Source organism: Hyla sarda, chromosome 10, assembly GCF_029499605.1.
Source record: "Hyla sarda isolate aHylSar1 chromosome 10, aHylSar1.hap1, whole genome shotgun sequence".
In the NCBI taxonomy this organism is placed as follows: domain Eukaryota; kingdom Metazoa; phylum Chordata; class Amphibia; order Anura; family Hylidae; genus Hyla; species Hyla sarda.
The window spans coordinates 11,258,416-11,402,594 of record NC_079198.1 but is presented as its reverse complement, the minus strand read 5'-3'; the positions used below and the strand labels follow the sequence as shown (position 1 = coordinate 11,402,594).

Genomic DNA, 144,179 nt, shown 5'->3' with positions numbered 1-144,179 from the left:
GATAAAATTAAAAATGTTTTTCACCGGAGTACCCCTTTAAAAGCTTTAGCCAATCCTTGCTAATCCTGTTGTAACAATCATGGCATGGATAGTAGAGCTGATGTCTATTCAGGTGGGAAAAAGTATTAAAATAAAAAATTGACAATTTTGAATTTCGGTTCTCTTTAGGAAGAAGTTGTCAGATAAAGCAGAAGACAAGAAGGAGATCAGCCCTGATGACTCCAGCGTGATCTATAGCAACTCAGACGTGCATCTTTATGTAAGTGAACCCCATAGGTGATAATACACTCCTCAACACTGAAATCACAACACCAAGAAGGAAAAGTCGTGGAATTAGGGGAATCAAAGGATTGATAGACATGTTAAAGAGTACCTATCACATCTAAACTCTCCCTAATCCACCCCCCCCCCATCTGTCCCTGACTCTCACTGACACTATCCCTGTGTTCTTCATTCAAAACCCCCTCTTTCTACCTGATTTACTGTCTTCTTGGCTGCTCATTCAGCTGTCCTAGTGCGAGGGAGGAAGGAGGGCGTGGCCTAGCATAGAGGCTATGAACATAGCAGCCAGCAGCTCTGTATCTTCTCCTTTCTGTTTACAACTGCATGTGCAGAGAGAAAAAAGATCGGAGCTCAGATAGTAAAATGAATGAGGGCCTGCAGTAAGGCAGAGTCAGGAGTATGCTCTGCTGTGCTATGAACACAGTGCTGGCTCCTCCCTGTCTGATTGACAGGCAGGGAGCAGTGCTGAGCTTGTCTGTGTCCCAGCTGCAGTCTGAGATTTAGGACTCCAGCATGAGTCTGAAATCTATAAAAAAAAAAAAGGCTTGCGGCCAGGACTGGTAGGGAGAACTCTAGTGGTCATTTTTTCAAAGTGGAAAATTAAATAGAAAGAAGCATATTTTTTAATAGAAAGTTGTTCTGTATACATTAATCTATAATATATCAAAAGTTTTTATTTTAATTTTATGAAAGGTGCCCTTTAATGATCTGCAAATGATAAGAAAACAGAAACAAAATATTTAAAAAATGTTGATTTGTTCAGTATCGAGTATGAGCACCATGTGCAGAAATACATTTACTTACACACCTTGGCATGCTATCACTGAGGTTATTAATGGTTGTTTGAGGAAAGTTCGGCCACGCTGAATGCACTTGGGCACACTAATTATTCACTGCTGAAAGTTTCCTTGCAATGAGCAACATGTGACCTAGAGATGTCGCGTTGAAAATGGGTCCTGGGATACTTCAGAGAAATTGCCGTGCCATTGGTTCCACCAGCAACTCAATGCAACACTTAATTGTTATTGTACCTGGAATGAAGACAAGAGCGGTTCGGCTACCGTATAGTATATCACCCTACACCATAACCTTGGAAGTAGAACCAGTTCCCATGATAGTCTTTGAGAGAGTTGTTGTGAGGTCAGTAGAACACCTGTAGCTGGTCGGACTTGTAGCCCAATGTCATGTAAGCTCTTGGCCTTTTGGCTAAGATCAAGTGTAGTACCTTTCCTGTTAGTTGGAAGACCACCAAGGCAGGATGGGGAACAACACATTAGGACAGGTGTACCAGGGATCTGGCCCTAAGGTCCGGGTAGAGTGAAGACCGAGGTGTACAAGTGCCCTGGGAGTGGTGACCCCAGGGTGCTGGGACTCACTCTGGATTGGCAACCCCACTTGAAGGAAGACACATAGCACGCACTTTTTCTCTCACTCTTCTGGGCACTCACCCTTAGTATCCCGGCCTTCCGGCTAGGATCAGGGAATTTCTTATAGATTCGGTTGGATGTCTGGGCAGTATTACACTGCGCTTATCCACTTATTTATTTATTTATTGTCACTTGTTTTGTGTTCTGTTTGGCAGGATTTGGTAGGGAGCGGTAGCCCTTCTTGGTGTCCTCCTGCCGGTCTAGGGGAGGTGTGTGTGGCCATGAGGTTCCTCACCTCCCTGCTATTCCCCTTTGGCAACCCTGCTTCAGCAGGATGCCAAATCGGGTTTACTGGATCCTTGGTGACAACCTGGTTAACGCCTAGTTGTCGGCCGTGAACACTTTTGGTCCCTGAGTAGCTTCAGCAAAGGGGGGCATTGTACCCGGAATCTTGCAGGTGCCTTTTGACCCGGAGGCGAAGGGTTTGGTTTGTTGGGGGGGCCTCTCTCCTTTCAGAGAAGAGCTTGCAATAGACTACATCCTCGTGCACGGTTTTTGTGTGTGAACACTTGCACTTTTTACTTGCACTTGGGGGATTTGAGAGCACAGACCTCGGAATAAATGTCATGTAAGCTCCTTCTGATGGTTTATGTAGACACCATTTTATGCCATAGCCTTCAAATGGGATGCTAAATTTCACTTGCAGTCCCCCAACCACTTGGACACACAACATTATATGGTGCTGACATCTAAGGCTATGCACGTAGCGATCTCTCATGATGAGCCAAGGATTCTCGGTTTAAGGATTCTGTTTCTCTCAAGTGTCGATAACTAGGATGTTGAAGAACAGGAGACATCACCCAATCATACTGTACTGACCTGATCCCATTTCTGAGGTTTCATGTGGCTGAAAAAATTAGCTTTCGATCTGGCTTTTCCACCACTAAAGCCCCAAATACCCCATACCACAGATTGGAGGTCGGTGCTGGAAAAGTCATCATTTGTAGATCTTAGTGACACCTGATACCTCCTTGATCTTCCTAGCCTTACGTCCTGTCCTTCTTGATGTTAAAATTTCAGTGTTGAGGGGTCATTATATCAGAACCATCTAATGAAAGAGCTTATAACATCAGATGTTCTTACAGGCACCTCTGGGGCTCCCATTTCACAAATATTTTTTCCAGAACTTTAATATCAATAAACTAACCTTAGGCTATCAATATCAACTCCAGGTCATGCTGAGCAGGAGCGTGCAGCGTCACTGTGCTGCACGCCTCTATCCGGCTGCCAGCCATCAGGAACGCAGCACTGTCACATTACATCACTTACACACAAGGATAATCACTGTGTATCTGATGTGACAGTGCTGGCAGCCGGATAGAGGAGCGCAGTGCCGCTTGTCTTGTTCTTACGGCTTCACAGACAAAAAAAAAAAAAACAGTGTCCACAGGCAGCAGCTTCATCATGGGATGGGGGCCCTCCAGGCAGCCGCCTAATCTGCCTATGGCTAGAGCCGGCCCTGACTGGTAACACATGAATGATGGATGATGACTAAACATGCTTATTCTAGAATTTTAATTCTACTTTTCATTTACTGTAGGGTAACCAAACAACAGAGACTGGGGACAATTCCGTCTATTCGGTCCAGGACAACATGGATGCCTCCGTCTATATGAACGTTGAAGACATGAACTATGCAACCATTAATTTCTCGAAGCTGAAACCTCATCATGAAGCTCCAGAAGACATTGAAATCGAATATGCGGAGATCAAGAAATAGCTTCTCTATAGGAGGGACAGTGACGGAGAGAACAGTATATAGGACCCTTTATTTCCAACTTGTTTGTTGGTATATTTGTAAGATCCCAATCCTATATGAAACTACTAGTGATGTTAAAGGAGAACTCCAGCAAAAATCAACTCATCTCCTATTCACAGGATAGGAGATAAGTAGCTGATCACTCGTGCGCGCGCGCGGGGAGTGGAGGGGGTGGTGGGTGTTTCCGACTGCTGGGAACCCCTGTGATCTCCGGAATGGGACCCGATGCTCAATGGGGAGTGCATCCTGCACAAGGCACATGCACCATTCATTTCTTTAGGAGTACCGAAAAGACCCGAGTACAGCACTTGGGTATCATTGGCCCTCCCATAGAAATGAATGGATCACGTGCCATCCAGTAGACAACACATACTCCTCACTGCGAAAGCCAGGGTCTCAGAGATCGCGAGGGGTCCCAGCGATCGGATCCCCTGCTATCAGCTACTTATCCCCTATCCTGTGAATAGGGGATCATTTAATTTTTTGCCCCTTTCAAAGCAGCCTACGAGATACAGTTGTGACACAGACTTGTAATGTCACAGCAGCTTCACCTATATGATGCACATTTGATAGGCCACAACTAGTGTTGAACACAAACATTCGTAATGCAAATTTTTAGCGCGAATATCGGCACTTTGCAATTTTGCGAATATTTTGCTATATATTCGTAATGACAAATATTTTATTTCTTTTTTTTTCACATGCAAATTTTTAAGCAAATTTTCCAATAAAAAACAGTGAACGAACATAGTGAATATGCGAATTTCGCGAACATAGGATGAATAATCGTCAATATATTCGCAAAATATCTCAAATTTGAATATGGCACCTGCTGCTCATCACTAGCCCCAACATGTTACATGGCTAAAGCTCACTTGTGATGTCATCACTGTGTTTAGCTGATGTCAATACATTTGTGATGTAATAGGAGAATACTTATCTGAAATGTCACCATGGTTTACCTCACTTAAAGGGGTACTCCGCTGCTCAGTGTTTGGAACAAACTGTTCCGAACGCTTGAGCCAGCGCTGGGAGCTCGTGATGTCATAGCCCCGCCCCCTCATGACATCACACCCGCCCCCTCAATGCAAGTCTATGGGAGGGGGCGTGACATCCGTCACGCCCCCTCCCATATACTTGCATTGAGGGGGCAGGGCGTGACATATTGAGGGGGTGGGGCTATGACATCACAAGCTCCCGGCACTGGCTCCAGCGTTCGGAACAGTTTGTTCCAAACACTGAGCAGCGGAGTACCCCTTTAAACCCACTTGTGATATCATAGGAGCTGGCAGATGTTTAACCTACCTCAACCCACTTGTGGTGTCACCTTACTCAGTGTCAGACCCACAAGTGGAAATCATTCTTGGGGCTCACCCTTTACCCCCTTCCAATTCCTTGGTATATAAAGATATGTTTTGCACTATCCCCCCCCCCCCACTAACACACACGACCCCTATACCCAGACCAGTATCACCACCCTGCAAACTAGTGGTCTCAAACTGTGGCCCTCCAGATGTTGCAAAACTTCAACTCTCAGCATGCCCGGACAGCTGTTGGCTGCCCAGGCATGCTGGGAGTTGAGGTTTTGCAACACGTGGAGGGAAGCGTTGAGCACGAATATTCATAATGCAAATTTTTATCGCGAATATCGGCACCTCGTGATTTCGCAAATATTTAGAATATAGTGCTATATATTCATAATAACAAAATATTCAGTTTATTTTAATTTTTTCACATGCAAATTTTTATGCAAAATGTGCATGGAAAAAAATATGTGAACGAACATAGCAAATATGCGAATTTCGTGAACATAGGACGAATAATCGTCAATATATTCGCAAAATATCGCAAATTCGAATATGGCCCCTGTCGCTCATCACTAGTGGAGGGCCACGGTTTGAGACCACTGATATAGACTGTAGACTGCAGACGCGCAGTTGATCGGAGTCATTCATCATGACTTTTCTTCTCCATCTGGCCCAGACCACCATGATGACTTCTTCCAGCAATGAATCATCTTGGGCTCCCCACTGCATCAGCACTTTCCAATGTTTTACACAAACTCCTCAGCATAGTGCCCCAAATGGTAATATTGGCCCCCTGTCACCACTTAAGCCCCTTTTGTGCCCTGACACTTTAGGTAGTTCCCTTCAGTGCCTCAAATCTATAGATAAGCCCCCACAATGAGACCCCATACTGTAGATAGCCACCAATTGTGTCCCCTCACTATGTTCCCTTCTATGCCCCTACACTGTAGTTAGGACTCCATGCAGTATGTTCCCTCCTCCCCTTCTGAAGTTAGGCTCCCAAACTGTTTGATCTCCCTCCGTCTCTGTAGTTTGGCCCTCGTACAGTATGCCCCCACACTATAGTTAGCCCCCCCATACTGTATGCCCACCCCCCCACACACTGTAGTTAGGCCGCAAATACTGTATTTCTTTCCATCCTTCCCCCAATGTAGATAGACCATCCATACTCTATGTCCCTTTTCTCCCCTACAGTTAGGCTCCTATTAGGGCCGGCTCTGCCTATAGGCAAAATAGGCAGCTGCCTAGAGCGCACTCTTGATGGGGGCGAAACTCTGCCCGCAACAATAAAGTTAGCCAGCATCCGAGGCACTTGACACTCATCCAGCAAAACGCTGTCACCCTGGTAGTAAGGAGATTACATGAGGAGGGGGTTTGTTACAGTGTGCCACCCCAGTAGTAAGGAGTAAGTAAGTAAGTAAGAAATCTTAACCCTTCCAGTACTTATCAGCTGCTGAAGTTGAGTTGTTCTTTTCTGTCTGACCCCAATGCTCTCTGCTGACGCCTCAGTCTGTCTCAGGAACTGTCCAGAGAAGCAGTGGTTTGCTATGGGGATTTACTCCTACTCGAGACAGTTCTTGAGACAGACAGAGGTGTCAGCAGAGAGCACTGTTGTAAGACAGAAAAGAACAATTCAACTTCAGCAGCTGAGAAGTACTGGAAAGATTAAGAGTTCTTAATAGAAGTAATTTTCAAATCTGTTTAACTTTCTGGAGCCAGTTGATATGAGAAAAATTTTTTTTTCACTGGAATACCCCTTTAATGTGTTTGAAAAAACTTCCACTAGGTGGCTCTGTTCTGTTCTCTGCGCAAGTCAGACAGTTAGTTTGGTCTCGTCACAGCCTGGCAGGAGACCAAAGTCTGGAAGTGGGTGCGGCGCATGGCGAGGCACAGCTCTCACAGGGATCAGTGATGTTGCGCCTGCTGGGGAACGCCCACTTTCTCTTGCCTGGAGCTCTCACAATGTGAGCAAGGAGAAAGGTATGATACAGGACTTTTTTTTTTTAAAGGGAAGGAGGGGTGTTAGGAGTAGTGTTGAGCGCGAATATTCGAAATGCTAATTTTTACCGTGAATATCGGCATTCGCGATTTCGGGAATATTTAGAATATAGCTATATATATTCGGAATGACATATATATATTTTTTCTTCTTCACAGTACATATCATAACTAGTGTTGAGCATGAATATTCGTAAATTTTTACTGCGAATATCGGCACTTCGCGATTTCGCAAATATTTTCAATATAGTGCTATATATTCGTAATGACAAATATAAATTATATATATTTTTTTCACATGCAAATTTTTATGCAAAATTTTTATGCAAATTTCCCATGCAAATGTTTGCTTTTTTTTTTTTTCACATACTAATTTTTATGCAAATTTTCCATGCAAAATTTTGCATGGAAAAACAGTGAATGAACATAGCGACTATGCAAATTTGGCAAATATAGGACAAATATATTTGCTAAATATCACGAATTAGAATATGGCCCCTGCTGCTCATCACTAATCACAACAATGATGTGTATTGTGTAAAAAGTGATCATCCCTCCCTGCTTCCAGCTTTGTCCATATATTCGTCCATGGCGGCTGCAGGACTTGACTTTGAGGCCTCCATCACTCTGGACACACACACTAGGCACGACTGACCTTCACAAAGACTTATCTCCAAAGAGAGCGAGCTAGCTCCACCCCGGGTTTATATGGGGAAGACTAGCAGGGAGCCCATAGGTCACTCTTGGGGTCACCTGGTCACTGGTACCTCCTGGGTAACAATCCAATGACACATCACATGGTACAACTCTTAAAGGGGTACTCTGCCCCAAAACATCTTATCCCCTATCCAAAGGATAGGGGACAAGATGTCTGATTGCGGGGGTCCTGCCGCTGGGGACCCCCGCAATCTAGCATGCAGCTCCCACCTGTAAGCATTGCTGGAAGCGCTGGAGGCTCTCAGTGTTACGCCTCCCGACCACAGGGACGGAGTATTGTGACGTCAAGACTTTGCCTCCATGTGACGCCACAAGTCAATGACTCTGTCCCCGTGTGACGTCACGCCCCACCCCCTCAATGCAAGTCTATGGGAGGGAGCGTGACTGTCGTCACGCCCCCTCCCATAGACTTGCATTGAGGGGGTGGGGCGTGACGTCACACGGGGCAGGTTCGTCACGTCACGATACTCCGTCCCTGTAGTCGGGAGGCATAAGACTCAGAGCCTCCAGTGCTTACGGCAGTACTTACAGGTGGGAGCTGCATGCTAGATTGCGGGGGTCCCCAGCAGCGGGACCCCCGCAATCAGACATCTTATCCCCTATCCGAAGGATGTCTTGGGGCTGGAGTACATAAGTGACACCTTATGTACTTTTAATTCCCCCCGGATGGAATCCCTCTGTTTTTATATTGTAACTACTAATAAAATGTGTGTATTTTGTATTAATATATATTTTGAAGTGACTCCAATTTTTTTTCTAACTATATGTGTGTCAGTACAGGATAAGTAATGTATCAGTACAGGATAAGTAATGTAATGTATGTACACAGTGACCCCACCAGCAGAATAGTGAGTGCAGCTCTGGAGTATAATACAGGATATAACTCAGGATCAGTACAGGATAAGTAATGTAATGTATGTACACAGTGACCTCACCAGCAGAATTGTGAGTACAGCTCTGGAGTATAATACAGGATATAACTCAGGATCAGTACAGGATAAGTAATGTAATGTATGTACACAGTAATCCCACCAGCAGAATAGTGAGTCCAGCTCTGGAGTAAGGTTGGGTGTGTCTGTGCTCCTGTGACTTCCAGCAAACTTCCAGAGAAGCAGACTTTTCTTCCGCCCCTCCCCAGGTGTGTGGCAGACTCCTGGGTAGGGGTCTCTGCTATGGAGCCCCGGGAATCCAGGACTTCATTTTGCGCTCCCCGTTCTAGGCCGGAGGGGTGTGTGCGCGAACATGCAACGGCCAGTAGCCAGGATGGGGTCAGAAGATCGACCAGGGCCCACAGCAATGTGGGGCCCCCTCCCCCATCCCCAGCTGGGAGCTGCAAAGCTTCTAGCAAAAGTTCATCCAGGCCAAGAAGCTCATCCAGGCAGAGGAATGGAGTAAAGGCGTCTACATCAGTTTCCCCAGAACCTCAGCAATGGGGGGTAAAGGGGCCAAGGGAATCCCTGGCAATATTCACATCCAGAATGCAGGCCAAGATGGCTCAATATGAGGAGCTTGGGAAGCAGCTCAGAGGAATAAGAGCGGATTTAAAATTTGCCCGCTACCAAGTGGATCAGTCATCCAGGGCCAAGAAGGCAGCATTTGCCGCTAAGGTAAAAACATTAAAGAAAAAAGTGGAGGAGATTGTGCGGATGAGGTCTGACATTGTGGAGGGTGCCGGCATTTTCCGTGAGAAGTTTGTCCATGGTGCTCGTTTCTCTGGTATGCCGGTCTCTAGAGATGATGATGATGATTGCCAGAGTGAGGAGGAGGAGATGGAGGAAGGTGAAGGAGGTGAGGAGAGCAATGTGAGTGAGGGGGATATGGATACTAATTCTGTGCGTGACACCACTGCTACCCCTGACCCCCCACTTACCCTGAGTGAAGACCGTGTGAACCCGGCTCAGGTGGCCTTACCTACCTCCAGTGAGGATGATGATGATAATGATGATGGCAGTGACTGCAGTCAAGGCAGCGGCTTGGCAGATGGGGGTCTCCTGCGGGCGATTGTAATGCAGGAGTCCCCCACCCGTCTGGAAAACTTCTCTTTTGGAGAGGATTTAGGCCCAGAGGAGGAGAGGAAGAATAAAAAAGCGAAGGGCAGGAAGAGGAAGAAAACGCAAGGACAAGTTAAGTTTGTCTTTTCTTCTTTCCAGCAGTCTGAGTCAGCTGAGAAGCCGATTCAGGATGCTGGGTCCCCCAACCTGCCAGACCCCGTTTCTGTAGTGGAGCGGGGCCAGCATGGGGGATACAGTAGTGCACCCAAAATGGCCGCGGGTGCGATAGAAAAAAAGGGCACCCTCCTGTGAGGGGGGAGGGTGCCCAGGCACCAGAAAATGGTGGCAGATTCCCTTGTTCGGGGGGCGGTACAGGTCCTGGCACTGCAGGGCACTCCCCTGTGAGGGGGGGGAGTGTTCGGGCACCGGACCTTGTTGGTTCAGGGGGCGGTCCCCTAGGTGATGCAGTCGGTACCGATCCTGGCACTGTGAAGGAGGAGGTTCCCTGCGCGTCAGCCGCAGTAGGCGGGGCGGGAGTGCGTCCGGAGGGACAACTCCCGTCAAAATCGGCGGCGTGCGATGGGGCGGGGCCACCTATGATGGGGGCGGAGTCTGTGTCTGTGCCCAAAGACACTGGACAGAAGAGCCGTGCAGCTCCAATCATTAAGCCAGCAACCCTTATACCTGGAGTAATAGACCCAGCCAGCCCGGCCTGTAACACATCAAGGGAGAGTGTACACAAGAGTGAAAGTGAGAGCAAAAATGTGAATAAAAATGGTAATGTGCAGGATGTGAGTTATGGCAGTGTGCATGGGAGGAGTTGTAGTAGCAGTATGGATGAAGGGAGCGGAGTGCAAGAGAGGGGTGCAAGCGGGGTGCAAGAGAGGGGTGCAAGCGGGGTGCAAGAGAGGGGTGCAAGCGGGGTGCAAGAGATGGGTGCAAGTGGGGTGCAAGAGAGGGGTGTTTGTGAAATACAGGTGAGGAGTGGTAGTGGTATGCAAAAGAGAGGTGTTATGGCTGAGGCTTACATTAGGAACAAGGGTCCTGGTTTGGGGTCTGGTTCTGGTTCGACTGCCCCCCCGGTAGTGGCTGCTTCTCCCAGAAGCTATGCCAGCGTCACTGCCGGGGGATCAGGGGGATCTCCATCTCCATCTGGCTCTGGGGGTCAATTGCAACAGCGCCTCCTGGAGGCTCTACGTAGGGGAGACGGGTCAATCCATGTAGAGGGGAGGGGTGAGGTTGACCTGTCTTTTTGGATAGAAAGACATGGCTTAGGCGCCTTCCGAGAACAAAACGGGGAGGTGGTCTGGTCCCTCCCAACATCCGGGCAGGAAAGTGGCCGTAGGAATGTGGTCCGTTTGGTGTGGAGGGGCGAAGATGCGTGTCCGCCTCGGGGTAAGGTGGTTGAGCTCCTCCTCCAGATGGAATTCAGGGCAAGTGACATCTTTGCCCTGATCCACCCCTATGGTACTTCCGAGTTTGACATCAGCTTCGTTCGACCGGAGGGTTTGGAACTTTTCTGGTCGAACTATGAGGTGGTGAAAAGCGAGCCCGGCTGGCGGGATTTCGCCGTAAAGGCGATATCCCGTCAGAATCTGGCCAAGAAAGTGACTGTATTGACACGTAACGAGTCACTATCTTGCTATGACATCATGACCTGGCTCAGCAGATATGGTGATGTGACGGACATGCCGAAAAAGAACTATGACGAACATGGGATCTGGTCTGGGGCCTGGACGTTTTCCGTCAAACTTAAGCGTTCAGGGAGCACTGTTGCCCACATCCCATCAGCTGCTTTTCTTGGGAGAGACAGAATCCAAATTTTCTACCAGGGGCAGCCCAAGGTCTGTCACAGGTGTGGCAGCCCCACTCACTTTAGCGCAGCCTGTACCGTGCAGGTCTGTGCTCTGTGTGGTGGGGTAGGTCATCTTGCCGCATCCTGTAGGCAGATCAGGTGTCATCTGTGTGGTGTCTTAGGACACCCTTTCAGCCGTTGTCCTAGCGCCTTTGCCCGTGCGACGGTCACCTTGGCTGGGGAAAGCAGTAATGTTGCCTCAGCTGGGGAGGGCACGAGCGCGGGAGAAGGTGCAACAGGGTCAGTGAAGAGGAAAAGTCCCGCCAAGCTGAGGCGGGAGGCTAATCGGAGAAGGAGCAGGGAACTGGAGAGTTCCCATGTGGCAGGGGTAGCTTCTGGCCCTGCTCCAGAGGTTAGTCCTGAAACTGCTGAGGCCCTGGGGGAGAATGTGCTGGATGAGGAAATGGGGAGAATCTGTAAAGAAGAGGGCAGCAAGGCCGATCTTTCCGATTCCTCCCACTATGAAAGTGTGGATGAGGAGGGTGAAGAGAGGCCAAAAAAAAAGGGCAGTAAAGGGAGAAAGAAGAGGTCGGAGCCCTCTAGTCCCCGTGCTACGGACCAAGTCCCAAGCGGAAGCTTACCTGCCCCCCCTCTGATTGATCTGTCTAACCGGTACTCTGTCCTTGATGACATCTCCTCCCCCTCCATGGAGGGGGGGGTCGAGGATGGGGTGCCTGAAGTGGGGGAGCCTCCGGGGGGAACTGGGCCCTGTCCTGATGGGGCAATTTCCTCAGGGGATGGGGCCAAACCGGAGCCAGGTGGAAATGGGGATTCAAAAATGGACCAATCAGAATCCAAAAAACGGTCCAAAGAGAAAGAAGCCTCCTCATCTGGGGATGAGGGGGTGAAGAAAAAACAGAGATAATGGGGGTTAGGGCCATCTAACTCAATCACCCATGATGGCAGCACTCACCCCATTGACGCTGGCATCTATTAACTGTGCCAGCATAAAGTCTGATACGGCTAGATTCGCAGCCTTTGATTTTCTCGGCCGTGTTGATGCCGACATTTTCTTTTTACAGGAGACCAGGTTGTTAGATCTAGCCTCCCTGGTAAAAGCCAGGAGAGAGTGGAGGCGCGGCCCCTCCCACTGGTCTCTTGCGGCTGAGCCGTATAGTGGGGTGGCGGTCCTTTTTACCGCTCCTGTTGAATGCAGACGGGTTATTGAGTTAGAAATGGGGAGGTGCCTGATCTTAGATGTCCTCATGAAGGGGCAAGAGCTTCGGCTTATTAACATCTACGCCCCACAAACAAAGTGGGGACGAAAAGATCTCTTTATGAGGATTAAGCCCTTTCTTTTTACAAGCCGACAGGTGATCTTTGGAGGGGATTTCAATACTGTCACGAGATCCCAAGATAGGAGAGGCTCCAATGATCGGTTGGCTTATGATAGCATAGCCCTCAATAGTATAGTTAGGGAAGCTCGCCTAGAGGACGCCCACATCCGGAGCCCCTCAGGCCACGCGGGGTTCACCTATCATCGAGGTAGCTGCAGGTCTAGAATAGACAGGTTTTATTTAAAGGAGGAAGCCGTCTCTTCCGCAGTGTCCGTGGTTGAGGTGGAGTTCTCCGATCACTGTATGATTTTGTTTTCCCTGAATGTTTCAGAGACCCCCCGGATGGGTAAAGGTTATTGGAAGCTGAATTCGTCCCTCCTGGAGGAAGCGGAGATAAGACAGTCCTTTGAGGATTTTCTTCAGAGTCAGGTACCTTTACTGGACCTATGTAGTAGTAAGTCAGAGTGGTGGGAGATATTCAAGAAGCGGGTTGCGGGGTTCTTCCGCCAGCTCTCGAGCCTCAGGTCCCTGAACAGGTATCGCCTGTATCAGGGTCTGAGGAGGAAACTCGAGCTTCTCGTCTCGACTGGAGGTAGCCGAGAGGATATCTCCAGAGTGAAGTCCTTGCTGATGAGGTGTCAGTACGATAGGCACGCATCTTTGGTTTTTGAGAGGGATTTCGGGAAGTACCGCTCGCCCGACCCTTACAGAAACTGTAAGATGTCAGTGAGTAGTAAAGTGGTCTCAGGACTGATTGATAGTACGGGATCTCTGAATCGGTCCAGATCAGGGATTTTGGAGGTCGTCAGATCCTTCTACTCACACCTCTTGGGAAGGAAGGATCTAGATCGAGACAGGATGTCGGCTTTCCTGGCTGAAACCATTCCTGAGCCAGGGGTAGACCCCTCTCTTGATGTTTTGGCAGAAGAAATCAGGGAAGAGGAAGTGAGACTGGCGATCGAGGGGCTCGCGCCTAAGAAGTCGCCAGGTCCGGATGGCTTAACATCCGAGTGGTACAGGACCTTTAAGGAGTCTTTAGCTCCCCTCTTGACTGAGGTATTCAATGAGTGTCTCTCCTCGGGCACTCTGCCGAAGTCAATGAGGAGGTCAGCCCTGATTCTTCTCTCAAAGGGTAAAGATCCCAGCCGTATTGAGAATTGGAGACCCATAGCTCTTCTCAATGCGGACAGGAAACTTCTGGCCAAGATACTGTTTAATCGGCTGGTGAAGTTTGCACCCCGGCTCCTTTCGGGGGCCCAGCACTGCTCTGTTCCAGGCCGAAGCACCTTAAGTGCTGTCCTTAGTGTCAGGGAGGCAGTGGAGCGGAGTAGTGCAGGTCTCTGGAAGGGGTACTTGCTGTCCCTGGATCAGGCCAAAGCATTTGATCGGGTCAACCACGAGTACCTCTGGTCCGTCCTCCTGAGATATGGCTTACCGAGTACTTTCGTTAATTGGCTTAAGATCTTGTATGCAGGGGCAGAGAGTTTCCCACTGGTGAACGGTTGGTCTGGCCGCTCTTTTGAGGTGGGGTCCGGAGTCCGTCAGGGTTGTCCCTTGAGCCCGCTTTTATACGTGTTCGCAATCGATCCCTTCATCCGGAGGGTAGATTGTGGGCCGTTGGCGGGAGTCGGGATGAGTCTGGCGGAGCTGGATGTCGCCCAGAGAGTGGTGGCGTACGCTGATGATGTCACCATCTTCGTGTCCTCGAGAGAGGAGGTCGATGTGGTGATGTCGGAAGTGGACCGCTACTCGGAGGCATCCGGGTCTAAGATCAACCAGGATAAGTGTGAAAGTCTCTGGCTGGGAGGGGGAGATCCCACGTTTGATCTCCCGGACACCCTTCCAGGGCCCCAAGAGTCAGCAAAACTTCTGGGCATCACATTCGGCCAGGATGATTATCCCACCAAAAACTGGGATGGTAAGCTCCAGGATGCCACTCAGAAGGTGAACCAGTGGAAGGGTTGGTCTATGACCCTCAGGGAAAGGGTACACCTGATCAAATCGTACCTGCTCCCCTTGTTTATCTATCTGGGCAGCGTATGTATTTTGCCAGAGGCTTACTACACTAGGATCTACAGCCTGTTTTTCCAACTGTTATGGGGGAACAGGATAAACCTAGTCAAGAGGGAGGTTACGTACCGCACGAGGAGACTAGGGGGTTTATCTATGGTAAACCCTGTGGTGTTCTTAACGAACACCTTCTTGAAAGCTAACATCTCGAACCTCTGGTCAGAGAGGGCTCCTCCGTGGGTACTCTCCTGCAGGGAATGGTTTCGGCCTTTCTTCCAGGAATGGGAGACAGGAGGGCAAGTGAAGGACCTCCGTACGCCCCATGGATATCTTCCGGCTTACGCTACCCCGACTCTGAAGGCGATACGTCGGTGGGGTCTGGGAGTGTGGGAGATCAGGACCCAGTCAAGGCAGTTCCTTGACAAACGGGTTCTGTTGACCCACTTCCAGAAGCCTCTGGCGCTCAGGGACTGCCCAGGTCGGGATCTGAGGGTGGGGTTGTATCTTTTAAACATGAAAAGGATCCCCCAGAAGTTTTGGGACTTGGCCTGGCGCTGCTTTCAGGGGAAGCTATATGTGAGGGACAATTTGAAGTGTAGGAGATCTGATGACCGGGGGTGTCCCCGAGAAGAGTGCAGGGACATGCTGGAAAGCATGGACCATTTCCTGCTTCATTGTCCCTTTAATATAGGGGTCTACAACCGGGTGGGCGCTTCCATCGGCTGGAGTCAACTTGCCGGCCTTACCTATCCGGAATGGGCTTATGGGGCATTCAGGACCCTGGGTGGCCGTGATCGGGGCACTTTATTCTTAGTCAGTTTAGTGGTTAGGTACTACACGTGGAATGCACGGTGTTTAGTGTCTACACAGCGGAAAGTCCTCTCCGAGGTGGAGGTCTGTAGGAACATCACCGGTGACCTCGGGAAGATCAGGTCTTTGGAGTATGGCAGTCTTGGTACCAGTAGGGCTTCTCTCCTATGGAGAGGGTTTTGTTTTGATGTGCCCTAGATACTAGACCTTTTGGGTAGAGTACCCTTGATTTGGTTAGGGACAGTGATGTAGGGACAGGGTTAGGGTGAAAGTAGGGTCAGTTTATTTTTAGGGATAATGGTAGGGTGAGAGGTAGGGTGCAATTAGGGAAAGAATGTAAATATTTTGTATGTATCAGGATTGCCATCCTTCTTCCTGGTGGTGGGCTAATGCATGTGCACCATAGCTTTTTGTTTTGTTTTCAGACGCTAAAGTTATGTAGGGCTTACAGGCACCGAACTTGGGCCTAAAGTGGGTTGTATTGTTTGTTTTTGTATATTATAAAGCTGGTTATGGTAAAGTTGGTTGGGAGGAGTTCTAGGTTGGGAGGGTGTTTTTGTGGGTGGTGGTGGTTGTTTGTTTTGGTGGACCTGGCATGGGTCAGTTATGGACTGGACATTGAGGACTATGGACTCTATGGACTCTGACCCATGTACAGGAGGGTGGGTGGTGCGGGTGAAGGGACAGTTTAGAGTAGGTTGTTTTCTGTATATTTATAGGTGTATATAGGTTATATGTATATAGTATGTATATAGTATATATAGTAAATATTATAATTTTGTTTGTTTTATATTTTGGTTTGTGTATTATATAGTGTTTATAGTAGTGATAGATGGCAGTCGAACCATTTTTTTTTTTTTTTTTTTTTTTTTGTTAAAGCTAAATATGCAATTTTATTTTTGGTTTTTGCACATTAGGTATGCATGCATGTGAGTGTGTTTGGTTATGTTTGGTGTAGTATTAGTATTTTTAGGAAAAGCTGGGCTGGCCGTTTAGGCAGGATTTTTGTTCTTGAAAAGTATGGGTTTATGTTATTTCATTTTGTTGTTTTCCATTATGGCAAAGTTGTGCTGGTTCTGTGTTTATGATTTATATTTTTCTAATAAAAGATTTACAGGATATAACTCAGGATCAGTACAGGATAAGTAATGTAATGTATGTACACAGTGACCCCACCAGCAGAATAGTGAGTGCAGCTCTGGAGTATAATACAGGATATAACTCAGGATCAGTACAGGATAAGTAATGTAATATATGTACACAGTGACCTCACCAGCAGAATAGTGAGTACAGCTCTGAAGTATAATACAGGATATAACTCAGGATCAGTATAAGGATAAGTAATGTAATGTATGTACACAGTGACCTCACCAGCAGAATAGTGACTACAGCTCTGGAGTATAATACAGGTTATAACTCAGGATCAGTATAAGTATAAGTAATGTAATGTATGTACACAGTGACCTCACCAGCAGAATAGTGAGTACAGCTCTGGAGTATACTACAGGATGTACCCTTGGATCAGTACAGGATAAGTAAAGTAATGTATGTACACAGTGATCCTCACCAGCAGAATAGTTAGTGCAGCTCTGGAGTATAATACAGGATATAACTCAGGATCAGTACAGGATAAGTAATGTAATGTATGTACACAGTGACCTCACCAGCAGAATAGTGAGTACAGCTCTGGAGTATAATATAGGATATAACTCAGGATCAGTACAGGATAAGTAATGTAATGTATGCACACAGTGACCTCACCAGCAGAATAGTGAGTAGAGCTCTGGAGTATAATAGAGGATATAACTCAGGATCAGTACAGGATAAGTAATGTAATGTATGTACACAGTGACCTCACCAGCAGAATAGTGAGTACAGCTCTGGGGTATAATACAGGATATTACTCAGGGTCAGTACAGGATAAGTAATGTAATGTATGTACACAGTGACCTCACCAGCAGAATAGTGAGTACAGTTCTGGAGTATAATACAGGATATAACTCAGGATCAGTACAGGATAAGTAATGTAATGTATGTACACAGTGACCTCACCAGCAGAATAGTGAGTATAGCTCTGGAGTATACTACAGGATGTACCCTTGGATCAGTACAGGATACGTTTTGTAAAGTATTTATGTGTTCTGAATGCAGGAAGTCTCTTTTGTAAGAAGATTCAGTCTGAGAAGTTACGTCAGCTTATACCAGTCATCTATAGTATAAGGATGATGTAAAGACCATTCAATGAGGTATTACAGTGATAGAAAATGTTATTTGAAATGAATAAGGTTAATTTCAAAATTACAGATAATTACCTGCCTCAATACCTCACATCTGCCATTCCAATGGGTTCTGGTTCCCATCTCTTCCTTTTTGCTGTAGTGCGTCATTCACACAGGTAAAGCCCAGTCAGCCATTCAATGACTGAGATAGGTCACTGACCGCCATGTGAGACTGTAATAGAAGAACATGAAGATGACAGTAAATAGTTATTGCAGCAAAAAGACAGGAATTGTCCAGCACAGACTTTTTGCAAAAGATATTCTTTATTAAAAGTTAAAAGCCATAATAGGAATATGAAGTAACGCGTTTCAGGTGCATTAGAGGCACCCTCAGTTGTAAGTATATATGCCTAAGGGTGCTGCTAACGCACCTGAAACGCGTTACTTCTTACTTCCTGTTAGGGCTTTTAACTTTGAAGAAAGAATATCTTTTGCACGAAAGTCTGTGCTGGACATTTCCCGTCTTTTTGCTCTTAAAGTTGTGTTACCGCTGCGGGTGAGCTGACATTTCTATCCATTGCTCTGATAGTTATTGCAGTGTACTGTATAAGCGATCAAACAATCACATTATAAAGTCTCCAACTGGAAGTAAAAAAATAAATTAACAATAAGGCAGAAAAAAGTTTAAAAAAAAATATTGTAATAAATGCCCAATAATGAAAATTTAAAGCAGCAAAACATTATTTATCCCACATGATAAATACTGTAACAAATAGCACAATTCCTGATTTTGATCTCTTAACATCCCATCAATCATGGAATAAAAAGCGCTAAAAACTTCCAGTTTACCCCAAAATAGAAACTACAGATCGTGTCATAAAAAAAAAAAAAAATGTGTGGTTGAAAAAAGACATGTCCATCCCCTTCAACCAAAAAGGAAGGAGATAGATAAAGGGGAGGAGTATAGATGGCTGAAGGGAAGTGGTATGGGAGGAGGAAGGGAAGGGGTATGGGTGGATGAAGGGGAGGGGTATGGGTGGATGAAGGGGAGGGGTATGGGAGGATGAAGGGAAGGGGTATGGGTGGATGAAGGGGAGGGGTATGGGTGGATGAAGGGGAGGGGTATGGGAGGATGAAGGGGAGGGGTATGGGTGGATGAAGAGGAGGGGTATGGGTGGATAAGGGGAGGGGTATGGGTGGATGAAGGGGAGGGGTATGGGTGGATAAGGGGAGGGGTATGGGTGGATGACGGGAAGGGGTATGGGTGGATGAAGGGGAGGGGTACGGGTGGATGAAGGGGAGGGGTACGGGTGGATGAAGGGGAGGGGTACGGGTGGATGAAGGGAAGAGGTACGGGAGGATGAAGGGGAGGGGTACGGGTGGATGAAGGGGAGGGGTACGGGTGGATGAAGGGAAGAGGTATAGGAGGATGAATGGAAGGTGTATGGGTGGATGAAGGGAAGGGGTACGGGTGGATGAAGGGAAGGGGTATAGGAGGATGAAGGGGAGGAGTACGGGAGGATGAAGGGAAGGGGTACGGGTGGATGAAGGGGAGGGGTACGGGAGGATGAAGGGGAGGGGTACGGGAGGATGAAGGGGAGGGGGACGGGAGGATGAATGGGAGGGGTACGGGTGGATGAAGGGGAGGGGTACGGGAGGATGAAGGGGAGGGGTACGGGTGGATGAAGGGAAGGGGTACAGGTGGATGAAGGGAAGGGGTATAGGAGGATGAAGGGGAGGAGTACGGGAGGATGAAAGGAAGGGGTACGGGTGGATGAAGGGAAGGGGTATAGGAGGATGAAGGGGAGGAGTACGGGAGGATGAAGGGAAGGGATACGGGTGGATGAAGGGGAGGGGTACGGGAGGATGAAGGGGAGGGGTACGGGAGGATGAAGGGAAGGGGTACGGGAGGATGAAGGGGAGGGGTACGGGAGGATAAAGGGAAGGGGTACGGGTGGATGAAGGGGAGGGGTACGGGTGGATGAAGGGAAGGGGTACGGGAGGATGAAGGGAAGGGGTACGGGTGTATGAAGAGGAGGGGTACGGGAGGATGAAGGGGAGGGGTACGGGAGGATGAAGGGGAGGGGTACGGGAGGATGAATGGGAGGGGTACGGGTGGATGAAGGGGAGGGGTACGGGTGGATGAAGGGAAGGGGTATGGGTAGATGAAGGGAAGGGGTATAGGAGAATCAAGGGGAGGAGTATGAGTGGATAAAAGGAAGGGGTATGGGAGGATGACGGGAAGGGGTATTAGAGGATGAAGGGAAGGGCTATGTGTGGATGAAGGGAAGGGGTATGTGTGGATGAAGCGAAAGAAAAAATCAGATTTTTTTTAACATGGTGTCTTTAATTGGTGATGCTTTGACTGTTGAGACCCTACCAACCTTTATATGGAGACTTCCGTCCTTCTTTCATCCTCCTAGGGAAGATTACAGTGGGAAGCCGTTGTATCTATTGATGGCTGATAATACATGTGGTACAATTCATAGAATTGTATTGGAAAGTGTAACCGAAGCGATTGAGTTCCCCATCTTGGACAGATTCATTTGCGATATTCCTGGAATAAATGTCAATGTTGAAATCCAGGACTTTAGATATATACAGTAGCTGCGGTCATGTGATGGAGAAATAATTACACACTTCCTCGTGGTTGCAAGATTAAGCAGACAAGCAGTGCACAGGGGATATTTCGTAATTTGTCTTGTTACATGTAACTTACTTGTTCCTGCACAGTAGAGATCAGACATGAGCGGCAGCTCAACGAGATCCTAAAGACGACAGGGAGCATCACCTTATATAGAACCATAGGAGTTGGGCATTGGTGTCCTATGTACATAAGGTAAGAGCGCATTATACTCAAGACATATGAAGGAATTGTTAAATCATATAAGACTTAAGAGGTTACTAAAAAGGCTTCACCAATATAGACACTTAAAGGGGTACTCCGGGGAAAAACTTTTTTTTTTTAATCAACTGGTGCCAGAAAGTTAAACAGATTTGTAAATTACTTCTATTAAAAAATCTTCATCCTTACAGTACTTATTAGCTGCTGAATACTACAGAGGAAATTATTTTCTTTTTGGAACACAGAGCTCTCGGCTGACATCAGGACCACAGTGCTCTCTGCTGACATCTCTGTCCATTTTAAGAACTGTCCAGAGTAGGAGAAAATCTCCATAGAAAACATATGCTGCTCTGGGCAGTTCCTAAAATAGACAGAGATGTCAGCAGAGAGCACTGTAGTCATGATGTCAGCAGAGAGCTCTGTGTTCCAAAAAGAAAAAAAAATTCCAAATGTTATGTGTGAACCCGGCCATACTGCACAAGCTGTTCTCCTATAAGTTCTATACATTGCGATACAGTATATGAATGGTATTTGTTTTCATTCCCTATATATTTTATTACAGCCCCATACAGAATGCACCTACAGAACACAGAATATGGGGTTTTCAAGAATCTGGATATTTGTGGATTATTTGATGTTTATTTTTACTGCATCTCAACTCTGGATCAGTAAGTATGATCTCTCATGTGCAGTATTGATGGCTTAAAGGTTTTTTTTTCCAGCCCCCAAAAACATATCCTCTATCCACCGAAACTACGGATAATTGTCTGATCGGTGGAAGGGATGGAGGAATACCTACCTAAGTTTTTTCTTGGATATTTAAAGGGGTACTCCGGTGGAAAACATAATTTTTTTTAAATGTGACCACCAGAAAAAAGGAGAATAATGAATTGTTGCTGGATTGTTGCTATTATGCTATGATTGATTGGAAATAGGGTGTGTATAAACCAGGTAGGAAAACGGAGGTGCTTCACAAGAAACAAGAGAAATTCCAATACATGAAATACCAAGAAGAATGAAGAACGGAGCACTCACCCGGCACACATCCTGGGGGGAGCTCAGATGCCGACCACGGTCCGTATCACGCCAATTGGCGCTTCGTCAGGCCGTACACTAGGTGTACGACCTGACGAAGCACCGATTGGCGTGATACGGCGTCTGAGCTCCCCCCATTCCGTCTACCACCTCCCTTCTGAAGACCCCGTTCGGTGATCAGCCACCTCCTCAGCATACGTGCCGGGTGAGTGCTCCGTTCTTCATTCTTCTTGGTATCTCACATTTTTTTTAAATGAACTGGTGCCAGAAAGTTAAACAGATTTGTAAATGACTTCTATTAAAAAATATTTACCCTTCCAGTACATTTTCGCAGCTGTATGCTACAGAGGAAGCCCTTTTCTTTTTTAATTTCTTTTCTGTCTTGTCCACAGTGCTCTCTGCTGACACCTCTGTCAGTGTCAGGAACTGTCCAGAGCAGCATAGGTTTGCAAAGGGGTTTTTCTCCTGCTCTGGACCGTTCCTGATACGGGCATCAGGTGTCAGCAGAGAGCACGGTGGACAATAAAAAAAAAAGAAATTCAAAAAGAAAATAATTTCCTCTATAGAATACAGCTGCTAAAAAGTACTGGAAGGATAAAGATTTTTTTTTATAGAAGTAATTTACAAATCTGTTTAACATTCTGGCACCAGTTGATTTAAAAAAAAAAAAAATAATGTTTTTCCACGGGAGTACCCCTTTAAGTGTAAGGACCTGATGAAGAGTGTAACCACTCGAAACGTGTAGTCCTCATAACCACAACAATTTCTTGACTGCCTTGCCATATGACTAGGTTTTTATTCTCTTTTTTAATACAGATGCCAATAGTCAAACGCCTCCTGGATACGCAATCGATGTATTATCACCTATAAGTGTACAGAGAGGTCTATGCGTTCACATTCCCTGCACATTTACTGTGCCCACAAAAATACGGCTAACCACGCGAGCCAATGGATTCTGGTATAGGCTGAACAGTCAAAGAAAACTCACTCTGGTCGCTTCTCGAGAAAATGGCAGATCTTACACAAATGGACGCGTCCACCTGATCGGAAATGTGACCCGAGGAGACTGTTCATACTACATAGAAGAACCACTGAGACAAGACCAGAGTTACTATGTTTTTAGAATGGAGGATATTCAAACAAAGCTCACCTATATGAACATCTTTCCTTATGTGGTTGTAAGAGGTGAGTGTAACTATTGTACAGTCTTTCCTTAAATTTTTGCGGTGCATAAGTCCCGTCAAACAGTGGCACTCTTATATTACCCCCTGTTCCGCTTACACTACTGATTTTGGACAAAAAAATAGAAGTCCTATTAAAGGGTACCTTTCATCAAAAAAAAAAAAAAAAACAACTTTTGATATATTATAGATTAAAGGGGTACTCCGGTGAAAACCTTTTTTCTTTTAAATCAACTGGCTCCGGAAAGTTAAACAGATTTGTAAATTACTTCTATTAAAAAATCTTAATCCTTCCTGTACTTATTAGCTGCTGAATACTACAGAGGAAATTCTTTTCTTTTTGGAATGCTCTCTGATGACATCACCAGCACAGTTCTCTCTGCTGATGTTATTATAATAATAATGTCTTTATTTATTGTTGTCCTTGGTGGGATTTGAACCCAAGGCCCCTGCACTGCAAGGCAGCAGTGCTAACCACTGAGCCACCATGCTGCCCTTAGCATACATCTAGCTATGCACGGTTGCTAAAATGGACAGAGATGTCAGCAGAGAGCACTGTGGTCGTGATGTCATCAGTGTTCCAAAAAGAAAGGAATTTCCTCTGTAGCATTCAGCAGCTAATAAGTACTGGAAGGATTAAGATTTTTTAATAGAAGTAACTTACAAATATGTTTAACTTTCTGGCACCAGTTGGTTTAAAAGAAAAAAGGTTTTCACCGGAGTACCCCTTTAAAGGGGTATTCCAGGAAAAAACTTTTATATATATATATCAACTGGTTCCAGAAAGTAAAACAGATTTGTAAATTACTTCTATTAAAAAATCTTAATCCTTTCAGTACTTATGAGCTTCTGAAGTTAAGGTTGTTCTTTTCTGTCTAAGTAATCTCTGATGACACGTGTCTCGGGAAACGCCCAGTTTAAAAGCAAATTCCCATAGCAAACCTCTTCTAAACTGGGCAGTTCCCGAGACACGTGTCATCAGAGAGCACTTAGACAGAAAAGAGCAACCTAAACTTCAGAAGCTCATAAGTACTGAAAGGATTAAGATTTTTTTTAATAGAAGTAATTTACAAATCTGTTTAACTTTCTGGAGCCAGTTGATATATATAAAAAAGTTTTTTCCTGGATAACCCCCTTTAATGTATACAGAATAACTTTCCAATAGCAAGTTACCGTATTTTTCGCTCTATAGGACGCACCGGCATATAAGACACACCCAAATTTAAAGGTGCAAAATCTAGAAAAAAAAGATTCTGCACCAAACAGTGATCTTCAACCTGCGGACCTCCAGATGTTGCAAAACTACAACTCCCAGCATGCCCGGACAGCCGTTGGCTGTCCGGGCATGCTGGGAGTTGTAGTTTTGCAACATCTGGAGGTCCGCAGGTTGAAGACCACTGGATAGGAGGTAGTACCACTGGATAGGAGGTAGCGCCGCCATGCAGGGGATCCCGGCACGGAGCAGACACTGAGGAGGCAGGTAAGGTCCCTCCCGGTGTCCTGTAAACTGTTCGGGACGCCGCGGCGGTCCCGAACAGCCCGACTTTCGCTTCAGACGCGGTGGTCAGCTTTGATCGCCGCGTCCGAAGGGTTAATACAGGGCATCACCGCCATCAGTGATGTCCTGTATTAGCCGCGGGTCCCGGCCATTGATGGCCACAGGGGCCAAACCCGATAGGAGTGTATTCGCCGTATAAGACGCACCAACTTTTCCCCCCCAGTTTTGGGGAAGAAAAAGTGCGTCTTATACGGCGAAAAATACGGTATTAAAAAATATGCTTCTTTCTATTTAATTTTCCACTTTGAACAAAGGACCACCAGGGGTCTCCCTACCAGTCCTGGCCACAAGCCTTTTTTTTTTTTTTTATAGATTTAAGACTCATGCTGGAGTCCTAAATCTCAGACTGCAGCCGGGACACAGACAAGCTCAGCACTGCTAACTTAAAATTGTATGAAATCGTATATAAAGTCGGATCCATTGACCACCATAAAAAAAATCGGATCCATTGGTGGTCAAACCCAATTTCAGACCTGAACAAAAATCGGGTAAAATCGGATGCGGATCAAATCGGATGTGTGTAATTGATCCGATTTTTTTTTTTTTTTATGGAGGTCAATGGATCCGACTTTATATACGATTTTACAGGATTTTAAGTTATAAAAATCGTTTACTCAAGTCGGATGGAGAAATCGTGATGTGAACGCAGCCTAAAGAATAAAGGAACTAAAAAACATGGAATGGGGGTTAAAATTGTTGGACCAACTCCCCAATATATTGTGTTTTTTTAGAGCTTACAGAAAAACCTAAAATCTCTTCTCCGAGGCTGCTGGATGGAAAGGAGGTGACATTGACCTGCACAAGTCCTGGTAAATGCCGGAATATTCTATCTCGTATTTCATGGGAAGGAACCCCGACTGGTGTAAGGCAGAATATCTATAATATAACCTACCAAGATGGCAGCAGAACCTTCCATTCCAATATCACATTCACACCGAGGAAATCGCACAACAAGTCTCCGTTGTTCTGTAGAGTCACCCTCGAAGAGAACCTGACAATAAGGGAGAAGCAAACTCTAAATGTTGAATGTAAGTTCAATCCATTGTTATCCCAAGATTAGAAGTGTGGTAGCTTGGGGGTGTAGGGTATATGGGGTGTAGCTGTGCGGTACTTTAATGGGGTCTGTTTAACCCTTTCTACTCGTGACGCCAGGGTGAGGGCTCCTCTGTAATGCTTGTCCTACCGCCACCCTTCCCGAAAGCGATAGGGAGGCATGAAGTAATTGAATGTCCACAACCGGAGAGTTTGCTGAGAACAGTTGGAACTTTTACTGAAGATTTTATGCAGGCTTTATAACCGGAACAGTCTCTATACAAGCAAAGTCTCTTAGAGATTGACAGTGGTTGGGAACCTTAAGCCTTTTAGAGTCCGGGGACTGATTTGCGCTGTTCCGCTGGATTTAAGGGATTTAGTTGTGGTCCAGCAGTCACGCTAGCTTTAGCGGGGATTCGGTTTAAGACTCCCGTTTTGAGTTCACGCTGAGGCCGGCAGGCTTCAGGCCTAGGGTTGTCTTTGCAAGTTGCGCAGATCCGTCCGCATAGTCCGGCATCCACGAGAGCAGCAACCCAAGAGAGCGATCATTGGCTGCAGCTCCCTTATATGGGCAGGGGCTGGCCTTAAGCTGATTGGTTCAATACTTCTGTCAGTTATCTGTACAAAGAGTTATGGGTAATCATGTGACCCAAGGACCTCCAAAGGTCCTCCAACATACCATAGAGGAATTAACATAGTCACATGACCGAAGGTCCTGCGACGCTACCAAGGTAAGTGTACTAATATACATTATATTAAATATATACATTTAGACATCACAAAACCAGAAAAGAAAAGAGGCGACTAAGGGCTGTCCCACCTGGGGGACCCTACCTGAACATAGTAACTCTGACTTTGGGGACCACCATACAAGGTACGGTATGCAATACGGTACCGGGACACCACAGAAGTTTATAGGATAAGGCAGGGGTCTCCAACCTGCGGACCTCCAGATGTTGCAAAACTACAACTCCCAGCATGCCCGGACAGCCAACGGCTGTCCGGGCATGCTGGGAGTTGTAGTTTTGCAACAGCTGGAGGTCCGCAGGTTGGAGACCACTGAGATAAGGGATAACTAGCTGCATGATGGGTGTCTGACTGCAAGGATCCCACCAAACATGAGAATGGAGGCCGACTGTCCCCGAGAGAATGGAGGGGCCATGACCTCTGTTCTTGTGATTTGTGGGGATTCCAGTGGTCGGACCTCCATCTATCGGTTAATTATCCCCTATACTGGGGATACAGAATAACTTTTAATTTAAAGGGGTATTCCAGGAAAAAAAAAAACTTTATATATATCTCAACTGGCTCCAGAAAGTTAAACAGATTTGTGAATTACTTCTATTAAAAAAATCTTAATCCTTCCAATAATTATCAGCTGCTGAAGTTGAGTTGTTCTTTTCTGTCTGGCAACAGTGCTCTCTGCTGACATCTCTGCTTGTCTCGGGAACTGCACAGAGTAGAAGGGGTTTTCTATGGGGATTTGCTTCTACTTTGGACAGTTCCCGAGACAGGTGTCATCAGAGAGCACTTAGACAGAAAAGAACAACTCAACTTCAGAAGCTCATAAGTACTGAAAGGATTACGATTGTTTTAATAGAAGTAATTTACAAATCTGTTTAACTTTCTGGAGCCAGATTATATATATATATATATATATAAAAAAAAGTTTTTTTCCTCGAGAACCCCTTTAAGGATAACCCCTCTAAAAACTAGAATTAATGGGATTTGTATAGTACTGTTCTTCATTTACCTAATGGAGCTGAATTGTATGTCCATGTGGATATTTAAGGGGTACGCTGAAGGGAAAAATTAACTGGTGCCAAAAAGTTAAACAGATTTGTAAATTACTTCTATAATAAAAATCTCAATCCATTCAGTACTTATCAGCTGCTGTATGCTCCAGAGGAAGTTGTTTAGTTCTTTCCAGTCTGACTACAGTGCTCTCTGCTGACACCTCTGTCCGTGTCGGGAACTGTCCAAAGCAGAAGAAAATCCCCATAGCAAACCTCTCCTGCTCTTGACAGTTCCTGACATGGACAGAGATGTCAGCAGAGAGCACTGTGGTCAGACTGGAAAGAACAACACAACTTCCTCTGGAGTGTACAGCAGCTGATAAGTACTGGAAGGATTAAGGGTTTTATTTAGGATTAATTTACAGATCAGTTTAACTTTCTAGCACCAGTTGAGTGCCTCTTTAATATTTGGAAGTATTTTTACAGAATATTAAATGATGCTTATACTTTCTTTGTTGTTTGAGATCTCTCTACTGCGTTTTTTTCCATACAGTGCACCTCCAGCTGTGGCAAAACTGCAACGCCCGACATGCCCGGACAGCCGATTGTTCAATAGGTTTACAAGAGATTTTTCCAGATTCATTTTAAATAAAGTTTACAGATGTTTGTTAATTATTATTTTTTTTTTTTTGCCCCACAGATTCTCCATCTATGGATTTAATAATAGAAGGTAAATGTCTATAGGTCAGAAGGATAGATAGATATGAGATAAATAGATAGATGATAGATAGATATGAGATAGATAGATATGAGATAGATAGATAGATAGATATGAGATAGATGGATATGAGATAGATAGATATGAGATAGATAGATATGAGATAGATAGATAGATAGATGGATATGAGATAGATAGATATGAGATAGATAGATAGATAGATATGAGATAGATAGATATGAGATAGAAAGATAGATATGAGATAGATATGAGATAGATAGATAGATAGATATGAGATAGATGGATATGAGATAGAAAGATATGAAATAAATAGATATGAGATAGATAGATATGAGATAGAGAGGTAGATAGATATGAGATATATAGATAGATAGATAGATAGATATGAGATATATAGATAGATATGAGATAGATAGATATGAGATAGATATGAGATAGATAGATAGATAGATAGATAGATATGAGATAGATATGAGATAGATAGATATGAGATAGATATGAGATAGATAGATATGAGATAGAGAGGTAGATAGATATGAGATATATAGATAGATATGAGATAGATAGATATGAGATAGATATGAGATAGATAGATATGAGATAGATAGATAGATATGAGATAGATAGATAGATATGAGATAGATAGATATGAGATAGATAGATAGATATGAGATAGATATGAGATAGATAGATAGATAGATATGAGATAGATAGATATGAGATAGATATGAGATAGATAGATATGAGATAGATAGATAGATATGAGATAGATAGATATGAGATAGATATGAGATAGATAGATATGAGATAGATAGATAGATATGAGATAGATAGATAGATATGAGATAGATAGATATGAGATAGATAGATATGAGATAGATAGATATGAGATAGATATGAGATAGATAGATATGAGATAGATAGATAGATATGAGATAGATAGATAGATATGAGATAGATAGATATGAGATAGAGAGGTAGATAGATATGAGATATATAGATAGATAGATAGATAGATATGAGATATATAGATAGATATGAGATAGATAGATATGAGATAGATATGAGATAGATAGATAGATAGATAGATATGAGATAGATATGAGATAGATAGATATGAGATAGATATGAGATAGATAGATATGAGATAGAGAGGTAGATAGATATGAGATAGATAGATATGAGATAGATAGATATGAGATAGATATGAGATAGATAGATATGAGATAGATAGATAGATATGAGATAGATAGATAGATATGAGATAGATAGATATGAGATAGATAGATAGATATGAGATAGATATGAGATAGATAGATATGAGATAGATATGAGATAGATAGATATGAGATAGATATGAGATAGATAGATATGAGATAGATAGATAGATATGAGATAGATAGATATGAGATAGATATGAGATAGATAGATATGAGATAGATAGATAGATATGAGATAGATAGATAGATATGAGATAGATAGATATGAGATAGATAGATATGAGATAGATAGATATGAGATAGATATGAGATAGATAGATATGAGATAGATAGATAGATATGAGATAGATAGATAGATATGAGATAGATAGATATGAGATAGATAGATAGATATGAGATAGATATGAGATAGATAGATAGATTTAGCTCTGAATACATAAACATCTTGCTATCTTTATAAATTCCCTATTTCTTGTGTCGCTCTCTCAGGTGCCGATACCAATGATCCCAGCCATGTGATGGTGAAGGACGGGGATTCTATCACTCTGAAGTGTGTTGTAGACAGTAACCCGAACTCTTCCGTCTCTCTGTATAAAGACGACTTGGTAATTTACCAGAATATAAGAAATCAGACCGTCACCCTTAACCTCATGAACATTACCCTGAGTGATACTGGGAGATTTCAGTGCTCAGCAGTAAATGAACACGGGGTCACAGAGCGAACAATGGACATCATATACCATAGTGAGTATATAACATGTATATAACAGTGGACATCATATACCATAGTGAGTATACAACATGTATATAACAGTGGACATCATGTACCATAGTGAGTATACAACATCTATATAACAGTGGACATCATATACCATAGTGAGTATACAACATGTATATAACAGTGGACATCATATACCATAGTGAGTATACAACATGTATATAACAGTGGACATCATATACCATAGTGAGTATACAACATGTATATAACAGTGGACATCATATACCATAGTGAGTATACAACATGTATATAACAGTGGACATCATATACCATAGTGAGTATACAACATCTATATAACAGTGGACATCATATACCATAGTGAGTATACAACATGTATATAACAGTGGACATCATATACCATAGTGAGTATACAACATCTATATAACAGTGGACATCATATACCATAGTGAGTATACAACATGTATATAACAGTGGACATCATATACCATAGTGAGTATACAACATCTATATAACAGTGGACATCATATACCATAGTGAGTATACAACATGTATATAACAGTGGACATCATATACCATAGTGAGTATACAACATCTATATAACAGTGGACATCATATACCATAGGGAGTATACAACATCTATATAACAGTGGACATCATATACCATAGTGAGTATACAACATCTATATAACAGTGGACACCATATACCATAGTGAGTATACAACATGTATATAACAGTGGACATCATATACCATAGTGAGTATACAACATCTATATAACAGTGGACATCATATACCATAGTGAGTATACAACATGTATATAACAGTGGACATCATATACCATAGTGAGTATACAACATCTATATAACAGTGGACATCATATACCATAGTGAGTATACAACATGTATATAACAGTGGACATCATATACCATAGTGAGTATACAACATCTATATAACAGTGGACATCATATACCATAGTGAGTATACAACATGTATATAACAATGGACATCATATACCATAGTGAGTATACAACATGTATATAACAGTGGACATCATATACCATAGTGAGTATATAACATGTATATAACAGTGGACATCATATACCATAGTGAGTATACAACATCTATATAACAGTGGGCATCATATACCATAGTGAGTATACAACATGTATATAACAGTGGACATCATATACCATAGTGAGTATACAACATCTATATAACAGTGGACATCATATACCATAGTGAGTATACAACATGTATATAACAGTGGACATCATATACCATAGTGAGTATACAACATGTATATAACAGTGGACATCATATACCATAGTGAGTATATAACATGTATATAACAGTGGACATCATATACCATAGTGAGTATACAACATCTATATAACAGTGGACATCATATACCATAGTGAGTATACAACATGTATATAACAGTGGTGAAATAGACACTGTATCATTTGAACAAACTTTGCACAGATCAATAGTACCAGCTGGTGTAAAAAAAAAAGTGTAATATATCTTATTAGACAAAAATACATTGTTCTCCTGTTATTATGCTTCTTGCCCCCCCCCCCCTCCTGCCAGACTGTATTGCATTATAAAAAAAAAAATTAGCTCAGCTTTGACCTGTGTGTGCAGGACAAGCAATACAAGCCTATGGAGGGTGGAGGAAGGAGCTCAGCCCACCAGCTCTGGGAGAACTGCAAATTATAGATGAAGCCTGCAGAGCAGGAATCTGCAAACAAACACCATATAAAGTTATATAATGGGCAAAAATAGTGTCGCTTCTCATGTATACAGAACAGCTTATCCTGAAAAGTCATGTAAAATTACAGACTTTAAAGGGGTACTCCGCTGCTCAGCGTTTGTAACAATATTCCGAACGCTGGAGCCGGCGTCAGGAACTCATGACGTCATAGCATAGCCCCGCCCCTCATGACATCACACCTCACCCCCTCAATGCAAGTCTATGGAAGGGGGTGTGACGTCATGAGGGGGCGGGGCTATAACATCACGAGCTCCCGGCGCCGGCTTCAGCATTTGGAACAATTTGTTCCAAACGCTGAGCAGCGGAGTACCCCTTTAAGGTAACACTTTTTTTTCTAGAAGAGGACATCTAGAAATTTGCCATCTAAGTGTTCCTATTGTGCAGTACACTGACCATCTGAGCGAGGCTTCATATGAGGGTATTGTATCTATGAACTAAAGGGGTATTCCAGGAAAAAACTTTTTTATTTTTTTTTTATATCAACTGGCTCAAGAAAGTTAAACAGATTTTGTAAATTACTTCTATTAAAAAATCTTAATCCTTTCAGTGATTATGAGCTGCTGAAGTTGAGTTCTTCTTTTCTGTCTACGTGCTCTCTGATGTCATCTGCCTCGGGTACCGTCCAGAGTAGAAGCAAATCCCCATAGCAAACCTATTCTACTATGTGCAGTTCCCCAGACAAGCAGAGATGTCAGCAGAGAGCACTGTTGCCAGACAGAAAATAACAACTCAACTTCAGCAGCTGATAATTATTGGAAGGATTAAGATTTTTTAATAGAAGTAATTTACAAATCTGTTTAACTTTCTGGAGCCAGTTGATATATATATATATATATATATATATATATATATATATATATATATATATATATAGGTTTTCTCCAGGAATACCACTTTAATTGCGCCATTAGTTTTATGAATTTTTAATTGATACATCATTTTTATCTATAATAAAGTTTTATTCATTTTTGTTCTATTTTGTAGTGAAAGCGTTTTCTTTATTTGGGGTTTATGTGTTTTTATTTCTGAAATGAAAAGTAAAGACAGCCATAATGAAAAGTTTTTCTTTTGTTTTTAGGCTCAACGTTACGATTTAGCCCCGTGATGGCGGCTGCAGTGGGTGGAGTCGTTTTTTTAGGGCTAATAATAATAATAATAATAGGAGGTCTACTGATCATGTTCTGCAGGAAGTAAGTGTGAACTCACAACCAAGGGTACATCTGTATGGGGTAAAATGCCCTGGGCGAGGCGCAAAGCCAACAACTCAGCTGATAGGGAGAGATCTGTGCACTATGGATAATAACTTTATATTAGTAAATTACTTTATGATACTTGTTGACACCTTATACAGTTTTTTTCTTTTGCTAAACAACCCCTTTCATTTTGACATTTATGTAAATTTTTAGTCCCATTTTAGTCATCTGATGTGTTTTAGCTTTAGCCAATTAAATCTACAGTAGTCTTCATAGAATGTTGAATTGTAATACTCACATGTACATTTTACTTTCAGAAAAAGGCAACAAAATATTAAAGGGAACCTGAAAGACATGAATATAAATAATACAGATACTATATACGCCTATGCAGAGTTTACTGGAGCTGTAAGTGTCTGATCAGTATATCGATCATTTTTTCCTGTTCTTGTATGAACTGCCAAAAAGAAGTGGGGGAGGGATATGTTACATATTTCTAGCACAGAAAAAAATCAAAGCCCATATAGTCATAAAAAAAAACTAAGAAAATGGAATTGATTTTCAAGCAAACTTTATCTACTATAATACTGCCCATGTATTGAAGGATAGAACTACCGTTATATTGCCCTACATGCAAGAATCAAATTACTATAATACTGTCTCCTATATACAAGAATACAACTACTATAATACTGCTCCTATATACAAGAATATAACTACTATAATACTGCTCCTATATACAAGAATATAACTACTATAATACTGCCCCCTATATACAAGAATATAACTACTATAATACTGCTCCTATATACAAGAATATAACTACTATAATACTGCTCCTATATACAAGAATATAACTACTATAATACTGCCTCCTATATACAAGAATATAACTACTATAATACTGCTCCTATATACAAGAATATAACTACTATAATACTGTCTCCTATATACAAGAATATAACTACTATAATACTGCTCCTATATACAAGAATATAACTACTATAATACTGTTCCTATATACAAGAATATAACTACTATAATACTGTTCCTATATACAAGAATATAACTACTATAATACTGTTCCTATATACAAGAATATAGCTACTATAATACTGCCTCCTATATACAAGAATATAACTACTATAATACTGCTCCTATATACAAGAATATAACTACTATAATACTGCTCCTATGTACAAGAATATAACTACTATAATAATGCTCCTATGTACAAGAATATAACTACTATAATACTGCTCCTATATACAGGAATATAACTACTATAATACTGCTCCTATATACAAGAATATAACTACTATAATACTGCCTCCTATATACAAGAATATAACTACTATAATACTGCTCCTATATACAAGAATATAACTACTATAATACTGCTCCTATATACAAGAATATAACTGCTATAATACTGCTCCTATATACAGGAATATAACTACTATAATACTGCTCCTATATACAAGAATATAACTACTATAATACTGCTCCCTATATACAAGAATATAACTACTATAATACTGCTCCTATATACAAGAATATAACTACTATAATACTGCTCCCTATATACAAGAATATAACTACTATAATACTGCTCCCTATATACAAGAATATAACTACTATAATACTGCTCCTATATACAAGAATATAACTACTATAATACTGCTCCTATGTACAAGAATATAACTACTATAATAATGCTCCTATGTACAAGAATATAACTACTATAATACTGCTCCTATATACAGGAATATAACTACTATAATACTGCTCCTATATACAAGAATATAACTACTATAATACTGCTCCTATATACAAGAATATAACTACTATAATACTGCCTCCTATATACAAGAATATAACTACTATAATACTGTCCTATATACAAGAATATAACTACTATAATACTGTCTCCTATATACAAGAATATAACTACTATAATACTGCTTCCTATATACAGGAATATAACTACTATAATACTGCTCCTATATACAAGAATATAACTACTATAATACTGTCTCCTATTTACAAGAATATAACTACTATAATACTGCTCCTATATACAAGAATATAACTACTATAATACTGTCCTATATACAAGAATATAACTACTATAATACTGCTCCCTAAATACAAGAATATAACTACTATAATACTGTCTCCTATATACAAGAATATAACTACTATAATACTGCCTCCTATATACAAGAATATAACTACTATAATACTGCTCCTATATACAAGAATATAACTACTATAATACTGCCTCCTATATACAGGAATATAACTACTATAATACTGCTCCTATATACAAGAATATAACTACTATAATACTGCTCCCTATATACAAGAATATAACTACTATAATACTGCTCCTATATACAAGAATATAACTACTATAATACTGCTCCCTATATACAAGAATATAACTACTATAATACTGCTCCCTATATACAAGAATATAACTACTATAATACTTCTCCTATATACAAGAATATAACTACTATAATACTGTCCTATATACAAGAATATAACTACTATAATACTGCTCCTATATACAAGAATATAACTACTATAATACTGCCTCCTATATACAGGAATATAACTACTATAATACTGTCCTATATACAAGAATATAACTACTATAATACTGTCCTATATACAAGAATATAACTACTATAATACTGTCTCCTATATACAAGAATATAACTACTATAATACTGCTTCCTGTATACAGGAATATAACTACTATAATACTGCTCCTATATACAAGAATATAACTACTATAATACTGCTCCTATATACAAGAATATAACTACTATAATACTGTCCTATATACAAGAATATAACTACTATAATACTGCTCCTATATACAAGAATATAACTACTATAATACTGCTCCTATATACAAGAATATAACTACTATAATACTGTCTCCTATATACAAGAATATAACTACTATAATACTGCCTCCTATATACAGGAATATAACTACTATAGTAGTGGAGTGTACTGGACAATGATTTTTTCTCTTCTGTGACCCCATTTAGGATAATCATCCCCAACAAGACCTTCTGTTTCCTGCAGTAGAGGATCCGGTGTATACAGATCCTGATGCGGTGCAGTATTCTACCATTGGGTTCTCCAACCCTAACTCTAAGGTCATCCATGAAGACGTGCAGACCGAATACTCCGAAACAAAGAAAACCCAATATCACTGAAATAGGAGACTTACTGAGGGGGCATAAAAAACCTTTTGGTTTCTGGCTTGTACCCCCCACCACAGTATGTTCCGCCTGACATTTCCCATTTGGTGCACCAACCAATTAACCAATTGTATATGATACCAGCACCTCCAGGGGATAAGATGTCTGATTGCAGGGGTCCCCAGATCTCAGCTGCGGCACCTGAGACCTTTGGTGCACAGAGTGAAATTCAATACCTCTCGTGACGTCACGGTCACACCCTGCTCATGACATCACCGCCATCCCCCCTCAATGCAAGTCAATGGGAGGGGGCGTGACAGCCGTCACGCCCCCTCCCATAGACTTGCATTGAGGGGGCGTGGCCGTGATGTCACGAGCCTCTGGCACTGAACCTGATGCTCTAAATGAATGCCGGGTGCAGCATGGTGATCGCGGGCGTCTCAGCGGCGAGACCCCCACAATCTGACATCTTATCCTGTAGATAGGGGAGAAGATGTCTGGGGGCGGAGTACCCCTTTAATAAAAACCTGATCCAGAGCTCTGGACCTCAGACTGGTCAGAAGATTCACCTTCCAAAAAATGCCAATGCCCCTAAGCACAAAGCCAAGACAAAACAGGAGCGGCTTAGGGACAACTCTGTAAATGTTCTACAGTGGCCCTGCCGGAGCCCAATCCCGATGGGACATCCATGGGGACCGGAAAATGGCTTCCACCAACCGGTCCCATCCAACCTGACAGAGCCTGAGAGGATCTATACAGAAAAAGGGCCGGAAATCCCCGATTCCAGGTGTGTAAACCCTGTGGTCTCATCCCCAAGATGACTGGAAGCTGGAATTACTGTCAAAGGGGCTTCACCTAAGTCCGGAGTAAAGGGTATGAATACTTTATGTCAGGGAATGATTTGAAAAAAATTTGTCAAGATTTATAACTAGTGTTGAGCGGCATAGGCCATATTCGAATTCGCGATATTTTGCGAATATATGGACGAATATTTGTCATATATTCGCTAAATTCGCATATTCGTAATCGAGTTTTATTTTCGCATATGCGTCTTATACGGCGATACACCCCTATCGCGGCGGTCCCTGCGGCCATCAACGGCCGGGACCCCCGGCTAATACAGGACATCACCGATCGCGGTGATGCCCTGTATTAACCCTTCAAACGCGGCGATCAAAGTTGACCGCCGCGTCTGAAGGAAAAGTCACACTAACCCGGCTGTTCAGTCGGGCTGTTCGGGACCGCCGCGATTTCACCGCGGTGGTCCCGAACAGCCCGACTGAATAGCCAGGTTAGTGCTTACAGGACACCGGGAGGGACATTACCTGCCTCCTCGGTGTCTTCTCCGTTCAGGGATCCCCTGTATGGCCGGCACTCTCCTTCCTCGTCATCACGTCGTCGCGTACGTGCGTCGGCATGCGTAACGACGTGATGGCGGCGACGGAGAACGAGGATACCCGGCCGGCAGCAGAGACGTTCCGGAGCGACGGGGACACGGCGACAGCGATGGAGCGACATCCAGGGCAGCGGTGACGGGTCCAGAGTGGCGGGGACACATGAGTATTACCTCCTATGCAGTGGTCTTCAATCTGCGGACCTCCAGATGTTGCAAAACTACAACTCCCAGCATGCCCGGACAGCCAACGGCTGTCCGGGCATGCTGGGAGTTGTAGTTTTGCAACATCTGGAGGTCCGCAGGTTGAAGACCACTATTGGGTTCAAAATCTTAATTTTTTTAGACTTTGCACCTATAAATTGGGCGCGTCTTATACGCCGGTGCGTCCTATAGGGCGAAAAATACGGTATATATTTTTTGTATGTAATACGAACTGTGTAACATCTGACTCCTAGTCTCCATATGCAAATGAATAGGGCATAATAAATAGCGAAAATTATAAGAACATGTAGAATCAGCACTTTGGATAAATGAATAAATATTCTATGGTGCGTATAAACAATAAATAATAATAATGGTTGAAAATGTTAATTATGGAGGGTTTTCAGAATATTATAATTGGATATTGATATTACACAGTTCGTATACGCAATAACTTAAACCCGTCTTTGGATAAAACGCAAAAAAAAAAAGTAAAAAGCGCAATTCACCCATTTGGACAAGTCTGAATGGGCGACAAGCAAATGAAAAGGGGATTTTCATCCATACCGGTTCTTCCACGAGTCCGTTTGGTTTTAACGATGTAAGAGGTCATGTGACCCTTTGATATAGTATTTTAGGACTGTTTGTTAGATGTTTGCTAGTCTACGATTAAGCCTCAACGTAGGTGAAACGCGTCAGACCTTTTTCTGTATGTGAATCGTGTCAAGATTTGTGAATAAAGGAAAGCTTATTTTATCCTCTACCTGACGTGCCGGACCTTCTTCTTTTGTTGATATATATATATATATATATATATATATATATATATATATATATATAGCCATGTATTTATTTCAATATCATTATGGGGGAGAGTTATCAAAACCTGTGCAGAGGAAAATTTGCCCAGTTGCCCATAGCAACCAATCAGATCACTGCTTTCATTTCTAACAAGGCCTCTGTAAAAATAAAAGAAGTGATCTGATTGTTTTGATAAATCTCCCCCTATGAGGGTGAGGACCATTTCTGAGGACCCCCTTTCTTCTATAGATGCCACTACCCAGCATTAAAGGGGTACTCCGGTGCTCTGGACATTTTGTTCAGAACGCTCGGAGCAGGAGGACGGGATCGTGCTGTCACGGCCGTGCCCTCTCGTGACGTCATGCCACTCCCCCTCCGTTCATGTCTATGGGAGGGGGCGTGTCAGCCGACACGCCCCCTCCCATAGACATGAATGGAGGGGGCGTTGCATGGCGTCATGACTGGCTGCCACAAGAACCCCGCGATCAGACATCTCATCCCCTATCCTTTGGAGTGCCCCTTTAAGGGATTCTGAGACTGGTATGAAAAGTCCTAGTTCACATATCTCCACTTCACACTTTCTTGGTCGCGTTGAACAATTCTTTACCTCACACAAGTCACAGTTTCCTTTCTCTGACTATAAAGTAGGTTGTAGAAACCTGTGGCTTCCTGTGTGATTTCTTCTGTCCCTTACAATGATGAGTCTATGAAGACCACCTAAGGAGAGGCACAGGACCGACGATCAGTTGTCCAGTTGACCAGAAGACCACTTGGTCCTTCTTTCCCCCATTGTGCTTCATTGTGCACTAGAGGTAAGTGCTCCTAACCATCACAGAATTTTTAGGTGACACAGTCTTAGTGATTCGGTATGTAGTGTGAGATGTCAGGGCTCGTATGGATCGTGAATGTGACACATTTATAGTTTCGTGGACTTTGAGGGTCCCTTGATGCACAGGAGACCTTTTTTTTTTTGTCATTTGGTTGCCCCTACAGAACAGAGAATCAGACTGACCTTAAAGGGGATCTCCACCATAAGGTGATTTTAGTACGTACCTGGCAGACAGTAATGGAGATGCTTAGGAAGGATCTGCGCTTGTCTTGGTGCTAAATGGCTATGCTGTGAGATTACCATAACACTGTGGCTAGCTTTTTGTGAACTGGGTATTTCCTGTTGGAGTTCGTTCCCTTAAACTACAAATCCCTGATTCCTTGTTTGTAAGTGTGAGGTCACTTTCCTCCTTACCACACATCAGCTACCCCACCCATTGAAACACACTTATGATCTCTTCAATGCAATAGACTAGTGTTTTCTGACCATGGTGCCTCAAGCTATTGCAAAAACAGAATGATCCCCCCCACCCGGCAGTCGCTCCACCCATTGAAGCAAAGACAGGCTCCCTCTGATCACCTGACTAGTGATGTAACGTCTCGGGCCTGTTACGCCGAGCGCTCCGGGTCCCTGCTCCTCCCCGGAGCGCTCACGGCGTCTCTCTCCCTGCAGCGCCCCGGTCGGTCCCGCTGACCGGGAGCGCTGCACTGACATGGCCGTCGGGGATGCGATTCGCACAGCGGGACGCACCCGCTCGCAATCGCATCCCAAGTCACTTACCCGTCCCGGTCCCCTGCTGTCATGTGCTGGCGCGCGCGGCTCCGCTCTCTAGGGCGCGCGCGCGCCGGCTCTCTGAGACTTAAAGGGCCAGTGCACCAATGATTGGTGCCTGGTCCAATTAGCTTAATTGGCTTCCACCTGCTCCCAGACTATATCTGCTCACTGCCCCTGCACTCCCTTGCCGGATCTTGTTGCCGTGTGCCAGTGAAAGCGTTTAGTGTGTCCAAAGCCTGTGTTACCTGAACTCCTGCTATCCATCTTGACTACGAACCTTGCCGCCTGCCCCGACCTTCTGCTACGTCTGACCTTGCCTCTGCCTAGTCCTTCTGTCCCACGCCTTCTCAGCAGTCAGCGAGGTTGAGCCGTTGCTAGTGGATACGACCTGGTTGCTACTGCCGCAGCAAGACCATCCCGCTTTGCGGCGGGCTCTGGTGAATACCAGTAGCCTCTTAGAACCGGTCCACTAGCACGGTCCACGCCAATCCCTCGCTGACACAGAGGATCCACTACCTGTAAGCCGAATCGTGACAGGGCTGCACGGCAACCTGGGAAAACATGAGACAACAGTCATTTTTTATGCTGTTAAAAATAAACCTTGGGGCAAAAATCACATAAGAATTGCGAGACCACCATGAAACACAGGTACAGACACTATATTATGAATTACTCTAACTTTACAGCCCCTGTAGCACAGTCAAAAAAAAAATCCCTTTAAAAGGTTTAATTTAAAGTTTTATTACTATTCATGGTTCACTGATTTAACCCATTAGGCTTAGATTCACATTGCCGTTGTGCTCTGTCCTGTTCTTGGTCAGTTCTTATTTTTAATTTTTTGCGCCAATGGTCCCCAAAACGGATCAGAGCACAACTGACTGCACCGGGTTCACCACTGGGTGACTTGATTGTGGTCCTTCAGGGATCGGGTAGTTTACCGGAGGAGAAAACATAGTGCATGCACAATTTATTTTCTCAGCTAAGCTCCTGTCGTTCCGACGGACTGTCTGACAGAGCTCCGTATAACAGAGCCCGACGGAAATGTGAACAAGCCCTTAGTCATCAGCTTATTTTAAGCAATTTCTTTTGCAACTTTTTCCCAAATAATTTTTTCACAATGTCAATCCAAAAGTCATATTTTTTTTCTTTCTATCTACACAGCCCTATATGTGCTTATTTTTATTTTTTTTGTGTAGTACAAATTTTTCTATGTACTTAAAGTTGTGATGATTTTACAATTTCTTTAATAGAACCATCTTAGGATTCATATAACTGACTGATCACACTAGCAAAAAAGAGTCTCAAACATTCATATAACTTACTAATTAATGTTTATTAAGTCTTTTTTAGGGGCATAATGGAAGAAAGCAACATTTTAGAATTTTTTTTTGCATATAAAATTTTGCTGTAAAAATAACATTATAACTTTATGTTTTGGTATATAAAAAATATCTGATTTGTACCTAATTCTGTAGCCGTGGGCGTCCTGGTTCCAAGGTTGTTTCTATTCTGTTGCTACGCCCCTCTGTTCCTGACAAATGGAAAACTATTTGGCTACGTTCACACTGCATAAAATCTGCATATTCCGCTGGTGCTAGGACTGATCGGAAATGCATTGCGTACTGTAATGAAGAAAATTGTGTCCCTGTAGCCGAGTGTGAACCTTCGTACAGGGACACCCTTTTCTGCTTTACAGTCCTTCTCACTCCCTAACCCAAAACTCTAATCCTAACCCCTAGTCCTTACCCTTATCCCTAATACTAACCCCCAATCCTAAATCTAACCCCTAATCCTAACCGTAACCCCAAATCCTAACCTTTTATCCTAATCCGAATCCTAACCCTTACCCCTAACCCTAATCCTAACCCCTAATCCTAACCTCTAATCCAAACCTTAATCCTAACCCCTAGTCCTAACCCCTCGTCCTAACCTCTAATCCTAACCCCTAATCCTAACCCCTAATCCTAACCCCTAATCCTAACCTCTAATCGTAAACCCCTAATCCCAACCCCTAATCCTAACCTCTAATCCTAACCCCTAATCCAAACCTTAATCCTAACCTCTAGTCCTAACCTCTAATCGTAAACCCCTAATCCTAACCCCTAATCCTAACCTCTAATCCTAACCCCTAGTCCTAACCTCTAATCCTAACCTCTAATCCTAACCCCTAATCCAAACCTTAATCCTAACCTCTAATCCTTACCTCTAATCCTTACCTCTAATCCAAACCTTAATCCTAGCCCCTAACCCTAATCTCCACCCCTAACAGCGATTCTAATATTCCCGATACCTTGCATCATTTTTTGTGAAAATCCAACTTTAGCAGAATTAATGGTTTGGTTATTACATAGTTACATAGTTACAGTTACATTATCTGCTTTTCATTTTTTTGTAACTGTTGGTCAAAAGGATCTAGAGCAGCGTTTCCCAAACAGGGTGCCTCCAGCTGTTGCAAAACTGGCTGTTTGTAGTTTGACCAACTGATATAAGAATGTGCGAATGTGAAGGCAGCAAGGTAATAGAAGTGTCTATGTTTTCTCCTTAGCTCTTCAATGGATCAGAGAAGAAATTTATTCATTGCACTCTTATTAAAAGGTACCTGGAATAAACGTACCCATCCTTGCTTGTGCGCCACATCCTGTCCCTGCAGGGGTCATCATACTGTTGCCATAACGGCCAACCAATCAGGAGGTGGTGGAGCCAGACCAAACATCTGCAGCGCTCACACCTCCTGAGGGCGGGAACATCTTTCCTGTTTCCTGTATTCTGACCTATTCTGTCCTTTGCCTGTATTTTGACTATTCTCTTGCCAGCTGATTTTGTGCCGGCCCCACTGTCAATCACAGCCTGGATCCCGCTGCAACTGCCAAGACCAAGACCACACTGCTCTTAGCAGTATTAACCCTATAAATGCTGTTGTCAATACTGAAAGGCCTTACAATTTGATAGTAGAAGAAAACAACTACTTAGGCCTAGTTCACACCAGCATTGATCTCCATTCAGAGTCAGTTCAAACTACAGGATTTGAGTGAAGAATAAAACACTGCAGTAATTTTTTATCCGCTAAACAACAGACACCTGAGAGAAACTCGACAGACCCTATTCAAAGTCAATGGGACCCGTCGGGACCAGGTGGTGTCCGTCATGTTCCAACTTGTTCTGGGTCTGTTTGGCACATAAAGCAGGGATCAGCTAAGGGCAGAGCACAACACTGATGTGAACTTAGCCTTAGATTAAAAAAACTAATATTTTGTATTCATTTTGTAAACTTTTGTGATATTTTTGTTCTCTTTTTCAGGTCTTCAATACAGCACTGCAAAATATCACAGTGAAATCCCTAAGACTCTTTGGGCAATCCAAGGGTCCTGTGTGGTTATCCCCTGCACTTATAACTATTCAGATCCTAAAATATCAAGTGAAAACATTAGAGGAATATGGTATAACACCATTAACGAAAATACAAAAGATGAAGTATTTATTAAAAGTAAAGTTCCCAAAAATCACACGATTTTTGTAGGAGACTTGGGCGATGGTAACTGCTCCATAAAAATCCACAATGTCCGGCCTGAAAACTCAAAGATCTACAAGTTCCGGGTGGAAATGGATCATTTTAAGTTTTCATACAACGCTATTGTCCGGTTGACCATTTTAGGTAAATGGATAATGGGATTTTTGATAGGGTTTGTCTGCTGTAGACAACTCTCTCCCTTTTAACGTTAGGGTTTAAATGGTTAATAAGTTATACAGTAGAACAGTAGTATGGCAGGGAATTCAATGTCCTTTGTTTACCTACCTGTCCATTGCTTTATGACCTAATATCATATCTCAAGGCCTTTCGCAAGTTTAGTAAACTTTGTTTTGATATTGATATTTTTTGTATGTACAGTATTTTGGTCATTTATTGGGAAACTTTTTCATATAACTAATGATTTTTTCTTTGACTTCAGATGACCCTCCAAGTCCCATATTGGTTTTTCCCAATGATACAATCCCAGAGGCTACAAATGTTACTCTAAAATGTTCCACAACCTACACATGTTCTTCAGATGTTGCGGATCTGGTCTGGTCTTCTCCTGAAGGACATGTTATCGTTACACGTACCTATCAGGGTGAAGGAGTGTGGAAAGTAGAATCTAAGCTACTGTTTCAGGCATCCAGAGATCACGATGGGGTGAATGTCAGCTGCCACGCGAGCCACCATTCAGGAGCCAAGTCACCAGCTGTGCAAAGGAACCTAAGGATCAGCTGTAAGATTACACGTATGTACCATAGAGGCAGATTATGTGGCTGCTATGGGGCCCAGGAGGGTGAGAACCCAGTCAGTTTGACTCAATCCCTTTATTTCCCTTTCATGGTTAGTACAGGGAAGTGAACAACCTGACCACATTGTAAATTGCGCAGGATAATACCACCATACTATTACTATACAAAACACTATATACAGAACAATATTTCCTCCATACATGACCATATAGTGGTGGACACCAGCTCTACACAAGTCCTTCACACCATTTAAGTAATTACACTACGGTTATATCCAGTGACTATGGGTGACATTCTCTTTTTATATCTTCTCCCTTTGGCTCGGACTGCCATGAGGGCTTCTTCTAGCATTGACTCATCTCTACAGAATCTGCTGGACAAACATCTTAGCCTTAGATCACTTTCCCAGCATCCTCCTCTCCTCTTTCCCACCCATGTTGCCCCAAATGGTTAAAATGCACCCACCCCTTGGTTTCCTGCATCAAGATTGGGTTAGTAAGTTTTTTGGCATGGGAACAGTTCAAGTTTTAGGTAAGTATGTTCCCCTAGAAGCTAGGTAGTTCCCTAGTAGGAAGATGGATTCTCTCAGTAGGTATGTAGTTTCCTCAATTAGGAAGGTAGGTCTCCCAGGAGGTAAGTAGGTGACCCCAGGGGGGTAGAAAAGTCTTCCAGAAGGTTGGTTCCCCTTGTTGGTTGGTAGATCTCCCAGTAGGTGGAAATGCACCCTCAGTAGATAGGTAGTTACTAGTTTCTCAATTAGGTATTTATATGGTCCCAGTAGGTATTTAGGTCCCCATTAGGTAATTGGGGGCCCCAAGTAGGTAGACAGGTCTCTCCAGTAGGTAGGTTGTTACCCACATCAGGTGGACAGGGTTGATAGGCCAACCCAGGGAGTAAGTTTCCCTAGTAGGTGTCCCCAGTGGGTAGGTAGTTTCTACCTTAGCTAAATAGGTACCCCCTCACCATTATTTAAACAACAAAAAACCTTACCTTCTTTCCCCCCATTCATTGTTCCTCATCTGTTCAAGTGTGGAGTTTGATGCAGAGCACGGAAGAGAAGCTATTTGTGGAATTATAGCCAACACATCCCCCCCCCCCCCCCCCCAACAAAAAATAAATAAATAAATAACTACGACCTCTCAAATTACTGCAGAGTTTAATACAATTTTAAAGGCATAAGTATGAGTGACACCTGTTAGGTTCACAATGCACAGAGATGTGTTTTTTGGCTGCAAATCAACCAAGTGCTGTTCTGTGCCTCAAATCAAGTGTGGACTTTTGACCACAGCTACTTCTGTCTGTAGTGGTTTTCTGGTCTTTTTATACTGAGATGAAACAGTCGATCTTAACACATACAAAAAAAAAAAATCTTATTTAAGTCCTGAGCTGAACCCGCATCCCATGACCCCAGTTACATCCTGTATTATACTCCAGAACTGCACTACAATACATGGCATAACAATGACAATGACTTGGAGTGACTTAACAAATTCAGGTGTATGATAAGAGTGTATAATAATAAAAAATAAAAATAAAAAAAATTTAAAAAAATCAATGAAGATCCATTGTAAAGGGGATTTTTTTTTTTTCTTACGAAGCCACATCACCTTCCCATAAGACACTGAGGGTAGAAATGCTGACATTTATCTCTGTACATGATCTGTGCCACCTATATGAGGGTAATACTATTCCATAGTAGGAAATGTGCCGTCATAGATTTGTTCATTTCAACTTAGACCTTGTTCAAAGGGGAATATTCTACCCAGGTTTTAAAGGGGTACTCCGCCCCTAGAAATCTTATCCTCTATCCAAAGGATAGGGGATAAGATGTCTGATTGCGGAGGTCCCGCTGCTGTGGATCCCCACAATCTTGGTGCAGCACCCAGCGTTCGTTTAGAGTGTCGGGTGCAGTGCCGGAGGCTTGTGACATCACGGCTGCGCCCCGCTTGTGATGTCACGGCCACGCCCCTTCAATGCAAGTCTATTGGAGGGGGCGTGACGGCAGTCACGCCCCCCCCATAGACTTGCATTGAGGGGGCATGGTTGTGACGTCACGAACGGGGCGCAGCCGTGATGTCACAAGCCTCCGCCCCGCATCGCCAGTCATCCGACACAGAGCGAAGTTCGCTCCGTGCCCCGGATGTCCCAGGTGCCGCAGCCGAGATCACGGGGGGTCCCCAGCGGCGGGACCTAGTAATCAGACATCTTATCCCCCTATCCTTTGGATAGGGCATAAGATGTCCAGGGGTGGAGTACCCCTTTAATGCCCCAATTTGGCATAATAACAATTCCTTTATTTACAGTATATAGCTCCATATTCTGCAGCGCTGTACAGAACTTGTCATTCCTCAGATTAGCCCCTGTTCCAATGGTGCTTTCAACAGGAGTACCTGGAGGAAACCCACACAAACACAGGGAGAACCTACAGACTCCTTGCAGGTTTTGTCCTTGTTGGGCTTTAAACTTAGGACCAGAGTGCTGCAAGAAAAAAAACTGAGTTATTGTGTTGGCATGTGTTACCCACACTCCCCGAGTTCCACTGGACCCTAATCGGATTAAATTTAGAAAGTTACATCAATCCCAATGGCGACAAATATAGATTTTTATATAGTGACCAGCAGGTGGCGCTGTGTTAATATACTGTAACAGCTCTGCCGGGTATCCTCAAACCTCACAGATTCTGGCATCTACAGTATAACAAGTGTAACCAGATGAGTTGGACCCTGTTGCATCTCATTTGCGTGTCAGGTCATTCTTGGGTATAAACTACATTTTGTGAAGTTATTTTATTTATTAGAATTATGATATTTTATAGATAAATTGTATTTCAAAATGTAATAACTGATAATATGTTTCATTTTATAGTTGATTGGACAAAACCTATCCTGAGTGTTGGAGGAATTCTCGCCTTCCTGATACCGTGTGTTATCGGTGCGGCCTACATGATCAGGAAGTGCAGGTATATAGATTGCAGGTATATAAGGTGCAGGTATATAGATTGCAGGTTTATAAGGTGCAGGTATATAGATTGCAGGTATATAAGGTGCAGGTATAAAGATTGCAGGTATATAAGGTGCAGGTATATAGATTGCAGGTTTATAAGGTGCAGGTATATAGATTGCAGGTATATAAGGTGCAGGTATAAAGATTGCAGGTATATAAGGTGCAGGTATATAGATTGCAGGTTTATAAGGTGCAGGTATATAGATTGCAGGTATATAAGGTGCAGGTATAAAGATTGCAGGTATATAAGGTGCAGGTATAAAGATTGCAGGTATATAAGGTGCAGGTATATAGATTGCAAGTATATAAGGTGCAGGTATATAGATTGCAGGTTTATAAGGTGCAGGTATATAGATTGCAGGTGTATAAGGTGCAGATATATAGATTGCAGGTATATAAGGTGCAGGTATATAGATTGCAGGTATATAAGGTGCAGGTATAAAGATTGCAGGTATATAAGGTGCAGGTATATAGATTGCAGGTTTATAAGGTGCAGGTATATAGATTGCAGGTATATAAGGTGCAGGTATATAGATTGCAGGTATATAAGGTGCAGGTATATAGATTGCAGGTATATAAGGTGCAGGTATAAAGATTGCAGGTATATAAGGTGCAGGTATATAGATTGCAGGTATATAAGGTGTAGGTATATAGATTGCAGGTATATAAGGTGCCGGTATAAAGAATGCAGGAAAGTAAGGTGAAGAAGGTACATAGATTGCAGGTATAAAGATTACAGGTATGTAAGGTGCAGGTATGAAAGGTGCAGGTATATAAGGCACAGGTATAAAGAATGCAGGAAAGTAAGGTGCAGGTATATAAGGCACTGGTAGTAATGAGGAGTAAGGAGTCCCGGGATGCTGCCACCCCATGGGTTAGGTATATATGGTGCAGGTATATAAATTGCAGGTATATAGAATGCAGGTATATATGGTTCAGGTATGTAAAATGCAGGTGTATAAGGTGCAGGTACAGTATATAGAATACAGGTATATAAGGTGCAGGTATATAGAATGCAGGTATGTAAGGTGCAGGTATATAAGGTGCAGGTATATAGAATGCAGGGATATAAGGTGTCTATATAGAATGCAGGTAAATAAGGTGCAGGTATATAGAATTCAGGTATATAAGGTGCAGGTATATAAGGTGCAGGTATATAAATTGCAGGTATATAAGGTGCAGGTATATAGATTGCAGGTATATAAGGTGTCTGTATATAGAATGCAGGTAAATAAGGTGCAGGTATATAAATTGCAGGTATATAGAATACAGGTATATAAGGTGCAGGTATATAAACTGCAGGTATATAAACTGCAGGTATATAAGGTGCAGGTATATAAACTGCAGGTATATAAGGTGCAGGTATATAAGGTGCAGGTATGTTAGTTGCAGGTATATAAGGTGCAGGTATATAAGGTGCAGGTATATAAGGTGCAGGCATATAAGGTGCAGGTATGTTAGTTGCAGGTATATAAGGTGCAGGCATATAAGGTGCAGGTATATAAATTGCAGGTATATAAGGTGCAGGTATATAAGGTGCAGGTATATAAATTGCAGGTATATAAGGTGCAGGTATATAAGGTGCAGGTATATAAGGTGCAGGTATGTTAGTTGCAGGTATATAAGGTGCAGGTATATAAGGTGCAAGTATATAAGGTGCAGGTATATAAATTGCAGGTATATAAGGTGCAGGTATATAAGGTGCAGGTATATAAGGCACTGGTAGTAATGAGGAGTAAGGAGTCCCGGGATGCTGCCACCCCATGGGTTAGGTATATATGGTGCAGGTATATAAATTGCAGGTATATAGAATGCAGGTATATATGGTTCAGGTATGTAAAATGCAGGTATATAAGGTGCAGGTATATAAACTGCAGGTATATAAGGTGCAGGTATATAAGGTGCAGGTATGTTAGTTGCAGGTATATAAGGTGCAGGTATATAAGGTGCAGGCATATAAGGTGCAGGTATGTTAGTTGCAGGTATATAAGGTGCAGGTATATAAGGTGCAGGTATATAAATTGCAGGTATATAAGGTGCAGGTATATAAGGTGCAGGTATATAAATTGCAGGTATATAAGGTGCAGGTATATAAGGTGCAGGTATATAAGGTGCAGGTATGTTAGTTGCAGTTATATAAGGTGCAGGTATATAAGGTGCAGGTATATAAGGTGCAGGTATATAAATTGCAGGTATATAAGGTGCAGGTATATAAGGTGCAGGTATATAAATTGCAGGTATATAAGGTGCAGGTATATAAGGTGCAGGTATATAAGGTGCAGGTATATAAGGTGCAGGTATGTTAGTTGCAAGTATTTTCCTTGTTTATCTTGACACATTGGTATTTTGTACTTTTTTTTTTTTTTATAAGGACTTGTCAGCCATTGTTAGTGAGTACTCTGACTTGGTTTATCTGGGCACTTTCTGGAGCATTGTGACTCTATTTATCTGAGCTCATTAATAATACATATCTGGAGACTCTCTCCGTGTTTATCTCACCACTATGACACTGCTTCTGGGGCACTCTTTATAAGGGACCCCACACATTTTATACGTCCAAATGCAATGGTGTCCGCTCACCTCCGGAGGCAGATCCCCAACACACCTGTGCTGCCACGGACCCGCCGGTCCCACCCTGGCTTCAACAGCGTATAAGAAGGAAGGATTGTCCGGCACCAGGTATGCTCTAAAAGATCACTTTTTATTCATGCCATAGCAAGGAAACAGACATCACAGGACTGTAGTAAACTGACGCGTTTCGCGAAACGCGTCAGTTTACTACAGTCCAGTGATGTCTGTTTCCTTGCTATGGCATGAATAAAAAGTGATCTTTTAGAGCATACCTGGTGCCGGACAATCCTTCCTTCTTCCACACATTTTATAATGAACCCTAATACTGTTTGACCAGATACATTAACAATATTTCTTGGGGCACCTTACACTGGTTTTGGGGTACTTCAGCTTTGTCGAGTATCGTTAACTGAAATCTATTGTACTGATTATACTTACATATATGTATTGTTCTTATACCTATTCTAGATTACAGAAAAAGAAAATATCAACACCGAACTCTTACATAGCGGGGGGCCCCATATGGGTCATTACCACGGATGGGATGATGAATACTCATGTAAGTGAAGGCCTGAGGACATTTATGATATTATTTTATATAGAGTAAAGTATTAGTGGCTTTGTACCCCCAATGGGCAAAGTGGCTTTGTGGCTTAGTGGCTTTGTACCCCCAATATGCCCCCTCCCATAGACTAGCATTGAGGGGGCAGGGCGTGAAGTCATAATTGGGCGGGGCTATGACGTCACAAGCTCCCGGCGCCGGCTCCAGCATTTCGGAACCGTTTGTTCTAAATGCTGAACAGCGGAGTACCCCTTTTATATGAAAAGATGCACCATCTATCCCAGTTTTATCTATACACTACAGATGTTGTCAGTGATTTCCATTGGTGACAGGGCAGACATCTAGGCGGTCGTCCAGTTCTGTCCAGATGCCTCTCTCCAGCATCTCCTCGAATTTGAACTTCACTGTGTCTGTGATGCAGTCTTAGGTTGGTCAGATGCTGTGGTGGTGGTGTGTGTGTGTGTGTGTGTGGGGGGGGGGGGGGGCAGATACACTAAGTCCTTGATGTAGCCCCCACAAAAATAAGTCAGATGGTGTTAGATATGGTGATCGTAGAGGTCAGCACAACATTGGTGAATCGTTGTTTCCAACGCAGCCATTTCAACGTTCCGGTAGAGTATTTATTTAGGTATCCAAATGGAAATGTGGAGATGACTATCCTGATTATAGACTATGTATGGCAGATCTTGGTTTAAGCCATTCCTATAACATCTCCAGGTAGGACTGACCAGTGACAGGATCCTCCATAAAGAGAAGGGATTGTAGACTTTGCGCCTGCAAAAGTTGCCTTATTGCTGAACACCGACCTGTCTGTGATTTCACCCTGTTCGAATTGGCCATACAAGTTAATGCAAATCACAGTGTTTCATTTGTTGTCTGGTTTATCTGTATGGCTTACAACACAGAAATTTTAGTAACACATTCCATACCTTTGTCACGTCAAGCAGGGAATTGTGAGGCCCTGTTTTCACACAGAACACTGTCCCTGCCTACTTGGAAATCTGCCCTAGGTAGCGGACTCTCAACTGGGCGATGGTCCCTGCAATGGACTAAAGAGCAGGGGTGTCAAAAGTCAAAATAGCAAAAAAAAAACAAAACGTAAATGTCAGGGAAACAGGTCAGGTCATAAAGGGTTAACCAAGAGTAATGACAAACAGGGAACCAAGAACATATAACAGCAGGAGTATTGACTACCAGGTAGAAGATGCAGGTAACTTAATTCAGGTCAGAATACAGGTTAAGAATACAGATTTAGGTTCAAACAAGATAAAGTAGAAGTAGTAACACACAAGGCAAGAGGCAAAACAGGAAAAGCAATGGTTTTTGATTTAGGTTCAAACAAGATAAAGTAGAAGTAGTAACACACAAGGCAAGAGGCAAAACAGGAAAAGCAATGGTTCAGAGCTATACCGAGATAATGTGCAAAACACAAGCAAGCATACAAGTCCAGGTACAAACAAAAAGAAGCAAAAGAACTAACAGGAAAGAAGCCAGGTTAAAGGAAAGGTCAGGAAACAAGCCAGGGTAAAAGAAAGGTCAGGAAACAAGCCAGGGTAAAAGAAAGGTCAGGAAACAAGCCAGGGTAAAAGAAAGGTCAGGAAACAAGCCAGGGTAAAAGAAAGATCAGGAAACAAGCCAGGGTAAAAGAAAGGTCGGGAAACAAGCCAGGGTAAAAGAAAGGTCAGGAAACAAGCCAGGGTAAAAGAAAGGTCAGGAAACAAGCCAGGGTAAAAGAAAGATCAGGAAACAAGTCAGGGTAAAAGAAAGGTCAGGAAACAAGCCAGGGTAAAAGAAAGGTCAGGAAACAAGTAAGGGTAAAGGAAATGTTAGGAAACAAGCCAGGGTACAGGAACGGTTAGGATACAAGCCAGACTAAAGGAAAGGTTAGGAAACCAGCCAGGGTACGGGAATGGTCAGGATACAAGCAAGGGTCAAAATAAACAAGAATAAAACAGCAACAAGTGCAGACAAAACTGCAGACAGGACAAGGCTAAAATTAAGAAAAACAGAACTACAAATCAAGATCCCCACCAGAATGCTGAGGAGGAAATGAAATGCCCCACCTCAGCAGCTGATTGGTTCATTGACTGTAACTCCTCAATGACCAGAGAGCAGCATGCACAGCCTGGCAGAGAGCGATTGTTACAAAAGTGGTTTGTGGAATTTGTACTTCCATGATAGTCAGTTTGGTTTACCTGTATGGGGAGAAAAAAAGAGAGACCAGAGAGGGCGCCTCGTGTGATACCGTTGGCTGGTTGAGGGAAAAGGAAGGGAAGTAGGTGCGGGGCTTGCAGGCCCCTTAGGTAGTAACTGCTCACCTTAGAGCAAGTATTAAACTTGCATATCAACCCAATGCACGGGTTACAAAATAGCCGGAGCCGCTGCTGAGCCTGAGGTTACAGGTGAGGTAAAAACCGTCTCCTGGAGAGAGTAGGTGATCATAAAAGAGCAAAAAAGACCTCGCAAATGGCGCTGCTGGTTCCGTGGAGATGTAGGAATAAACCAAAATCCAAGTTGGAATATTGTAAAAGCTTGTGGATTTTATTGCAAATGAATAAAACCAATAAAAGCAATAGCAATAAAAGAGTGATACAAGTTAAGATTACGCGTTTCGGCGGAGCCACCCCCTTCTTCAGATCAGTATGCAGACTATACAAACAGAGATTCTATAAATACTGGAAAAAAGGGCGCCAGGTACATTAGGGGGCGGAGTTATGCAAATTACATACATGTGAAACAATAGGAAAAATTAGGAAAAACCACAGAAACCGAATGTAATCAAAGAATGTACATCTTATATAGGTAACAGTGGGGACCAAATGTTATTAAGACAGGGAATTCAGTGTGTGGCTCAAAGATGAGGCTGCCGATGTCTGGCAGTATCAGGCCACACATCCGGACCTCAGATGAAAACATCCGGGGTCCAGATGTGAGCCAGAACAGCTCTGACAGCGGCCGTGATGTGTAATGCGAGGGCGCGCGTCAGGGGGGAGTTGCCACGGACGCGTTGCTAAGGTGCGTGCGTCACGTGGCTAGTGCGGCCAATCAGGAAGCAGTGATGCCGGAGAGCTGTCAGTGGTATGCTGACAGCTCCGTGCGCTGCATCTAACAGTGTGTAGCTCTGTGTAAGCTGGCGAGAACTGCAGGGGGATGGAAGAGGATATCCAGAAATGATTAAATTGATTTAAATAAGAATGAAGTGTGTTATTTAGGGGAGAGTGATGCATGATACAGGGGGATGGGGATATTAGTCATCACACTCTCCTATTTTCTTTCTTAGTCCTCTCATGCTCCGTATCCCCCCATCCCCCTGTATCATGCATCACTCTCCCCTAAATAACACACTTCATTCTTATTTAAATCAATTTAATCATTTCTGGATATCCTCTTCCATCCCCCTGCAGTTCTCGCCAGCTTACACAGAGCTACACACTGTTAGATGCAGCGCACGGAGCTGTCAGCATACCACTGACAGCTCTCCGGGATCACTGCTTCCTGATTGGCCGCACAAGCCACGTGACGCACGCACCTTAGCAACGCGTCCGTGGCAACTCCCCCCTGACGCGCGCCCTCGCATTACACATCACGGCCGCTGTCAGAGCTGTTCTGGCTCACATCTGGACCCCGGATGTTTTCATCTGAGGTCCGGATGTGTGGCCTGATACTGCCAGACATCGGCAGCCTCATCTTTGAGCCACACATTGAATTCCCTGTCTTAATAACATTTGGTCCCCACTGTTACCTATATAAGATGTACATTCTTTGATTACATTCGGTTTCTGTGGTTTTTCCTAATTTTTCCTATTGTTTCACATGTATGTAATTTGCATAACTCCGCCCCCTAATGTACCTGGCGCCCTTTTTTCCAGTATTTATAGAATCTCTGTTTGTATAGTCTGCATACTGATCTGAAGAAGGGGGTGGCTCCCCCGAAACGCGTAATCTTAACTTGTATCACTCTTTTATTGCTATTGCTTTTATTGGTTTTATTCATTTGCAATAAAATCCACAAGCTTTTACAATATTCCAACTTGGATTTTGGTTTATTCCTACATCTCCACGGAACCAGCAGCGCCATTTGCGAGGTCTTTTTTGCTCTTTTATGATCACCTAGTCAGTTTGGTTTGGCATTTATTTATAGTCACAGCCATTAACAATACCACTGATGTTACTTTAACCACAGACGTTTCCTTTTTGACCCCTCCTTTTCGTATCACCCTGAACGCTGACAGAGCAGGTCAGTGGGGTTGTCCTGATTTTGCATCCCCCCCCCTCTATAACATCCATATGCAGTAATACAATGTCTATACAAGTCAGGACCATCCTAGGGATTCATGTGGTAAATGGTCAAACATCTGGTGGTCATATTAAGTGTATTCCTGTTCACATTCGTAGTGAATGTATTTCTAACCTTCTTTCGTGTTTCCCTCCAATACAGGATCCTGAAAACATTTACGCGAATTCAGAATTTCAGGTACTGTATTACAAGTCGTAATGTTAAAGGGGTTATCCAGGAAAAAACTTTTTTTTATATATATCAACTGGCTCCAGAAAGTTAAACAGATTTGTGAATTACTTCTATTAAAAAAATCTTAATCCTTTCAGTACTTATGAGCTTCTGAAGTTAAGGTTGTTCTTTTCTGTCTAAGTGCTCTCTGATGACACGTGTCTCGGGAACCGCCCAGTTTAGAAGAGGTTTGCTATGGGGATTTGCTTCTAAACTGGGCGGTTCCCGAGACACGTGTCATCAGAGAGCACTTAGACAGAAAAGAACAACCTTAACTTCAGAAACTCCTAAGTATTGAAAGGATTAAGATTTTTTAATAGAAGTCATTTACAAATCTGTTTGACTTTCTGGAGCCAGTTGATATATATATATATATATATATATATATATATATATATAAAAGTTTTTTCCTGGATAACCCCTTTAAGGGAGCCTGTCAGTGTTTCATGCTGCCTGTGGTTTGGACAGCATAAAATAAGAGACAGGTTCCCTTTGGTTGCTATACGTAAAAGTTTATATTTATTTTTGGTATGGAATAATGCAATATACTGTATTCTTCCATAGAGCAGTATAAAAATGTATATCCATGACTCTTCCCATCCCTAACTAACTTAAAGGGGCACTCTGGCCCCAAGACATCTTATCCCCTATCCAAAGGATAGGTGGTAAGATGTCTGATTGCGGGGACCCCCGCAATCTAGCATGCAGCACACACCTGTAAGTACTGCCGGAAGCGATGGAGGTTCTCAGTCTTTTGCCTTCCGACCACGGGGACGGAGTATCGTGACGTCACGACTCCGCCCCCGTGTGGCGTCACGCCCTACCCCCTCAATGGAAGTCTATGGGAGGGGGCGTGACGTCACATGGGGGCAGAGTCGTGACCCCCGCGATCAGACATCTTATCCCCTATATATATCGTTTTTTTTTTTTTTTCAAATCAACTGGTGCCAGAAAGTTAAACAGATTTGTAAATTACTTCTATTTCAAAATCTCAATCCTTCAAGTACTTATCAGCTGCTGTATAATACAGAGGAAGTTCATTTCTTTTTGAATTTATTTTCTGTATGACCACAGTGCTCTCTGCTGACACCTAGTCCATGTAAGGAACTGTCCGGAACAGTAACAATTCCCCATAGCAAACTTCTCCTGTTCTGGACAGTTCCTGACATGAACAGAGGTGTCAGCAGAGAGCACTGTGGACAACAGTCAGAAAAGAAATTCAAAAATAAAAGAACTTCCGCTGGGGCATACAGCAGCTGATAAGTACTGAAAGGATTAAGATTTTTAAATAGAAGTAATTTACAAATCTGTTTGACTTTCTGGCACCAGTTGATTTAAAAAAAAAAAAAATAATGTTTTCCACCGGAGTTCCCCTTTAAGTTAGTTAGGGATGGGAAGAGTCAGAGTGTACAACAAGGGGGTCAGAGGATATCTCAGATGCACCCCAGCCAATCAGCTTTTTGGCACCCCAGGCTAAACAGTAAACGGGGCCAAAAACCCTGCGCTGGCCATAATATAGTGGTGATTTTGGGTAACTGCAGCCCACCTCCCATTTACTTCAATTGGAGCTGAGCTGTGGATAGGCAACTTCAAAGCCCAAAAGTTGCATGAGGCGTCAGTGATCAGTATACGGATTTTACGTAAGTCTTATAGACTTACCTGGGACATGCAGCAAATCTGTACCTTGATCACTGAAGCCTTGTGCAAGTCTCGGAAGTTGGTGTGAAATTTAAAGGAGTACTCCGCCCCTAGACAACTTATCCCCTATGCAAAGGATAGGGGATAAGATGTCTGATCGCGGGGGTCCTGCTGCTGGGGACCCCTGCGATCTCCCTGCTGCACCGGGCGTTCATTTAGAGCGTCGAATGCAGCTCTGAAGGCTTGTAACATCATGGTCACGCCCTGCTTGTGACACCATGGCCATGCCCCCACAATGCAAGCCTATGGGAGGGGGCGTGATGGCCTTAAAAGGGTACTCTGGTGGAAAACCTTTTTTTTTTTTATCAACTGGTGTCAGAAAGTTAAACAGATTTGTAAATTACTTCTATTAAAAAAAAATGTTAATCCTTCCTGTACTTATTACCTGCTGAATACTACAGAGGAAATTATTTTCTTTTTGGAACACAATGCTCTCTGCTGAATCATGAGCACAGTGCTCTCTGCTGACATCTCTGTCCATTTTATGAACTTCCCAGGGCAGCATATGTTTGCTATGGGGATTTCCTTTTACCCTGGACAGTTCCTAAAATGGACAGAGATGTCAGCAGAGAGCACTGTGCTCGTGATGTCAGCAGAGAGCTCTGTGTTTCAAACAGAAAAGAATTTCCACTGAAGTATTCAGCAGCTAAGAAGTACAGGAAGGATTAAGATTTTTTTTTATAGAAGTAATTTACAAATCTGTTTAACTTTCTGGCACCAGTTGATTTAAAAAATAATAATAATAATAATACGTTTTTCACCAGAGTACCCCTTTAAGGAGGTTGCATTGGAGATGATGGAAGGGTGGTGGGATGTTATCTTCTCCTCAGAAGTCCTCATGGAAACCAAATACAATGTAGAGATTTTACGCTGACTGAAGTTCTGACTTATCCAATGTCAATATCTTCTTTGTGCAGAACGAAAGGGATAATGGAGATTTTACGGTTTACGCCAATGTAGGAGAACTAAAAAGAAAGTAAGAGAAAGAAGAAAAAGAAAGCCATACCAACTACTGAGCTCATACCTTGAACCTTTCGGTGGCCTAGTACACAGACAACTATTGTCCCTATAAGGAGGATGAACCTTAACTGTATAAGAGGCTCCATATTGCCTTTAAAGGGGTACTCCGGTGGAAAACTTTTTTTTTTTTTTTTAATCAACTGGCTCCAGAAAGTTAAACAGATTTGTAAATTACTTCTATAAAAAAAAAAAATCTTAATCCTTCCAGTACTTATTAGCTGCTGAATACTACAGAGGAAATTATTTTCTTTTTGGAACACAGAGCTCTCTGCTGACATCGTGAGCACAGTGCTCTCTGCTGACATCTCTGTCCATTTTAGGAACTGTCCAGAGTAGGAGAAAATCCTCACAGCAAACATACGCTGCTCTGGACAGTTCCTAAAAATGGACAGAGGTGTCAGCAGAGAGCACCGTGCTAGTGATGTCAGCAGAGAGCACTGTGTTCCAAAAAGAAAATAATTTCCTCTGTAGTATTCAGCAGCTGATAAGTACTTGAAGGATTAAGATTTTTTTTATAGAAGTAATTTACAAATCTGTTTAACTTTCTGGCACCAGTTGATTTAAAAAAAAAAAAAAAAAAAAAAAGTTTTCCACCGGAGTACCCCTTTAAAACTCTACAATGATGATGACATGGATTACATTGAGTTTCATGCTGCGTTGCTCTTTACTGAAAAATGCCTTAGGGACACTCCTGAAACGCATTGGGATAACGTGATTGAATGTGCCTCCGTTACTATTTAGTTTGGTAATATGGAAAAAGGGCAGTTTACCCCAGGTACTAGGTAGCTACAAGGTCAGAGAACTAGGGATGTTTAATCCCATAGACCCCCTTTGGGGGGTCCAAAAATACCCTTTCTTCCCATATATTATTAGAATAGTATCCCACAAGCTTTATTAATTTTACTAATGTGCTCAAAATGATAATGTGACTTTAAAATGACGCAGCCTTTGCCATTTGATCTTTATCTGTTATATCAATAGACCATAAGGACAACCAGTCCCTTTTAGTATTCAGCTGTTTGAATCAGCGTTTTAGTGTGCCTGCAGTTGCACACTGACAAGTGGCTAGACTGCGCGATTAAAATCTCCCTACACTGCCCCCCTCAACATGTTTCGCTGCCTCAGCAGCTTCGTCAAGAGGTAGCGGGCATATGCCATGTCCTTGTAGGGTGCATGTTCACGTATCTCACAGAGCCCTACGCGTTTCGGGCTCTGGCACCCTTAGTCATGGTATCATTTTTTTAAATTACAAGTGCCCCTTTTTTTTTTCTACTTGAGCCCCTTACCCCCAAAATGTCTGTGCAGCCTAACGAAAACGCGTTTGAGGTGAGAGGTGTCCTTGTAGGGTGAATGTTCATGTATCTCACAGAGCCCTATGCGTTTTGGGCTCTGGCACCCTTAGTCATGGTATCATTTTTTTAAATTACAAGTGCCCCTTTTTTTTTCTATTTGAGCCCCTTACCCCCAAAATGTCTGTGCAGCCTAACGAAAACGCGTTTGAGGTGAGAGGTGTCCTTGTAGGGTGAATGTTCATGTATCTCACAGAGCCCTACGCGTTTTGGGCTCTGGCACCCTTAGTCATGGTATCATTTTTTTAAATTACAAGTGCCCCTTTTTTTTTTCTACTTGAGCCCCTTACCCCCAAAATGTCTGTGCAGCCTAACGGAAACGCGTTTGAGGTGAGAGGTGTCCTTGTAGGGTGAATGTTCATGTATATCACAGAGCCCTACGTGTTTTGGGCTCTGGCACCCTTAGTCATGGTATAATTTTTTTAAATTACAAGTGCCCTTTTTTTTTCTACTTGAGCCCCTTACCCCCAAAATGTCTGTGCAGCCTAACGAAAACGCGTTTGAGGTGAGAGGTGTCCTTGCAGGGTGCATGTTCATGTATCTCACAGAGTCCTACGCGTTTCGGGCTATGGCACCCTTAGTCATGGTATCATTTTTTTAAATTACAAGTGCCCTTTTTTTTTTTCTACTTGAGCCCCTTACCCCCAATATGTCTGTGCAGCCTAACGAAAACGCGTTTGAGGTTTTGAGGTGAGAGGTGTCCTTGTAGGGTGCATGTTCATGTATCTCACATGTCTTTTACTTTGGGTTCTTTTGTACCAGCAGTGGCAGTCACCGTTCCTTCTGTGGAACCACACTAGTATTATATGTGCGTTATTTCTGTGCGTTAGGTACATTTTAATTGTGGTCATATTCTTCTTATTATTTTGCACTTTATTTGAGTTACCATTAAATTGTCATCCATCTTGGCGATACATGTCCCTACATATACCTGCACAATTATGTGACATTTCTACCATTGCCCTCACCCCTTGTTTTTCTGTCTGAGCGTTCTCTTGTACCCACCTATTGTATATATTTTTTTTATTTGTTTTTATGAATTTTTATAATACAATAAAGATTGATTATCTTTTGAATTATGACTGTTTCATTATAGTCTATATCAGTGGTCTTCAACCTGCGGACCTCCAGATGTTGCAAAACTACAACTCCCAGCATGCCCGGACAGCCAACGGCTGTCCGGGCATGCTGGGAGTTGTAGTTTTGCAACATCTGGAGGTCCGCAGGTTGAAGACCACTGGTCTATATTGTTGGTGTTGATGTTTGAGATTGACCATATGATTTAGGCTCTCAGATAGCTACATACTTTTTTGGGTAATTAAAGGGGTACTCTGGCGCTAAGACATCTTATCCCCTATCCAAAGGATAGGGGATAAGATGCCTGATCACGGGGGTCCCGCCGCTGGGGACTCCGGTGATCTTTCACGCAGCACCTTGTTACAATCAGCCCCCCCGAAGCATGTTTGTTCCGGGTCTGATGACTGCCGATCACGGGGCCGGAGTATTGTGAAGTCACGACTCCGACCCTGTGTGACATCATGGCTCCGCCCCCTCAATGCAAGCCTATGGGAGGGGGCTTGACAGAGAAAAGCACTATTTTTTTCTCCCGCTATTCTCGATCCTAAAATAACGGGGTTCACATTCCCGGTAGTGTGAATGTAGCCTAACCCAGATAACCATGGATTCCCCAAGCACATTGGGGGAGATTTATCAAAACATGTGCAAAGGAAAAGTTGTCCAGTTGCCCATAGCAACCAATCAGATCGCTTCTTTCATTTTTAACAAGGCCTCTGGAAAATGAAAGAAGAGATCTGATTGGTTGCTATGGGCAACTGGGCAACTTTTCCTTTGCACAGGTTTTGATAAATCTCCCCCATTGGGCCCTATCATCTGCATGGTTATTCCACATACAGACATTGGGGGAGGATTATCAAATCCTGTCCAGAGGAAAAGTTGCTGAGTTGCCCATAGCAACCAATCAGATCGCTACTTTCATTTTTGAAAAGGCCTCTGAAAAATGAAAGAAGCGATCTGATTGGTTGCTATGGGCAACTGGTCAACTTTTCCTCTGGACGGGTTTTGATAAATCTCCCCCATTGGCTCCACATTTGAGTTTTGATAATAGAATGGAGGTGATATACCGTATTTTTCGCCGTATAAGACGCACTTTTTCTTCCCCAAAACTGGGGGGGGGGAAAAGTTGGTGCGTCTTATACGGCGAATACACCCCTATCGGGTCGGTCCCTGCGGCCATCAACGTCCGGGACCCGCGGCTAATACAGGACATCAGCGATCGCGGTGATAGCCTGTATTAACCCTTCAGACGCGGCGATCAAAACTGACCGCCGCGTCTGAAGCGTAAGTGACACTAACCCGGCTGCTCAGTCGGGCTGTTCGGGACCGCCGCGGTGAAATCACGGCGTCCCGAACAGCTTACAGGACACCGGGAGGGACCTTACCTGCCTCCTCGGTGTCTGCTCCGGGCCGGGATCCCCTGCATGGCCGGCGCTCTCCTTCGACGTCATCCCGTCGTCGCGCACGCCGTCCCGTCATCCAATAGGAGCGGCGTGCGTAGCGGCGCGATGACGGCGACTGAGAGCGTGGATCCCGGGGAAGAAGACGTCTGGAGTGTTGGTGACACCACGGGGACGCGGCGACAGCAATGGAGCGACATCCAGGGCAGCGGTGACAGGTCCAGAGCGGCGGCGACACGTGAGTATTACCTCCTATCCCAGTGGTCTTCAACCTGCGGACCTCCAGATGTTGCAAAACTACAACTCCCAGCATGCCCGGACAGCCGTTGGCTGTCCGGCATGCTGGGAGTTGTAGTTTTGCAACATCTGGAAGTCCGCAGGTTGAAGACCACTGTTGGGTTCAGAATCAATTTTTTCTAGATTTTGCACCTTTAAAATTGGGTGCGTCTTATACGCCGGTGCGTCCTATAGGGCGTAAAATACGGTACCCTACAATGGACTCGATAGATGACGTTTCCTGGACATGAGGTTTCCCAACTTGTTTCGGTGTCTTCTGTTTCCATTAGGCCTTATGACTAAGTCCCTTGTGCCGCAATAACGGGTGGGATGAAGAATTGGGGCAACTTCTGCTTTTTCCTAATATCAATAGTTATAAAAGGAGATAATCTAAGGCTGAGCTGTACGGACACATAGTGAAGGAATATATCATTCAAGATCAAGACAAAGAAGTCTAGGTTTTCTTTCTTCAAGGCGGACAGGTAAAGCTATTTTCACTTTCTGTTTCGCAGTCTGTGCTTTACTAGGGGATCCTTAAAGGGGTACTCCGGTGGAAAACTTTTTTTATTTTTTTATTTAAATCACCTGGTGCCAGAAAGTTAAACAGATTTGTAAATTACTTCTATAAAAAAAATTCTTAATCCTTCCAGTACTTATTGGCGGCTGTATGCTACAGAGGAAATTCTTTTCTTTTTGGATTTCTTTTCTGTCACGACCACAGTGCTCTCTGCTGACACCTCTTTCCATGTCAGGAACTAGTTTGTCCAGAGCAGGAGCAAATCCCCATAGCAAACATATGCTGCTCTGGACAGTTCCTGACATAGGCAGAGGTGTCAGCAGAGAGCACTGTGGTCGTGACAGAAAAGAAATAAAAAAAGAAAGGTATTTTCTCTGTAGCATGCAGCCGCTAATAAGTACTGGAAGGATTAAGAATTTTTAATAGAAGTAATTTACAAATCTGTTTAACTTTCTAGCACCAGTTGATGTAAAATATATATTTTTTCACTTTAAAGGGGTACTCCAGCGCTAAGACATCTTATCCCCTATCCAAAGGATAGGGTATAAGATACCTGATCGTGGGGGTCCCGTCGCTGGGGACCCCCTGTGATCTTCCACGGCGTACCCCGTTAGAGTCAGTCCATGGAGAGTGTTTGCTCCGGGTCTGATGACTGGCGATCACGGGGACGGAGCGTTGTAACGTCACAGCTCCGCCCCTGTGTGGCGTCGCGCTCCGCCCCCTCAATGCAAGCCTATGGGAGGGGGCGTGACAGCTCCGCCCCTGTGTGACGTCACGATGCTCCGTCCACGTTGTCGAGATGGACTCAGCCTGAGGACCTCCAGCGGTTCCGGAAGCCGCTAAAGGTGGGTGCTGCATGGTAGATCCCGGGGGTCCCCAGCAGCGGACCCCGGCGACCTGACATCTTATCCCCTATACTTTGATAGGGGATAAGATGTCTAGGGGCGGAGTACCCCTTTAAAGGAAATCTGTCATCAGTATCACCCGCACTAACCTGTCATACAGGCGTGTAGTGCCGGTGATACTGATCAAAATGATACTTACAATGCCCTGAATGGCTCAGCCGTTGCGCTGTTTTTCTTTTTATGCAAATGAGGTCCCCGGGCACAAGCCGAGTTAGGACCGGAGCTCCGGGCACCCCACTTGATCTTCTACTGGGCGGGTGCTCCGCCAGCTGATCAATCTGCATGGCCTCCCTCCCTGCTCTCGCGGCCGGTTTTCGCCATGGCGCATGCGCCGCTTCCAGAGTACACCCGGAAGCGGCGTCAGTTTCAGCCATGCATGAGGGTGAAGGAGGCTGAAACTGGTGCTGATTCTGGGTGTATTCTGGAAGTGGCGCATGCGCAGTGGCGAAAACCTGCCGTGTATTTATCCAACCAATCCTCCAACTCCCGGAATGTTGCACCATATACTATACCAGCGTTTCCCAAACAACGAGCCTCTAGCCGTTGCAAAACTACAGCTCCCGGCATTCCCAAACAGCCAACGGCTATCATCACGCCCCCTCCCATAGACTTGCAGTGAGGGGGCGGGGCTATGACATCACGAGCTCCCGGCGCCGGCTCCAGCATTCGGCATTCAGAACAGTTTGTGGGGGTTTGGGGGGGGGGGGGGGGGGGGGGTTCCAGGTCTTTTTTCATTGATGACTTATCTTTTCCCATACACAGTGAACAGAGCCTGAAGCAGACAGCGCCATTCGTTGTATAGTGGCCGTGCTGGGTTACTGCAGCTCAACTGCCATTCACTTCAACAACATCTAGGGAAAAATCTTTAACTCTAAAAACTCGATCCTAAATGGGTATGAAATACTGGATTGTTTGTCCAGTACATGCAGTATAAGCATATGAAACACCAGAATTTACAACTTCTACATGCAGTATAAAAAAAAAAAAAAAAAGGAAGGAGAGCAGGAAATTGCGCAATAATTTAGAAGTTTTTTGTCTGATTCATTTCCAAATTTCTTGAAGAGACAATAACTCAAGACACACAAATAATTTATCTGTTTATTAATATATAATGGGGTGAAACAAATTAGCTTAAAGGGGTACTCCGCTGTTCAGTGTTTCGAACAAACTGTTCCAAATGCTGGAACCGGCACCGGGAGCTCATGATGACATAGCCCCACCCCCTCAATGCAAGTCTATGGGAGGGGGTGTGACGCTGTCAAGCCCCCTCGCATAGATTTGCATCGAGGGGGCGGGGCGTGATATAATGAGGGGGAGGGGCCATGACATCACAAGCACCTGACGCCGACTACAGCGTTCGGAACACTGAGCAGCGGCGTACTCCCGTGGAAAACTTTTTTTTCAGCACTTTTTAGGGGCTAAATACTACAGAGGAAATGCTTTACTTTTTAGATTTCTCTGATGTCATGACCACAGTGCTCTCTGCTGACCTCTGCTGTCCATTTTTGGAACTGTCCAGAGAAGAATAGGTTTGCTATGGGGATTTTCTCCTTCTCTGGACAGTTCCAAAAATGGACAGCAGAGGTCAGCAGAGAGCACTGTGGTCATGACATCAGAGAAATCTAAAAAGTAAAGCATTTCCTCTGTAGTATATAGCCCCTAAAAAGTACTGGAAGGATTAAGATTTTTTAATAGAAGTAATTTACAAATCTGTTTAACTTTCTGGCACCAGTTGATTTAAAAAAAGTTTTCAATGGGAGTAACGCTTTAATTGGAGAAGAAGAGGTGCTCGAAGGGTGATCATCCTCTGCTCTACAGTATTCAAAGGGATGGAGGACCCAGCTCGTTTTAAAGGGGTATTCCAGGAAAAAAACTTTTTTTTTTAAGTATCAATTGGCTCCGGAAAGTTAAACAGATTTGTAAATTACTTCTATTAAAAAATCTTAATCCTTTCAGTACTTATGAGCTTCTGAAGTTAAGGTTGTTCTTTTCTGTCTAAGTCTTCTCTGATGACACCTGTCTTGGGAACCGCCCAGTTTAGAAGCATATCCCCATAGCAAACCTCTTCTAAACTGGGCGGTTCCCAAGACAGGTGTCATCAGAGAGCACTTAGACAGAAAAGAACAACCTTAACTTCAGAAGCTCATAAGTACTGAAAGGATTAAGATTTTTTAATAGAAGTAATTTACAAATCAGTTTAACTTTCTGGAGCCAGTTGATATATAAAAAAAAGCTTTTTCCTGGAATACCCCTTTAACTATCTTCTTCCTCACTTCTATAACTGATGATCTGACAAGGAAATAACAAAAAAATAAATATAAAGGTTAAAGGATGGAAGACAATCATCTCCATGGGGTAAGGCAGCTGTCAATGTTTCTGTGGTAGTAAAACTACCTAATGTGTTTCCAATTCTTGGGAACAGTTGGGACATGTACAATATGGAGACAGAGGGACCTGTGCTATATGGAGATAGAGGTGTGGTGGCCCAGAATGGGAGGTGTTACCCCGTGCTCCTGTTGTCCTGTTAGGTAGCCTCCTTCAGTGTCCCCAAGACGCCCCATTGCAAAAATGTTTTACCATGTAAAGTGTTATAAAATGTAATTTTGCTTTAAGAGTTATGCCATGTGATAAGTCATGTGATTGTTACCCATTAGGTACCAGTGACCAGGTGACCCCAAGAGTGACCTATGGGCTCCCTGCTAGTCTCCCCCATATAAGCCCTGGGTGGAGCTTCTCTCTCTTCCTGCTGAGGTCCAGTGCAGTCTTGTCTAGTGTGTGTGTCCAGAGTGTTGGAGACCTCAAAGTCCAGTCCTGCAGCCACCATCAAGTCAAGTAAGATAAAGTCACAGCTTAATGAGTCAAGTCAGTCCCTGTCATCTGTCAATTCAGCGTGGTCTGCATTCAATTGTCCAGTCCTACTACAAGTCCCAGCAAGCCCTTGGGGTCTCTGCGTCACTGGTCACCTCCTTGGGCCCTGGCTGAACTGTATAGACTTTACCACCTGTCTTCCCTCAGTAAAGCTACCGTTGTCCGTAACCACTCCCTGACATCACGAATACAAAGGGTTAATGCCATCTGCCTGTAGGGTAACAACATCTGCCCTGCACCACACACCCCGCAGGACTTGACTTTGAGGTCTCCAACACTCTGGACGACTGCACTAGACCTCAGCAGGAAGAGAGAGAAGCTCCACCCCGGGCTTATATGGGGAGACTAGCAGGGAGCCCATAGGTCACCCCTGGGATCACATGGTCACTGGGGCCTCCTGGGTAACAATCACATGACATAACTCTTAAAGATACAACACATTTTACAATACAATACACTGCAGAACATATGTACAGGGGGAAAGAGGTGCAAGGGGCCCTGGAACACTGAAGGAGGCTGCCTGACAGGACAGCAAGGGTACGGGGCAACATCTCCCGTACTGGGCCACCACACTACAATTATCGCTCCTGCAGTATGTATACGACTTTGATTTATAATTGGTGGCAATAATGTTGTTCACTGATGTGTTTGTGATTTTAGAGACCGTAACCTGTTCACAACTTCACTTTGGGACCAATGGCGGACGACTGTCTACACTATAAAGCAATAATACTGATTCTCCCCTTACTATGGACAGGTATGTACAGAGACATGGAAAGGCGAGTCTTAACTCTTTATACATTTATTTACTCTTATTTTCTTGCCTAGACGTCAGCTCCCAGTTTCCCGGATTCAGTTTCACGGCTCCAAGAGATGTCGTAGTCCAGACGGGACTCTGTGTGCACATCCCATGCACCTTCAAACGTCCGACAATATATAATAATATCCAACCTCGGGATATCAAGGGAATCTGGTTTAGGGGAAATTTTTTGGAAATGAAACCTGTGGCTTTTAGGAGTAGTTCTGAACCTCTGAATAAAAAGGAGCGGTTCTTCCTTACGGGAGATGTCTCACAAGGCGATTGTTCTCTGATGATCAACGACGCAGGACCACAAGATGACGACTATTATACTTTTAGAGTTGAAAACAATGTAAACCAGGGACATACCTTCAATGACTTCAGAACCTTAGTGAGGGTGTTAGGTGAGTACACTGTCTTTTACCATTTTCACACTCTCTTCTTATATTGTTGACTCGTCAGGACACTCAACTATAAACTCTTAAAGGGGTTGCCTGTGGCCTTCTAATAAAACACCATTGCATTGGCCTTTGTAGAATTATAATTTTTTGATCTATACACAATTTTAAATTTTATTTACAGAGTCTCCCCTCTGCCTGTGATTTCCTTATCATCTGTGATGTCACCTTCGCTTTCACTTTCTGTTTCTTACAGTAAATTTGAGGTCACAGAATGAGCCACTAGGTGGGAAGGGCCAGGAATCCCTCCCATGAGCTGGCTGTAATTCAGCATAGATTGTAGCCCCACCCCTGAAGGCGGACTTAAAGGGATACTACGCCCCTAGACATCTTATCCCCTATCCAAAGGATAAGGGATAAGATGTCTGATCGTGGGAGTCCCACCACTGGGGACCCCCGCGATCTCTCCAGCAGCACCCCCTATCATCTGGTGCACGAAGGTCTATGGGAGGGGGCATCCCCAGGTAATTTAATGAGTATCGGTCATATCCCACAAAAAAAAATTCTATTTTACTTAGTACCTTATCCTGATCATGTACATACAATTTAATGTGTCTAGCACCTATATTTTTCTCACAAATATATTCTTTCTGTTTCTCACTTGGTTTGTCATCCTGTGCTTTGGAGTGGGCGTGTCCTCGCTCTGCATGACTCATCTTCCTCCCTGAGTCTGCTGTGCTGGGTCTCTTTGACCAATCACTGCAGGCTGCTATGTAACCCCCTCCTCTCTGTTTTCATGCTGCAGTCTGATAGGACAGGAGTGAGCACAGAAGAGTGCCATGATTTCTATAAAAAGGATCTATATTTTCCTACAGAGTATATTATAAATGTTTGTTTTGCTAAGATGTACAACATATAAAAAGTTTTTGAATCTGATAGTTCCCATTTAAGCCCTGTCCCTATACACACATACATATATATATATATATATATATATTTTTTTTTTTTTTTTTCTTTTTTCTTTTCTTTTTTTTAATTTATACTTTTCAATAGACATTCATAGAAAAAACAAACAAAATGATAAGGTATTAGAAACACCGTGATACATGTATTACTCTCTTTGATAGAACTGTTGGAGACTCCGGTGATTTCTCCTGTCGGAAGGATTACTGCCGGCCAGGTGGTAACACTAAGTTGTGCAAGTCCCGGGAGATGTTCTGGAAAACCTCCGCTAATCTCATGGGAATAAACGCTAAAATGAAAACCGAAAAAATGTTTGTGATAAGTCATGAAGATGGGACCACCACATATCTTTCCGACATCTCCTTTGTTCCATCGATCGAAGATGATCAACTTTTACTCACTTGTACAGTTACCTTTGAAAATAATGTGACTACAAGTAGCAGCATTTCATTGAGTGTAAAAGGTGCGTTTTTTTTTTAGCACATAAAAGTACAAAAGGTATGTGACTATCATCATGTTATGGAAGTGTTTCTCCACTGGTGTGCTTCCAGCCATTGCAAAACTACAACTCCCAGCATGCCCAGACAGCCATCGGCTGTCTGGGCATGCTGGGAGTTGTAGTCTTGACACAACTGGAGGAACACTGGTTGGGAATCACTGTGTTAAAGAAACATAGGTCTATGTATGAGCTGTATATACAAGACGGTAGGAGTTTTGTCGTCAATAATATCTGCAAAGTTGATTGATATTGTATTGTGTTCCAAGTTCTTGCCCGTGATTGTGGTTATTACTGCACTCATATTTGTATTTCTTGTCTTCTATTGACTTGTCCTATGATGCCTAACCTCTACTTGTAACCTGACTACCCTTTGCCTCACAATTTTGTACTTCGCTGTCTTCTTGGTTTCTGGTTTTTGGCCTGCCCGGTTTAACCTTTAATTGCTTAATTGCTAATTTGGTAAAATGTGGCCAAATTGTTGTTGTTGACTAGGACTGATTGACTATTCTACATTTTGTTCGGCGTAGGGACCGTCACCCAGTTGGGGGCTGCCGTTTAGGGTGAATTGTCCATGTAGGTAGGGACAGTGGTTTGAGCAAGTGTCTGTTACCTACCCCGAACGTGACATTGGGCTAGCTAATAGTAGAGTAGCAGTAGTGACTGTTAAAGTAGTCAAAGATGTAAAAGTATTTTAAGAATAGGACTGGCTGTAGTAGTAGTCTAGTAGCAGTAGGAGTCTACAGTCGTGGCCAACAAACCAAGAGCAATTTGGTTAAGACCAATGCTTTTTCCAGCACGATGCGGCATCATGTCACAAAAGTGATAAAATTTGCCCGGAACACTACACAGATTTCAATCCCACTGAGATCTAGTGGTTAATTCTCAAAAAGTGGGTGGACATACAAAAACATTTAAAAAAAAAAAAGCAGATAAAATCCAAGCACTCCTAAGGTAAGTATGGGTTGGCTTTAGTCAGGACTTGCCCCAGAAGCTTGTATCCAACATGACAGGGAGGACTGCAGAAGTCTTGGGGGAAAAAAAGATTCAGGACTGGAAATAATGAGTCTGTTCATAGAGATTATGTATTTGTAAAAATACAAAAGTAATAAAAAAAACTTATGAAATGCCTATAATTGTACTTCAGTAACCATGGAAACATCTGACTAAACAATCTAAAACACTAAAACCGTAAAGAGCGAAAACCAAAATTTTTGTCGGTCTCAAAACTTTTGGCCACGGCTGTAGTAGTTGCAGTAGTTCTCTAATAATAGTAATATTTGTAACCTTGTAACAGTAGTTTAGAACTTGTAGTAGTCTATTAGTCACCATAAAACCATCATTTGTGCTCTTTCCATAGATGCCCCTTGTAAGGATGTTCCTATGCCCGGTGAGTTTACAAATGTGGCAAGAAGTATTGTTGTATTGGTAGGTGCCTTAGTATGATAACAATTGTTAATGGTTGTTGTAGCAGTAATGGAGTAATATGGTAGTGATGGAAATAGCTGTAGTGGCAGTCGATTAGTTATATACCTAGTAGTCTAAGAAGACTAGTAGTAGTAGTAGTCTTTTAAAAGTAGTACTAACCTGTGATTAGCAGCTGTAGTTGTATATTAGTAGATATAACAAGAACAACAACAACAGTCAATTAGTTATAGCAAGTATTAGCAACCAAATTGAAAAAGTATAAGCAGTGGTAGAAGTAAACTAATTGAAACCATAGTGGCAATAGTAGTAGTAACCTGATTAAAACAGTAGTAGTAGCAGTAACTTTATTGAAACAGTAATAGCATTGGTAGTAGTAGTAAGCTGATTAAAACAGTAGTAGTAGTAGTAGCAGTAACTTTATTGAAACAGTAATAGCATTGGTAGTAGTAGTAAGCTGATTAAACAGTAGTATCAATAGAAGTAGTAACATAATTGAAACTGCAGTGGCAGTAGTAGTATTAACCTGAATAAAACAGTAGTAGTAGTCGAAGTATTAGCAGCAGTAACCTTATTGAAACAGTGGAAGCATTGGTAGTATTAGTAGTAGTAACCTGATTAAAACAGTAGTAGTAGTAACTAAATTACAAGAGTAGAATCAATAGTACTAGTAACCTAATTAAAACAGTACTAGAAATAGTAGTAGTAGTAACCTGATTAAAACAGTAGTAGTAGTAGTAGTGGTAACCTGAAGTAATCAGTAGTAAAAGTAATGGTAGTAACCAAATTAAAAGAGTAGTAGCAGTAGAAGTAGTAACCTAATAAAAACCGTAGGAGCAGTAGTAATAGTAAAAACAGTAGTAGCAGTAGAAAGAATAGCAGTAGTCGTAGTAGTAGTAGGAGTAATCTGATTAAAACAGTATTAGTTGTAACTTTAGATGCCTTCAGATATACTACTGTAGTTCCATAAGTAACTAAATATGTCACTGTCTCAGAACCTTCAAGGACTCTATATATAGAACAATACAAATCCTGTAAAATAGTGGAGGAAATACATGGTTAGTATCATCCAATAGCAGACTGTAGAAAAAAACAAAAAAAAAAACTCTACCTATTAGGTATACATGAAGCATAGGTGATATATTTTACCCATAAGCCCTTTTTTTCTGCCCAGGGACTATATGCCTCAGTATAATACTGTAATAAGTTATTCTAGTAGTCTAGTAGTGGGGGTTCTAGTTTTTCCAGTCAATGACCTGTAGATCTACTGATGATAGAAGTCACAAGTATCTCTATAGCTTGCAGGTCTTTGGATTCCAACGTCATTGCTGGGATGGTTGCTGGTAACGTGGTCATCCTGGTCCTGATTATTTTGGGGACTTGCTGCTTTCTGAAGAGACACGTGGAGAAAAGACCACCAGGTAATGTAAACTCTGCCGTCATCCGGAATACCCCATAACAACTAATAGTTGGTATAAAGCTAGAACACATATCAAACGTGATCGAATGACCTGAGGCCATGTGGTCAATATGAGGCACTCTCACACTGCCTGGTCTAAGCTTACACTTTTAAAGTACTAAATAGTTGTGAATAAAATCTGTTTCACCACTAGGGTGGAGCAATACAGTAAGGAATTGTTTGCCTCATTTATGGGGCAGTTAGCCTCAGCCTTATGTCTTTTTTTGCCTACATATTAGGGTATTTGGATGATGGACTCTTGTCTTTTTATCAACCATATTCAATGGGGTTTTGGGGGTGTCCACCTGTATCCTTGTGGTTCCTTACCCTTGTTACCTATTTGCGCTCGGCAGGCCGATCCCGAGCCTCCACTATCTGGGAGCTGGGGTACATATCTGTGTGGAGTCCCATTGGGAACATCTCTGAATGATTAATAAGACTGGCACAAAGCAACTTGAAACAAACTTTGCATTTCATAAAGGAAACCATACATAACAACAGTAAGATATAGTATAGCACAAAAAACAGACAAATGCAATGTGTATATAGGTCTAACCCACCCACAATAACACCTGCGGCCCACTCTAATCATTGCCCTAGCAGCTGTTTGGTACCTTAAGTTGGTGCACATTTAATAGATGGGGCCCTTACAAAGTCCTGCTCCACAGTGTTACTTGAAGTAGGCTAAAAACTCTCAAAATGTCTACAAACGGATCTCGAGGTCTTTTTATTGGTATGTGAATTCAAGGTGCCCTATTGTGGGGCAGGAAAGAAGCAATTAAAGCTTACCCTTGCACAGGCTGCGCTAGCATATTCCTCTCAGCCACTACAGCACTATTGGGGCCAGAACCTGGTAAGCTGCTTCCTCTCTCTTTTCTGGCTCTGCTGGAACTGAAGAAAAATCCAAGATGGCCACTAGCACATGTGTACAAAACTCCTCCTTCCCCAACTTTAATCACTGCTCAGTTAATTTGCCTTTTGCAATTCGTCACCTACTGGACACTTCATATAACTGCAGGATACACAAAAAAATCCCAAGAGGTTACAATTATAAACTATGTAATGTAGCACATCCAAAATGTATTCAGAATAATTGAATTTTGTTAATTTGTGTGACTTTTTCTATAAGACCTTTGTATACTAATGCGAAGACGTCGCATGTGCTTTACTTTCTAGGGAATCAATCTCAAAGCCAAGATTCTAGAAAACAGCGAACAGAAAGTACTTATCAGGTATAATAACTGTAAAATAACAAACATTTTTACATAATAATCAAATATTTATTACATTTAAAGTTTTTTTTTCCATCTGATTCAGAGTTCTCTTGCTTCCTTTTTTTCCTTGGAAACTTAATGGGGTACTCTGGCGGAAAACATCTTATTACCTATCCAAAACATAGGGGATAAGATACCTGATCTTGGGGGTCCCACCGCTGCGGACCACCACGAACTCCGAGCCAGCAGCGGCGGCATCTGGAACATGGAAGCTTGGAGCTTCCATGTTCGGGACATGACGCTACGCCCCCTCCATTCATGTCTATAGGACGGGGCGTGACGGATACTTAGTAGCCGTTACGCCTCCTCCAATAGACATGAATGGAGGGGGCGTAGCGGCTGTAGTCACCAGTCATTCGACACAGAGAGGGGTACGCTCTGTGCATGGATGACCGGGGTGCCACGTCAGAGATCCTTTGGATAGGGGATAAGATGTTTTTCACCAAAGTACCCCTTTAAAGCGAAATGAATTTGTTAAAATGTGACGTCTTATACTGTATTTACCTACGATATAAGAGGAACGATGTTACATATGGAATCGGACACTAGTCATGTGATCAAGTAGAGCAGCGTTGCCCAACCAAAGTGCACAGCATGCCGGAAGTCGTAGTTTTGCAACACCCACTGGTTGGGAGACACTAATATAGAGTTAGGCCCCCGTTACAAGCAGGGATTTTTGCGGCATTGCAGTGGCCAGCGGCCCCGACTCATCAGTGGAACCACTCGGAAATGCATAATTTCCATAGACGGCAATGCATTTCTGAGCAGATTCCGCAGAAAGAATTGACATGTCAGAGGACGGAATTTTAATTTTGAGCACTGAATTTTTCCTCCGGATTCTGCTTTGAAATTCCGCCCTGTAACTGGGGACTAACGCTATACTAAAGAAAAATATTTATAAATTAATCATCTCATAATTTTTAATTAGAGGACGGCATTATTCTTCTGAAGTTCAATCATTCTGCTACCTACAATGCTGTCCTGAGTCATTCAAACTTACCAAAGTTGTCCTAAGTGTACACCAACATCTATATGGCCTCTAAAAACCCAAAAAAGTTATACAAAAAGAAAGGCTGTTAGGCATATTGCAGCTACATAGCCCATTGTCACTCAAAAGACATTGGGAAATACTACAGCATGTTTCTTGTGGCCACCAGAAGCTTCATCAGGGGCTTTACATAGGAGTATCTTCTATATTGCATACAGTAAGATGACCCACAGTGGGGTGGAGTCTAATCCTGTCTCTTTTTATGAACTTATCTCTTGAAGGGCTTAATAGGACAGAAGAACGACATCTACTACAGCATAAGGACCCAATGAAGATACAGGGAGATATATTGTAAATAGATCACGGGATACAATCCCATCAAAAATAAAATCGTTACATTTCAAATGTTATCCCTGTTATTTCATGAACCTGTTATATAGTGTAAAAAATGTTGCCGACATACAGTATATCTAATTATATAACTAAAATAATACTGAAGGACTCCAGAGGAATAGTGGAAAACGTGGGTTGCGTTTCTTCCATCTTAAGCATCATGGCTGCCGAAAAATGAGTACAAATCTCATTAAAAATATATATTTTGTTTCCTACATTTTTTTCCATCCCTACTGTATCTTTTTTTTTTTTTCTGGTAACCTACAAAATTTAATTGAAAAATAAAAAAGCTAACTCCATCCCTATTTTGGATAAGTAAAAAAAATGAATAAAAACCATCTGCAAAAACGCCAATGTTGAAACCCACATGGCTTTTTTTTTTTGGGGGGGGGGGGGGGGGGGGCATTTTTTCACTCCCATAGACTACTATGGGAGAAAAATGCCAAGATTTTGCTGAATAAACCCCAAAGTCTCAACAAGATGTCGTTTTTGAAAAACTGCCAGGGTGCCAAAATAGCTGAAAAATTACAAAAGGATTAAGAAAAAATAAAAAAAAAGAAACGCAAAACTGAAAAATGGCAAGTGGATATGGCATTTTGCAGTTCCCTATTGATCTGCAGCTAACATCTGGTCGCTGCGTTTTTTCACACAAAAAATGCTGTGCGGCAGAATAAGCTTTTTTGGGGCATTTTTGGGTGAAAAACCTTAGTGGAATTCCAGCCTTACCCCTATAGTGCCTGATTAACTAGCAAAACTGTTTAACCCCTTAACGACGCCGGATGTAAATGTACGTCCTGGTGATTTGGTACTTAACGCACCAGGATGTACATTTACGTCCTATACATAACCGCGAGCATCGGAGCGATGCTTGGGTCATGCATAGCAGGTCCCGGCTGCTGATAGCAGCCAGGGACCCACCGGTAATGGCGGACATCCGCGATCGCGCGGATGTCCGCCATTAACCCCTCAGATGCCGTGATCAAAACAGTAGTAGCAGTAGAAGTAGTAACCTAATAAAAACCATAGGAGCAGTAGTAATAGTAAAAACAGTAGTAGCAGTAGAAAGAATAGCAGAAGTCGTAGTAGTAGTAGGAGTAATCTGATTAAAACAGTATTAGTTGTAACTTTAGATGCCTTCAGATATACTACTGTAGTTCCATAAGTAACTAAATATGTCACTGTCTCAGAACCTTCAAGGACTCTAGAAAATCCCAACTCGCCCAAAAAGTTTATAGAACAATACAAATCCTGTAAAATAGTGGAGGAAATACATGGTTAGTATCATCCAATAGCAGACTGTATAAAAAAAAAAAACTCTACCTATTAGGTATACATGAAACATAGGTGATATATTTTACCCATAAGCCCTTTTTTTCTGCCCTGGGACTATATGCCTCTGTATAATACTGTAATGAGTTATTCTAGTAGTCTAATAGTGGGGGTTCTAGTTTTTCCAGTCAATGACCTGTAGATCTACTGATGATAGAAGTCACAGGTATCTCTATAGCTTGCAGGTCTTTGGATTCCAACGTCATTGCTGGGATGGTTGCTGGTAACGTGGTCATCCTGGTCCTGATTATTTTGGGGACTTGCTGCTTTCTGAAGAGACACGTGGAGAAAAGACCACCAGGTAATGTAAACTCTGCCGTCATCCGGAATACCCCATAACAACTAATAGTTGGTATAAAGCTAGAACACATATCAAACGTGATCGAATGACCTGAGGCCATGTGGTCAATATGAGGCACTCTCACACTGCCTGGTCTAAGCTTACACTTTTAAAGTACTAGATAGTTGTGAATAAAATCTGTTTCACCACTAGGATGGAGCAATACAGTAAGGAATTGTTTGCCTCATTTATGGGGCAGTTGGCCTCAGCCTTATGTCTTTTTTTGCCTACATATTAGGGTATTTGGATGATGGACTCTTGTCTTTTTATCAACCATATTCAATGGGGTTTTGGGGGTGTCCACCTGTATCCCTGTGGTTCCTTACCCTTGTTACATATTTGCGCTCGGCAGGCCGATCCCGAGCCTCCACTATCTGGGAGCTGGGGTACATATCTGTGTGGAGTTCCATTGGGAACATCTCTGAATGATTAATAAGACTGGCACAAAGCTAACTTGAAACAAACTTTGCATTTCATAAAGGAAACCATACATAACAACAGTAAGATATAGTATAGCACAAAAAAACAGACAAATGCAAGGTGCCCTATTGTGGGGCAGGAAAGAAGCAATTAAAGCTTACCCTTGCACAGGCTGCGCTAGCATATTCCTCTCAGCCACTACAGCTCTATTGGGGCCAGATCCTGGTAAGCTGCTTCCTCTCTCTTTTCTGGCTCTGCTGGAACTGAAGACAAATCCAAGATGGCCACTAGCACATGTGTACAAAACTCCTCCTTCCCCAACTTTAATCACTGCTCAGTTAATTTGCCTTTTGCAATTCGTCACCTACTGGACACTTCATATAACTGCAGGATACACAAAAAAATCCCAAGAGGTTACTTTTATAAACTATGTAATGTAGCACATCCAAAATATATTCAGAATAATAGAATTTTTTAATTTGTGTGACTTTTTCTATAAGACCTTTGTATACTAATGCGAAGACGTGGCATGTACTTTACTTTCTAGGGAATCAATCTCAAAGCCAAGATTCTAGAAAACAGCGAACAGAAAATACTTATCAGGTATAATAACTGTAAAATAACAAACATTTTTACATAATAATCAAATATTTATTACATTTAAAGTTTTTTTTTTCATCTGATTCAGAGTTCTCTTGCTTCCTTTTTTTCCTTGGAAACTTAATGGGGTACTCTGGCGGAAAACATCTTATCCCCTATCCAAAGCATAGGGGATAAGATGCCTGATCTTGGGGGTCCCACCGCTGGGGACCACCACGAACTCCGAGCCAGCAGCGGCGGCATCTGGAACATGGAAGCTTGGAGCTTCCATGTTCGGGACACGACGCTACGCCCCCTCCATTCATGTCTATAGGACGGGGCGTGACGGATACTTAGTAGCCGTTACGCCTCCTCCAATAGACATGAATGGAGGGGGCGTAGCGGCTGTAGTCACCAGTCATTCGACACAGAGAGGGGTACGCTCTGTGCATGGATGACAGGGGTGCCACGTCAGAGATCCTTTGGATAGGGGATAAGATGTTTTTCACCAAAGTACCCCTTTAAAGCGAAATGAATTTGTTAAAATGTGACGTCTTATACTGTATTTACCTACGATATAAGAGGAACGATGTTACATATGGAATCGGACACTAGTCATGTGATCAAGTAGAGCAGCGTTGCCCAACCAAAGTGCACAGCATGCCGGAAGTCGTAGTTTTGCAACACCCACTGGTTGGGAGACACTAATATAGAGTTAGGCCCCCGTTACAAGCAGGGATTTTTGCGGCATTGCAGTGGCCAGCGGCCCCGACTCATCAGTGGAACCACTCGGAAATGCATAATTTCCATAGACGGCAATGCATTTCTGAGCAGATTCCGCAGAAAGAATTGACATGTCAGAGGACGGAATTTTAATTTTGAGCACTGAATTTTTCCTCCGGATTCTGCTTTGAAATTCCGCCCTGTAACTGGGGACTAACGCTATACTAAAGAAAAATATTTATAAATTAATCATCTCATAATTTTTAATTAGAGGACGGCATTATTCTTCTGAAGTTCAATCATTCTGCTACCTACAATGCTGTCCTGAGTCATTCAAACTTACCAAAGTTGTCCTAAGTGTACACCAACATCTATATGGCCTCTAAAAACCCAAAAAAGTTATACAAAAAGAAAGGCTGTTAGGCATATTGCAGCTACATAGCCCATTGTCACTCAAAAGACATTGGGAAATACTACAGCATGTTTCTTGTGGCCACCAGAAGCTTCATCAGGGGCTTTACATAGGAGTATCTTCTATATTGCATACAGTAAGATGACCCACAGTGGGGTGGAGTCTAATCCTGTCTCTTTTTATGAACTTATCTCTTGAAGGGCTTAATAGGACAGAAGAACGACATCTACTACAGCATAAGGACCCAATGAAGATACAGGGAGATATATTGTAAATAGATCACGGGATACAATCCCATCAAAAATAAAATCGTTACATTTCAAATGTTATCCCTGTTATTTCATGAACCTGTTATATAGTGTAAAAAATGTTGCCGACATACAGTATATCTAATTATATAACTAAAATAATACTGAAGGACTCCAGAGGAATAGTGGAAAACGTGGGTTGCGTTTCTTCCATCTTAAGCATCATGGCTGCCGAAAAATGAGTACAAATGTCATTAAAAATATATATTTTGTTTCCTACATTTTTTTCCATCCCTACTGTATCTTTTTTTTTTTTTCTGGTAACCTACAAAATTTAATTGAAAAATAAAAAAGCTAACTCCATCCCTATTTTGGATAAGTAAAAAAAATGAATAAAAACCATCTGCAAAAACGCCAATGTTGAAACCCACATGGCTTTTTTTTTTGGGGGGGGGGGGGGGGGGGGGGGGCATTTTTTCACTCCCATAGACTACTATGGGAGAAAAATGCCAAGATTTTGCTGAATAAACCCCAAAGTCTCAACAAGATGTCGTTTTTGAAAAACTGCCAGGGTGCCAAAATAGCTGAAAAATTACAAAAGGATTAAGAAAAAATAAAAAAAAAGAAACGCAAAACTGAAAAATGGCAAGTGGATATGGCATTTTGCAGTTCCCTATTGATCTGCAGCTAACATCTGGCCGCTGCGTTTTTTCACACAAAAAATGCTGTGCGGCAGAATAAGCTTTTTTGGGGCATTTTTGGGTGAAAAACCTTAGTGGAATTCCAGCCTTACCCCTATAGTGCCTGATTAACTAGCAAAACTGTTTAACCCCTTAACGACGCCGGATGTAAATGTACGTCCTGGTGATTTGGTACTTAACGCACCAGGATGTACATTTACGTCCTATACATAACCGCGAGCATCGGAGCGATGCTTGGGTCATGCATAGCAGGTCCCGGCTGCTGATAGCAGCCAGGGACCCACCGGTAATGGCGGACATCCGCGATCGCGCGGATGTCCGCCATTAACCCCTCAGATGCCGTGATCAAAACAGTAGTAGCAGTAGAAGTAGTAACCTAATAAAAACCATAGGAGCAGTAGTAATAGTAAAAACAGTAGTAGCAGTAGAAAGAATAGCAGAAGTCGTAGTAGTAGTAGGAGTAATCTGATTAAAACAGTATTAGTTGTAACTTTAGATGCCTTCAGATATACTACTGTAGTTCCATAAGTAACTAAATATGTCACTGTCTCAGAACCTTCAAGGACTCTAGAAAATCCCAACTCGCCCAAAAAGTTTATAGAACAATACAAATCCTGTAAAATAGTGGAGGAAATACATGGTTAGTATCATCCAATAGCAGACTGTATAAAAAAAAAAAACTCTACCTATTAGGTATACATGAAACATAGGTGATATATTTTACCCATAAGCCCTTTTTTTCTGCCCTGGGACTATATGCCTCTGTATAATACTGTAATGAGTTATTCTAGTAGTCTAATAGTGGGGGTTCTAGTTTTTCCAGTCAATGACCTGTAGATCTACTGATGATAGAAGTCACAGGTATCTCTATAGCTTGCAGGTCTTTGGATTCCAACGTCATTGCTGGGATGGTTGCTGGTAACGTGGTCATCCTGGTCCTGATTATTTTGGGGACTTGCTGCTTTCTGAAGAGACACGTGGAGAAAAGACCACCAGGTAATGTAAACTCTGCCGTCATCCGGAATACCCCATAACAACTAATAGTTGGTATAAAGCTAGAACACATATCAAACGTGATCGAATGACCTGAGGCCATGTGGTCAATATGAGGCACTCTCACACTGCCTGGTCTAAGCTTACACTTTTAAAGTACTAGATAGTTGTGAATAAAATCTGTTTCACCACTAGGATGGAGCAATACAGTAAGGAATTGTTTGCCTCATTTATGGGGCAGTTGGCCTCAGCCTTATGTCTTTTTTTGCCTACATATTAGGGTATTTGGATGATGGACTCTTGTCTTTTTATCAACCATATTCAATGGGGTTTTGGGGGTGTCCACCTGTATCCTTGTGGTTCCTTACCCTTGTTACATATTTGCGCTCGGCAGGCCGATCCCGAGCCTCCACTATCTGGGAGCTGGGGTACATATCTGTGTGGAGTTCCATTGGGAACATCTCTGAATGATTAATAAGACTGGCACAAAGCTAACTTGAAACAAACTTTGCATTTCATAAAGGAAACCATACATAACAACAGTAAGATATAGTATAGCACAAAAAAACAGACAAATGCAAGGTGCCCTATTGTGGGGCAGGAAAGAAGCAATTAAAGCTTACCCTTGCACAGGCTGCGCTAGCATATTCCTCTCAGCCACTACAGCACTATTGGGGCCAGATCCTGGTAAGCTGCTTCCTCTCTCTTTTCTGGCTCTGCTGGAACTGAAGACAAATCCAAGATGGCCACTAGCACATGTGTACAAAACTCCTCCTTCCCCAACTTTAATCACTGCTCAGTTAATTTGCCTTTTGCAATTCGTCACCTACTGGACACTTCATATAACTGCAGGATACACAAAAAAATCCCAAGAGGTTACAATTATAAACTATGTAATGCAGCACATCCAAAATATATTCAGAATAATAGAATTTTTTAATTTGTGTGACTTTTTCTATAAGACCTTTGTATACTAATGCGAAGACGTGGCATGTACTTTACTTTCTAGGGAATCAATCTCAAAGCCAAGATTCTAGAAAACAGCGAACAGAAAGTACTTATCAGGTATAATAACTGTAAAATAACAATCATTTTTACATAATAATCAAATATTTATTACATTTAAAGTTTTTTTTTCCATCTGATTCAGAGTTCTCTTGCTTCCTTTTTTTCCTTGGAAACTTAATGGGGTACTCTGGCGGAAAACATCTTATTACCTATCCAAAACATAGGGGATAAGATACCTGATCTTGGGGGTCCCACCGCTGCGGACCACCACGAACTCCGAGCCAGCAGCGGCGGCATCTGGAACATGGAAGCTTGGAGCTTCCATGTTCGGGACATGACGCTACGCCCCCTCCATTCATGTCTATAGGACGGGGCGTGACGGATACTTAGTAGCCGTTACGCCTCCTCCAATAGACATGAATGGAGGGGGCGTAGCGGCTGTAGTCACCAGTCATTCGACACAGAGAGGGGTACACTCTGTGCATGGATGACCGGGGTGCCACGTCAGAGATCCTTTGGATAGGGGATAAGATGTTTTTCACCAAAGTACCCCTTTAAAGCGAAATGAATTTGTTAAAATGTGACGTCTTATACTGTATGTACCTACGATATAAGAGGAACGATGTTACATATGGAATCGGACACTAGTCATGTGATCAAGTAGAGCAGCGTTGCCCAACCAAAGTGCACAGCATGCCGGAAGTCGTAGTTTTGCAACACCCACTGGTTGGGAGACACTAATATAGAGTTAGGCCCCCGTTACAAGCAGGGATTTTTGCGGCATTGCAGTGGCCAGCGGCCCCGACTCATCAGTGGAACCACTCGGAAATGCATAATTTCCATAGACGGCAATGCATTTCTGAGCAGATTCCGCAGAAAGAATTGACATGTCAGAGGACGGAATTTTAATTTTGAGCACTGAATTTTTCCTCCGGATTCTGCTTTGAAATTCCGCCCTGTAACTGGGGACTAACGCTATACTAAAGAAAAATATTTATAAATTAATCATCTCATAATTTTTAATTAGAGGACGGCATTATTCTTCTGAAGTTCAATCATTCTGCTACCTACAATGCTGTCCTGAGTCATTCAAACCTACCAAAGTTGTCCTAAGTGTACACCAACATCTATATGGCCTCTAAAAACCCAAAAAAGTTATACAAAAAGAAAGGCTGTTAGGCATATTGCAGCTACATAGCCCATTGTCACTCAAAAGACATTGGGAAATACTACAGCATGTTTCTTGTGGCCACCAGAAGCTTCATCAGGGGCTTTACATAGGAGTATCTTCTATATTGCATACAGTAAGATGACCCACAGTGGGGTGGAGTCTAATCCTGTCTCTTTTTATGAACTTATCTCTTAAAGGGCTTAATAGGACAGAAGAACGACATCTACTACAGCATAAGGACCCAATGAAGATACAGGGAGATATATTGTAAATAGATCACGGGATACAATCCCATCAAAAATAAAATCGTTACATTTCAAATGTTATCCCTGTTATTTCATGAACCTGTTATATAGTGTAAAAAATGTTGCCGACATACAGTATATCTAATTATGTAACTAAAATAATACTGAAGGACTCCAGAGGAATAGTGGAAAACGTGGGTTGCGTTTCTTCCATCTTAAGCATCATGGCTGCCGAAAAATGAGTACAAATGTCATTTAAAATATATATTTTGTTTCCTACATTTTTTTCCATCCCTACTGTATCTTTTTTTTTTTTTCTGGTAACCTACAAAATTTAATTGAAAAATAAAAAAGCTAACTCCATCCCTATTTTGGATAAGTAAAAAAAATGAATAAAAACCATCTGCAAAAACGCCAATGTTGAAACCCACATGGCTTTTTTTTTTGGGGGGGGGGGGGGGGCATTTTTTCACTCCCATAGACTACTATGGGAGAAAAATGCCAAGATTTTGCTGAATAAACCCCAAAGTCTCAACAAGATGTCGTTTTTGAAAAACTGCCAGGGTGCCAAAATAGCTGAAAAATTACAAAAGGATTAAGAAAAAATAAAAAAAAAGAAACGCAAAACTGAAAAATGGCAAGTGGATATGGCATTTTGCAGTTCCCTATTGATCTGCAGCTAACATCTGGCCGCTGCGTTTTTTCACACAAAAAATGCTGTGCGGCAGAATAAGCTTTTTTGGGGCATTTTTGGGTGAAAAACCTTAGTGGAATTCCAGCCTTACCCCTATAGTGCCTGATTAACTAGCAAAACTGTTTAACCCCTTAACGACGCCGGATGTAAATGTACGTCCTGGTGATTTGGTACTTAACGCACCAGGACGTACATTTACGTCCTATACATAACCGCGAGCATCGGAGCGATGCTTGGGTCATGCACGGCAGGTCCCGGCTGCTGATAGCAGCCAGGGACCCACCGGTAATGGCGGACATCCGCGATCGTGCGGATGTCCGCCATTAACCCCTCAGATGCCGTGATCAAAACAGATCACGGCATCTGCAGCATTGCGGACACTAAAATGGATGATCGGATCGCCCGCAGCGCTGCCATGGCGATCCGATCATCCAGCATGGCAGCCGGAGGTCCCCTCACCTGCCTCCGCTGCCTTCCACGGGTCTTCTGCTCTGGTCTGCGATCGAGAAGACCAGAGCAGAAGATCAACGATAATACTGATCAGTGCTATGTCCTATGCATAGCACTGAACAGTATTAGCAATTGAATGATTGCCATAAATAGTCCCCTACCTGCTTCCTCGGCATCCGATTGGCGATTGACTTTTCCATGTCTGAGCTCCAGGCAGGAGAAGTCGAGCCCTGATAACACTGATCATCCGCATGTAGTTCTATGCCGATGCTTAGTGCTAGGAATCAATGTAATGCATCTTATCGCCACTAGAGGGGGTTATAACATAGCAAAAGAAAAAAAAAAAGTTACTTATGATTAATTAACCCCTTCCCTGATAAAAGTAAGAATCACCCCCCTTTTCCCATTAAAAAGAAAAAAAAAACACCTGTGTAAATAAAAATAAACATATGTGGTATCACCGTGTACGGAAATGTCCGAACTATAAAAATATATTGTTAATTAAACCGCACGGTCAATGATCAAAAAGTCCGATCAAAACAAAAATGGTGCGGACAAAGACTTCAGATTATGGTGCAAAAAAAAGATTTTTTCCTAGAGGTACGACAAAATCAAACCTATATAAGTAGGGTATCACTTTAACCGTATGGACCTACAGAATAAAGATAAGGTGTAATTTTTACGAAAAAATGCTTTGTGTAGAAACTGAAGCCACCAAAATTTACAAATTGCATTTTTTCTTCCATTTTGTTGCACAATTAATTTTTTTTCCATTTCATTGGATTTTTTGGTAAAATGGATAATGTCACTGCAGACTAGAATTGGTGGTGCAAAAAATAAGCAATAATATAGAATTTTAGGTGCAAAATTAAAAAGGGTTATGATTTTTTAAAGGTAAGGAGGAAATAAATGCAAAAATGGAAAAACCCTGTGTCCTTAAAGGGTTAAAGGGGTACTCCGCCCTTAGAAATCTTATCCCCTATCCAAAGGATCGTGGGGGTCCTGCCGCTGGGGACCCCCGTGCTCTTGCACACAGCACCCCGTTACAATCAGTCCCCGGAGCATGTTTGCTCCGGGTCTGATGACTGGCGATTACGGGGCCGGAGCATTATGACATCACGGTCCCGCCCCCTCAATGCAAGCCTATGGGAGGGGGCATCACGCTCCGCCCCCTCAATGCAAGCCTATAGGAGGGGTCGTGTCACGCCCCCTCCCATGGGCTTGCATTGAGGGGGCGGAGCGTGACGTCACACGGGGGCATTGCCGTGATGTCACAATGCTCCGGCCCCGTAATCGCCAGTCATCAGACCCGGAGCAAACATGCTCCGGGGACTGATTGTAACAGGGTGCTGTGTGCAAGATCACGGGGGTCCCCAGTGGCGGGACCCCCGCAATCAGGCATCTTATCCCCTATCCTATGGATAAGATGCCTGATTGGATAAGATGCCCATAGGGGATAAGATGCCTGATTGCGGGGGGTCCCGCTGCTGGGGACCCCCGTGATCTTGCATGCAGCACCCCTTTACCATCAATCCCTGGAGCATGTTTGCTTCAGGTCTGATGACTGGCGATCACGGGGTCGGAGCATTGTGATGTCACGGCTCTGCCTTGGTGGGACATCATGCTCCGCCACCTCAATGCAAGCCTATGGGAGGGGGTGTTACAGCTGCCACGCCCCCTCCCATAGGCTTGCATTGAGGGGCGGAGCCGTGACATCACAATGTTCCGGCCCTGTGATTGCCAGTCATCAGACCCGGAGCGAACATGCTCCGGGGACTGATTGTAACGGGGTGCTGCGTGCAAGATCACGGGGGTCCCCAGCGGCGGACATCCGGGACCTGGGGACGTGACGTCACGCCACACCCCCTCCATTCATGTCTATGGGAGGGGGCGTGATGGTTGTGGGCACACCCTTTGTGGGCACACCCTTTGTAGGATTTTCAGAGTAAAGTGGATAGTTGGTAGGGTTTTTTTTTGATTTTTTTGTCTGAAATTCTGGCGCAGAACACATGAAACACAAATAACGCTACAAAATCTACTTGGAAAAGCCTTAGTAAATGAGGCCCAATGAGTAAGAATCTCTGTGGAATTTCAAAACTCTATAGGGGATATTTATCAAAATCTGTCCAGAGAAAAAGTTTTATTTTATAGGTTAAGCGGTGTTGGATAACTAGCTGATCAGCAGGGAGACCCAGGGGGGTCGGGCCCCAAAAATCAACTAGTTTTCTTTTCTTTCTTTTTTTTAAATAAAAAATAAAATAGATAACAAGGATTTTCCGGTTGTTTTTATTATAATAACGTTTCTGTTTTACAGCATCCATTGCTATGCAGTGGCTAGCCCTCACACCCTTATTATTACTTCAGTACCTAACACCATCAGGGGTACAAGGAAGAGTTGAGTAATGGCAGGCATCAAGCATGGCATCATTAGCCTGGGAAGTCTATGGCCTTTTGCATCCTGGTAGTACTAAGCTACTGCTGCTTGGTTTCTATATGGCTGGTTATTGAAAACAGGAGGAGTCCATGTTTATTATAATGAATAAATACAGCAGCCTAGTATTACCATGGTGGGGAGCTTCATGGATTTTTGACCCTTCCCATCTTAATAACACCAGCCTGCTGCCTCCCCAGACATAAAGCATTATTTCAGGGGTAATAATAGTAAGAATTAATAATTAAATGTTATTGCTAGCTGAAGTAATTTATTGCTCAGTTGCATACTTATTTCTCCTCTGTGTAGTGTTGCCTCTGCTTGCTGGTACAGGGTTTCCTGAGCAACAGCAGACTGTTTCTCGCCGGTATAAGAAGCGCTGTGAGAGCGTGAAACAGTCTGTCCCGGTTACGTCCCCCACTTCCACACCTACACCTGCTTGACATGTCCGGCACTTCTGAATAAAGATCCGTTGGATAATGAGTGCAGTCCTGTCTTCTTTTCTGTTTAATTGATCCTTGCTGCCGGATCTATGCACCACCGCTACCAACGTTAGACTTGGGGTCTTCTGTGCTCTCCACTGCAATACATGTTTAGTCCTAGTCCTGTTCGTGCTGGACCATCTGTTTCCTTTTATTGACTATATACTGTACTAATGCCAACTCCTACCACCATACCACCAGGAATATCAGACGCTGCCAAGATCCAGTGTATTAATTGAACATTATTTATTAAATAAAAATATACTAACACAAAACTTGTTAGGCAGCATAGATTCCCCGGGTCAAGCGCAGAGTGTCCAGCCGATTAACAGTAAGATGGGAATGCATAAAGCATGCCTGACTTACTGTCCTTGAGCTATGCTAATAGAATAGGGCACCATGGAAAGGATATCTGGAAAAGTCTTGAAAAGGAGAGAGGAAGGTTTGAATTATGGAGAATATACATTGGCTTTATTTATAAGGTTGGCAGAGTTGCTCGGCCCAGGGAATCATTAACAGTAAGCTAGAGATGCATGACGTATCCCAAGCTTACAGATCCTGCTTATCGTTCCATGGCTCCCAATGCTTATATAGGGCATTTTATAGTCTATGTAGGTCTGTTAGCCCATTCAATTACAATCTCTCAGTTGCATAAGGGTATGTCGTTAGAGGGATTGAAGACTTTCTCCCTGACTAGGTAGGTGCACTTGGGTCTGGCCAACCAAGCAGACTAAACTCTCTTGACTGACTCGCACTCATTGAATATCTATGTGAGCCTGTTTTAGTAAAGCTGGATTTAGTCTTTTCAGATACTATTACATGGGATACACTTGATGTTACCTGCAGCTTCCTCTGTTACTAGCTTGGAACTTGTGGCTTACTATAGTGCCGCTCCACGATTTGGGAATCACTTGGGCTCTGATTTCGAACGTGTGACTCACTCTGGCAGTGGAAACATCGTATCCAACTTGGCTGCACTGACATTTTGTCTCTCTGTCCCTCAACATGATGGCATCTTGTGAAGTTCCTCCTTTGAAATCTACCAAATATAGACTACCTCTTTTTTGACATGAACTCAGAGTGAAATGTGTGCTACAATATGACAGTCACTGGTACACTTTAGCAGTGCAGGGGCGATACTTAAAGCCAAGAAGTACTAAAAGATTAAAAGCTAAATCAGCTGATAGCTTGTCGGGTAAACACTATGTAGAGAGAAAAGAAGGGACGACCATGCCCCCTCAATGCAAGTCTATACAACCAAAGACTGGTCCTTAAGGAATTCCAACCCCAAGCGATAAAGGGTTAGAGGGTACAGACCTTAAAGGGGTACTCTGTCCCAAGACATCTTATCCCCTATCCAAAGGATAGGGGATAAGATATCTGATCGCGGGGATCCCGCCGATGGGTACTCCCATGATACCCCTGATGCACCCGGCATACCTTTAGAGCGTTGGGTGCAGGGTGTCACGCCCCCTCCCATAGACGTGCATTGAGGGGGTGTGGCTGTGTCATCACCGCCAGGGCGTGACCGCGACGTCACGTGCCTCTGCCCCACATTGCCAGTCATCTGGCATGGAGCGAAGTTCGCTTCATGCACCTGATGTCTGGGGTGCCGCATCGAGATTGCAGGGGTCCCCAGCTGCAGGACCCCCGTAATCAGACATCTTATCCCGTATCCTTTGGACCCCCATCTAGGGGCAGAATACCTCTTTAAATGAGGAGAATGTGAGTGAGGAGACTGGAGGACTGACTGATAAGTGGTAAGATGAGGTGGTGCAATGTGGTAAGATAAATATGCCAACTCCTCCACCGTGCCTGTTGTTTGGTCTGGTAGTAAACTACCATGAAATAGAGCAAAAAAGGAAAGGAAAAAAAAGCAGAAGAGGAGGAGGGTAACACAGTTTGAAGGAAGTTACTTGTGAATTAGTCTTAGTTTGTTGCACACTGACTAGAAGTTCCAGGGTTAAACAGGACAGAAGAAGTCATACAAGGAACGGTGATCGGATTTGCTCGTTCTTACTTCGGCAGGTAAGACGTTGAAGTTTGTTCCCTCTGAGAACAGAGAGAAGCAGCAAAAAAAGGGAATTGTGCATAAAACCTGGATGGACATAGACATTGGAAGGAGAGAACGACTGATGTGGATGGAGTCCTCCAGGGACATGAGCTGGTGGTAGGTTAAAACTAACTAAAAGATAGACAGAAGCACATGAACATGGTGAACTAAAAATATAAAAGAGAGCGCTCCATAGCGTAAAACCGACTGGGTAGGTATTGGTAGAAGGATTCTTTTTAAAGCCTCTTACCCCAGGTGGTTGTGTGAGCTCACACACAACAATGGACAGCGTGTAAGGATTGTTAGAGCCCAATCTGCAGCCTCCCAACCAAGTAGATAGCGACAAATGGACTTCAAAGGTGTGGTGGGTCTTTTGCGGCGCTGACTCAGAACAGGCACATCAGGTGAGTATGAAAGGTTTATTAAAATGCAACGCGTTTCACCGCACATGGGCGGCTTCATGCCTGATGAAGCCGCCCATGTGCGGTGAAACGCGTTGCATTTTAATAAACCTTTCATACTCACCTGATGTGCCTATTCCGAGTCAGCGCCGCAAAAGACCCACCACACCTTTGAAGTCCATGTGTCGCTATGAACATGGTGAAGGAAGACAGTGAAACAGTTAAAGGGGTACTCCGGTGGAAAACTTTTTTTTTTTTTTTAAATCAACTGGTGCCAGAAAGTTAAACAGATTTGTAAATTACTTCTATTACAAAATCTTTATCCTTCCAGTACTTTTTAGCAGCTGTATGCTAGAAAGGAAATTCTTTTCTTTTTGAATTTCTTTTTTGTCTTGTCCACAGTGCTCTCTGCTGACACCTCTGTCCGTGTCAGTAACTGTCCAGAGCAGCATAGGTTTGCAATGGGGATTTTCTCCTTCTCTGGACATGGACAGTTCCTGATACGGGCATCAGGTGTCAGCAGAGAGCACTGTGGACAAGACAAAAAATAAATTAAAAAAGAATAGAATTTCCTCTGTAGCATACAGCTGGTAAAAAGTACTGGAAGGGTAAAGATTTTTTAATAGAAGCCATTTACAAATCTGTTTAAGTTTCTGGCACCAGTTGATTAAAAAAAAAGTTTTCCACCGGAGTACCCCTTTAAGGTATACCTCCAATAATGGTTCCAGCAGCATATATGTGTTTACATTTTGCAGCAACTCTGGAGTCGAGACTTTCCCTGAGACCATCAATTGGGGTAAGTCTAGGGCTCTGAAGTTGTCGCAAAATTTAAACGCCTATCCTGCTGCTGTGACCATCATCGGAGGAACGCTTTAACCATATTCCCTATGCTTGAGCGAGTGAAGTATTAAAGGGTTACTCCACTGCCCCAGCGCCCGGAACATTTTGTTCCGAACGCTGGGTGCAGTCAGCGAGGGTCGTGACGTCATGCACATGCCCCCAAGTAACGTCATGCCACGCCCCCTCAATGCAAGTCTATTGGAGGGGGCGTGGCAGCTGCCACGCCCCCTCCCATAGAATTGCATTGAGGGGGCGTGACGTGACGTCACTAGGGTGTGTGTGCATGACGTCACGACCCTCGCTGATTGCACCCAGCGTTCGGAACAAAATGTTCCGGACGCTTGGGCAGTGGAGTACCCCTTTAAGGAATTTCTGTTCATACATTTCCTTTGCGCTACCTGTACGTACTTTACATGATCCACCCTCCTGACCAAAAAATATATTTTTACTTTATACCAGTTGATGGTATTATAAATCTCATTTGTGTTTTATGCATATATTATCCTGAAAATTACATTGATGAAGCTGTAATATTATGTATTATCATAGAAGTCTACCAAATTTTTTGTTGGATTATTGTTGCATACCGGGTATGGTCGCTATTTTGGATTATATCATTAAGATTGGCACCACTTATAAAGTACAATTTATAGAAGTTGTCCTAGAATTACCACTTATCTTTAATCTGTATAGTACTTGGTTAAATAAGTGATCAAAAGATTTTTGCAACATTTTTGCTTTACTGGAGTCCCTGCTCCTGATTGTACTGTCCGCAGCAGTCTATACAGTTGGCCTAGGCCAATGTTTCCCAACCAGTGTGCCTCCAGCTGTTTCAAAACAACAATCTTAAAGGGGTATTCCGCCCCTAGACATCTTATCCCCTATCCAAAGGATAGGGGATAAGATGTCAGATCGCCGCGGTCCCGCTGCTCTGCACGTAATGATGGGCGGTACAGGGGCCGGAGCATCGTTTCGTCACGGCTCCGCTCCTCGTGATGTCACGGCCCGCCCCTTTCAATACAAGTCTATGGGAGGGGGCGTGGCGGTCGTTACGCCCCCTCCCATAGACTTGCATTAAGGGGACGGGCCGTGATGTCACGAGGGGCGGCGCCATGACGTCACGCTGCTCCGTCCCCCGTATCGCCCGTCATTACGCACAGAGCGATCTCGCTCTGTGCTGTAATGATAGCGCGGTGCCGCAGCGGCGATCCCCGGGGTCCCCAGCAGCGGGACCGGAGCGATCTAACATCTTATCCCCTATCCTTTGGATAGGGGATACGATGTCTAGGGGCGGAATACCCCTTTAAGTATGGCCGGACAGACTTTGGTGGGGAAACACTGGTCTAGGGTGGCATAGAAACTAAATAATGGAGCTGGGACTCCTGTCAATGACAGAAGTCCCTGCTCCTGTAGGTACTAAGTGATGAGGCATGCACTGTATGCCTGACAGCTCAGTTATCATTAGCTGGGCCTGGTGCAGAGCAGAACATAGAGAATAAGTGGCAGCATAAGCACTTACCTCTGGGTGGCCACACACATTAGCCCAGACTAATAAATTGTAATAATATACACATCAAATGTTAACTACTTATGCAGTATATTTTATTTATTTAATTTTTTTTTTGCCAGTCCTTGTCCAGGAGCATGGACTGCTGTCTTAGTCTGAATCTAATCCCAAAAAAATTTGGATTAAGACTAATCCGATTTTTTATTTTTATTTTTTATTTTTTTTATTTAGTGGTGTTCCAGTCCTATTAAAATAGAATTCAAGGGAAAAGGCAAGAAAAAATAAATTAAAGAATTGACTTTCCATCAAAAGACTTAATAAATATATCAACTCCATGCTGGGGTTTGTGTCCGTGGTGATGAAACTTGAAAGTTTTTCTGTGCGCGGATACAGGAGGGATCTCTCTTCTTCCTATTTTTAACAGATTTTCACAGTAAAAAAAATATCTCGGTATGGGTTTTGCACAATCTCAGACCGACAAGACTAATCAGGACATCCTGCTCTGTGCACTCACTATAGACCATAAAACACGTCTATATGAGGGCAGCGAGGAAATATCGGGTTTACAGGGGCACTGCTGCTGAATGGACAGGAAAAGAACGACCACAAGCGATGCACATGACTAAAGTATAATAATAGACAACGCGTTTCAGCACAAACCTGTGTCTTCCTCTGGTTCACAAGTTTAGCTGATGTAGAGTCCTGAAAGGGTTTCTCCACCATAAGGTGATTTTAGTACGTACCTGGCAGACAGTAATGGACATGATTAGGAAGGATCTGCGCTTGTCTTGGGGATAAATGGCTATGTTGTGAGATTACCATAATACTGTGGATAGCTTTTTGCGAATTGGTATTTCCTGTTTGACTTTTCTTTTTTTGACTACAAATCCCACAATTCCATCTTCCTCCCTCCCACACATCAGCCACCCCACCCATTGAAACATAAATGAGCTGCATCCATTCAAAAGACCTGTAGTTTTCAATCAGGGTGCCTACAGCTGTTGCATTAGTTGCAGATTGATCACTCTCCCACCAAGCGATGGCTCCACCCATTGAAGCAGACAGGCTCCCTGTCATCAGCTGACTAGTGATGTCATGTCTCGGCCACACTGCAACCTGGGAAAAATCTGAGACAACAGTCATTTTGTATGCTATTAAAAATAAATATTGGGGTGAAAATCACAGAAGAATTGTGAGAAAACCGTCACACACATGTACAGACACTATATTATGGACTACACTAACTTTATAGCCCCTGTAGCATAGTCAAATAAAAAAAAAAACCTGGAATACTTCTTTAACTATGTGCCTGTGCATCTAGGGGAGCATCAATACTGGATTCATGGAGTTCCAGTATCGAGAAACACTTTGCAACATTTTGGTGGACCGTCCCCTTTAGTGACTTCTCTGCAGATGGGAATACATGACAGGGAAGTCTAAATCCATGGTACTCTGCTGCTTAGCATCTTATCCTCTATCCAAAGGATATTCATGCAACCATCGCAATAACCTGCACCGTATGTACATTTAACCTTAAAGGGGTACTCCGCTGCCTCAGCGCTCGGAACATTTTGTTCCGAACGCTTGAAGCGGGCGGCGGCGGTTATGGCGTCTCCGGCCATGCCCCCTTCCATAGACTTGCATTGAGGGGGCGTGGCATGACATCACGAGGGGTTGTGGTGATGTCACGATGGGGCGTTGCTGTGATGTCACAACCCCTGCCGCCCACACCCAGCATTCTAAATGAACGCCAGGTGCTGCACAGATATCCTTTTGGATAGGGGATAAGATGTCTAGGGGCGGATTACCCCTTTAATGGCTATTCTATGCATTTATCCGTTATGTACCTAGTGTCCTTGTGCTGTCCTTGTAATGCTGGGTGCCCCAGAATGAGGAATCTCCGCCCTGACTAATAGATGAGGATTCTAAATGAGCCGCCCACTATATTATCTGAGTGTTATCTAACAGAGTATTCTATACCAGACAACTTCTTCCCCTTCCTATAACATTTACATTCTATATAGATCAAAATATCTTTCTAAGGCTGGGGTCACACCACGTTTTGTTAACTACGGTTCCTGTATACGGCTGGGAGGAGGGGGGCGGGGCTTAAACACGGCGCCCGCACTCAGCCGTATTCGGGAACGGTATTTAATGCATGTCTATGAGCCGACCGGAATGAACCGCAGCCTCCGGTCGGCTTCGTTTTCGGCCGTATGCGGATTCCTGACCCCAGGCAAAAACGCGGTCAACCACGTTTTTGCCTGCGGTCGGGAAACCGCATACAGCCGAAAACAAAGCCGACGGGAGGTTGCGGTTCATTCCGGTCGGCTCATAGACATGCATTAAATACTGTTCCCGAATACGGCTGATTGCACCGCGATTAAGCCCCGCCCCCTCCTTCCAGCCGTATACGGGAACCGCAGTTAACAAAACGTGGTGTGAACCCAGCCTAAGATTTATCAGTGCACCATGCAATAGGCATTCCCCCGACTCCTGCTAAATGCCTTGTGACATCTCCATCTTTTCACTAGCAAAAACATTTGATGTAAGCGTCTTCTGAGAAACTGTATCCACACTGAAGACTACGATCTGTACATATCTGCGATGAGGCAATATAGTCCTCAAAATATAGAATAGAGAAATAACAGAAAGGAGAAGCTGGTGATGAATGATGAGGATTTAGACGACCACAATAATATTACCAGAGGTATAAGGTGAAGATCCTTGGCCCTAATGCTAAATTGATACCAGGGTCTCCACTTACCATGTGCCTTTAACCCCTTAAGGACCGGGGTTTTTTCCGTTTTTGCATTTTCGTTTTTTGCTCATTGCCTTTAAAAAAATCATAACTCTTTCAATTTTGCGCCGCGATCGGCGCTGCGCGCTATTAGAGGCGGGTCCCGGCTTCACTATGACGCCGGGCCCGCCGTGATATGACGCGGGGTTACTGTGTAACCCCACGTTATATCAGGAGAGCAGGACCAAGAGCGTACCTGTACGCCCTTGGTCCTTAAGGGGTTAAAGGGGTACTCCGGTGCTTACACATCTTATCCCCTATCCTATCCCCACCCCGTGTGACGTCACGCTCCGCCCCTCAATGCAAGCCTACGGGAGGGGGCGTGATTACGCCCCCTCCCGTAGGCTTGCATTGAGGGGCGGAGCGTGACGTCACACGGGGACGGAGGCGTGACGTCACACGCCGCCAGCCCTGCGGTCGCCGGTAATCAGACCCGGAGCGAACACGCTCCGGGCACTGATTACAAACGGGGTGCCGCGTGCATGATCCCGGGCGTCCCCAGCTGCGGGCTCCCGCGATCAGGCATCTTATCCCCTATCCTTTGGATAGGGGATAAGATGTGTAAGCACCGGAGTACCCCTTTGAAGGGGTACTACCGTGCTGAAAACTTATCCCCTATCTAAAGGATAGGGGATAAGTTGCCTGATCGCGCGGGGTCCCGCCGCTGGGGACCCCCGCAATCCTGCACGCAGCACCCTGCTCTCATCAGGCCCCGTCGCAAACATCGCTGACCGATAATACTGGTCAGTGCTATGCCCTATGCATAGCACTGAACAGTATTAGCAATCAAAGGAGTGCTATAGATAGTCTTCTATGGGGACTATTAAAGTGTAAAAAAAAAAAAGTAAAAAAATTTAAAATAAAAAAGTAAATAAATTTGAAAAATCCCCTCCCCCAATAAAAAAGTAAAACGTCCATTTTTCCCATTTTACCCCCAAAAAAGCGTTAAAAAAATTTATACACATATTTGGTATCACCGCATGCGTAAAAGTCTGAACTATTAAAATATATTGTTAATTATTGTATACAGTAAACAGCGTAAACATAAAAACATTTAAAATGTCCAAAATTGCTGCTTTTTTTTGGCACATTTTATTCCCAAAAAAATTAATAAAAAATTTATAAAAAGTTAAACCTAAGCAAAAATGGCACTGATAAAAACTAAAGATCATGGCGCAAAAAATGAGCCCTCATTTCGCCCCATATACAGAAAAATGAGAAAGTTATAGGTGGTCAAAATAGGGCAATTTCAAACATCCTAATTTTGTTAAAATGGTTTGAGATTTTTTTAAGCGGTACAATTATAGAAAACATGGGTATCATTTTAATCGTATTGACCCACAGAATAAAGAAGACCTGTCATTTTTACCGGAAAGTGTACAGCGTGAAAACAAAACCTTCACTAAAATTTGCTAAATTGCGGTTTTCTTTCCAATTTCCCCACATAAATAATATTTGTTTGGTTGCGCCGTACATTTTATGGTAAAATAAGTGATGTCATTACAAAGTACAATTGGTGACGCAAAAAACAAGCCCTCATATGGGTCTGTGGATGGAAATATAAGAATTATGATTTTTAGAATGCGAGGAGGAAAAAACGAAAAGGCAAAAATAAAATTGGTCTGGTCCTTAAGGCCAAAATGGGCCTGGTCCTTAATGGGTTAAACTATGGAATATCCGAGCAAAATTCTGCTGCATGTATCTAATATTAGTCTGAATAGGTTTTACATTGGCTCATTCACACTGAGAAATTTAAAGGGTACCTCTCATCAAAAAAAACTTTTGATATATTATAGATTAATGTATGCAGAATAACTTTACAATTGCATGTTATTAAAAAATATACTTCTTTCTATTAAATTTTCCACTTTGAAGAAATGACCACTAGGGGTCTCCCTACCAGTCCTGGCAGCAAGCATTTCAGACTCATGCTGGAGTCCTAAACACTACGAGCTGCCAGTCTGCTTTATTCACAAAGGAGAACACTCAGAGCTGCCAGCCTGCTTTGTTCACAGCCTGTTTGGCTGTGAACAAAGCAGGCTGGCAGCTCTGAGTGTTTAGGACTCCAGCATGAGTCAGAAATGCTTTGTGACAGGACTGATCGGGAAAAATACAATAGAAAGAAGCATATTTTTCATTAACATGCTATTGGAAAGTTATTCAACATTCATTCATCTAAAATATATCAAAAGTTTATTTGATGAGAGGTCCCCTTTAAATTCCGGACTTCTTAGAGGCCTAGTGCAACAATAAAGGAATTACAGGAATTTACTGCAGGAAAGTCCTGGCTGTGTGATACATGTGACAACAATCTCCCGTATTCTTCACTAGTAATGAGCGGCATTGCCCATATTCGAATTCGCGAAAAGAAGGAATATGCGCATATGCGGAAAAAGTGAATATTTGTAATTTCGAATATATAGCGAATATATTCGCAATATTCAAGAATTTGCGATATCCTCGATAAAAATTTGAAATGCCAATATTCGCGCCCAACAGTAGTGAAGAATAGGGTTGGGCGCGAATCTTCGCGTTTCAAATTTTTATCGCGAATATCGCAGATTTGCGAATTCGCGAATATTGCGAATGTATTCGCTATATATTCGAAATTACGAATATTCACTTTTTTCCACATATGCGCATATTCCTTCTTTTCACTTGTGGGCCAATTAAAATGATGCAAATACACTTGTCAGAGGTTATCAACAACATCCCTAGCAACCAATGGTAAAGTTGCCCACCCGCTCACGGTTTTCTTCCTCGAATATGCAAATATAACGAATACGTGAAGTTCGCGAATATAGGACGAATATCCATCTAAATATTCGCGAAATATCGCAAATTCTGATATGGCCAATGCCGCTCATCACTATTCTTCACATGAATGGGCTATGGGATAGGGGGCAAAACTAAAGAAAGAACATCGAAGAAAAAAATCCAAACCCGGCTGAAGTTTGCAAAAACAAAGATCAAGGGGGAGATTTATCAAAACCTGTGCAGAGGAAGAGTGGTGCAGTTGCCCATAGCAACCAATCAGATTGCTTCTTTCATTTTCCACAGGCCTCTAAAGAGGCCTGTGGAAAATGAAAGAAGCAATCTGATTGGTTGCTATGGGCAACTGCACCACTCTTCCTCTGCACAGGTTTTGATAAATCTCCCCCCAAGTCCCCAAAAAACACATATTGGTCTTCTGAAACCAAGATTACATTCTTTGGCCATAATTCCAAAACGTATAATAGGTGCAAAAACAGCACGGCACATGACCAAAAGTACACCTTGCCCACGGTGAAGCGAGGCAATTTTGAAACGTTCGGAACATTTTGTTTCAAATGCTGAGCAGCGGAATACCCCATTAATGGCCCAGCAAGAGCCCAGGTCTTAAAGGGGTATTCTGCCCAAAGACATCTTACCCCCTATCCAAATCTCCGTGCATTACCCGGCATTCTAAACAGTACACATACAGACATCAATGGAGGGGGCATGGCGTCACGTCTCCGGTTGCCCAAACCCTGCGTTCTAAACATAGGGGGAGATTTATTAAACCCTGTCCAAAGGAAAAGTTGCCCAGTTGTCCATAGCAACCAATCAGATCGCTTCTTTCATTTTTTCATAGGCCTTTTCAGAAATGAAAGAAGCGATTTGATTGGTCGCTATGGGCAACTGGGACACTTTTCCTCTGGACAGGTTTTGATAAATCTCCCCCCATACTGTTTAGAACGCGGGTGCTGCACAAAGATTGCTGGAGATTCCCAGCGGTGGGACCCCCGCGATCATACATCTTATCCCGTATCCTTTGGATAGGGGGTGTCAGGATTCGGCTGGCTGGAGGTGGATCCTCTGTGTCAGTGAGGGATTGGCGTGGACCGTACTGGAGGATCGGTTCTAAGTTGCTACTGGTTTTCACCAGAGCCCGCCGCAAAGCGGGATGGTCTTGCTGCGGCGGGAGCAACCAGGTCGTGTCCTCCGGTAGCGGCTCAACCTCACTGACTGCTGAGACAGGTGTAGTACAAAGGAGAAGGCAGAAGCGTGGTCGGACGTAGCAAAGGTCAGGACAGGCGGCAAAGGTTCACAGGCGAGAGGACAATAGCAACGGGTACGGCAACGGGCAAGGCGGGGCCGCGCGAGCCGGAATGCCGAGGACGGGGCCGCAGCGCACCGGAGCGCAGGTGTGAAGGAGGGGGACGCGGCGCGTGAGAGGTGGCCAGCCGCAATGCGAGCCGCGTCCCCTGGACAGTAGGACCCGCGCTCCCGGTCGGTGTCTCTCACCGGGAGACGCCGGGGACCGGGGGCAACGGAGGTAGGCAGTGGGCGCTCCGATCCGGAGGCGGGGATCGGAGCGCTCGCTGTAACAGGGGGTAAGATGTCTGTGGGAGGAGTAATCAAAATAAACATCTGGGGGGAGATCCATGGAGGGCTGTGCACAGGAGATGTCCTCGCAATCTGACAGCTTTGGAGCAAGGAAGAGTGGGCAAATATTACCACCACACCAAGGTGTGCCACGCTAATAGACTCCTGCCCAAAAATACTCTTGGGGCCAATTTTGGTTTTATTACAGCAATCTGTGCAAACCAAGCGCCACCAGATTATAGTGCGGGGGTTTTCTTCTCTTCCAAAGATTTCAGTTTGTTTCGCAACTGAATTGTTCACTTTATAGGTCGCATTATGGGGATTTTTTTGGATCAGTTGTATCATCCTTTGGGGTCAGTTTTTGCACAAAAAATAACTGGTGTCCATGGAACTGATATATGTGAACCCATCCGTAAACTTCATCTTAAAACAAACGCAAAGGAAGTGAAAGAAGAGCAGCCGGGAGGAAATTACAATATAGAGAGATGAAGCAATACACAGTGAACGAACCAGAGGAAGCGGGGAGAGAACCTTCAGAGCGGAGGGAACACAGCACAGAGGGGCCGCAGTGGGGGCATGGTATATACTTCACAAGGTGAGTATTATATAACTACTATTACCTGTATATAGGGACTATAGAAGGTTCTACATGTTATAGGTAATCTAATACAGGACACCAGTCCAGGGTATTATATAACTACTATTACCTGTATATATGGACTATAGAAGGATCTACATGTTATAGATAATCTAATACAGGACACCAGTCCAGGGTATTATATAACTACTATTACCTGTATATATGGACTATAGAAGGTTCTACATGTTATAGATAATCTAATACAGGGCACCAGTCCAGGGTATTATATAACTAATATTACCTGTATATATGGACTATAGAAGGATCTACATGTTATAGGTAATCTAATACAGGACACCAGTCCAGGGTATTATATAACTACTATTACCTGTATATATGGACTATGGAAGGATCTACATGTTATAGGTAATCTAATACAGGACACCAGTCCAGGGTATTATATAACTACTATTACCTGTATATATGGACTATAGAAGGATCTACATGTTATAGATAATCTAATACAGGACACCAGTCCAGGGTATTATATAACTACTATTACCTGTATATATGGACTATAGAAGGATCTACATGTTATAGGTAATCTAATACAGGAGACCAGTCCAGTGTATTATATAACTACTATTACCTGTATATATGGACTATAGAAGGATCTACATGTTATAGGTAATCTAATACAGGACACCAGTCCAGGGTATTATATAACTACTATTACCTGTATATATGGACTATAGAAGGTTCTACATGTTATAGGTAATCTAATACAGGACACCAGTCCAGGGTATTATATAACTACTATTACCTGTATATATGGACTATAGAAGGATCTACATGTTATAGGTAATCTAATACAGGACACCAGTCCAGGATATTATATAACTAATATTACCTGTATATATGGACTATGGAAGGATATACATGTTATAGGTAATCTAATACAGGACACCTGTCCAGGATATTATATAACTAATATTACCTGTATATATGGACTATGGAAGGATATACATGTTATAGGTAATCTAATACAGGAGACCAGTCCAGGGTATTATATAATTACTATTACCTGTATATATGGACTATAGAAGGATCTACATGTTATAGGTAATCTAATACAGGACACCAGTCCAGGGTATTATATAACTACTATTACCTGTATATATGGACTATAGAAGGTTCAACATGTTATAGATAATCTAATACAGGACACCAGTCCAGTGTATTATATAACTACTATTACCTGTATATATGGACTATGGAAGGATATACATGTTATAGGTGATCTAATACAGGACACCAGTCCAGTGTATTATATAACTACTATTACCTGAATATATGGACTATGGAAGGATATACATGTTATAGGTAATCTAATACAGGAGATCAGTCCAGGGTATTATATAACTAATATTACCTGTATATATGGACTATAGAAGGATCTACATGTTATAGATAATCTAATACAGGACACCAGTCCAGGGTATTATATAACTACTATTACCTGTATATATGGACTATAGAAGGATCTACATGTTATAGATAATCTAATACAGGACATCAGTCCAGGGTATTATATAACTACTATTACCTGTATATATGGACTATAGAAGGATCTACATGTTATAGATAATCTAATACAGGACACCAGTCCAGTGTATTATATAACTACTATTACCTGTATATATGGACTATAGAAGGATATACATGTTATAGATAATCTAATACAGGAGACCAGTCCAGGGTATTATATAACTACTATTACCTGTATATATGGACTATAGAAGGATCTACATGTTATAGGTAATCTAATACAGGAGACCAGTCCAGGGTATTATATAACTACTATTACCTGTATATATGGACTATAGAAGGATCTACATGTTATAGGTAATCTAATACAGGAGACCAGTCCAGGGTATTATATAACTACTATTACCTGTATATATGGACTATGGAAGGATATACATGTTATAGGTAATCTAATACAGGAGACCAGTCCAGGGTATTATATAACTACTATTACCTGTATATATGGACTATAGAAGGATCTACATGTTATAGGTAATCTAATACAGGAGACCAGTCCAGTGTATTATATAACTACTACTATTACCTGTATATATGGACTATAGAAGGATATACATGTTATAGGTAATCTAATACAGGAGACCAGTCCAGGGTATTATATACTGCTCATAAAGGGAACTTAAACAACACAATGTAACTCCAAGTCAATGAAGCTTCTGTGAAATCCCACTGTCCACTCAGGAAGAACACTGATTGACAATCAATTTCACATGCTGTTGTGCAAATGGAAATTGTAGGCAATTAGCAAGACAACCCCAATAAAGTAGTGGTTCTGCAGGTGGTGACCACAGACCACTTCTCAGTTCCTATGGTTCCTGGCTGATGTTTTGGTCACTTTTGACTGCTTGCTGTGCTTTCACTCTAGTGGTAACATGAGACGGAGTCTACAACCCACACAAGTGGCTCAGGTAGTGCAGCTCATCCAGGATGGCACATCAATGCAAACTGTGGCAAGAAGGTTTGCTGTGTCTGTCAGCGCAGTGTCCAGAGCATGGAGGCGCTACCAGGAGAGAGGCCAGTACATCAGGAGGCCGTAGTTCCTGCAAGGAGGATGGCATTGATGCTATGGACTGGCCCATCCATTCCCCAGACCTGAATCTGATTGAGCACATCTGGGGCATCTCGCTCCATCCACCACAAACTGTCCAGGAGTTGGCGGATGCTTTAGTCCAGGTCTGGGAAGACATCCCTCAGGAGACCATCCTCCACCTCATCAGGAGCATGCCCAGGTGTTGTAGGGAGGTCATACGGGCACGTGGAGGCCACACACACTACTGAGCCTCATTGGGACTTGTTTTAAGGACATTACATAAAGTTGGATCAGCCTGTAGTGGGGTTTTCCACTGTGATTTTGAGGGTGACTCCATATCCAGACCTCCATGGGTTGATACTTTTGATTTCCATTGATCATTTTTGTGTGATTTTGTTGTCAGTGCATTCAACTATCTTAAGACGAAATTATTTCATACGATTAGTTCATTCAGATCTAGGATGTGTTATGTTAGTGTTCACTTTATTTTTTGAGAAGTGTATAACTACTATTACCTGTATATATGGACTATAGAAGGATCTACATGTTATAGGTAATCTAATACAGGACTCCAGTCCAGGATATTATATAACTACTATTACCTGTATATATGGACTATAGAAGGATCTACAGTACATGTTATAGGTAATCATGTTAGTTGCTCTGTGTTGCCCCTGGTGGTGACCGGCAGTAGCTTCTCCCACACTTTCTCTTAATTAGTGGCTCCAGTGCCACCTTGTGAAAGTGAGAGGCTGCTACATGACCGGAGAGGAGGGGTAGCGGAGGGTATGTTCTGGCCTCATTTACTGTTTACCCTCCCAACCCGCAAGAGAAGCTGCCATCAGGAGTGAGGGAGATAGTCAGGAGGTTCTGGGGGGCGCTGCCATATGTAGGAGTGGGGGGAGGGGGCACCTGCAGTGCTACCACTCAGCCTCAGGCCCTTTACTTTGCCTTTTGTCACCCACCCTTCTGCTGCACCTCCTGCTATCCTCCCTCCGGCTGTACCTCATGTCACCTTCCCTCCTGCTGCACCCCCTCTTACTGCTGTAACCATCCTTCCTGCAGCACCTCCTGTCACTGCTGTCACTTTCCTGCCTGTTGCATCTCCTGTCATGCTCCCTTCCTGCAGCACCTCCTGTCACTGCTGTCACCTTCCTGCCTGTTGCATCTCCTGTCATGCTCCCTTCTCCTGCACCTCCTGTCACTGCTGTCACCTTCCTGCCTGTTGCATCTCCTGTCATGCTCCCTTCTTCTGCACCTCCTGTCACTGCTGTCACCTTCCTGCCTGTTGCATCTCCTGTCATGCTCCCTTCTTCTGCACCTCCTGTCACTGCTGTCACCTTCCTGCCTGTTGCATCTCCTGTCATGCTCCCTTCTTCTGCACCTCCTGTCATTGCTGTCACCTTCCTGCCTGTTGCATCTCCTGTCATGCTCCCTTCTTCTGCACCTCCTGTCACTGCTGTCACCTTCCTGCCTGTTGCATCTCCTGTCATGCTCCCTTCTTCTGCACCTCCTGTCACTGCTGTCACCTTCCTGCCTGTTGCATCTCCTGTCATGCTCCCTTCTTCTGCACCTCCTGTCACTGCTGTCACCTTCCTGCCTGTTGCATCCCCTGTCATGCTCCCTTCTTCTGCACCTCCTGTCACTGCTGTCACCTTCCTGCCTGTTGCATCTCCTGTCATGCTCCCTTCTTCTGCACCTCCTGTCACTGCTGTCACCTTCCTGCCTGTTGCATCTCCTGTCATGCTCCCTTCTTCTGCACCTCCTGTCACTGCTGTCAACCTCCTTCCTGCTGCATCTCCAGTCCCCCTCTTTCCTGCTGCACGTCTTTTCACCCTTCTTCCTGCTGCACTTCCTGTCACCCCCCCCCCATTCCACACCTCCTGTAACTACTGTCACTCTCTCTCTCTCTAAAAGTATTTAAAAAAAAAGTTAAAATAAAAAAATTTACCCCTCCCACAATAAACTTCAAATCTCTACCTTTCCCATTTTTCCAAAAAAAGTAAAACAAATAATGATAATAATAATGTTAATAAACATATTTGTCTAAACTATTAAATTATCACATCCCTGATACTGTTTGGTAAATAGAGTACACTAAATAAAATAATTAAAAAAAACTAAATTACTGATTTTTAATCACAACCCAGAATTTTTTTTATTAAAAAACATAAAAAAGTCAATACTACGCAATAGTGATATCAATAAAAACTAAAGCTCACGACACAAAAACTAAAAAAAATTAAAAAAAAATAAAAATATTTAAAAAAAAAGGTTGTTTAAAAGAAAAAAAAATCCTTCTCTTAATTTTATTTGCTGGCTCTTAGATTTAAAGCAAATTTGTCAAGTCCTGTCCTTAGCTAACTGCACAGTCATTACCTACAAAAATGGATCAGACACCAGAAATCGTTCCCTTCTGCTGGACCGTGTATCCATCCCTAATATGTTATATGTTCAACAGGATCTACAATTCATTCGTGATCTCTACCCAGGATTCATCTCAGTGTCAGGATGAGGCACATAAAGCCCAGCAGCATGACGGTCAGTCTTGTGGTTTTCCTCCCCCTACTATGGAAAGGTAAGTACAATGTACTGATATCCTGGTGACATCAATCAAGACTTTTATTTTTTAAGACGTTTAAGTAATGAAGGTATTTGGGTTGTCATCCAAAAAGAGTAATGTTTCTGTTTGCCAATGAAATCCTGCAGAGTAATTTCTTATACACATGGCTGTATTATTGATCTATGTTATAGATATGAGCTCCCTTCCAAACAACTCCACAGATGAAATGGATTTTTCTAGGGATGTCCTTATCCCGATACTAGTATCGGGGCCGATACCAGGTGTTTGCATGGTATTGGGGACTCGTTTAATGTCCCCGATACCAAATCCGATACCTGCTACAGTGCGACATCCTCCCGTCAAATGCCCCGCTCCGCTGCCTTCTTCTCCCGTCCGCATAATGGGGTCCCATGGAGGAGCACTCCACCACCGCACCCAGTGTAATGCAATGGAGGAAGCAGAGAGACGTATATGTCACATGCTCCTCCATAGGATGCCATGATGCGGACAGGAGAACGGGGCAGCGGAGCGGAAGCACCCGACAGAGGACAGCCGCAAGTGAGCAACTCCCAGGGGCACTACCGAGGGTGTGGTGGTGGGGGCTGCTGTCTACAGCGGGGGGGGGGGGGTGCTGTCTACTAGGGGGAGCGCTGTCTACAAGGGGGCCTGCTGTCTGCAAGGGGGGGTGCTGTCTACTAGGGGAGCGCTGTCTACAAGAGGGGAGAGCGCTGTCTACAAGGTGGGGTGCTGTCTACAAGGGAGGGGCTGCTGTCTACAAGGGGGGCTGCTACTAATGTCTGCGGGGGGCTGCTGTCTACAAGGGGTTGCTGCTAATGTCTGCAACAATCTATACTACCTACAAGGGGATACTGCCTACTATTAAATGCAATCTTATAGCAGAGCCTTGAATTCATAGGTAGATAGTGCAGGTGACCCGGTTTCTACCACAGCTAACCATGTGAACATCAGCGCAATCGTTCTGGAGAAACGGGTCTTGCCACCAATCCAAGTTCCCTGGAGAAAAGAGAAATCTTTGCTCATACTACAGCAGCCGCCTCTATTGCACACAATAAGGAACCCACATATCAGCACGGTAAGCAGCGCCAGAAACCGGGTCACCCTGGTGTGAGATTCCCTTTAAAAAAAAATAAAATAAAAGTACTCGTAATTGGTATCGGTGAGTACTAGAATTAAAGTATTGGTACTCGTACTCGTTCTTTAAAAAATTGTATGGGGGCATCCCTAGATTTTTCTAAGCATTCCAAAAAAATCTCCCTTTTGGGATTAGCAATAGAATTGGTGTAATGATGTGTAGCGAAGAAGAATTAACTTTTGTATGAAAAACTTTTCTTTTTTCATGGTATGTGTAGGCCTGGCTGGTAGTAGTGTAGTAGCAGTAGCAGCAAGGATGGTAGACAGGTGGGAGTTGTAGTAGCCAGCAGACAGGACAGCAGGCAGTGGCAGACTGGTAGGAGTTGTAGTAGATTGTGGACAGCAGGCAGTGGCAGACTGGTAGGAGTTGTAGTAGATTGTGGACAGCAGGCAGTGGCAGACTGGTAGGAGTTGTAGTAGATTGTGGACAGCAGGCAGTGGCAGACTGGTAGGAGTTGTAGTAGATTGTGGACAGCAGGCAGTGGCAGACTGGTAGGAGTTGTAGTAGATTGTGGACAGCAGGCAGTGGCAGACTGGTGCAAGTTGTAGTAGCCAGTGGACAGGACAGCAAAAGTGTTGGACTGGTGGGAGTTGTAGTAGTAAGCGGACATAAGACTCATACAGAGAAAAAACACAGTCCGGCACTGCTCTGACATTTGAACTCTTTAGGTGTCATAACTGCCTATATGTAGGTATGAAGCGTCTCGTGGTGCTCTGACTGTAGATTCAAACTTGCATCAAGATATAGAAATAATAGAAGTCAGCACTCACTACGTCTTCTGAGTATCTTCATTTATTTACTTTTATTTAATACTCACATTAATATACACAACAGGACAACAACATGGGGGGGGGGGGGGGGGTACCACAAGGTGACAGCACTGTTCCGCACTCTTGTGTGCTTCAACTGGCCTCTGTTTCTAAATGGAGTGCAGGTTCACATAGACAGGTGCTCTTTCACCAAAAAACCAATCTCCATCAGTTACACATATGGTTAGGGTGTAACTGATGGTGATTGTTTTTTTGGTGAAAGAGCACCTGTCTATGTGAACCTGCACTCCATTTAGAATCAGAGGCCAGTTGAAGCACACAAGAGTGCGGAACAGTGCTGTCACCTTGTGGTACCCGCCCCCCCCCCCCTCTATTGTCATCCTGTCCTGTATATTAATATCAATGTGAGTATTAAATAAACAAAGATACTCAGAAGACGTGGTGAGTGCCGACTTCTATTATTTCTATATCTTGATGGACATAAGACAGTGGTGGACTGGTGGGAGTTGTAGTAGCCAGTTGACAGCATTTAGTGGTGGACTGGTGGGAGTTGTAGTAGGCAGCAGACAGCAGGGGTGGTTGTGGTCCTTTCGGATCAGTGGCATCTGTAATAGGAGGTTTAAATTCCTCACTGACCTATGCCTAATTGATTTTTACAATCTTGTTTGCTTAGTGGCAACAGTGATGCCTGCCACACTAAACATTCTCTCTGATGTTATACTGGAGGGTGGATAAAGTGTCCCTGGTTGTTGGCAGATGCCTGCTGGTTTTAAAATGCCCACGGAGGTATTGGAAGAAACAATGGCTTTTGTTAAGCATTTAAAAAAAATTATCCCTTTTTGGGAGTTGCAACAAAAGTGATGGTGTCTCAAAATAGTGAAGAACCTGTAGACAGTGAAGAAATTACTTTTGTAAACTTTGGAATTTTTTAAAATACAAAATTCTTCCTTTTTCAGGATTATGGCAGGTTGTCAATATGTAGGCTTGGCTGGCAGTAGCAGTACATCGCTTGGTGACGATTTTTTTTAGAAAGGAATACAAGATTTTAAAACCTCACCATCATCATGTACTCCAAAGGGAAGATGGTGCTACTGTTCCTTCTAGCGCAGGTAGAAGGAATGGAGCATTGATTCAGTAGAGAGCAGAGAGTTGATCCCTGTTAAGCATGTGTAGCTCAATTTCATATCATCAGACTCTTCTTCCTAATAATACCTTAGAGGAGGCATCCAATCCACGAGGGCTGTACCTCCAATACCACACAACTCCTGGAAGACAGTGAAAACTTTTACTTGCTGACTTAGCTGCTACTACTTCTACCAGGCACCTAGCTGCTGCTGTTACCTGTACTGGTGCTGGTATTGCCTCCAACATTCTAACTACTGGCAAAGGTGCTCTGTCCTATACTCCGCCAAACAATTTCTTTACCAGACATATTTTTTATTGAAAAAAATTGGAGGTTATTTTTATGTTTGGGGTGATTTTTCACTCATTTACTAGTCAACTTTCACTCTTCTGTTTAACCCAGGTAGATATACTTTATGCTCGATTAAACCCAGAAAATACACATAACTGAGATTTGATGACGATTACATGTTTAGAACACTTTAAATACATAGCTAACATATAGGTAAGCACACTGCTTTGCTCAGTTTGCTAAGTATTAAAATGTCATAACTTTTATGGGCTTGTTTACTGTTGGCTGGAATTTGTTGTGCACCTACTGTACAGAGTACTGTGGGTCAAAGGAGGTCATTGGCTGAGGTGAGTCCACTGATTAATGCTTTGCTCAGCTTGCTTTGGAATTCTTTAGAATTTGTGAAGGTTTTCTGGGATCAGTAGTCCTTTCTTTTTCTCTCGGCCTCTATACAGTGCATGGGGCTTTTTCCGCCTCTTTAACCCACCTCTTTGGTGTCTCCTGAATGGCCTAGGAGCTGTATGACACATAAATGCAAGCAATGGTTGGATAACCTGGGGTCATGAGAACTCGCTGATAGCTGCAAGGTATGTTGGCCTCTCTGGACGTGATCTGACATTAGGAAACATGGTCGCCTATAACAGCATAAACATCATCAAAGCGCTGCATCTAGGTGGCATGACACACTATCCATGTATGGTACACATGCTAAATATTGTCGTAAAACTTTTCTTGAACCCTTTTGAGGGTCTCACACATGTGCTGGATATGTGCAAGAAAGTGTTGTCACGATGCCGGCTGGCAGGTAGTGGATCCTCTGTGCCAGAGAGGGATGGAGAGGACCGCGCTAGTGGACCGGTTCTAAGCCACTACAGGTTTTCACCAGAGCCCGCCGCAAAGCGGGATGGTCTTGCTGCGGCGGTAGTGACCAGGTCGTATCCACTAGCAACGGCTTACCTCTCTGGCTGCTGAAGATGCTGAAGATAGGCGCGGTACAAGGGAGTAGGCAGAAGCAAGGTCGGACGTAGCAGAAGGTCGGGGGCAGGCGGCAAGGATCGTAGTCAGGGGCAACGGCAGGAGGTCAGGAACACGGACTAGGAACAGGCAAGGAAACGCTTTCACTAGGCACAAGTGCAACAAGATCCGGCAAGGGAGTGCAGGGGAAGTGAGGTGATATAGGGAAGTGCACAGGTGAACACACTAATTGGGACCACTGCGCCAATCAGCGGCGCAGTGGCCCTTTAAATCGCAGAGACCCGGCGCGCGCGCGCCCTAGGGAGCGGGGCCGCGCGCGCCGGGACAGAACAGACAGAGAGCGAGTCAGGTAGGGGAGCCGGGGTGCGCATCGCGAGCGGGCGCTACCCGCATCGCGAATCGCATCCCGGCTGGCAGCGGAATCGCAGCGCCCCGGGTCAGAGGACGTGACCGGAGCGCTGCCGCGGGGAGAGTGAAGCGAGCGCTCCGGGGAGGAGCGGGGACCCGGAGCGCTCGGCGTAACAGTACCCCCCCCCTTGGGTCTCCCCCTCTTCTTGGGGCCAAAGAACCAGAGGAAAAAAAACTCAATTTTTCCGTGATGAGGTCCGATGCACATTAGGAGGGGTTCTGTGTGGAAACGTACGAGACAGTCCAATCTTTTATTGTAAAAACAATAGATGTAGAGGGGTCTGGCGAGACTGGTCACAGGAACGTAGAACCTGTTGATGAGAGAGGCCAAAAAAATTTTTCCTGCAGATCCGGAATCCAAGAAGAGCATAGTAGAGAAGGAGAAGGTAGAGGCTGATATCCGCACAGGCACAGTAAGGCGTGGAGAAGCAGAGTTGACATCAAGAACTGTGTCACCTTTGTGCGGAGTCAGCGTACGTCTTTCCAGGCGGGGAGGACGGATGGGACAATCCTTCAGGAAGTGTTCGGTACCGGCATAGTACAGGCAAAGATTCTCCATGCGGCGTCGTGTCCTCTCTTGAGGAGTCAAGCGAGACCGGTCAACTTGCATAGCCTCCGCGGCGGGAAGCACAGGAACAGATTGCAGAGGACCAGAGGAGAGAGGAGCCGGGGAGAAAAAACGCTTCGTGCGAACAAAGTCCATATCCAGGCGAAGCTCCAGACGCCATCCGGAAGAACGCATGTCAATGCGAGTGGCAAGATGAATGAGTTCATGTAGGTCAGCAGGAGTCTCTCGTGCGGCCAGAACATCTTTAATGTTGCTGGATAGGCCTTTTTTAAAGGTCGCACAGAGAACCTCACTATTCCAGGACAACTCGTAAGCAAGAGCACGGAACTGAATGGCGTACTCGCCAACGGAAGAAACACCCTGGGCCAGGTTCAGCAGGGCAATCTCGGCTGAAGAAGCTCGGGCAGGTTCCTCAAAGACACTTCGAATTTCCGAGAAGAAGGAGTGTACAGAGGCAGTGACGGGGTCATTGCGGTCCCAGAGCGGTGCGGCCCATGACAGGGCTTTTCCAGACAGAAGGCAGAACACGAAAGCCACCTTAGACCTTTCAGTAGGAAACTGGTCCGACATCATCTCCAAGTGCTGGGAACATTGCGAAAGAAAGCCACGGCAATACTTAGAGTCCCCATCAAATTTGTCCGGCAAGGACAGGCAGAGGCTAGGAGTGGCCACTCGCTGCGGAGGAGGTGCAGGAGCTGGCGGAGGAGAAGATTGCTGGAGAAGTTGCGACTGAAGTTGGTGCATTTCCGACAGCTGACGGGTTAGAAGGGCGATCTGGCGGGCTTGCTGGGCGGTCACCGTGGTTAGGTCAGCGACAACTGACAGAGGAACTTCAGCGGGATCCATGGCCGGATCTACTGTCACGATGCCGGCTGGCAGGTAGTGGATCCTCTGTGCCAGAGAGGGATGGAGAGGACCGCGCTAGTGGACCGGTTCTAAGCCACTACAGGTTTTCACCAGAGCCCGCCGCAAAGCGGGATGGTCTTGCTGCGGCGGTAGTGACCAGGTCGTATCCACTAGCAACGGCTTACCTCTCTGGCTGCTGAAGATGCTGAAGATAGGCGCGGTACAAGGGAGTAGGCAGAAGCAAGGTCGGACGTAGCAGAAGGTCGGGGGCAGGCGGCAAGGATCGTAGTCAGGGGCAACGGCAGGAGGTCAGGAACACGGACTAGGAACAGGCAAGGAAACGCTTTCACTAGGCACAAGTGCAACAAGATCCGGCAAGGGAGTGCAGGGGAAGTGAGGTGATATAGGGAAGTGCACAGGTGAACACACTAATTGGGACCACTGCGCCAATCAGCGGCGCAGTGGCCCTTTAAATCGCAGAGACCCGGCGCGCGCGCGCCCTAGGGAGCGGGGCCGCGCGCGCCGGGACAGAACAGACAGAGAGCGAGTCAGGTAGGGGAGCCGGGGTGCGCATCGCGAGCGGGCGCTACCCGCATCGCGAATCGCATCCCGGCTGGCAGCGGAATCGCAGCGCCCCGGGTCAGAGGACGTGACCGGAGCGCTGCCGCGGGGAGAGTGAAGCGAGCGCTCCGGGGAGGAGCGGGGACCCGGAGCGCTCGGCGTAACAAGTGTCTGTTCGGTTCAGCCGTTCATATGCTTTTAAACATGCCTTCCTTCACCTACAGCACCAAAACACTCTACCTCAACAACTCTTGATGTGTGATGTTTCAACATGTTGGAACTCAACATTACATAACTTAGACCACCTGTACCAGCAGTGCAAAGGGGTAACAGACTTCCTAAGGCAGCAGACTGACGAGTTTTCCAGCCAGTGTGACTTTCAGCTGAGGGATTGGCAGCTAAAAAGGGATACCTGTCACATACTCCAGCCTTTTGAGGAGGTTACTGGGTTTGTCAGCAAGGAGAACAGCAGGATGGAGGACAGTTCCCATCTGGCTGGCTGCAGTGCAGATGTTCTCCTTAAGGAGAAGGACTTGGATGAGGCAGTAGAGAAAGTGGGACCGGAGGAGGAGGAGGATTTGGCAATGGAATGGATAGGGGGCCAGAACCCTTTATACCTTTTTATAAAGAGAAGATCCACAGCCAGTTTGCCATGGCTTTCCAGCACCAAACACCTGCCAAACTAGGGACCAGACTCCGCTCTCATAAGACATCACTCCACTCCCTCTGCCAGCACTACCTCTGCAAGTAGAAGGAGCATCAGCAACACCATCTTCACGCTAGACCACATGATGACGAAGTTTCTGCATCCGGTATTCCCCCCTGACATCAATCATCATCAGAGTAATGTGAACCACCACCTTAACAACCAGGTTGAGGCCTACCTCAGCAGTGCCTTTTCTCTGACAGACACTGTGAGCCCAGACCTCATGAACTTCTTGGTTACCAGATTAGACTATTGTACTTGCCCATTTTGCCCTGGGCGTTCTGTCTTGTCCACCCTCTAGTGTCAATTTGGAGAGAGTGATCAACACAGCAGTTGGCATCGCCACCCTGAAGCACACAAGATTCTCCAGCGAGTAACGTGGAAAAACGGACATTCACCAAAATGAATCAGGCATGGATCAGTGAGGACTTTAAACCTCCTGTGCCAGATGCCTCTAATAAGACAATACTACCACCACCCCTACTGTACACTTACTACTACTAGAAACATTAGTCCGCCATCTCCTGCTTTCTGCTGGCTAATGCCTGTTCATTACTTCCTGCTGTACATAATAGCCACATAAGGAATAGAAAAGAGAAAGGGGAAGTTTGCACCCCTAGTGAAGGCCGTTATAAGAAAGGTTCAGGCGGTATATAGAATTACACTCACCGAGTCTGGTTGCGCTAAGAGCAAAACACCTAAAAGTAGCGTTTTCAGAATCTATCTCCAGATCCATAGCCCAGGTCCTCTAGCAGCAGCCTTGCTCTCCCAGTTAAAGGCAATGGAAAGAATGGTTTGAAAAAATTGACCGGTATTGGCGCTGGTAGTCTGGATATGAAAGGACTAGGAACACTGTATTGTCCCTTTAAAACAAATTATTTCATGTACACACAGGCAACGCGTTTCTGGTCCTACCGGACTCTTCGTCAGACAAAGTGCATTGCAGTATATGAAGTGTAATACACTTTGCCTGACGAAGGGTCCGGTACGGACCAGAAACGCGTTGCCTGTGTGTACATGAAATAAACCGTTTTAAAGGGACAATACTGTACAGTGTTCCTAGTCCTTTCATATCCAGACTACCAGCGCCAACACTGGCCAATTTTTTCAAACCATTCCTTCCATTCCTGTACACAATGACAGGTGCCAATTCTGTTGCTCGTCCCAAAAAGTGATAATTTTTGGAATGCTGGGAAAAAGCCACTGTGGCATCTGATACCTCTGTGTGCATTTTAGCACTGGTAGGTATCTGCCAATAACCAGGGATACTTGGTGTCGCTTTATTTTACTGTGAATAAGCCTCATAAATCCATCAGCACATTCAAGAAGATGTTAGTTAACATGGGTTGTCACATGTCCTCATAACTTTGACTTATAATACTTGAATACACACTTAGAAGTGTTAGGGAGGGTTTCAGAGCTGTAAGGAAGTGTTTGGGGCCTATTTAATTGCCGGTTTGTGTTGAATTGTGCCGAATCGAAAAAAGTTCGCTCAACACTAATCATAAAGTTTTGTACACTCACTTACAAAAGGGAAAGGACCCAACTTGGCCTGGTTTACCTCTCCATGAGTGAGATAGCATCCACATTGTCTGTTTCTATACTATGTATGCAGTGGTATATATGTGATATATACTAACCTCATCCTTTATCCTTCTACAGGTATCACATGTCTTGCAGGTTATTCTATACGAGTGTCTCCTAGTGTCAGTGTCCAGGAGGGTCTCTGTCTCACCATTCCTTGTACCTTCACTGCTAATTATAGAAATACATTCACTAATTCCTTTGGATACTGGAAACAGATGCCGATCAGTCCAGATTATATTGTGGCCACTAATGATAAATCCAGTGAGGTGAAGAAAACAAACTTCAATCTGACGGGAAATCCGGATACTGGAGACTGCACCCTGACCATAACTGGTGCCAGGAAAGAAGATGAGGGGGAATATTTTTTTAGATTTGAAGAAAGCAAATATAGTAAAGTGAAATATAGTTATAACAGAGAAATGAGAACAACTATAACAGTACCTGGTAAGTGTGAGTGACCGTGCAGGATCCTGCAGTAACAATGATATCACTGAGATCTATATCTCTATATCATGACACATTAAAGGGGTATTCCGGCTTTATACATCTTATTCCCTATCCAAAGCATAGGAGGATACGATGTATAAAGCCGCAATACCCCTTTAATAGAAGTTACAAGACTCAGGACCTCATGAACCAGAAGTGATGATCTGCAGGGGTGGATTCCACAGAATATCTCTTGTAAACTGTATAGAATAGTGTATCCATTATTGATCCAATAGATCTAAAATATAAAATGCAGCAACTTCATCCCCTTTATCCTCCCATACCCCTTTCCCTCCATCCACCAATACCTCTTTCCTTTATTCACCCATTACATATCCCTTCCCTTTACCTTTAAACTTTTTAACTGGTAAAATGTTTTCAACCGTACTAAGTGACTATGTAACTTTGTCTAAGGCTCCTGCACAGATCTATTTGTCTCCATGAATTTGAGTTACCAACAAACCCATCTCGTCTAATTCTGCAGTCATGTAGTAGAACAATATTTGAATGTTTAGATTAGAAGAAAAAAAAAAAAACAATAATCCCAACCCTATTAAACCATATTTTGGAAATAATTAAACAGGACCTGTCGGCAGCAAAAGATGTGTAAATAAATATGCAGCTAGATTGGGCTAGTGATCTGAATTCTAGGCATACATTTGTTTTCCTTTTTTTTTATTTATAGTCCTCTCCATTGGTGAGATATAAGCCTTTTTGTCATTATGCAAATGAGGCTCAAGTGTCCAGGGGGTGTTAACTAGCATAGCATGAGCCCAGGTATCTTTATCTTGTGGCTGTTGGTAAAACAGGTAGGTGAATTCAAGCTGCCCAGTGGGTGACATTAAAGGGGTTATCCAGGAATAGAAAAACAGTGCTAATTTCTTTCAAAAACCGCTCCAGGTTGGGTGTGGTTCTGCAGCTCAGTTCCATTGAAAATAATGGAGCCAAGTTGTAATACCACACACAACCTGAGGACAGACGGGGAGCTGTTTTTTTAAAGAAAGTAGCTCTGTTTTTCTATTCTTGGATAACCCCTATAAAGAGAACATGGGTTGGACTTACCTGGGCTTTTGCCAAGTTGGGGAACGACCCTTGGACACCTGAGCAGCTTGTTTCCATAAAAAAAGACCTTTATCTTGCCAATGGAGAGAATTATAGAGGTAAATAAACGTATGTGGAATATTCATACAACTAGCCCAATCTAACCATGTGCTTATTTGCACCCATGTTTTTCTGCTGTAAAATAATTCGAATTCTTAGATTTCTTTTTAAATAAAATCAATTTCTGCTCTTATGCAAACTGCTAAGTTTTGAAGTTTTTACATTAACTAATGTTCTTATCTTCTCCATCATATACAGTACATGACATGATATGATCTGACTTGGCCGCAGCTGCCTGGCACTAGTTACTGCAGACAGTTTAAATTACCGTAATGTGGAAACCTCAGGGATTTTATTCACGTTTTCCTTTTTAGGGTCTATTCACACGTACAGTATTCTATGCAGATTTGATGCGCAGGATTTCAAGCTGTGTTCAGTGAATCAGTTTACATTGAAATCTGCAGCAGAAAATCCTGCGCATCAAATCTGCGCAGAATACTGTACATGGGAATAGACCATTAATCACTTGATTTGTAAATGTTGACAATTATTTCTTTTGGACACATTGCTGTAGGAAACATTTTATTGACTTGTTAAAACGCATCTTATATCTCCCGGACTTCATCTCATAGATCTCACAGAAGAACCGGTCATCTCAGATGTTGGGACACTGACTGCTGGTATAGATAAGACAGTGACCTGCGCTCCTCCTGGGGACTGTCATGTGACCTCCTTCATTTTCCAATGGAAGAAGAGTGATGTGTCCGGCATCTGGAAGAATTCATCTACTGTAACATTTACCCCATCTCTAGAGGATCACCAGAAAACCATCACATGTGAGATGAGAAACTCAACTCAAAGAACTATCCTTCTTGATGTCTGCTGTAAGTACATATTAGTTTTACATATATTACTTATTTAGGGTTGGGAAGGACCACCAGAGTATCTATGGGTCCATCAGTGGGCTTAGTCTGGCCAATCAAAGGACTATTCAATTGTGAAGTTGGAGCAAGTAGGCTGGGTTCACACTACGTTTTTCAACTACGGTTCCCGCATACGTTTTCTATCAAAAACCGTATGGGAAAAAATCGGATGGAACAGTATGGGAAAAAGTAAACCGTATGCGTTTTTAAACAGTATACTGTTTTTAAAAGTGCAGACTGTTCCGTCAGTTTTTATAAAAAAAAACATACGTTTTTGAAATTCTGTCCATTTTTAATGGGAGGGGTCTTTGGTGGGGACTTTAGGATGCAAATGCGCATGTCACGATGCCGGCTGGCAGGAGGTGGATCCTCTGTGCCAGAGAGGGATAGCGAGGACCGTGCTAGTGGACCGGTTCTAAGACACTACTGGTTTTCACCAGAGCCCGCCGCAAAGCGGGATGGTCTTGCTGCGGCGGTAGTGACCAGGTCGTATCCCCTAGCAACGGCTCAACCTCTCTGGCTGCTGAAGATAGGCGAGGTACAAAGGAGTAGGCAGAAGCAGAGTCGGACGTAGCAGAAGGTCGGGGGCAGGCGGCAAGGTTCGTAGTCAGGGGAGATAGCAGAAGTTCTGGAACACAGGCTGTAACACACAAAACGCTTTCTCTAGGCACAAGTGCAACAAGATCCGGCAAGGAAGTGCAAGGGAGGAGGATAGATATAGTCAGGGACCAGGTGGGAGCCAATTAAGCTAATTGGGCCAGGCACCAATCATTGGTGCACTGGCCCTTTAAGTCTCAGGGAGCTGGCGCGCGCGCGCCCTAGAGAGCGGAGCCGCGCGCGCCAGCACATGACAGCAGGGGACGGGAACGGGTAAGTGACCTGGGATGCGATTCGCGAGCGGGCGCGTCCCGCTGTGCGAATCGCATCCCCAACGGCCATGACAGAGCAGCGCTCCCGGTCAGCGGGACCGACCGGGGAGCTGCAGGGAGAAGGACGCCGTGAGCGCTCCGGGGAGGAGCGGGGACCCGGAGCGCTAGGCGTAACAGTACCCCCCCCCTTAGGTCTCCCCTTCTCTTTATCGGGTAACTGCCTCCCCTGGGATGAGGACACCGGGAAAGGATGGAGGGATTCCTCAACGGCAGGCAGAACCGCAGGAGTAGGAATGGGGAGAGAGGGCAGAGGGCGAGACCTGGCACGGGGCAGTGTGACACCAGGACGAGGGCCATGAGGGGACACAGAAGCTTGCCTGATGGAACTGGGAGGGGGGGAGGGGCATTTCCTGTGGCAGGCAGAGTCCTTAATGACCTTAGGGGGACCGGATACAGGAGGAACCACAGGGTCACGGCAGGGAGTACTGGGAACCGGTTTTAGACAGTTCTTGGAACAAGAGGACCCCCAACTCCTGATCTCCCCAGTGGACCAATCCAGGGTAGGGGAATGAAGTTGAAGCCTGGGAAGTCCAAGGAGAATTTCCGAGGTGCAATTGGGGAGGACCAAAAGTTCAATCCTCTCATGATGAGATCCGATGCTCATAAGAAGGGGCTCCGTGCGGAAACGTATGGTGCAATCCAACTTGGCTCCGTTGACCGCGGAAACGTGGAGTGGCTTGACAAGACGGGTCACCGGAATGCGGAATTTATTCACTAGGGACTCCCGAATAAAATTTCCAGAAGCTCCAGAGTCCAGGCAGGCCACGGCTGAGAGAGAAGAGCTGGCTGAAGCAGAAATCCGAACAGGCACCGTGAGACGTGGAGAAGCCGACTTAGCATCAAGAGACGCCACGCCCACGAGAGCTGGGTGCGAGCGTGCGTTTCCCAGACGTGGAGGACGGATTGGGCAATCCACCAAAAAATGTTCAGTACTGGCACAGTACAGGCAAAGATTCTCTTCCTTACGGCGATTCCTCTCTTCCAGGGTCAGGCGAGACCGATCCACTTGCATGGCCTCCTCGGCGGGAGGCCTAGGCGCAGATTGCAGTGGAGACTGTGGGAGAGGTGTCCAGAGATCAAAGTCTTTTTCCTGGCGGAGCTCTTGATGCCTCTCAGAAAAACGCATGTCAATGCGAGTGGCTAGATGAATAAGTTCATGAAGATTAGCAGGCATTTCTCGTGCGGCCAGAACATCTTTAATGTTGCTGGATAGGCCTTTTTTGAAGGTCGCGCAGAGGGCCTCATTGTTCCAGGATAATTCTGAAGCAAGAGTACGGAATTGTACGGCATACTCGCCAACGGAAGAATTACCCTGGACCAGGTTCAACAGGGCAGTCTCAGCAGAAGAGGCTCGGGCAGGTTCCTCAAAGACACTTCGGATTTCCGAGAAGAAGGAGTGTACGGAGGCAGTGACGGGGTCATTGCGGTCCCAGAGCGGTGTGGCCCAAGACAGAGCTTTTCCAGACAGAAGGCTGACTACGAAAGCCACCTTAGACCTTTCAGTGGGAAACAGGTCCGACATCATCTCCAGGTGCAATGAACATTGCGAAAGAAAGCCACGGCAAAACTTAGAGTCCCCATTAAATTTGTCCGGCAAGGACAGGTGGAGGCTAGGAGTGGCCACTCGCAGCGGAGGAGGTGCAGGAGCTGGCGAAGGAGATGATTGCTGAAGAAGTTGCGAATGTTGGTGCACAATGGTGGACACTTCCGACAGCTGGTGGGTTAGATGGGCGATCTGTCGGGCGATATCAGAGACAACTGGCAGGGGAACCTCAGCGGGATCCATGGCCGGATCTACTGTCACGATGCCGGCTGGCAGGAGGTGGATCCTCTGTGCCAGAGAGGGATAGCGAGGACCGTGCTAGTGGACCGGTTCTAAGACACTACTGGTTTTCACCAGAGCCCGCCGCAAAGCGGGATGGTCTTGCTGCGGCGGTAGTGACCAGGTCGTATCCCCTAGCAACGGCTCAACCTCTCTGGCTGCTGAAGATAGGCGAGGTACAAAGGAGTAGGCAGAAGCAGAGTCGGACGTAGCAGAAGGTCGGGGGCAGGCGGCAAGGTTCGTAGTCAGGGGAGATAGCAGAAGTTCTGGAACACAGGCTGTAACACACAAAACGCTTTCTCTAGGCACAAGTGCAACAAGATCCGGCAAGGAAGTGCAAGGGAGGAGGATAGATATAGTCAGGGACCAGGTGGGAGCCAATTAAGCTAATTGGGCCAGGCACCAATCATTGGTGCACTGGCCCTTTAAGTCTCAGGGAGCTGGCGCGCGCGCGCCCTAGAGAGCGGAGCCGCGCGCGCCAGCACATGACAGCAGGGGACGGGAACGGGTAAGTGACCTGGGATGCGATTCGCGAGCGGGCGCGTCCCGCTGTGCGAATCGCATCCCCAACGGCCATGACAGAGCAGCGCTCCCGGTCAGCGGGACCGACCGGGGAGCTGCAGGGAGAAGGACGCCGTGAGCGCTCCGGGGAGGAGCGGGGACCCGGAGCGCTAGGCGTAACAGCGCATGTGCAAAGAAAAAACGCATACGATTTTGCCATATGGAACCGTATACATGTGCGTTTCCCATTGACGTCCATGTTAAAAAAAAAAAGCCCAGAGTGTTAAAGAGGCTTGACTGAAAGTCTGTTGTGCTCCCGGGTCATAATCCCTCACCCCTTTGATCTCATACCCCTTTGATTGCCAGCAGAGAGCCGCATTGAAACCCTGTAAATGCACCTTGAATGAGGATTGTGACATATGTGCGGTGAGTCTACAAGACTCACCGACTCCCCACGTAATTGGTCTCCTCATCTACTGATCAATATGCCTGTGGGACCAATTGGGGTGATGGCGTGTGTATAATACTAACAGAAAAAGGGGAAGATGTGGGCTCCTCCAGGTTTTACGAACAGTCTTAAAAAAAATTTTTGTGGTAGATGAAAAGAATATGTAGTAATAGTAATAAATATAAAAAAAATATATCTAAATGAGTATAAGAAATATATGCTGCAATAATGGCTTGTATCAATCGATGTTTATTGTAAAAGACAATACACAAACACAATTCAGAATGCACTCATAATAACTATAAGAGAAAAGAAAGTAATGCAAACGTTAAATGTGCTCAAACATATAAATTAAACCGAACAGGCTGGTCTCAATAATCACTGCTCATGCCGGTTATAGTGAAAGTCCTGATCCAGTGGTTATAAGCATTTGAAGCCGTGTAAGCTGTATACCTTTCCCTGTGGTGCACTCACCCCCCTGCGGTTCACAGTCCGCACAGCCTAGGAATGGCGTCCCGATTCCCTGTTGTATGGGCTGCGGTGTGTAAGTGCTCTTACTGCTCTTCACCACAGGCCGCGCATGTGCAGTAGGAGCCGGACTTCTTAGACCTGTAGTCAAAATCGTTCACTGGCCGGGGATTACCGCTGGTTCACTTGCAGGCATTCAGTAGCAGCTCTGCGTTGAGAAACAGTTCAGTGTCAGATGGATGTCCTGCAAAACTGTTTGCATGAAGGGCAGATGTCAATGATATGTCGGGTATGTTAGATTACCCCAACAAGGAAGGCTGGATGCATTTCGGGATTCCCCTTGACCCCTTTTTCAACAACCATCAGCACCATGTGTATAATACTGGTGAGGTGTTGTTACTGGAATAAAGTTTGTGATGCCAGGGTAGCGTTACTCACATTGCTCCAAGGGTTGCAGTCCTTAACAATGCACATCTGAGCAAGGAAAATGCAGAGTACAGCCAATGAACCCTTTCGCCTCGCTGGGGCTTGTAATAGACTTTTGACTTGACTGAATTTAGATGCTGTAGACTTTGATTGGTGACTTGAGACAGCCCACGCTGACTTGAACTTTCTACAGAGGTATCCTATTGAGCTTCCTAACACGAGGATTTGGACTTTAGTCTTTTGGACCAAGAGTTGCCTGAGGCTTTATATCTTCTGCTGTCCTAGACTTTCAGGTGGGTCCTTTGCAGCGGGACACTTGTAGATGCCTGGCTACCATTTTTTAGACTTCTCCTCAGGACTCCTTTTGGTTGCCACATACTTCTTCTAACTCCTCTCCACACTGCTACCTCAGCTCTCCTCCCACTCCCAACTAACTAACTCCTTCCAGCTACACTACTTGAGGCACTAGCGGGGGGCATCCCATTGGGCATAAGGATCACATTGCTTCCTCTGTAATACACACACTTAAAGGCACAATTACATTTAATCAAGATAACATATTAAAAATCATGGTACACTAAATTAGCAAACATTATAATACAGTACTTGGAGCAGTGGGACCCAGAACAGGCATTTTGTAAAGCAACTGAGGCAGCATCTACCTGACAGGGCCATATCCTGTACTGGGACACCACAACCCCATTCGCGGTGCATGCACACGACATGGTGCACCGTTGGCAGGTGAGCCTTGAGCATCAACCAAAGACGTCTCAGCATGAAGCGTTTTAAAGTGTCCCTGTCTTTGGAAATTGTTTTTTTAAATGTCATAGGGTTTATTGGCAGAACAAGCCTGGAGCAGAGTGCTGCTGAGCGCTTCTTTCCCCATCTCCCATCAGAAGACAGATTTTATATCAAGTCTATGGAGCCTTCTTCTCTAGTGTGAAGGGGAGAGCAGAGAGCTGGAGAGAGAAGCATTCAGCCGTACACTTCTCCACACTCGTTCTAACAAAGATTGGTTCAATATACTAAAGTGAAGCCCTTATTGATACGATTAGCATTACCATACTCTTAGAGAACTAGAGAACAAGACAGAGGCCTAGATTTTATATCGTTGTAGGTTATTTTCCTCTTTTGGATTTTATCTGATCAGAGCTTTTTTCCCAATAATTACTAATTTAGTGCACGTCTCAAGAATATTGTAGCACACTGGCCAAAAGTGGTAAATTGCACTCAAATGAGGTCTTAACAATCCATTAAAGTGAACTCTAAGATATTAACATTATATGTATATTTGTAATGTACATTGATTTAAAGCTGTGTATGTTTGTGGGTAAAAAAATAATACTTTCTTGTCCCTGCAGCCATTGCCTGTGTTTCTCGGCTGGGAAAAAAAATACAGGAAATGTGGGAAGGACAATAGGGCTCTGTGTAGGCTGCTGGCTTGTTGTGTGAAACGGAGGGGGGGGGGGGGGGGGGTCACAGAGCCTTATTGCACAGAGCCCTGCTTGTACTCAGTGTACAGAGCCCTGCTTGTCCCCAGTGTAAAGAGCACTGCTTGTCCTCAATGTAAAGAGCCCCACTTGTCCTCAGGGTACAGAGCCCTGCTTGTCCTCAGTGTACAGAGCCCTGCTTGTCCTCAGTGTACAGAGCCCCACTTGTCCTCAGGGTACAGAGCCCTGCTTGTCCTCAGTGTACAGAGCCCTGCTTGTCCTCAGTGTACAGAGCCCTGCTTGTCCTCAGTGTACAGAGCCCTGCTTGTCCTCAGTGTACGGAGCCCCGCTTGTCCTCAGTGTACAGAGCCCTACTTGTCCTCAGTGTACAGAGCCCTACTTGTCCTCAGTGTACGGAGCCCCGCTTGTCCTCAGTGTACAGAGCCCTACTTGTCCTCAGTGTACAGAGCCCGGCTTGTCCTCAGTGTACAGAGCCCTGCTTGTCCCCAGTGTAAAGAGCCCTGTTTGTCCTCAGTGTAAAGAGCCCTGCTTGTCCTCAGTGTACAGAGCCCCGCTTGTCCTCGGTGTACAGAGCCCTGCTTGTCCTCAGTGTACGGAGCCCTGCTTGTTCTCAGTGCACAAAGCCCTGCTTGTCCTCAGTGCACAGAGCCCTGCTTGTCCTCAGTGTACAGAGCCCTGCTTGTCCTCAGTGTACAGAGCCCTGCTTTTCCTCAGTGTACAGAGCCCCGCTTGTCCTCAGTGTACAGAGCCCCGCTTGTCCTCAGTGTACAGAGCCCTGCTTGTCCTCAGTGCACAGAGCCCTGCTTGTACTCATTGTACAGAGCCCTGCTTGTCCTCAGTGTGCAGAGCCCTGTTTGTCCTCAGTACACAAAACCCTGCTTGTCCTCAGTGCACAGAGCCCTGCTTGTCTTCAGTGTACAGAGCCCTGTTTGTCCTCAGTGTGCAGAGCCCTGCTTGTCCTCAGTGTACAAAGCCCTGCTTTCCCTCAGTGCACAGAGCCCTGCTTGTCCTCAGTGTACAGAGCCCTGCTTGTCCTCAGTGTAAAGAGCCCTGCTTGTTCTCAGTGTACAGAGCCCCGCTTGTCCTCAGTGTACAGAGCCCTGCTTGTCCTCAGTGTACAGAGCCCTGCTTGTCCTCAGTGTACAGAGCCCTGCTTGTCCTCAGTGTACAGAGCCCCGCTTGTCCTCAGTGTACAGAGTCCTGCTTGTTCTTAATGTACAGAGCCCTGCTTGTCCTCAGTGTACAGAGCTCTACTTGTCCCCAGTGTACATAGCCCTGCTTGTCCTCAGTGTATAGAGTCCTTCTTGTTCTTAGTGTACAGAGCCTTGCTTGTCCTCAGTGCACAGAGCCTTGCTTGTCCTCAGTGTACAGAGCCCTGCTTGTCCTCAGTGTACAGAGCTCTACTTGTCCCCAGTGTACATAGCCCTGCTTGTCCTCAGTGTATAGAGTCCTTCTTGTTCTTAGTGTATAGAACCCTGCTTGTCCTCAGTGTACATAGCCCTGCTTGTCCTCAGTGTACAGAGCCCTGCTTGTCCTCAGTGTACAGAGCCCCGCTTGTCCTCAGTGTACAGAGTCCTGCTTTTTCTTAATGTACAGAGCCCTGCTTGTACTCAGTGTACAGAGCCCTACTGTTCCTCAGTGTACAGAGCCCCGCTTGTCCTCAGTGTACAGAGTCCTGCTTTTTCTTAATGTACAGAGCCCTGCTTGTCCTTAGTGTACAGAGCCCTGCTTGTCCTCAGTGTACAGAGCCCCGCTTGTCCTCAGTGTACAGAGCCCCGCTTGTCCTCAGTGTATAGAGTCCTGCTTGTCCTCAGTGTATAGAGTCCTGCTGATCGCTTCTTTCATTTTTAAAAAGGTCTCTGAAAAATTAAAGAAGTGATCTGATTGGTTGCTATTGACAACTCAGCAACTTTTCCTCTGGACAGGTTTTGATAAATCTCCCTCATAATTATATTGGTCCTGATTTACCAACAATCTAGGTTTCTTTGTGGGGTTTATTTCACTACAATTTTTTCCCATGGTATTTATTAAGCTTTCCCTACATTTTGTACTTTTCCCTACAGTTTGCTTTTTTTTACACATGTTCTGATCTGACGGGTTTTCCTCAGCTCAAATCCACCACATTTTCTGTGGAAACCTTAGTAAATATGTAGAGTATTTGTAAAAATGTCGGGTAAACGCCACACCCCACTTTTTAGAGTTTTCTCAGTAAAATGGAGAGTTAGTCTGTTTTTTTTCAATTCTGACGCAAATTCTGGCGCATACAGAATCTGACCATTATCTAAATTATATTAAAAAAATTTGCAAATGAATAAATTATAACACAACAAATGCCACCACAATTCTCTGTACCTACAATTCTGTTGGTTCTTTCTGACCACTTTAAGATTTGTGAAAAATAATTCCCATGCCAGATGTTTCTGTCGCAGCAATTCTGATTCTGGCATCTGCAGAAGGAAGAAACATGTGCATTCTTTTTGCGGATTCTGCAAGGAAATGCATTGCCATCAAGGAGGCAACGCATTTCCGGGCGGTCCTAGCGCCCACAGGATTAGGCAAATGTGTGAAATGTCCTCGCATGCTTTCCGTGCGGATCATCCACACAAATTATGCCTTGGAAACCAAGCCTGAATCTTCCAATATATGCAGGGACATGGGGGCAGAGAATGTGTCCCTTCATTTTGAGGCCAATATGATGATATTGATGATTTTGTGTTGCAGGTCCCACATCGGTTACAATCACTTCAGAGATTAATGGTAAGGCCACATTTATTCCGTGGAGAGCAGAATTTGTCTTATTATTGTCTTTGTTGTGTGCTGGGATTGAACTATATAAATGTTGGATTCCTTTCTACGCTAAACCATAGCTAGCTAGCCGGGTGCAGATATTTGTGCCTTTTCAGCATTTTTTTGCAGCAATCAATAGCTTTTCCGCATGATAGGGGATAAATGTCTGATTGTGGTGGGTCCGACCACTGGGACCCACGCGATGTCCTGTACGGGGCCCCGACTTGACCCCGGCTGAGCTGCTGCATGTGACATTTCCCACACAGCACGTCAACTGGTCTAAACATGCCCCCTCCATTCATCTCTAAGGGAGAGGCAAAGCTGTGTTTCCACCTCTCCCATAGAGATGAATGGAGGGAGTGTGTTTGGAACAGCTGATGTGCTGGGTACGAAACATGCTCTAGCAGCTCACAGCTAAGGTCGAGCCCGTATGGGAGATTGCAAGGGGTCTCAGGGGTCAGAGAGACCCCCCCCCCCCCCCCCCCCAACATTTCTTAGCACTAGACATCGTCTATAAATCTGTTCCATTTCTTATTCATGTCATATTTGATTTTCTTTTCCAGGAAAGAAAAAAAAAAAATTAGACTCCTTCAAAGTGACTGAAGGCTCCTCAGTAATATTGAGATGTTCAGTACAGAGTAACCTAACACTTAATGTGACCTGGATGGATGAGAAGAACAATGTTCTCCAGTGCGGGACTGAGAAAGACCTAGAACTGAGACTAGAGAACACGACGATGAACCAGACCGGTACCTACACTTGTTCTGCATTGACTGAACATGTGATAAATAGCGCAAATGTCAACATAACTGTACAATGTAAGTATCACATGAAACTACTGCGGCTTACATGTTAATGGGACCCCTATTTGTTCCTTATTTTTGCACACTACAATGATAACAGATTACTAGTTTTTGAGGGTTGTGGTAGACATAGTGAATAGTATTTGTCTATGTTTTTTAGCCTTTAAAGCAAGTGTGTCAAACTCAAAGGCTAACATGGGCCAAAAAAACAAGGTTTAAGTTTATGTGGGCCGCATCCAAAAAAGGTCATAGTAACGCCGGCCCTTGAATTCTGGGAGTGTGACGTGAGCGAATGTCAATATGAGGCCCCCATATTAGGTGCCCAGTACAGTTCCCCCACATTAGGTGCCCAATACAGTTCCCCCACATTAGGTGCGCAGTACAGTTCCCCCACATTAGGTGCCCAGTACAGTTCCCCCACATTAGGTGCGCAGTACAGTTCCCCCACATTAGGTGCCCAGTACAGTTCCGCCACATTAGGTGCCCAGTACAGTTCCCCCACATTAGGTGCCCAGTACAGTTCCCCCACATTAGGTGCCCAGTACAGTTCCGCCACATTAGGTGCGCAGTACAGTTCCCCCACATTAGGTGCCCAGTACAGTTCCCCCACATTAGGTGCCCAGTACAGTTCCGCCACATTAGGTGCGCAGTACAGTTCCCCCACATTAGGTGCGCAGTACAGTTCCCCCACATTAGGTGCCCAGTACAGTTCCCCCACATTAGGTGCCCAGTACAGTTCCCCCACATTAGGTGCCCAGTACAGTTCCCCCACATTAGGTGCCCAGTACAGTTCCGCCACATTAGGTGCGCAGTACAGTTCCCCCACATTAGGTGCCCAGTACAGTTCCCCCACATTAGGTGCCCAGTACAGTTCCGCCACATTAGGTGCGCAGTACAGTTCCCCCACATTAGGTGCGCAGTACAGTTCCCCCACATTAGGTGCCCAGTACAGTTCCCCCACATTAGGTGCCCAGTACAGTTCCGCCACATTAGGTGCGCAGTACAGTTCCCCCACATTAGGTGCGCAGTACAGTTCCCCCACATTAGGTGCCCAGTACAGTTCCCCCACATTAGGTGCCCAGTACAGTTCCCCCACATTAGGTGCCCAGTACAGTTCCCCCACATTAGGTTGGGAATGGTGCTTGGGGACTTTGCAGTACCTGACATCTTTATATGATAAGTGGAACTCAATAGTGTTTATAGTGGAGATGACTTCTGTGTGCTAAGTATTTTCAGTGACCTTTATACGTACGAACAGATACCACTGATGTATAGTCTATCACCTACGGGTGACTTGGCATTATTTAATAAGATTTTATTCTGATTGGGGTACACTTCACTGATAATTTTATTTTTAGTTAGTTTTTTTCATATATTTGGTGGGTTTTAATGCATACTGAATAAAAGCTAATTTTTAGGCACTTCCCCTTTACCTTTTCCCTATATTCTATGCTGGGAACTTTAGTGCGATTTGGGTTACATAGGACCACATTATTTTTCTATGATATATAATAGTACACATCATCACAAGAATGGGAAATGTAATTTATTTTTGTTTTTGTCGTTTTTTTCCTGTAGACCCTCCTAGAATTATGGAAATCACCATTCATTCATCCAACGGTAATAGTTTGATATTTTAATATATATCTCATGTGCAGATATACCAAAATGTACCATATGTCACTGAGACCCGTCATGGCATCAAAATATCTGTCAACATAATATGCTGTCCTAGTATGGGGGAAGGCTCTGCTATAGTATTAGCCAAATAACATGAAAATATGGTGCCAATTGGCTACAGGTAGTGATAAGCGCTAGGGGCCATATTCAAATTCGCAATATTTCGCGAATATATGGACCAATATTTGTCCTATGTTCACGAATTTTGCATATTCGATCACTTTTTTGCCATGCGAAATCCGTAATGAAATTTGTATAGTGCACATGCACGATTATATCTTTCAACTAACTATCTATAGGGCTTTCCTCTTGGTTGCTAGGGACGTTGCTAACCTCTTACAACTGTATTTACATCCTTCTCATTGGCCCAGAAGCTAAAAGAAGGGAGGGATCAGTGTCCTCTTGAAGTGCCGATATTCGCGAATATTCGCATTCACAAAATATTTGCGCTCCACACCGACTCACACAGTAAATAATATTGGACCCTTCTTTGGACCACAAGCTGGAAGCGGGGAGGGATGATCACATTGTGATATGTACTGTGAAAAAAAATCTAAGGAATATTCGTCATAACGAAATCTGAAGTAAATCCACAACACAAATCTGCACAAATCTTGCTGCTAATTTTCCCTTTGTGGATTCTAACAGCGGTTCATTAAAAAAAAATTAAATAAAATAAAAAAAACAAACATGGGGATCACAAAGGGGTGTGTGTGTAAATATACATACTTGTAGGGTCAAACTTTGATGAAGAGAATGTGGTGTAAGAATCTGTGATGTGTGTGTATCAGGCAAAAATGGTGTGTTTTTTCACATTGAGCCGAAACAAAAAAAAAGGCCCCAAAACAGAAGGGGCGTGGCTTGTGGGGACATTCCTTAGCGAAGGGGCGTGGCTTGTGACGACATTCCTTGCAGGAGGAGCGTGGCTAGCAAGCTAGACCAACAGACTCACCAGTAAATGCAAATCGGAGCTTGTGGAGTGGAGTAAAGTACCGGAAGTTCCATAGACTTGCATGGGACTTTAGACAAAACCTCTAAGTTAGTTGACATATAAGTAACATGTGTATCATGTGTGCTGTTTGGAAGTGATGCTGGAACACACATACACACATATTGAGATTTACTGTGTGTGTGTATATATATATATATATATATATATATATATATATATATATATATATAGGAGCTTGAGAAAGACTGCAAGTGGGCAGCCGAAACGTCGCTATGCCGTTAGGTTAATAAATCCACCACCTTTTGCACCTTATATTGGAGTGCCGCGGACTTCTTTTTTACCTGCTATATATATATATATATATATATATATATATATATATATATACACACACTATCACATCCTCTTCAAGGGGTTAACAACAATTTCAAAAATATGGCCACTTTCTTCCAGAAACCTGTCCACAGGTTGTGCCTGTCATGGTTGGGCCGCACTACACACATGGACAAGTATGGTAATGAATGCTTTTGGAAGAAAATAGCCATGTTTTAAAATCCTGTTTCTTTGTGGTCAAATATTTACAGGTACAGCACGTCCAGCAAGTCCTCAAGTGGATATTAATCTAAATGAAAAACTGACCCTGGTCTGCAGAGCGGATGGTGACCCCCCCAGTACTGTGGTCTGGATAAGGGGGAAAGATGAAGGAAATACATCTATAATCAGTAACAATGGATTGTCGGCAGTGATGAATGTGACGTCCTCAATGGCTGATGTCTACCGGTGCTCGGCATGGAACGCGCTTGGGCTCAGAGAACGACTTATCAAAATTGCCATTAAGCAGGGTAATAGATTTTGTATCATTACTATTATTATATCCATATGTCTACTGTATATACCCATCTGGTAAAAAAGATAAAACTATCCTACAACCACCATATTTTTTAAAGGGAGTTTGTCAGGTAAGTTATTCTGCCTGGACCACATTCTCCATTTAATCCTTATAGGCTCCCTTGTTATTTAGCAAGTCCGTATACTAAGAAAGCACGTCTGGCACCGCTAGCAACGTAGGACCACAATAGGGTATCCATTCATCCATCTATTACTTTGCTCCCTTGTTATTTAGGCTAGCTTCCCCCTGCTTTAAAGTAGTATGTCCAACTTATGCATCGGCATCCCATAAAGAAAGGAATGCCACCATATACCGTGTTGGGCCCCATTCACTTGAATGGCCTGAATGTAGTCATCTAGTGACTACTTTCGGACCACTTCCCACCAGTATATGTGACTCAATAGCAGGATGCCAGCAAATAAGCTCATAACAGCAGTAAGTAGCCCAAATGTATGTCACTAGCTGACTATGTTTGGGCCATTCAAGTGAATAGTCCCTTCTGCAGTGCGCCACAGAATATGTCGGCATCCAGCCTAACAGCCACTGTATGTTTACTCTGAAACACTGCAGCATTTTAGAGAAAATTTACATGGGGTTTAGAAGATAAAAGTACCTAGAATTCCCCTATATGACATTTAAATATAGATCATATGTGATTTACAAGGAAATGTGCAAAGAAGATGAAGTAATTCATAAAACAGGAATCTAATGTACAAACCATCAGATGAGGAAGAACAAAAACTGTGAATACAAGTAACAGGAAATCAGACGGGAAGACAAACTGTAGAATAAAGCAAAAAAGAAAAGTGCTTAAAGGGGTACTCCACATTTGTTCCAAATGCTGGGTGCGGGCTACGGAGGTCGTGACGCCACGCCCCCTCAATGCAAGTCTATGGGAGGGGGCGTGGCGGCCGCCACACCCCCTCCCATAGACTTGCATTGAGGGGGCGTGGCATGGTATCATGAGGGGCGTGGTCGAGACTGCCCTGCAGCCTGCGCCCAGTGTTCGGAACAAAATGTTCCAAATGCCGGGGCAGTAAAGTACTTAGGTCCAGTAAAATAATGACAATAATAGATTCATTAAAGACTGGCTACAACGAGGTTAAACACTTGTTGATTGTTATTAGGAATTAAATTTGCAGAAAGAAAATTGAAATTCATAAAAGAACTATAAGATGTAAAACAAAAGGTTCTGGCAATATAAAATCCTCAATACCACTGGGAAAAGACAACCCAACGTGTATTGATGCAACATGCTATTTCATCAGGGGCGAATGGCAGCCTATAACAATACAGTAACAATCACCTAAAACAGTCGCATCTGGAGCAGGGTCAAAGATCAAAGAAGGTGCTAGTTCAAAACACAATACACACCCGTCATATAATAAAGTTGTCAAATGTTCAGAAAAGTAGAGACAAAGTGCCAATAAGGAATATTGATAAAAAAATAAAATAAAGTGCCCATTATATGTACAAACATAAACAAAAGAATATATATGTGAAAATAAGAGAAAATAAGTAAATGAATGAATGAATGAATGAATAATTACCGATCTAGCCATGGTTGTAGTGATCGGTCGTGTTAGCACAGCGAGTTAAAGGGATACTACCGTGGAAAACTTTTTTTATTTATTTATTTTTTTAAATCAACTGGTGCCAGAAAGTTAAACAGATTTGTAAATTACTTCTATTAAAAAAATCTTAATCCTTCCAGTACTTTTTAGGGGCTGTATACTAAAGAGGAAATGCTTTTCTTTTTGGATTTCTCTTCTGTCACGACCACAGTGCTCTCTGCTGACCTCTGCTGTGCATTTTAGGAACTGTCCAGAGCAGCGTGTGTTTGCTATGGGGATTTTCTCCTGCTCTGGACAGTTCCTAAATTGGACAGCAGAGGTCAGCAGAGAGCACTGTGGTCCTGACAGAAGAGAAATCCAAAAAGAAAAGCATTTCCTCTGTAGTATACAGCCCCTAAAAAGTACTGGAAGGATTAAGATTTTTTTTTATTTTTTTATAGAAGTAATTTACAAATCTGTTTAACTTTCTGGCACCAGTTGATTAAAAAAAAAAAAAAAAGTTTTCCACGGGAGTACCCCTTTAACTTTAGCACAATGGGATATTCTAATGCACTGAAGATAAGTATTATTTTATTAGTAGTTGTAGTTTTTATTTATAGTGCCCTTGGTATCCGTAATTGAAGAGTGATGTGAAATTAGGTTTGTGCAATAATTTATCACAACTTCAGGAATGCAATAAAATATCTTAATGCATCAGAGATAAAGATAACACTGGCTACATCTGTACAGTAAATATAAAAATGAATACATCAATAAATTAAAATTAAAAATAAGAAAATAAGAATGTGAGTCAAAAAGATTGCAATATGAAAGTGCCCTGCAGTGAGTTACTCCAAAGTTGCAAGAGAAATAGAATAAAACACAATAAATGAGAATAATAAATCCTGCTGGCAACATCAATAGTGTTACAATGAAATCCATTCAGTATCATAAAAAGGGAACAAAGGGGAAGACGGGATAAATATTGATGCCAGTGGAGAACTATAAAAATAGCAAAACAACTAACATATAAAAGTATACCCCGCATATCCAAAAAGCCTGGTTCCTGGGGATAAGAATTCCATGGGAAAGGCAATGGTAAGTATGTAAAACCTAAGAGTAAGGTTAGAAATATAGTAAATAATAAGAGTAGCTGAAATGTCAAGCAATAAATAAATCAAATAAATAAATATGGAATCTGTTAATGCACATATTGAAGACAACAATTAGGCTGGTACTGTATTTCAGTCCTGTTCAAGGCAATTTGGATGGGCTGCAATACCAGACATGGCCTATTGACAGGAGTGGCACTGTTTCTGTAAATAAAAAAATCATTTTATATATTCATCAAAAGTATTAATGTCACAGAATTGTGAACCATAAAATTATTAGATTTTTATATTTCACTTTATTTCCAGATAATTCAGGTTCTGCAAATACCCAGAAGCCCATTGGTAAGAATTTACATTCCATTTATTTAGTTATTGTATTTGCTGTTATATCCCCGTTATATTATCATGTTCTTTTCCTCTTTTTTCTCTTTCTCTTCCTCTTTCTCACTTGTCTCCGCTTTTTCTTTTTTCTTCTTGTCTTTCTTTTCATTCTCTCCTCTCTTATCTTCCTGTGTTTTTTTTCTTTCTCCTTCTCCTGCTCTTTCTCTTTAACTCAGTTTTTCACCTCTTTTTCTTGTACACCCTTTTTCACACTTTTTACCTCTCCTCCTTCCATGTTTCCTCCTCCACTTTTTTCTCCTCCCCCTTCTACTTCTCCTCTTCTTGCTCCTCCTTCTCCTCTTCTTGCTCCTCCTTCTCCTCTTCTTGCTCCTCCTTCTCCTCTTCTTGCTCCTCCTTTATCTTTTTCTTCCCTTGACATATGTCTCTTCCTCCTTTTTCTCCCTCTCCACTTTTTTTCTCCTCCACTACTTTCTCCTCTTTTCTATATCCATATTTCCCCTTTCTTTCTCATTTGCCTTATTTTGTTTACTTTTATCTCTTCTTTCCTTATTCACTTCCTTGACTTTTTTCTTCTTTTTTTCCCCTTTATTTTTTTTCTCCTCCTCTTTTTTTTCTTTTCTACTATATCATTATTTATTTTTTATGTCATCTCTTCTTCTTTCTCTACCTTTTATTCTTCTAAATCCCTGATCTGAAGAGGATCACGGGACACGCTCACCACACTCATGTCTGCATCACATAATCCTTTTTCAAGGCCACCTACTGGCTGAGAGGGATCATGTGATACACCCTGTGATGACACAGCATTATTTTCAGCCTCCATTGGGCGCTCTGCTGACCAGTTTGGGGATGTAACTGTGTTCACTAGTATTACTGCATAGTGGTATCTCACAGATTTCTTTCTCTTAGTGTTTCTATCATAGTATTGGGATTTCCTTTAGAAAAATAATAAATATGCAAAAAGTACAGAAAATAAAAGGTATCCGTCTCATACACTGCAATAAATTAGTAATATAAAAATTCCTGAAACTGCTGTTTCAAATAAATAAATCTATGGGTCCCCCCACCCTCCTTGGTGATTTTGGACAAAATCAGTATCCTCCCTCCTCTGGCAGCTGACAATACAGGCATCACATCCCCTACAATACATAGCCAGCTGCTCAACATGGGGTTTGATTCTGGACCAGATACTGTGCTGTCTGTGATGCCAGGTGCTTCCGAAGGATTTGTTCAGGTTTGTTTGCTTATTTTAAGCACTAATTCTCTACCTGCCCCCCCCCCCCCCCCCCATTGGTAAGCAGTTGTGCCACTTTTAATGCTAACAATTGCACAAGACAAGAGGGAACGTAGGCTCAGTGCTACATCAAGCTCTATATTGAGGCTTCTCCCACCAGGGCTGGAATCTCTTTACTATCAAAGTATTCCTGAACCAATATAATAGTAGAATTGTTTTCTTTTCTTTTCTTTTTTATAGTTATTTATGTAAATTTAAATTAGATTTTTTTTCTTTTTCATTTTTCCTTATTTCATTTACAGATTCGCAAATTTCCTACCGGGATATAGCGATTGCATTCATATGTGGAATCATTATCACCACTTTAATTGTTCTGCTGTACAAGTTAATTAAAAGGTAATAATCCATCAGAAGCCCAGATTTACCTGTTTTATTTTTATTTTTCCCTATTTAGATTTCATTCAACTGAAAAAATTTGGTGCATGTCTCACAAAAATTGTGGTACACTTACGTCACATGGGGGCGGAGTTATGACATCATGATGCTCCGCCCCTGTGGTCATCACGCTACGTACTCAGAGCCGCCAGCTCTGCCTAGAGCTCAAAAAGGTGGGTGCGCAATGACAGATTGTGGGGGTCCCCAGCGGTGGGACCCCCGCGATCATACATCTTATCCCTTATCCTTTGGATAGGGGATAAGATATATTTGGGCCGGAGTACTCCTTCAAGCAATCGAACACCGATAACATAGATTAATGTAATGCTAAAGTTTAAAATTGGGGAAGAAAAAAAGAGAAAAAAAAAGGTTTTTATTGGGGGATTTTTAAAACTGTTAAAATCCCCTAATAAAAACTTAAAATCACTTTCCTTTTCCCATTTAAAAAAAAAAAAAAGAAAAGAAAACTCTATAAAAAAAAATACATGTATTTGGTATCACCATATGTGTACATGTCCAAACTATTAAATCATTACATTCTTGATCCCCCACAGTCAACAACATAAGTGCAAAAAAATCCCAAATGCCAAAATTGCTGATTTTTGATCACATCAGTACATCCCAGAATTTATTTTTTTATAAAAAGTGATCAAAAAGCCAGAACTGCACAAAAGTTGTACAAATAAAAACATCAGTAATGGTGCAAAAATTTTACTTCAACACAGTAAATTGAAACATAAATTACCAAGTTTTGTACAATTGGAATTGTTACTGACCATAGAATAAAGGTAGCGTGTAATTTTTACTGTATCATGAAAAAATCATAGCACCACAAAATTGCCCAATTCCATATTTTTATTTATTTATTTTGCTTTGCATATAATTTTTTTAATTGGATTCCTAATACTTTATCTGATAAAATAAAGTGAGCCAATGAAAAGTACATCTTATCCCATAAAAGATAAAAAGGTTATGTGTGTTAGAAGGTGAGGAGGAATAAAACGTCACAAATCAAATAAATACCACAAATCAAAATTCAAGGGGCCGTGAAGGGGTTAATATCTGTAAGGGTCTGTTCAGGTCTCCTAAATAAACTGCTGAGAAGTAGATCTGGGACAGAGTGTTAAATACTAAAAAACCATAGAGACATGGAGGGGTATTTATGAAACCATTTACTCCATTGTTTTGGCTGAAATTTGGCGCATTTTGTAATTTTTGCAGTGGTCAGGAATTTATGGACTTTTCAGTTTGTCGCATAGTTTGGCGCAACTACGCTAACTAAGGAACAACTCTACACAAGTACTCAGTTGACTAACAAAATGACTGGACAACATTAATAAAAAGTTGCACGTTTGACGCATGGGTTAAAAAGTCACACAAAAAAATGCAGAGGAATCGCCATACAAAGTGGAGTACTGAAGTAAGAAATGGGATCAGCACCAGATTTATCACATATCCCGCATCTCGTAATAAATTTGGCGCAGGCGCACAGTTTCCACCATTTGAATTAATGGAGTAAAAAGATGTTCTCCACCTCCACTTTTCATGAATACCCCTTTGCAGTGTGAATCAAATCTAATTCATCTAATATTTTAAAATTCAAATTTCTATTTACATGCAATACCCTACTTGACCACATGGTGTGCTGCACAAACATTGGCCCGCATTTACTATGTCTAATGCACTAGAATTTCGACAACACATTTAGTATGCTGGGTGCATCGAAAAGATAAGGAAAGGGTGATTTGCTTGGCAAGGAGGTGTGGCCTACTGGAAAAGGGGCAGGTCATGGGGAGTGATCTAAAATTTAGTGCCACGTTCCAAAATAATGCACCAAAATTTTTGGTGCATTACCTTAGCCTGCAATAAGGCCAACTATCGGTGTAAACCATTGCATGGACCCTGCAAACTTACAGTTTTAGTAACTTCACCCCATTTTCTTCTGAAATGTCCTAAACAGGTACAATGTATATTAATCTCATATCTAACTTTTTTTCCCCAGAAAGAAAACGACAAAAAAGAATACGTACCTGAATGCAAATGACAATTCTGCTAATGCGGAGCCGCAGACAGATGACATATACGCAAAGGTCGGCAATCCTGAACAAAAAGCCGAGGTACATGGACGGGGAACTCACCGGAAAAGGATGTCATCTGTTATCGTCCAGCTTGGAAGGCCGCACGCCTTATTTATAATTGTTTTTGAGATATTTTGTTCTGTATTTTGCTCTACTAGATTAGTTGCATTCATCTGCTTAAAGGGATTATCCAGGAAAATTATCCAGTTTTTTTTATATATCAACTGCCTCCAGAAAGTTAAACAGATTTGTAAATTACTTCTGTAAAAAAAATCTCAATCCTTTCAGTACTTATGAGCTTCTGAAGTTAAGGTTGTTCTTTTTTGTCTAAGTCCTATCTGATGACACCTGTCTCGGGAAACGCCCAGTTTAGAAGCAAATCCCCATAGCAAACCTCTTCTAAACTGGGTGTTTCCCGAGACACGTGTCATCAGAGATTACTTAGACAGAAAAGAACAACCTTAACTTCAGAAGCTCATAAGTACTGAAAGTATTAAGATTTTTTAATAGAAGTAATTTACAAATCTGTTTCCTGGATAACCCCTTTAATTTTTTTTCCCCAAAAAATAGAAAAAATTGCACTTGTATACTTCACTGCTTAGGTGGCGTAAGATGTTGGAAGGTCTCTAAAGCGAGTCTTTTCCTCCAGACTAACATCTATGCCAGAGCCTCTTTTAAAGAGCTCTGTCGCAGAATCCATTTGCTAAAGGGGTACTCCGCTGCTAGACATTTTATCCCCTATCCAAAGCATAGGGAATTAGATGTCTGATCGTGGGGGGCCCACTGCTGGGGCACCCTGTGATCTCCCGCAGCACCCAGCGTTCTAAACAAAGGCCAGGTTCCTGCGGCAGAGGTCATGACGACACAGCTACGCCCCTCGTGGCGTCACACCACGCCCCTTCCATTTATGTCTATGGGAGTCAGTCGACCTGCCCCCTCCCATAGACATGAATGGAGGGAGTGTGCGGGGACCTCATGAGAGGGCGTGGCCATGATGTCACAATCACGGCCTCCGGCTCCAAATGCTCAGAACATAATGTTCAGAACACTGGAACACTAGAGTACCCCATTAAGTGTGACCTGAGCAGACAAGAAAATGATAGTAACTTGTTGTCAGGTTAGATCCTGCTAAATAAACCGATACCAAGCAGAAACCAGATGGACCCCATTAAAGTCAATGGGATCTATCGGGATCTGTTGTGCAGTCAACCGCCCGACTCTATCACCATGGGGCATGTAAAAAAATAAAAGCAGGAGTAAGGGGCTATCTAGTGCTGTTGACCTCTTTTTAATTTGAGAGCACGTTTCAACTTGGCATATATGCAGCGTATTTCACGCTGCGCAAAATCTGCAGCAGCAGCAGCAGCGGGGAATACGCTGCAAATCCTTCCCTCACCATACACACAAGGCTTTCTGGCGGCAGCCCTATGTGTGCAGTGAGTTTTGAAGGCGGAGCCGTGTGTCAAAGTCATGTCGGCACATGGCCCCGCCTCCAAAACTCACTGCACACATAGGGCTGCCGCCAGAAAGCCTTGTGTGTATGGTGAGCGAGGGAATTGCAGCGTATTCCCCGCTGCTGCTGCAGATTTTGCGCAGCATGAAATATGCTGCGTATACGCCAGGTGGGAATGTGACCTAAGAGAGTAGCAAGGGTTGTAATTGGGCTAAAGGCACAACAATGTAAGGAGTGTGTAGATATATACCTACCTTACTTTACCAGCCAGAAGAAGCCAACATTCAGCACAGAGCTCCAGCAGGGGACGATGAAAGCAATAAAGAACAGTAATGGAAGTTCTGTAGAAACCGATGAAGAATGGATGTAAAAGAGGCACTATGTGTTTACCGGACTGGTAAAAAAAGCAATAAAGTTTTATTTGGACTTGGCCAACGCATTTCGAAAGACACTTCTCTTCCTCAGGTACTAAGGAAGAGAGAAGTGTCCCCAGTTGATTTAAAAAAAAAAAGTTTTCAAGGTTTTTTTTTTGTAAGTTCCTGCAGAAAAAACAGGCGGGTGGGGGATGCGGGTGTGATGGGGAGGTGATCTACTGCTGATTTGATCTGGTTTGGGATCTTTAATCCAAAGATCCCAAACCAGATCCAATCAGCAGTAGATCACCTCCCCATCACACCTGCATCCCCCGCCCGCCTGTTTTTCTGCAGGAACTTACAAAAAACCTGCAGACAGTAGGGGCACCACTATCTCTCACCATCTGTTACCTTTATCGTTCATTTCTAGGTTTCATTGTTAGAGGGAAATCCGAAATAGTCCAATGTCTAATAAGTACATTTTATATTTGTTGTACAGGAGGAAACATACAACAATATACAAGATGATTTACACAGCGTCAACTTGGATCAAGACGACCTGCACTATTCCACCGTCGCCTTTACGGAAAAACCCTCCAAAATGCCATCAAGTCAGCCAGAGACAGAATATGCCGAAATAAAGAGAAAATAGGCTGAGCCCAGAAAACTGTGTACCCCCCCCCCTTCATATTCTGTGTTATTTTTGTCGTTTTTACAAAATTGAAATTTTAATTAACTTATACAGGATATTCCACCGTTTGGCCATATTTTCAGCCAACTAAATGTACTCACATACAGTATGGCGCTGGATTTACGTATAGGCACCGAAGGCAGATTTCTATAGGAGGTGTTGAAAAATGTGAGGCAGATAGAGAAAAAAAAAATACAGAGGTTCTTTCTTTACCCCTCATCATCGCTCAAAAAATCCCGAAATATGTGTTACAAGATGGAAAAGGGGGGAAAAGGGGAAAGCCATTCCATTGGGAGATGTATATGTAATGTGTGTCTGTGGGGCCACCTAGTGGTGGAGATATGATTTTCAGCCTGTTGAGTGTTTTTATAGCATTTTACAATATTGTATTGAACTTGTATTATGGGAAATTGGAATCCTTAAAGGGGTACTCCACTGCTCAGAGTTTGGATCAAACTGTTCCGAACACTGGAGCAGGCGCAGGGAGCTTGTGGCATCATAGCCCCGCCCCCTCATGACGTCACGACCCGTCACCTCAATGCAAGTCTATGGGAGGGGGCGTGACGACTGTCACGCCCCCTCCCATAGACTTGCATTGAGGGGGTGTGACATCATGAGGAGGCAGGGCTATGATGTCACAAGCTCCCTGCACCTGCTCCAGTGCTCGGAACAGTTTGATCCAAACACTGAGCAGCGGAGTACCCCTTTAAAGCTTTACTATCTTTTTGGCTAGTGGCAGGATATTGGTGAAACTGATGCGCTATCAAGTTCCCTGGAACATGGCGCCGATACTCACGTCATCTGAGGGACTGACTGATGTTTTCTCCCAAAATCCCATAGACTTGAACAGGGTTTTTTGGAATGGAACATCAGGCAGTCCATCTGACATCAGTATCGGCGCTAGACTCGGGCAATGGGATAGCGCTTCTATTTTCACCCATATCATGCCGCCAGCTGAAGCCATGGTAACACTTTAACTTAATTGAAGGAATAATAAAGGCGGACCCATCTGTACATACAAAAACATCTATCTGTTGTTTATCATTCGTCATTAAAGGGGTACTCCACCCCCTAGACATCTTATCCCCTAGTCACACCAGTAGTAAGGAGATTACATGAGGAGGAGGTTTGTTACAATGTGTCACACCAGTAGTAAGGAGATTACATGAGGAGGAGGTTTGTTACAGTGTGTCACCCCTGTAGTAAGGAGATTACATGAGGAGGAGGTTTGTTACAGTGTGTCACACCAGTAGTAAGGAGAATACATGAGGAGGAGGTTTGTTACAGTGTGTCACCCCTGTAGTAAGGAGATTACATGAGGAGGAGGTTTGTTACAATGTGTCACCCCAGTAGTAAGGTGAGGCATGTCAAAAGGTGGAGCAAATGGGCGGGGTCAAGGAGCGGCAAAATGAGCTTTTGCCTAGGGTGGCAAAAATCCTTGCACCAGCCCTGGAGGGGAGGTAAGCCACTGTCCGCTCTCGCGGTGTCTTATCTCTCCGTATAAAAAAAATGGTCAAGCAAGTGTCCCTGTCATTATAAAATAATAATAATAATTCCCAGGTTACAAGGACATTTACAACCTAGTTCCCTGCTATCTCATTATAGGTCCCCAGACCTATAATGGGGCTCGTCTTGTGCAGCCAGATGGAGATTGCAGGGAGCCAGGTAGTGAAGCGCTCATTGGCTCCATCTTCATAGCACCCACAGCCAGTGCGAGACCTGACGTAATGTGATTCTACAGCACTGGATTTAATGCTGGCTACAGGGGTAATGGAGATGGAAGAGCAAGGATCAGATGGTTTTGGTGATTGTAGAATGTGAATAGTGCATGTTAGCTGTACATGGGCAGGGAAGGAGAGAGACTGATGTGGATGGAAGGCACCAAAAGCATTAAAGGGGTATTCCGGCCAAAGGACGTCACGCCATGCCCTCTCCATTCATGTCAATGGGAGGTGGCGTGGCGTGACGTCACCTCTCCAGTCTCGGAAACACAGAGGTTTCCAAGACTGGAGCAGGAACCCCACATAGAATGTGGGTGCTGCACAGAGATTGTGGGGGTCCCAGACATCTTATTCCCCTTTGGATAGGGGATAAGATGTCTTTGTCCGGAATACCCCTCTAATGAGTGAAAGGATTGAAAGTATACAAATGTGCTTTAATATTTTATTTCTATGCTTTCTAAGACAGTAGGTGGGGTGCTGTATTTAATTTTATGTTTGTTCTTTTGATTATTTGTGTTTCAATAAAGTATTTTTATATACTGATAATTATTTCCATGATCAGTGCTATTGTCGGGTCTATGTACACTGAAAACAATCCATTTCCTCACTTTCTGTGGGTCTTTCTCTCTTTTCTATTTCTATCCCCTTAAATAAGCAGGACTTCCAAATTTGGCTGGTTCATAGTGGCTATGACTAATCCAGTGACTCAGCTCGCCCATATAGCTCCTATAGCACCCCATGATTGGCTGTGCTGGAGGGAGGGTTTTACCAACTGAGGTCATGTGATCCTTCTTCATCATTTCTAAATTGTGGATGGCATTTATAGTGAGTTGCCAAAATCAAAGTGTTTTGGTATGCAAAAGCTCAAACATTTTGGAAACTTGTTCATCTCCAAGGACCAAAATTATTTTTTCACAAATGTTGTACCAATCTCAGTATGGAAATACTGTACCAGAACCAAGCTCAATACCTAAGACAGTAACAAAATCAGTTTACATAAATATGATACTATAATCAAGCTCATTAACTTAATATATAAATATAGCTCCAGGAAAAAGGTTATGGCATAAATATAGCACTATAACCAAACTCCTAACATGAATACAGTACCAAAACCAAGCTTAGTCCAAACATGCAGCACCAGCACTAAACTCATTGTATACAGTAGTAGTATCAAGCTTAGTAAAAATAGTACAAAAACGAAGTGCTTTACACAAATAAATTACCAAAACCAAACAAGAACAAAGCTAATGACATAATTATGGTACCCTAACCTAGTTCAGTACATAAATGCAGCCTAGGAAATAAGCTCTTTACATAAATTCAATGGCAGAGACAAACTAAAAACATGAATAAAGCACTAGAACCATGCTCAATACACAAATATAGCATAAGGATCAGGATCATTATATAAATATGGTATAAGAATCAAACTCAGTGTATAAATTCTGTATCAGAACCAATCTGAATACAAATGTAGGGTATTAAAACAGACCATAGTACTTTAAAAAAGCCTCAAAACCCAGCTCATATATATATATATATATATTTATATATTCTATACCAGAAAAAGCTCAGTACATACAGTATCAAAACCGAACTACTGACTTCAATATAGCACCAGAAACAATCTCAATACATAAATACTATATCAGAATCACAGTCAATAAATAAATACAGTACCAGAAGCAATCTCAATACATAAATACTGCACAGAACCAAGCTCATTACATAAATAAAGCTACCAAAACTACCAAAACTAAACAGTATAATAAATAAAATACTAGTGCTACCTGGTTTGAGTAGTGAAGGGCATTGTAATGGCTTAGGTAGGTGGATCCACTGACCTGTGAGGAAGATGGCTTGGGCTGTACCAGGGAGCGGAGTCTAAGGTGGCACTGGTTTTCACCAGAGCCCGCCGCAAAGAGGGATGGACTTGCTGCCGCAGGTGGCACCCAGGTCGCTACCCCTGATACAACTCGTCCCCAAAGGCAGCCGAGGTAAAACGAGGCATAGGAAGGATGAGGCACAGACATAGTCACGACTGGCAGGAGGTCAGGAAAGGCGGCAATGAAACAAGGTCAGGTCACGTAGCACGAGGTCAGACGGCACAGGAGCAAGGTCAGTAAGCAAGGAATGGATACATGGCAAGGCAAAACACAATACAAACGCTTTCTTTTGGCAACTACAGCACAAAGATCCATCATGTCTATGACACGCCCCCTCCCATAGACATGAATGGAGGGGGCCTGGTGTGGCATCACGAGGGTGTGTGGCTGTGATGTCACGATCATGGCCTCCAGCTCCGAGCGTTCTGAACAAAATGTATGTAACTCAGTCACACAAAACCCCAGAAGACCGGCCTCCACTGCCTCCTTCATGATGTACAGTTAGCTGTTCACATGATGTCTCTCTGCAGAGTAGTTATCAAGTGTTCAATCTTCCTACAGCACCACCACAGGTGTAATGAAGAATTACATGGTCCCCTTTAAAAAAACAATAGCGGGAATTTATCAAGGGTGGTGTAGGTGAACAATTTTTCTACACTTTTAATTTGTGTTGTGGTAATGTGTACGTGCCCCAAATTTTTTAAATTGTTGCATGGTACTTGATATATAGGATGCTAGATTTTTTTTTTAAATGACACTTCCATGCACCACTTTGTATAGTTCCTTCCATCTGACTTTTTTACCCATTGCGCCAAAATGGGCAACTTTTTATAGTTTTGTAATCCAAGTCTGGCAGGTGTAGATTTACAACAAATTGATGGCTTTGTGACATATTGTGCGACAAGACGCACATGATAAATACACCCTGTTCCAAATTATTATGCAAATTCTATTTAAGTGTCACAAAGATTAAATATTTAGTTTTTCAGTGTAACTCATGGAGACATTGTGTCTTAGGCTCTTTTGATCACTGAAAACAATCTCAGACACCTGTGATAATTAGATTGCCAGCTGAGCCCAATTTAAGGAAAAACTACTAAAGGCGGGTGTTCCACATTATAAAGGAGACGCCATTTTCAAGCAATATGGGGAAGAAAAAGGATCTCTCTGCGGCCGAAAAAAGAGTGAAATAGTTCAATGCCTTGGACGAGGTATGAAAACTTTAGATATTTCATGAAAACTTAAGCGTGATCATCGCACTATTAAGAGATTTGTGGCTGATTCAGAGCACAGAAGGGTTCGTGTAGATAAAGGCACATTGAGGGAAATTTCTGCAAATCCATGCATCAAATCAAAAAAGTAGCTGCTAAAATACCATTACATAGCAGCAAACAGATATTTGAAGCTGCTGGTGCCTCTGGAATCCCACGGATATCAAACGTAGAGTCCTCCAGTGTCTTGCAATTGTGCATTAATCTTCTATTCGCCCACCACTAACCAATGCTCACAAGCAGAAACGGCTGCATTGCGCAGAAAAATACATGAAGACTAATTTTCAAACAGTCCTGTTCACTGATGAGTGCCATGCAACCTTGCATGGTACAGATGGATGGAATAGTGGATGGTTCGTGGACGTTCACCCTGTTCCAACAAGGCTGCGACATCAGCAAGGCGGTGGTGGAGTCATGTTTTGGGCTGGAATCATGAAAAGAGAGCTGGTTGGCCCCTTTAGGCTCCACGAAGGTGTAAAGATTACCTCTGCAAAGTATGTGGAGTTTCTGACTGACCACTTTCTTCCCTGGTACAGAAGGAAGAACTATGCTTTCCCTAATAAAATCATCTTCATGCATGACAATGCACCATCTCATGCTGCAAAGAATACCTCTGCATCAATGGCTGCTATGGGGATAAAAGGAGAGAAAGTCATGGTGTGGCCTCCATCCTCCCCTGACCTCAATCCTATTGAGAACCTTTGGAGCATCCTCAAGCAAAAGATGGGAGGTGGGAGGCAGTTTACATCCAAACAGCAGCTCTGGGAGGCTAAACAAAGAAATTCAAGCAGAAACTGTCCAAAAACTCACAAGTTCAATAGATACAAGACTTGTGAAGCTGTTATCAAATAGAGGTCCTGTGTTAAAATGTAACGTAACCTGTTAAAATGTTTAAAAAGTTAAAATGTTGTTAAAAGTTTGATTGAAATAGCTTTTGATTTCAGTAAATGCTGCAAACACAGCAAATGACAATTTTAGGTTCTTTACAACCTATAAAGTGTTTTGAAACTTACTGTGCGCAATAATTTGGAATAGTATATTGTAAGTTTATTATTTAAAAAACAATTCCTGTTATCATTAGGAGGTTTGTTAAATAAAACTTGAATTGTTCTCTTAATAGTTGATAACATGAGAATGATGCTGACTGTTATTTACATCAATTATTTAGGTAAAGGAGAAAAATATAATTTGCATAATAATTTGGTGCAGGGTGTACATGATCACTGCAAAAAGCTAACACGGAGACAGAGCTACACAACATTAGAAAAACAACATCTAAAGCAAAAGCATCTAAAGCAGAAGTCA

At 43.4% G+C, this 144,179-nt stretch overlaps 6 protein-coding genes across 10 annotated transcripts in view; all 6 read left to right on the top strand.

Moving 5' to 3' along the window:
* LOC130293848 (sialic acid-binding Ig-like lectin 10) overlaps nt 1–4,351 on the top strand; it is a 29,348-nt gene extending 24,997 nt beyond the window's left edge. Inside the window, exons 11-12 of the mRNA XM_056543014.1 lie at nt 169–259; nt 3,250–4,351. Of these exons, the coding sequence (XP_056398989.1) occupies nt 169–259; nt 3,250–3,429 (271 nt within the window). The 3' untranslated portion in view covers nt 3,430–4,351. The remainder of the gene's footprint in view (nt 1–168; nt 260–3,249) is intronic.
* A 16,034-nt stretch (nt 4,352–20,385) lies between these two features.
* LOC130294027 (sialic acid-binding Ig-like lectin 13) lies at nt 20,386–36,060 on the top strand. The gene is made up of 9 exons (XM_056543386.1): nt 20,386–20,491; nt 21,060–21,165; nt 22,349–22,717; nt 25,003–25,299; nt 27,740–27,769; nt 29,488–29,742; nt 32,589–32,700; nt 33,021–33,111; nt 35,772–36,060. The coding sequence occupies exons 2-9, from the start codon at nt 21,093–21,095 to the stop codon at nt 35,940–35,942; spliced, it is 1,398 nt and encodes a 465-aa protein (XP_056399361.1). The 5' UTR covers nt 20,386–20,491; nt 21,060–21,092; the 3' UTR covers nt 35,943–36,060.
* Nucleotides 36,061–42,480: 6,420 nt separating this feature from the next.
* On the top strand, nt 42,481–57,614 carry LOC130294295 (myelin-associated glycoprotein-like). Its single transcript, XM_056543908.1, has 7 exons — nt 42,481–42,523; nt 43,227–43,580; nt 43,876–44,187; nt 47,057–47,150; nt 50,234–50,324; nt 54,766–54,801; nt 57,450–57,614. The coding sequence occupies exons 1-7, from the start codon at nt 42,481–42,483 to the stop codon at nt 57,510–57,512; spliced, it is 993 nt and encodes a 330-aa protein (XP_056399883.1). The 3' UTR covers nt 57,513–57,614.
* Nucleotides 57,615–60,980: 3,366 nt separating this feature from the next.
* On the top strand, nt 60,981–68,527 carry LOC130293702 (myeloid cell surface antigen CD33-like). Of its 3 annotated transcripts, XM_056542716.1 has the most exons (5): nt 60,981–61,613; nt 61,942–62,133; nt 66,602–66,698; nt 66,770–67,144; nt 68,266–68,527. In XM_056542716.1, the coding sequence occupies exons 3-5, from the start codon at nt 66,638–66,640 to the stop codon at nt 68,385–68,387; spliced, it is 558 nt and encodes a 185-aa protein (XP_056398691.1). In that variant the 5' UTR covers nt 60,981–61,613; nt 61,942–62,133; nt 66,602–66,637; the 3' UTR covers nt 68,388–68,527. The 3 variants fall into 3 exon arrangements, with proteins under 3 accessions (XP_056398691.1, XP_056398693.1, XP_056398692.1); XM_056542718.1 differs by lacking the exons at nt 60,981–61,613; nt 61,942–62,133 and adding an exon at nt 63,919–63,966; XM_056542717.1 differs by lacking the exons at nt 60,981–61,613; nt 61,942–62,133 and adding an exon at nt 65,325–65,428.
* Nucleotides 68,393–74,302, top strand: TYROBP (transmembrane immune signaling adaptor TYROBP). Its single transcript, XM_056542719.1, has 5 exons — nt 68,393–68,564; nt 69,958–69,987; nt 71,321–71,443; nt 72,658–72,713; nt 74,025–74,302. Exons 1-5 carry the CDS (start codon nt 68,396–68,398, stop codon nt 74,073–74,075), a joined length of 429 nt encoding a protein of 142 aa, XP_056398694.1. The 5' UTR covers nt 68,393–68,395; the 3' UTR covers nt 74,076–74,302.
* On the top strand, nt 74,070–138,429 carry LOC130293701 (sialic acid-binding Ig-like lectin 13). Of its 3 annotated transcripts, XM_056542712.1 has the most exons (18): nt 74,070–74,094; nt 75,644–75,766; nt 76,773–76,828; nt 78,140–78,209; nt 79,762–79,884; nt 80,891–80,946; nt 82,258–82,327; nt 103,987–104,103; nt 113,152–113,520; nt 115,296–115,547; nt 124,353–124,388; nt 124,982–125,236; nt 126,800–126,841; nt 128,438–128,695; nt 131,714–131,749; nt 133,286–133,379; nt 135,421–135,535; nt 137,802–138,429. In XM_056542712.1, exons 8-18 carry the CDS (start codon nt 104,037–104,039, stop codon nt 137,952–137,954), a joined length of 1,677 nt encoding a protein of 558 aa, XP_056398687.1. In that variant the 5' UTR covers nt 74,070–74,094; nt 75,644–75,766; nt 76,773–76,828; nt 78,140–78,209; nt 79,762–79,884; nt 80,891–80,946; nt 82,258–82,327; nt 103,987–104,036; the 3' UTR covers nt 137,955–138,429. The 3 variants fall into 3 exon arrangements, with proteins under 3 accessions (XP_056398687.1, XP_056398688.1, XP_056398689.1); XM_056542713.1 differs by lacking the exons at nt 74,070–74,094; nt 75,644–75,766; nt 76,773–76,828; ... (2 more) ...; nt 80,891–80,946; nt 82,258–82,327 and adding an exon at nt 88,302–88,390; XM_056542714.1 differs by lacking the exons at nt 74,070–74,094; nt 75,644–75,766; nt 76,773–76,828; ... (2 more) ...; nt 80,891–80,946; nt 82,258–82,327 and adding an exon at nt 98,352–98,905.
* Nucleotides 138,430–144,179: the final 5,750 nt, after the last annotated feature.

Bases quoted from the DNA above. Each gene is read 5' to 3' on its own strand.
- LOC130293701 (XM_056542712.1), top strand. From the start codon at position 104,037: ATGAGGCACATAAAGCCCAGCAGCATGACGGTCAGTCTTGTGGTTTTC. The intron at 113,521-115,295 runs GTAAGTGTGAGT...TTCATCTCATAG, and splicing joins AACAACTATAACAGTACCTG to ATCTCACAGAAGAACCGGTC. The intron at 133,380-135,420 runs GTAATAATCCAT...TTTTTTCCCCAG, and splicing joins CTGTACAAGTTAATTAAAAG to AAAGAAAACGACAAAAAAGA.
- TYROBP (XM_056542719.1), top strand. From the start codon at position 68,396: ATGAAAACCGAAAAAATGTTTGTGATAAGTCATGAAGATGGGACCACC. The intron at 68,565-69,957 runs GTGCGTTTTTTT...CTCTTTCCATAG, and splicing joins CATTTCATTGAGTGTAAAAG to ATGCCCCTTGTAAGGATGTT. The intron at 72,714-74,024 runs GTATAATAACTG...TATCTCTTGAAG, and splicing joins GAACAGAAAGTACTTATCAG to GGCTTAATAGGACAGAAGAA.
- LOC130294027 (XM_056543386.1), top strand. From the start codon at position 21,093: ATGGGGTTTTCAAGAATCTGGATATTTGTGGATTATTTGATGTTTATT. The intron at 21,166-22,348 runs GTAAGTATGATC...TTTTTAATACAG, and splicing joins TGCATCTCAACTCTGGATCA to ATGCCAATAGTCAAACGCCT. The intron at 29,743-32,588 runs GTGAGTATATAA...TTTTGTTTTTAG, and splicing joins AATGGACATCATATACCATA to GCTCAACGTTACGATTTAGC.
- LOC130293702 (XM_056542716.1), top strand. From the start codon at position 66,638: ATGGCGGACGACTGTCTACACTATAAAGCAATAATACTGATTCTCCCC. The intron at 66,699-66,769 runs GTATGTACAGAG...TTTCTTGCCTAG, and splicing joins TCTCCCCTTACTATGGACAG to ACGTCAGCTCCCAGTTTCCC. The intron at 67,145-68,265 runs GTGAGTACACTG...TCTCTTTGATAG, and splicing joins AACCTTAGTGAGGGTGTTAG to AACTGTTGGAGACTCCGGTG.
- LOC130294295 (XM_056543908.1), top strand. From the start codon at position 42,481: ATGGATCAGAGAAGAAATTTATTCATTGCACTCTTATTAAAAG. The intron at 50,325-54,765 runs GTAAGTGAAGGC...CCTCCAATACAG, and splicing joins ATGGGATGATGAATACTCAT to GATCCTGAAAACATTTACGC. The intron at 54,802-57,449 runs GTACTGTATTAC...TTCTTTGTGCAG, and splicing joins ACGCGAATTCAGAATTTCAG to AACGAAAGGGATAATGGAGA.